General features: G+C 37.4%; 10 protein-coding genes, 1 long non-coding RNA gene and 2 other non-coding genes across 17 annotated transcripts; 3 read left to right on the forward strand and 10 right to left on the reverse strand.

The window, feature by feature from the left end:
• Nucleotides 1-5,474: 5,474 nt before the first annotated feature.
• LOC106453053 (cytochrome P450 71B2-like) lies at nt 5,475-7,328 on the forward strand. Its single transcript, XM_013895275.3, has 2 exons — nt 5,475-6,452; nt 6,548-7,328. Exons 1-2 carry the CDS (start codon nt 5,556-5,558, stop codon nt 7,157-7,159), a joined length of 1,509 nt encoding a protein of 502 aa, XP_013750729.1. The 5' UTR covers nt 5,475-5,555; the 3' UTR covers nt 7,160-7,328.
• Nucleotides 7,329-9,108: 1,780 nt separating this feature from the next.
• LOC125593055 lies at nt 9,109-12,379 on the reverse strand. Its single transcript, XR_007328973.1, has 3 exons — nt 10,490-12,379; nt 10,260-10,384; nt 9,109-9,915 (listed from the first exon to the last, which is right to left on the reverse strand). It is a non-coding gene; the product is annotated as an uncharacterized LOC125593055 (long non-coding RNA).
• A 1,433-nt stretch (nt 12,380-13,812) lies between these two features.
• Nucleotides 13,813-15,678, reverse strand: LOC125593051 (probable polyol transporter 3). The gene is made up of 2 exons (XM_048768994.1): nt 15,480-15,678; nt 13,813-15,354 (listed from the first exon to the last, which is right to left on the reverse strand). Exons 1-2 carry the CDS (start codon nt 15,595-15,597, stop codon nt 13,985-13,987), a joined length of 1,488 nt encoding a protein of 495 aa, XP_048624951.1. The 5' UTR covers nt 15,598-15,678; the 3' UTR covers nt 13,813-13,984.
• Nucleotides 15,679-29,806: 14,128 nt separating this feature from the next.
• Nucleotides 29,807-29,913, forward strand: LOC125593545. Its single transcript, XR_007329448.1, has one exon. It is a non-coding gene; the product is annotated as a small nucleolar RNA R71 (small nucleolar RNA).
• A 3,587-nt stretch (nt 29,914-33,500) lies between these two features.
• On the reverse strand, nt 33,501-35,720 carry LOC106435109 (splicing factor 3B subunit 4). Its single transcript, XM_013875963.3, has 9 exons — nt 35,511-35,720; nt 35,384-35,432; nt 35,175-35,263; nt 35,044-35,100; nt 34,894-34,956; nt 34,740-34,805; nt 34,552-34,638; nt 34,352-34,445; nt 33,501-34,245 (listed from the first exon to the last, which is right to left on the reverse strand). The coding sequence occupies exons 1-9, from the start codon at nt 35,613-35,615 to the stop codon at nt 33,710-33,712; spliced, it is 1,146 nt and encodes a 381-aa protein (XP_013731417.1). The 5' UTR covers nt 35,616-35,720; the 3' UTR covers nt 33,501-33,709.
• A 204-nt stretch (nt 35,721-35,924) lies between these two features.
• LOC106435094 (pentatricopeptide repeat-containing protein At2g18520, mitochondrial-like) lies at nt 35,925-37,529 on the reverse strand. Its single transcript, XM_013875941.3, has one exon. The coding sequence runs from the start codon at nt 37,396-37,398 to the stop codon at nt 36,139-36,141; it is 1,260 nt and encodes a 419-aa protein (XP_013731395.1). The 5' UTR covers nt 37,399-37,529; the 3' UTR covers nt 35,925-36,138.
• Nucleotides 37,530-38,360: 831 nt separating this feature from the next.
• LOC125592812 (splicing factor U2af large subunit A-like) lies at nt 38,361-42,246 on the reverse strand. Of its 4 annotated transcripts, XR_007328485.1 has the most exons (14): nt 42,014-42,246; nt 41,375-41,655; nt 41,193-41,288; nt 40,905-40,975; nt 40,469-40,536; nt 40,349-40,396; nt 40,210-40,269; nt 40,069-40,129; nt 39,877-39,989; nt 39,350-39,796; nt 39,117-39,261; nt 38,876-38,976; nt 38,741-38,808; nt 38,361-38,633 (listed from the first exon to the last, which is right to left on the reverse strand). XR_007328485.1 is itself a non-coding variant. In XM_048768234.1 (13 exons), the coding sequence occupies exons 1-13, from the start codon at nt 42,116-42,118 to the stop codon at nt 38,496-38,498; spliced, it is 1,701 nt and encodes a 566-aa protein (XP_048624191.1). In that variant the 5' UTR covers nt 42,119-42,245; the 3' UTR covers nt 38,361-38,495. The 4 variants fall into 4 exon arrangements, 3 of the variants coding, with proteins under 3 accessions (XP_048624191.1, XP_048624192.1, XP_048624193.1); XM_048768234.1 differs by lacking the exon at nt 38,876-38,976 and having other exon boundaries at nt 42,014-42,245; XM_048768235.1 differs by lacking the exon at nt 38,876-38,976 and having other exon boundaries at nt 41,375-41,652; nt 42,014-42,223.
• A 4,397-nt stretch (nt 42,247-46,643) lies between these two features.
• LOC106435095 lies at nt 46,644-47,420 on the forward strand. The gene is made up of 2 exons (XM_048767642.1): nt 46,644-47,110; nt 47,201-47,420. Exons 1-2 carry the CDS (start codon nt 46,644-46,646, stop codon nt 47,418-47,420), a joined length of 687 nt encoding a protein of 228 aa, XP_048623599.1.
• A 2,225-nt stretch (nt 47,421-49,645) lies between these two features.
• On the reverse strand, nt 49,646-49,752 carry LOC125593625. The gene has a single exon (XR_007329525.1). It is a non-coding gene; the product is annotated as a small nucleolar RNA R71 (small nucleolar RNA).
• A 16,141-nt stretch (nt 49,753-65,893) lies between these two features.
• Nucleotides 65,894-68,957, reverse strand: LOC125593374. Its single transcript, XM_048769893.1, has 5 exons — nt 68,594-68,957; nt 68,387-68,516; nt 68,007-68,303; nt 67,714-67,941; nt 65,894-67,624 (listed from the first exon to the last, which is right to left on the reverse strand). Exons 1-5 carry the CDS (start codon nt 68,896-68,898, stop codon nt 67,361-67,363), a joined length of 1,224 nt encoding a protein of 407 aa, XP_048625850.1. The 5' UTR covers nt 68,899-68,957; the 3' UTR covers nt 65,894-67,360.
• Nucleotides 68,958-70,408: 1,451 nt separating this feature from the next.
• LOC106403145 lies at nt 70,409-74,887 on the reverse strand. The gene is made up of 5 exons (XM_013843988.3): nt 72,181-74,887; nt 71,551-72,082; nt 71,378-71,477; nt 70,901-71,290; nt 70,409-70,821 (listed from the first exon to the last, which is right to left on the reverse strand). Exons 1-5 carry the CDS (start codon nt 74,300-74,302, stop codon nt 70,615-70,617), a joined length of 3,351 nt encoding a protein of 1,116 aa, XP_013699442.2. The 5' UTR covers nt 74,303-74,887; the 3' UTR covers nt 70,409-70,614.
• A 4,687-nt stretch (nt 74,888-79,574) lies between these two features.
• Nucleotides 79,575-80,465, reverse strand: LOC106383198 (glutathione S-transferase T3-like). The gene has a single exon (XM_013823326.2). The coding sequence runs from the start codon at nt 80,463-80,465 to the stop codon at nt 79,575-79,577; it is 891 nt and encodes a 296-aa protein (XP_013678780.2).
• A 10,954-nt stretch (nt 80,466-91,419) lies between these two features.
• Nucleotides 91,420-93,230, reverse strand: LOC106405107 (homeobox-leucine zipper protein ATHB-21). Of its 2 annotated transcripts, none has more exons than XM_013845710.3 (3): nt 93,057-93,230; nt 92,486-92,823; nt 91,420-91,912 (listed from the first exon to the last, which is right to left on the reverse strand). In XM_013845710.3, exons 1-3 carry the CDS (start codon nt 93,142-93,144, stop codon nt 91,670-91,672), a joined length of 669 nt encoding a protein of 222 aa, XP_013701164.2. In that variant the 5' UTR covers nt 93,145-93,230; the 3' UTR covers nt 91,420-91,669. The 2 variants fall into 2 exon arrangements, with proteins under 2 accessions (XP_013701164.2, XP_013701163.2); XM_013845709.3 differs by having other exon boundaries at nt 92,486-92,826.
• Nucleotides 93,231-124,656: the final 31,426 nt, after the last annotated feature.

Consider the following 124,656-nt stretch of genomic DNA (forward strand, 5'->3'; position numbering starts at 1 on the left):
GTTATGTAGTTCTCCAACAGCATCTACCGGAAAACGCTCATGTCCACCGACTTCTGGCGTCCTTTCTGCACCAAAATCTCTTAGTTGTATCTTCAAATCTTTCCCACAAATTTCCGGAGGTGGACTGTCAAACACCCTCTTGTTCTTCGTAAACAAATTCCTACTCCTACGATATGGATGATCAGGTGGTAGGAATCTCCTGTGACAGTCAAACCAACACGTTTTCCTTCCGTGCTTTAGTTGGAAAGCATCAGTGTTATCTTGACAATATGGACATGATAGCCTTCCATGCGTTGTCCATCCAGACAACATACCATATGCTGGAAAATCACTTATTGTCCACATTAGTACTGCCCGCATTTGAAAGTTTTCTTTACACGAAACATCGTATGTTTCAGCACCTTGAGCCCATAGTTGTTGCAACTCATATATTAGTGGCTGAAGAAACACATCAAGTGATCTCTTAGGATGCTCTGGTCCGGGAACGAGAATCGAGAGAAACAAAAACTCTCGTCGCAAGCACAAGTTTGGGGGGAGGTTGTATGGTGTAAGAATGACGGGCCATAGAGAATACTGTCTTCCACTCTTGCCAAACGGACTGAAACCATCAGTACATAATCCAAGGTAGACATTTCTTCTCTCATACGCAAAGTCGGGATACTTTGATTGGAAATGCTTCCACGCTTTTGCATCTGAAGGATGTCTGATCTCACCATCTGTTGAGTGCTCCGCATGCCATCTCATTGGTTGCGCTGTGCGTTCAGACAGATACAACCTCTGCAACCTTTCCGTCAAAGGTAAATACCACATCCTTTTATATGGCACTGGAACTCTTCCAATTGTATCTTTATAACGAGGCTTTCCACAAAATTTGCATGTAACCCGCTGTTCATCCACCCTCCAATAAATCATGCAGTTGTCGCTGCATACATCTATTACCTGATACGATAAACCAAGACCAGCTACGAGTTTCTGAACCTCGTAGTATGAACCAGGAGCTACATTATCCTCGGGTAGAATACCTTTTACAAAATCAGCAATCGCATCCACACAGTCTTCAGCCAAATTATAATCTGTTTTAATGCCCATCAATCTTGTAGCAGATGATAAAGCTGAATGACCATCTCTGCAACCTTCGTACAATGGTTGCTTTCCAGCATCCAACATATCATAAAATCTCCTAGCTTCTGCATTGGGTAAATCTTCCCCTCTAAAATGATCATTTACCATCTGCTCAGTACCTACACCATAATCTACATCCGTTCTAATTGGTTCTTCTAATCTAACCGCTGGCTGAGGTTCACTAGTACTACCATGTTCATAATCAGTTTCCCCATGATGATACCAAATTTTGTAACTTCGTGTAAACCCACTCAAATATAGATGAGTCCAAACATCCCACTCTTTAATAACCTTTCTATTTTTACAATTAGAGCAAGGACATCTTAACATACCTGTTTTTGCTTCCGGTTGTCGGTGAACTAACCCCATGAATTCAGTTATACCTCGTTGGTATTCTTCCGTAAGCAATCTCGTGTTCGGATCCAAATGAGGTCGATCGATCCAAGAACGAAAATAATTTGAAGAAGACATATTTTTTATGAATCAAATTCGTGTGTAAATAGAGTAAGAGGGAGGATGAAGATATGAAGTGAATGAAGAGGAAGAGGAGTGCTTGTATTTATAGTTTAAATCCTGCCGACATACCGAGGAAATTCCGACGGAATTCCGACGGACAAAACTAGTTCGTCGGAATTTCCTCGGAATTTTGTAAAATCCCCCAACGGCTCTCCAACGGCTATAATATTTCCTCGGAATTCATCGGTTTTTTCCGAGGAACAGAGTTTTCCTCGGAATTTCCTCGGAATATTCCGACGGACTGTAGTTTCCTCGGAATTCCGTCGGTATATTCCGAGGAAATTCCGAGGAAACCCAATTTTGTGTTTCCTCGGAATTTCCTCGGAAATTCCTCGGTATATTCCGAGGATTTCATTTTCCGTCGGAATGTCCGTCAGAATATCGCTGTTTTCTTGTAGTGACAATAGGAACTCAAACTGTGGACGTCCCAAGGCTTTGGTCAAGATATCAGCTAGTTGATCCTTAGTTCGAACATGACACATAGAGATGAGTCCAGCTTTAACTGCGTCACGTACACTGTGACAATCACGCTCTATATGTTTAGTTCTTTCATGAAAAACTGGATTTGACGCTACGTGAATCGTGGCTTGACTGTCACAGTAGAATGGAACCGGTTGAGGTACTGTGACACCGAGGTCTGTGAGAAGTGGTACGATCCATTTGAGCTCGTGATTAGCAGATGCCATTGAACGATATTCGGCCTCTGCTGATGAGTGTGAAACTGTATCTTGCTTTTTGGTTTTCCATGAGATTGGTGATCCACCAAGCATTACCACGCAGGAGCTTAAAGACCGGCGAGAAGTAGGACAAGAGGACCAGTCTGCGTCACAATAAACAGATAACTCTAGGTTGGCATCGGCGCAAAGAAGAATACCCTGATCGGGTGATCCTTTAAGAAAACGAACAACTCGTAAAGCTGCGTCCCAATGTGCTTGAAGCGGTTTCTGCATAAACTGGGACAGCAAGTGAATCGAGTAACATAACTCAGGTCTAGAGATGGATAAGTAAACCAGTCTCCCAACTAACCGACGATACTGACTTGGGTCAGCAAACAACGGTCCATCATCAGCGGCGAGCTGGTGGTTTTGTTCCATGGGCGTGAGTGCAGGCTTGCAACCCAATAGTCCTGTTTCGGCCACAATATCAAGGATATACTTGCGCTGTGACACAAAAATTCCATCTTCTGACCGAGCAACTTAAATTCCTAGAAAATATTTCAACTTTCCCAAATCCTTCATACGAAAGCATTGGCTTAAGTAAGCTTTGAACATGATTAATCTTGGAAGATCATTACTCGCTATGACAAGATCGTCAACATAGACTAATACTTTGATCTCACAGTCATCTTTGGTGTATGAGAACAAAGAGTAGTCGGAGTAGGATTGTGTAAAACCAAACTTGATGAGTGCCTGAGACAACTTTGCGAACCAGCAGCGAGGTGCTTGACGAAGGCCATACAGTGAGTTGGGTAGGCGACACACTTTGTTTGGATCAGAGTTAGTGAACCCTGGCGGAAGCTTCATATACACTTCTTCTTCAAGATCTCCATGAAGAAAAGCGTTGTGAACATCCATTTGATGAATTTTCCACATCTTAGCTGCAACAATACGAAGAAGGCTGCGAAACGTGGTCATCTTAACCACTGGTGCGAATGTTTCTTTAAAATCTTCGCCTTCGATTTGTTTGTTACCTAAAACAACAAGTCTTGCTTTGTGTCTCTCAACTGTTCCATCTGCATTATATTTGATTTTGAAAATCCATTGACATCCAATAGCAACTTTTCCTGGAGGAAGATCTGTAATATCCCATGTCTCTTGATCCTCAAGGGCCACGACTTCATTGGTGACTGCATCACGCCAAACTTTGTCTTTCATGGCAACAGCAAATCGTTTGGGTTCATCACCCGCAGTGACTGCTGCAACAAAAGCTTGATGCGACGGAGAAAAACGAACATCAGTGAGATATTCCACGAAAGGATACGGTGTTTTACCTGAGACTGTTTCCGAGGACTGCATAGCGGTACTTTGTTGAGCGAGTGGGGTATTTCGAAGACAGACGGTAGTGTAAGCGATGTAGTCCTTTAGTTTGGCTGGAGGTGCTTTAGCTCGCTGGCCACGACCAAGCAGTTCTAGAGTAGTCTGTGGCTGAGAAATGGGTTCAGACTGATTATCTGTAACGACTGGATCTGTGACAACGGTAACAGGGTAAATGATTTCAGAATGATCTTCCGAAGCCATAAGATCAGGGACCGAGACTTGAGTGTCAGCGGAAGACAAGACTGGAGTAGGCACTGTAGTAGAAGTCTCATTATTGTCAGCTACTGGTGATTCAACTGCAGGAGCGGCAATTTCAGAACTCCCCCTGTCATTGGAACCGGTGATTGGTTCTAGCTCCCAATCATCGTCTGGTGATTCAACTGCAGGACTGATAGGTGATTTGTGTTCCATAGAGTTCTTCGAGCCAGTGATAAAAGGGAACTCATCTTCATGAAACACGACATCACGGCTGATCAAGAACTCTTCTTTGTCAAGGTCGAAGACTTTCCAGCCTTTTTGTGCGAATGGATACCCGACGAAAATGCAACGCCGACTGCGAGGACCAAATTTATCTTTATCTCTAGAGCGAAGGTGTGTGTAGCATAGGCTACCGAAGACTCGCAGCTTCTCGTATAGTGGTTTGGTCCCGTGTAACAACTCGTATGGCGACCGGTTTTGAAGAACTTTCGTTGGAGGTGGAACTCCAGTCAAGGGCTAGCCCCTGTACCGCGACGTAGTCAACCTGTTAGAGTAATTCCGCAGGATAATTGTGTACTGGTACGATCGGATGCGGCTTGGAATGAAACTAACAAAATTGCAGGGCTTGGCTGGACTATTAAGACACAAAACAGAGTATCCTCTTTCTCCTCGCCGATGCGTTTTGTAGGCTCTCCGCTTATAGCTGAAGGACTGGCGTTACAAGAAGCAGTGGAGAATTGCAGAGACCTTGGTCTCACAAAGATTCGCTGCGAGTCTGATTGCGCACAACTCATCAAGGCTTTAACCTTCGACCACCCGCTGGCCGAACTCTACGGCATTGTAGCTGATATTGAAGCCGTTGCTTTATCTTTTGATTTTGTTTCCTTTACCTGGATCTCTCGCGAGAGAAACAGAGATGCAGACTCTTTGGCTAAGCAGGTTTTGTCTGCTGAGCTAGCCTTAATGGCCTCACCAAGCAATGTTTAGAGCATTGAATGAATGAAAGTATGTGTTTCAAAAAAAAAAACATGTGCTGCAGTCATGACCGCTTCACCCCAAAACTTAACTGGTAATCCAGCTTGAAATAACAAGGATCGCGATACATTCAAAATATGTCTGTGCTTCCTTTCGACACGTCCATTTTGTTGAGGTGTTCCAACACACGAGGTCTGATGGATGACACCATTCAGAATGATGTAAGCTCGACTTTCTTATTGACTTAGGTTAAACGTTACATCGTATATATACGCATCAACATAGGAAAACATATGGTAATTATCCTAAAGGAATAATGGAAATATGTCATTATCTTAACATGACTCCTAATATGATTGGATTTTTAATAATCGAACAAAAGAAGCCATGCCTCGTAGGTAACTAATAGTTCAATATACCAGTGCCATGACATACAATCAATCGATCTAACAGAAGTCTATCAGAATACGTAACTATTGGAGTGTTGGACCACAAGCCTATTAGACTTAATTTTGTCACACTTATAATTCCGAAGAAGATTTTATCCTCAAATGTAACAACTTTGTAACACAATTTTCAACAACTTAATTCAGGAGAGGTAACGTATCGGGAAAGTCATCTATCGAGCCCTTCACTATATATACAAGTCTCTTTGGAATTGTACACTCACCTCTCAAGAAACATAGCTTAAAAAGAGAAAATTTGAAAATGGCGATCTTGCTCTCTTTGTTTTTGGTTTTGCTTCTTACTCTTGTATCATCAATCTTTCTTAAGAAGTTACAAAACTCAAAACTCAATCTTCCTCCTAGCCCCTCAAGTCTTCCTCTCATTGGAAACTTGCATCATGTTGCAGGGTTGCCTCACAGATGTTTTCATAAGCTATCAATCAAATATGGACCGGTGATGCTTCTTCGACTTGGCTTTGTTCCGGTGGTTGTGATCTCATCCAGTGAAGCAGCTGAAGCGGTTCTAAGAACTCATGACTTGGAATGTTGCAGCCGACCAAAGACGTTCGGGACAAGAAAACTCTCTTACGGCTTTAAAGACATCTCCTTTTCTCCATACGGTGCTTATTGGCGGGAAATGCGAAAAATCGCGGTTATTGAGCTTTTTAGCCTTAAGAAGGTTCAATCTTTTAGGTACATTAGAGAGGAAGAGGTCGACTTCGTGGTAAAGAATCTGACGGAATCTTGCTTGAAACAATCTTCCGTGGATTTAAGCAAAACCTTCTTCTCCCTCACCGCAAGCATCATCGGTAGAGTAGCTTTAGGACAGAACTTCCACGAGAGCGGCTTCATTATTGATCAAGAAAGGATCAAAACGCTTGTTACGGACGCAGTGGAAGCTCTAGGGACTTTCACTTTCTCTGACATCTTCCAGGGCGGAGTCGGAAGATTCGTAGACTTGCTGTTTCAACGACACAAGAAGATCAACAAAATCTTTAAAGAGCTTGATGCTTTTTATCAGCATGTGATTGATGATCACTTGAAGCCAGAAGGAAGGAAAAATCTGGATATCGTTTCCTTGATGTTGGATATGATCGATAAACCCGAAAATGCAGATTCTTTCAAACTCAATATGGATAATCTCAAGGCAATCCTCATGGTAAGAAGCCCATCAAATCATGGTTTTGTTTCACATCTTATATTAAACCACAACTATATAGAATTAGATTTTAATGTTTGTTATGTGATCTTCAGAATGTGTTTCTTGGCGGGATAGATACAAGCTCTATAATAATGATTTGGGCGATGACAGAACTTGTTAGAAACCCTAGAGTGATGAAGAAAGCTCAGGAAAATATTCGAACCATCCTTGGGGCCAAAAGGGAAAGAATAACTGAAGATGATCTATACAAAGTTGATTACTTAAAGCTCATAATCAAGGAAACATTCAGATTGCATCCACCAGTTCCATTTATCGTCCCAAGGGAAACAATGTCTCACATCAAGATCAAAGGCTACGATATTCCCCCGAGAACGCAAATCCAAATTAATGTATGGACAATCGGACGTGACCCCAAGCGTTGGACCGACCCTGAAGATTTCATCCCTGAACGGTTTACTAATAGTTCTGTAGATTTCAGAGGACAACATTTTGACCTATTACCTTTTGGTTCTGGTCGAAGGATGTGTCCCGCGATGTCAATGGCGGTTGCTACTGTGGAACTAGGTTTGATGAATTTGCTTTACTTCTTCGACTGGGGATTGCCAAATGGGATGGAAATTGGAGAAATTGACATGGAAGAATTTGGCAATCTCACCATTATCAAGAAACTACCTCTTCAACTTGTACCCCTCCGACGTTACTGATGTGGAGTCTAAAAGGCTTGACAGCATGGCAAGATCATTAGTAAGGAACGTAAGGTTCTTATAGATATTGTTGCGTTATGTAATAATTGATGTTTGAACGATACTATATCAAGAAATAATAAAGTTCAGTGTTTTATCAGCATGTGAACGATACTATTAGTTTTAAACATATTTTGTTTCTTAGTGTTTCAAAAAAAATATATTTAATTTCTAAATAATATAATAGATATTTGGTTTTATGTTAAGACTAACTTAATGTAAAATAAATAATTTTTTTTTGAGTTTTCATCTCTATTCTAAAATTTTGGGTAAAAAATATTTAAACCGAACCATATAAAAAGCAGATATTTAACGGGCCTCAAAATTAAAAACAATTTGATCAGAACAGAAAGGAGCCAGAAGGAAATTATACTACGTCTCTCAATTCTTAAATGGATGCAAAATTTCTCTAGCCGAAAGTTTCATAACTGTTCAGTACTAATATGAATATCCTAACGTTAAAAACTATCTAAATTTATTTATTATTAAATTTAAGTTTTGATACTTTTTGGATTTTGTTAAAATTATAAATATTTATATATATTATTCGACCAAAACTATAGAATGTGTGACAAAAAAATTACATCGCAAGAGTGATGTGTGTGTTTCTAAATTCTTGATTCAGTGAACTTCTCTTCAAGTTAGCTTATGTGTTTAAATTGCATTTCGAAAGGTTGACCATACGCAATGTTTTTCCTTCTAGGTATTCTAATAATAACTTTCATGCATTTTTAGAAGAAAATGACAAAGTATCATTACTTCGTAGTCCATCTGTGTTGTTAACTTTTATATGTTCTTTGTCAATGTCAGTTACCGAATAATTTAGTTTTTTTCAAATATTCATTTTTATAAGTGTGTAAAACTAACATGCATTTCCTAAGTACGATAAAATGTGAGACCATCAATTTTCCCTCCATCAAAATTTCCCTATGTTGCCCTTTAAAGATAAAATAAGGTATCGGCTATTACCCGAACCGAATCTGCCGAACCGAATTGAAAATATTGATTTTAGGTTAGTTCGGTTAGAAAGTTCGGTTTAGTTCGGAAACTTAAAAAAATTGGTTTCGGTTCAATAATCGGTTAGTTTGTTTATAAAAAATTAAAAATACCAAACAATACCAACCTTAATCAAAATTACGAACCGAACTAACCAAAATCCGAACTGAAATAACCAAACTAATCCCAAAATCAAAAATTTTGATATTTTTTCGTAACCGAACTAACCACAAACCAAACCGATTTTTTTGGTGATTCACTTCGGTAAGATTTCGGTCGACCGAAATAACGAACTAACCGACCCGACCAAACCCACATGCCTCGATAAAATGGTAGTAACAATTAGTTTCAAGAGTATTAACTAATATTTAAAAAAATGTGAAATCATGTGTTCTTAGAGTATCATTTTCAGTAACTTATGACTCGTTAATTTATTCAAATTTAAATTCATTGGATATTTATCAAGGAAAATACTACTTCTTCTCTATTTTTAAAACTAATGTTACAGATTTTTTTAATTATTTAAATGATTTAAAAAAAAAAATAAATAAACATCTGAAATATTCCATTGGAACAACAAAGATACACACGCAGTTACAAAGTCGCCGGAAAAGTATATCCCCAGACACGAAGATTACAACCAAACTTAAAGCCATAAAAGATTTTGTTCCAACCAGAAAATGACAATGGATCCATATAGAAAGGCTTGAAACTTACAAACATAACCGGCTAAAAGCTTTACACACAAAGACTAAAAATTAACGAAGATGCTCCCGGCCAGCCATCGTTAACCGGTGAATTTTTAAAAATTCTAATTAATGTATTTTATTTTAAATTAAAATATAACTTAAAATGCAAGAATATGAATGGTAAGAAAAACATAGAATTATAAAAATAGATATTTAAGTTTTTATGTGTAAAATTTATGAAGTATCATTCTCTCAAATACAAAGAGAAGATATATATCAACAATACTGAAAAAGTGCATGCCGCTTATATAACTTGGAATACATTTTGTCAAATATAATTTTGAATAATTATCTAAAAATAAAAAAGTTTGGTGGATTGTTTGACATAATATTAATATATGTTCACAAATCTGTTGGGAAAGGCAAACCAATCATCAAAAGATTGCTCACATGTCAGCAACGTAATCAATCAGTCACGAACTTGTTTGAAACATATATATACATCGCGCTAACTTTTGCCATATTGAACGAAAACAAAACTCAATGTGAGTTATCTGTATAACTTTCTAATCCCCATAAGGAAAGGTTGATCCAAAATCTTTGTTCACATTCCAATCAACGAAACATTAAGTCCCGTCTTGTTGCCACTAATATTCAACCTTTAGTGAAATGCCAGATTCAAAATCGAGAGTGACCATGGTTCCTTCAGCCGTTCAGCGTTTGCACTTTCTGGTTTAGGGCGAAGCCACATTGAAGACAATGTGGGCATGTGCACCCATAATCTTTTAATTTTTCTTTATTTTGTGTGGTAAAATGAGAGAAAAATGCTAGACAAAATAGAGAATTCTCTTTATTGCACCCACAATTTTGTTTTCTACACATTGTGCACCCAGAGAAAAATAAATCTAGATTCACCACTGAGTTTAGCACGTCTAGCAATGTTCATGAACACTACTTCAAGAGTTGCAAAGCCGGCTGTGTATGTCCCAGATTCCAAACTAATATTCTCTGTTTTCTAGCTCCTTGAAAAACCTGTGTCGAGGACACGATACTGAAAATCACAAGTAGTTGAGACCCTAGAGTTGATATATGTTATATTTTTACCGTAAGAAATCTCTTTATTGTGGGGGATTAAAAATATTCATGAAAAACCTTGTTTTCATCTGTTGGTCAACTTTCAAGTGCTGCAAATAATAGTTCTTGTTGAGGGAATCAAACATAACAAATCTTTTTCCCGACTAAGGATCCTTTGGGAAACACATTGCTTCTCTCTAAGAGCTTTGCTATTGTTGATGTAGTAAACACAGTTAAGTTTGCGAGAGACCATTATATTTCAGTTTAAATAATACAATCAAAGATTAAGCATAATCGTTTACCAATAAATTTATTTTCTTCATCCTTATTATGATGGTCAGTTGGGCTCTCTCCTCACGAGAACATAAACCAGCCTAGGCAGCTCGTCATTTTCTACATCGTTAAGACCTTTGTTTCCAAGGAAGACCTTTTCACAGGAGTAACATGAAAAAATAAACAGATAAGTTTGGGAGTAATGTATACGCACAACACATATAACAAAATGAACAGCAAACGCCTCAGAGCATATCACCTTGTTCATGGCAGGATGATCACGCACAATATTACCGGGCCAAGGAGTACCGTAGTGGATATTCTAGACTTCTTCAGGAACTGGTGCAGTCTCAACTAAACCATTGATATTAACCTTGAATTCTTTATGATCCCACGATGTCCAGGAAAAGGAAATGTAATTATGTTCAATAGAGCAGAAACTTAGGTATAAAGGAGCGAGGATTAAAAAACCAGGCTCTGCAATCCTAACAAATACTAAGTTAAACTTATGCTGACCACACGTCTGAAGGAATCCTGCACAAGTTATTTCTGCCAAGAACAGCGCCAAATAATTAGATTTTCCATCCTGAAAGTTCTAATGAGTAATCCAGGCATGCATCTTTAGCCTCAAGGTAGAAGATTCATATAGTTACACTTGATGTACCTTTGGAGCTTGGAAGCCTTTGGTTCCTGATTAGATGAGATGGAAGAAAAAATCACTCATTTGCTTGTCTTCTACACAAACGATTGCTTCCTGCAGTATAGTCCGTGATAGATGCATTGAATCATCATGTTTCATAGTAATCAATTTGTATAAAAGTTACAGCAATCGGTGGAAAGATTAAAAGTTTCTTGTGGAATGGTTATTTGTGTAAATGAGAAGATACCATGTAAACGTGATCCCTGGCAAGAGATGGACACTTCCATTACAGATAATACAAACATACAATCGAATCAGGGGAAGTGGGGAGATAGAGCCATTAGATGTTGAACTTAAAGAAAAAGAATCAGATCATTTTGAATATCTGTAGCCCATCAATTATGATCTTGTCTGATCCAAACTTGTAATCTCGCCTTATGACAAAATAAAAAAAACAAAACAAAGCTCAATCAAATTTTGGGAATTCAAAAACAACCAGATAAAAAAGAAAATTCGGGCTTTAACAACATCGTATTCAAATATAGAAGCAGCTTCTCCGCCTGATAAGCTTGTTAATATCATAGATCTTCACAAGGAATCCCTAAAATTCATCACAACCAAAGAAAAAGATCTAGAAGGCTATGTAATCAGGTTAACAGAGATAAGAGAAGGAAGATACACCATTGAAAGTTTACTCCCAACAATCCTTCGACGGCGCACCAATAGCTTTTCCGATTTATCCAGGGAGATGGCTATTGTGGCTGGCGAAGATGTTGATGGTAGAGTAAGACTGGAGTAGCGAATCAACAGACAGAGAACATGGAAGATAAAAAAGAGTTTCTTCTTCACCGGAGAGGAAGAGAAATGAAGAAATGGATATGAAAGAGAAGAGGCCATAGCGGCGTAAGCTTTGGAGGAGAGGAGATTGTGAATCCGCAAGGCCTTGAGCTTTTTTTATGGCCTATAAAAAAAGGAACATCAATCTCCGTCGTTACAGAAAATGAATAGGTATCGTCTTGCGAAGGAAACTGAATGGACTTTTTAGAAAATTTATTGCTGAGATACTGCACACTCGTGTTTCAATGGCATAATGAAAAAGAACGATTCCATTGCAATTAAGCTGAAGTGGCATATCTTGTTGTTTTCATTGGTTGATTTAATATGCCTATGTGGATAGGCTCAATGGAGCTCATATCCCCCATTTACTTATTGTTTGATTATTAGTGGAAGCCCCCTTAGTCCACCGGTTTGATTAAGGGTTCATTAATGCTTCTATACCAAGAGGTCTGAGTTCAAACCCCAAAAAATCCAAATTATGCAGATGGAGAAAATAGGTTACAAGAGATCTTCAGCATGGTGCAGGGCGTACCATCGGACATGGATCTCATAAGGCGGCTCGGAGTGGCGCAGTCAGACGTGTATTCACACAAGATGGTAGAATTGTTGGCTGTAGAATCGTCTATGTAATATTTCTCATCGTTGTAATAGCATAATTAACCAGACGTTAAAAAAAATGATTATTACAAATCTAAATTATCTTAAAAACAAAATAAGAAATGTTTTTATTTATATCCATGAATATTTTGTAAAGAAAATATCTTTAATTACTTGGAAAAAAAACAAGTTTTGAAAAGAAATCTTGTACATGTGTATATATAATTTATAATATTTTTAAATGTAATTATTTTAAAATTAATACAGCTCTATTAAGTATACTTTTATAACTAACTTGAGAGGAATTAACTTAAATATGATTTGTAAGAAACCTTCCAAATGGTTGTAGTATGAAAGAGGATAGTTGAGACGCATATTGAAAGAAAGGTTAAAAGACTTAGGAATGACATTGGATTGGAGTTTTGCAATCAGCAATGAATTGGAGTTTTGCAATCAGCAAATTGATAGATTCTGCAGAAAACAAGGAAATAGTAAGGCGCATGACATGCTCATACACGCCCCAATAAATTGGCATTATAGAAAGGTTGAGCGTAGCAATAATGAACAAGGAGCGTAGTATGTTGAGTGAGAGTGGCTTAGGCTTGAAGTTTTCGGCAAAGGCTGCTGTAACGGTTGTGTTTCTAATAAACAGATCACCTTCGTCAGCTATAGAGTTCAAAATACCTAAGGAATTATGGACATCTCAGATGCCAGATCTCAACAATCTTTAGAAGTTTGGTTGTCTGGCTTATGTACATTCAGTAGAAGGAAATCTCCAACCAAGGGCTAAGAGAGATATATTCACAGGATATCCGGATGGAGTTAAAGGTTACATGATATTGCTTTTGGAAAATCAAAATATGGTGTATTGTGATTCTCATAGTGCAATAGGATTGTAAGAGAATGGTGTGTACCATAAGAGAATAAAACATGTGGCAGTCAAATATCACTTTGTTCGGGATTTGATCAGTATGGGCGACGTTCAAGTTCTAAAGATTTAACGGCTAATAATCCAGCATACATATTCACTAAGGTATTACCAATGTTCAAGTCAAGAGAAGCATTGAGAATGCTTTGGGTTACTAATAACTGAAGAAAAGAAGAAGCTGAGTCCGGTAAAGGGCTTAGGAGGAGTTCGGTGAAGAACTCAAAGATAATCTAGTAGAAGGTTCACAGAGGATCCGGTAAAGAGTTCTTGTGTTCACAGAGAATGTCATGAAGTCTGAGGAGTCATCCAAGTTTTGTGATGAGGTTAGAACTTGTCTAAGGTGGAGATTTGAAGATATAGACAAGTTCTCTTCCGTTCAATTGGTTCAGTCAGGGTTAGAGCTAAACCGGCTTGCGATTGTGCATTGGTTTAGTGTTAAGTAAACCAGCTCTCGTTTTCTCGGATTGATCAGTATAGTTGTACGTTCTTGAGTGATTAAACAACACGAGTTACAAAGAGTGACTGAGATCGAGAGAAATACGAGAGGAAATATCTTCACAAGAACATGGTATACAAGATATAAACCCAAACAATAAGAAATTATGCGATATATATCATGATCCGATATAAGATTGTCTTGAGCGATTTACCTGCTTACAAAATCACACCGTATATATATAGTATATATGCCAAATGACGTACGTTGACAAAGAAAATATAAGCCAAATCAGTCTTAACTACTACAATGCTAATCAAATCTTATTATCGACTCTCTTTGCTTGAATCTCTAATCCGTCGCAAGCTCCACCACCAAAAAGTTTCTCAATCTCTTCCAATGGCACTCCTTTCGTCTCCGGCAACATAAAGAAGAAGAACCACCACGCTACAACCGCGATTCCAGCGAACATGAAGAACACACCTCCCATCGTGATCGTCTTCATTATTGACAGAAAACTCATAGAAACCGTTGCGTTCATGATCCTATTAACCGCAACGCCTATGCTCGCTCCCTGAGCCCTAAGTCTCAACGGGAATATCTCAGAGCTGTACACCCACGTTATAGGCCCAAGCCCGATCGAGAAAAACGCTACAAACGTGTACGCAGAGACGATGCTCAACCTCAAGGCCCACACTAACCGCCCGAAACGGTGAACCATCGTGAGACCAATCGCTAAACTGGTCGACGCAAAAACCATACCGCCTGTACTCGTCAGCAGAAGCTTTCTCCGACCTACCTTGTCCAGCAAGAAAGTCGCTATTACTATAAAAACAGCCTTGGTTAAACCTACACCGACCGTGGCTAGTAAGAGCTTGTCTTTTGAAGTCACTCCAGCTTTCTCGAAGATCTTTGGGCTGTACAAAACGACGGCTTCGATCCCAGTCGCGTGCTCGAAAAAATGTATCCCCACGGCCGCGATCAAGATCAAACGCACCGCGGGTGTAGGGTTTATCACCAGCTCTCTCCACACACCGCGGCCAACCGCTTTAACCGCTCCATCTTCCTCTATCTCTGCAGCGGCTAAAATGTCCCTGAAGCGTTCTTCAGCTTCTTCTTCGGTGTTGGATATCAAAACCATGATTTTCTTGGCCTCTTCTAACCTACCTTGCATCACAAGCCACCTCGGAGATTCAGGCATTTTCAAAATCCCAAACGCTAATATCATTGAAGGAATCGCTGCAAGTCCAAGCATCAATCTCCAGCCGAGTTTCAACGCCAGTTTCCCGAAACAGTAATTCGAGACATAGCCTATTAAGATCCCTAGACTAATACAAAGCTCGGGGAGCGAAGTGAGAAAGCCTCTGTGTGAAGCAGAGGCTATCTCGGCTGAGTAGACCGGAGCTATCATTAGAGCAAACCCTACACCCACTCCAGCTATACATCTTCCTACCATTAAAACGGCGTAGTTTGGACCGTAACCCATAACAACCGATCCAACTAAGAATATCACGGAGGAGAGAGCAATGGTGTAACGCCGACCGATGACGTCAGATGTTTTTCCCGCCGTTAAAGATCCAACGAGAGCACAGAGATTCAGGATGCCCATCAAAACTTCTACCTGATTATCGTTTATTTTCAGATCATCTTGTATAAATATCCGTGCGCCGCTCATAACTCCCGTATCTAAGCACAAACAAAAAGAACAAGAAGATTCATTAATATAAGGGTTTTGGTTGGACGGTAAGCATGCAAAGCAAGCATCATATAACGTGGAAAATTATGCGTTTTGGTATGATATAGAGATTTACCATATCCGAAGATGATTGAAATGATGGAAGCAACGACAGCACACCCGAAAGCGAATTTGTTCATATGGGTTGGGTTTGGATTCGACCCGGGTGAATTATGACCACCAGCGTGAACCATGGTGAGTCTTTTTTCTCCTCTCTTTTTTTGTTACGTTTTTTCTTAGGTTAAATGTTCCAGTAGCTTGGAGTATTGATATGTGTCTTTCTTTGTATATATAGACGCACTCACACACATGAGTCATGACTTTTGGTCGTCACTTAGACCATGATTAACCCGGGTTCTTAGAGTGAGGTTCTTATCGTAAGTTAAGAAACTGTTTCTTAACTTTTAACTAGAAAAGCTAAGAACCGGTTCTTAAAGTCCTTATTTAAGAACCGGTTCTTAGTTTTTTTTATTTAAAAGTTAAGAAACAATTTCTTAACTTCCGATAAAAATCCAATTCTAAGAATCTCGGGTTAATCATGTTCATAGTGGAAAATGACGCTCATAAACTTCAACAGTGGTTGCTCAGAAAAAAAAAACTTCAACAGTGTACTTCAACAGTATTCGCGGGTCCCAAGTATTCTGTTTGGTATGAGAATTAGATATTTACGAAATATTTTGATCAAAAAAAAAAAGATATTTACGAAATATAATATTTTTTTCGGTAAAAACGAAATATAATATTTCCTAGCTAACTTAAGATTTTGACCTTAATGAAGAAGTAGGAGAGAACAAATTGAAAAGAACTCAAACAAAAACAATCAGAAAATATTGTGCACATGTTGTCATATAAGTGCTTTTAAATTGCTTTTAACATGTGCAAAAAGGTTTATGAAAATATTTTTTTGAGATAATTTGCGGTTGTCCGGCGGGCCGAAGCCCAACCGACTAATCTCCTAAAAAATTAAATATCTATGTCGCCAAGCCATACAAATGGATAAATCTGAGTTTGGTAGATTTTAAACCGGGAGTTCTTAACACCTTTCGAAACCTGCCGTACCACTCAACTACGCTTGTGTGGTTAGTTTATGTTAAAAGCAATATATATAGTACTTAGAGCATCTCCAAAAAGATTGTATTGTTTAGAGTTTTCAAAACTCTATATTTAAAGTTTCAAGGTGTTCTTTTTCAAAAGCAAAACTTCAAAATTAACTTCAAAATTATTTGTAACTTACACTATGATCCTTTTATTTTTCATAATTAATATAAATTCATAAAACTTTTATAAATAACAAGCACATATATAAAAATATTACAGTAATATTAATTAATTCTTACATTAGAATATAAAATTATAAACAGAAATGCATAATTAAATATTAAAATACAAACAAAATATCACATTATTCTATAATTACTTCTCTAATGCTCCATTTTCGGTACACAAAATTTGTTTGGACAATTTAGAGGTTCTGGAGAAAATTACTAGACTATTAGTGTTGTTGTAATATTTAAATTTGTGAAATAATTATGTCTTCATGTATCTTTTTAAATTTTTTATTAAGTTTCGTTGGTAATATTCTTGTTGTCTAATTCTAGTTTTAAAATATTATGAATTTTATTTTAAATTTTTTATTTAATTTTATGTGTAAAATTTGAATTTATAAAAATAAATTTTAAACATCGATGATATACAAACGTCATTATGATGTTATATTTGAAAGCCCTTAGTCAAAAAAAATTATTATGTTATACAAACCATTTAAAAATGACAAGTTAAAAGTCCCTATCTTCTTCACTTTCGGCATTTTCCTGATATGTGTAAAAGTGGTATATATCCTTTAAAGATTCGTTTCCACATTTATATAACTTGGTGGCGTGCATGTTTTGTTGTACATACGTACTGTAGCACGGTTATATGTGTAAGAGCTATAATTCCAGTTTAAGGTTTCTACTTGACCTAAATTAACAGGAACAATCAATGATGCTAAATTTAAATTTATATTAATTATTTTTGATCTCTTTAATCTATATTGTATTTGAACTATTTGCCTCAATAATAAACTAATTCAAATTAACTTTTTTGTCTTTTCAAACTATTAGACATGGTAAGCGTTCAACAAAAAAAAAACTATTAGAGATGGTAAAAGGACTTTTTTTTATCAACTTTTTATTAGAGATGGTAAAAGGACTAGTTATGTGAAGTACTGCTCCAAGTAGAACGTGTCCAAATGGACCCAACGCTTATAAGAGGGGATGCTCGTGGTGCCGACGTTGATAAAACAGTGAATGTGTTTTCTTTTGTGTGTTTCTATTCCTTTCTCTTACAACAGAAAATAGAGTATATATATATTATATTTATTTATTTTTTATTTTTTATATATTGTAATATTTGATTTCTGGAATATGGTGAGCTGAAAACGAAAGATCCGTGACAAACATAGTTTTTAATTGATTTCCTGAACGACGTTAACTGTAATGAAAAACTATACCCAAACAAATGAATATTGAATACTTTCACCTTTTTAATTTTTTTTTTTATTTCGTCACTATCACAAATCAAAACGTGAACGAGAGTCACTAACTCGGAAGAAATCATGGATGAAGTTAAACGAATTTGTTGGGTAAGTAATGATAAACTGACCACGTTTTCGTTTTTATTATAGTTGGGTAAGAAATGATAAATTCAACCACGCATTCGGAAAGAAACTCTTATTATGGAAAGCCAACTGAGAATAGACGGATCTAAATTAAAAATATATGCGTTTTTGCCCTTTTAACAAGATAATCCACACGGTTATTAATACAACCACACGTTCACAATTTAATAGTCTTCATGTACAACTAGTTTTTTTGAATTAGTTTTCTTTTCAATCCAAAAATATGTTGTTTTTAATGTGGTCAATCTGTTAGACTTAATCAGTTACATTACATGTATCTAAAGTTCAACTGTTCAAGTCCAACCAGTGTGACAGATAAATTATTTTCATCAATACTAAAAAGAGAAATCTTCTGGAAGATTAGAAAGAGAAATTTAAAGTGAACTTGTTAAGATTATTTGGGACGCATATGCCAAACACAGCCAGAAAGATAAGTTTTGGGGACTCTCCGGCTCAGTTGATAACTTGGGTAGGTTAGATCATATGGGCAGATCTTATTTTCCTCTACTCTATTCAAATTTTCTTAAAACAGTTTTAAAAAAGAAAAATAATTAACGTCATTCTTAAGTTTATCAGTGGGAGCCATTTTTAAGAAGTCTACAACAATCTCCATCCATTCAAGAAGTTAACCATCATATCTCGACAAAGTTTGTTTTAAATTATCTCTCGCGAAACACAAACTGAATTGCTCTTCCCTCTATACAAAAAGACTCCAAATATAATATAATAGACTCTAATATACTTTTTTTTTTTTTTGTCATCAACTCATAAAGACTCGTACAAAATCTAATATACTTAATGATATACTTTTGATAAGAGATGCGTCTTTTGTCAATGGTGTTTTTATTATATGTATATTCCACGTACGTGATGTTAATGAGCTTGCCTACCCTAAGTGTGATGCGCCCTAAATCGGGAAAGATCACTTTAGCTGGGTGTTAGATATGATCAGAGAATGCAAATGGCACTTCTGGAACTGAGATGGATTGAAAGGATCGTCAAGAGATGCGAAATGGCTCTTGATATACCCACGATCTAAGGCTAACCACCTAAGAAAGAATATAGTGCGTTGGCTAACCACCAAACAACACACAAAGATGAATTGGCTGACCACCAAATCAACAAGCCAGTTCACACTAATGAACTAGCTAAAGAACTCTCTCTCTCTTACTCAGAAAAAAGAAGAAAACAAAAAAGAAAACAAAAAATAAACTCAAACTTAGACTGATTTTATTCATAAAAGAGTTTAAATATTTATACTAGATGTGGTCAAAGAAATACATAATTATTTGTTGGAATCACACATCTAGAAAATGAGAAATTTGACTAGAAAATAATAAATGAGTCAAAGTTGCTGAGTTTGAGGTGGACTGGTCATGGAGACCCTTCGACTACTGTCCAGGTTCATTCTGGTCGTTCTGGTCCATGGTGGTAAGGATCAAGACGTGGGTTGGACGATCCGTACGGCCCAAATTCGCGAGAACTGAAGATCACCTGATTTGAAAATTGCATAACTCCCAAGTCTGAACTCTGTTTGATTAGATTCTTCTTCGAGGAGCTCTGTAATTGAGTTGAACACATTCTCCAAGTGATTTCATGCGTAAAGGACTCGTGGTTTGGAAGATATGAGTCAAACAATGAACATATATCATTACTCCTTTCCATGATCAAGCCATGCATGTTTGTTTTGCCCGTGCACTACTCAAGGGTGCATCATTCCCTCACTCTTCAAAAAGATTTGTCCTCAAATCTGGAATATTAAAAGGAAAAGGGTTATAAGCAAAGGAATCATAATTAGAATATTGCTCACCTTGAGTTTGGTCCGGTTTTTGAATGGAAGAAGAGCTTTCTTGGTTTGCTTGATGACCACAGTTTTGTTCTTCATCTGGCCCTTCCGGCATTGACACAAAGCTTCCAAGACCAAGGTCATATTCACCAATATCAAGAGCATTCAAAGGACCAGAAAATTCATCCTTGTTCAAAACTTTTTCAGAATCCTTTTCAAACTGAGAAATTAATTCAAAACTACTTGGATTCTCTGGTTGTAAAACGGTTAATTGCAAGCAAGATTCATCAGGAATTGATTCAGATTGAGAAGAAAATAAGTTCTTATGTTCACAAGATTTCAAACCTGCCATTGGCTCATGTGTGTAGTCATCGAAAATTGGCAATGGGTCTGAAAATTCTTCCTTTTCTGGCTCGGTTTCAACGTTCTCATTCTCCAAAGTCACCAACGGTTTCTGGTTTTGGCACTTGTTAGCATAATGACCGATCCTATGGCATTTGAAGCACCTGGTATAATGAGCTTTGCTTGTGGGTTTCACAGCTTTGCTTTTATCAAAAGAAAACACATTAGTTTTCAAATCAGAATTTGAAAGAGAAGAAAACTTACATTGCTGTTTTGGTGCAGAAGAAGTGTTGGTGTTTCCCTTCTTTTTGAGTTGCTGAATAGCAAAAATTGCCTTATGCAACATCTTCTCCAAACTGGTATAGTCTGAAGCTCGTTCCAGTCAAGCACATCACAGTTGCTTCTCTTGGCCTTGGTGAAGGGACGATCACCATTTATGACCCTCTTCTCATCATCATCGAACCTGTTTTGCCTCTTCCTTTGGTTTCTTTGTTTCTGCATAGAATCAAACCCATTAGAAGCAAAATGTTTCTTATCTCCAAAAATCAATTGTTTTTTTTCAAGCACGGTTTTAAAAGGATAATAAAAATATTGTTGTAGTTTTGAAGCCTGATTTGATTTCTAGTGAAGTCCAAACATCCTGAAAACACTTAACAAAAGAGTTAGCAAATAAAAATCCTCACACTCTCAAAGTGTTTAGCTCACGATTTTTAGGTGATCACTCAGAGTTCTTTTCACTGGTTCAAAGGATGATAGGCTGTCAAAATTCAACAATCAAAACCCAAAACAACTTTTAAGGGTAAAGAGAGAAAGAAAGATGAAAAGATTTTTATGTGGATCCACTTTAACGGTCCTAGGGCTGGGTTTCTCTTCAGCCAGCAGGGTTTCTCTTCCACCACTCCCCCTGGATTTCTCTTCAGAAGTGATTCAAGCCAAAAACGTTTACTCTTTTTTTTTTTTTTTTTCTTTCTTTTTTACTCTTTTTTTTAAAAGGCGATCACAAGGGAGTAAAGGTACAGCCCGGATCCAACAAGAAATAATAAAAAAAAATTGTGGAGAGATGAGAAGATGAAAAGATGAAATGAAAACAAACCAGCCAAAGTGGCTCTGATACCACTTGATACGCCCTAAATCGGGAAGGATCACTTTAGCTGGGTGTTGGATATGATCCGAGAAGGCAAATGACACTTCTGGAACTGAGATGGATTGAAAGGATCGTCAAGAGATGCGGAATGGCTCTTGATATACCCACAATCTAAGACTAACCACCTAAGAAAGAATGTAGTGCGGTGGCTAACCACTAAAGAACACACAAAGATGAATTGGCTGACCACCAAATCAACAAGCCAGTTCACACCAATGAACTAGCTTAAGAACTCTCTCTCTCTCACTCAGAGAAAAGAAGAAAACAAAAAATAAACTCAAACTTAGACTGTTTTATTCATAAAAGAGTTTACATATTTATACTATATGTGGTCAAAGAAATACATAATTATTTGTGGGAATCACACATCTAGGAAATGAGAAATTTGACTAAAAAATAATAAATGAGTCAAAGTTGCTGAGTTTGAGGTGGACTGGTCAAGGAGACCCTTTGACTACTATCCAGGTTCATTCTGGTCATTCTGGTCCATGATGGTAAGGATCAAGACGTGGACTGGACGATCCGTACGGCCCAAATTCACGAGAACTGAAGATCACCTGATTTGCAAATTGCATAACTCTCATATCTGAACTCTGTTTGATCTGATTCTTCTTCGAGGAACTCCGTAATTGAGTTGAGCACATTCTCCAAGTGATTTCATGCGTAGAGGACTCGTGGTTTGGAAGATATGAGTCAAACAATGAACATATATCATTACTGTTTTCTATGATCAAGCCATGCATGTCTGTTTTGCCCGGTGCGCTACTCAAGGGCACATCAAAGTGCATGATAAAAAATGTGAATTATTTGCTGATCTCGGGAGATTGGATGGGATTCAAGGGTTTATTTCATACCGAAATAGATGCTCATTTTTCATCCTTTTGATTAGTCATTTGCTAATGAGAGATCTAGCATATACAATACTACGTCTTCCATATGATTCTGAGTATGATCTTATTGGTTCTAGGGGGTTTGTATTTCTGAAATACCAACCTTTAAAAATTATTGCAAATACAGAGCTTAGCTTTTCAATTAGATGCCATAGTTGCTTCTCTATCAAAATCCTTAATATACTTAAAACCTATACCTCCATCTTCTTTTGGCTAGCATAACTTGCCCCAGGAAATCCAATACATATCCCTAGCATTTCCTCTAGAATTTCAACATAATGGAGATATGTACAATGCTTGTCAGCTTAGACGTGAATGTATTTGGTAATCTGAAACAATACAAGACATGACTCGGCATTGATGTTGCCCCTGCTTTTATTAGAACCTCATTTCCACCTTTTGTAAGATATTTAACTATCCAGCCATTCACTTATTATGCATTTAATCCTGCAAAACCCTAAAAATATGTGTCTTTGAGCCTCCTAACATTCGGGAATTCCCAAATAAGATCTCATACCTCCTAAATTATGGATACTTAAAATGTTCTGCATTTCTTTTCTAGTTGCCTCCTAAATCCTATGACGAAATTGCAGATATGATTTGGCAAACGTTATGACCCGACATTGTTCCATAGTCCTTTAGGATTTGCAAAATTGTTTGGCACTCTTTTTTTGCGCTTGCAAAAGAAGAGACTATCATCTTCAAATAGAAGATGAGAAATCACTGGACTCGCTCTTGCTACCTTTAATCATGTTAATTATTTCTCTTGTTATGCTTTCTTTATATTTGCAATCAACGCTTCCGTGCATGTGATAAAAAATATATGGTGAGAGTGTATATCTTTATCGCAGTCCCATATGAGGAGTTATATGGCCTCGTGGTTGTCCATTTAGCAGTATCATGTATTGCACTGATGTGATGCACTCTATCATCCACATGATCCATTGAGAATCAAACCCCATTTTCGTCAGAAGAACTTGAATAAATTCTCCCTCCACTCTGTCATATGTTTTACTCATATATGTTTTGATTGCCATAAATTTGTACTGACATGATTTGTTTGTCAGCATTCCATTAAACATTTCATGTGCTATCAAAATATTATCTGAAATTAAACGTCTTGCTATAAAAGATGACTGGGTCTCTTATACTAGTTTTGACAGACAGCTCTTCAAACTATGGTACAAAACATTAAAGATAATCTTGTATCCAACTTTACAGAGGCTTATTCGTCCTAGCTATGTCATCCTTGTAGGTCTTTCCATCTTTGGAATCAAACAAATATTTGTTATATTCAACCTGCTATCCAGCTTCCTTGTCTGCAAAAAGATATTCACTAAGTTGAGTATGTCATCCTTAATTATCTGCCAAGCATGTTGAAAGAAGAAGGTTGTCATTCCATCCAGTCCCGGAACCTTTTCCGAGCACATGATAAATAATGCTAGTCGAACTTCCTCTATGTACCTGCCGCAATTAGACGCCTATTCATCTAATGATTTATGCTAACCGGGATATCTTGTAAGATCAAAGTCGGTGGGTGAGGTAGATGTAAGAGATCTTCAAAATAATCCACTGCCACCTTTTCCACCCTGATTCATCTGTTATCCATTGTCATCCTTCATTATGTAAACCAATAATTATATTCCTAGACCGCCTCTTTTTAGTTAAAACAAAGTAGAATTTTGTATTTGCATTCCAACTGAATGTCACATTTTTCTACTCTTTTGTTGCCAGTAATCTTTATCATCTTTGTATGCCTCTTGTAACTTACTTGAAACTTCCACTATTTTTTCTTGAGTTCTATTGTCGTCATTTTGGACCTCTTCCAGAGCTAGATGGAGTTCATTTATCTTTTATTTCTCATATGGTGGATTATCCTTTCTTCATTGAGTAATTTCATGTCTACAGTTAGTCAATCTTCCCGAAAGTCTTGATTGGCGTGTCCCTACGATATTTCCCATCCGCGGGTTATCAATTCAATTAAGTCCTCGTGGCCTATCAACCTTTCACCAAATCGGAATTATCTTCTCTTCTTTGGAACCTTGTCCTCAATGACTGCCACTATAGGTTGATGATCAGAGCCCACCATTCCTAAATATTATGTAAATGAACATGGAAATAAAATATGTTATTCCTTGTTTGACAATGTCCTATCCAATCTACATCATATCATTTGTTTCCCTTTTCTTCATCGCCATGACATCATATTGCCTAAGGCTGCGAAGTCAATCAGACCGCAATTTCTAATCATATTATTGAAAGGCATAAAAGTTCATGGATTTAGTTAACTTCCTCCCTGTTTCTTCTTGTGATTTCTGGTAATCTTGTTCAGAGCTCTGATAATAAACCAAGTTTTTGTATGTAATAACTCATACCTCGTTAATTGTTTTCATACCTGATACCTTTGTTTTGGAAATGGATCCCGTATACAAAGATAAGAAATAGTTTTTTTCCTAAAATTTTTGCTTCCAAATCAATCATTCCATTAATAGGGTAGAGAATGTTGACGTGAATAATCATTGTCGTAATATAATGTCAATGTTTCACTTGTGTCATGTGGATCAACCGTAATCAACTTCTCGGAGGTGTGATTGAAAACGTAGGACAAAATGAAAATCTTCAAAAACATGATTTGAAAAAAAAAAAAGTATTTCAGATTGTTCGGGATCAAGCTGAGATTAGGAGTTTTCAAGGCTCCTAAGACAAATGTTGTAGTATAGTAATTGTCGAACCAGTTCTGAGAGATATCAAAGCACCAAGAATGCAAGTACTCACTTAATCTAAGTGCAACCAATGATTTAGATAAGTTTTAAGCTATGACTAAAACTAATAAGCAATAACAGAATGATACTTTCTTGACTAAGGGAAAAGAGAACTCATGGGCATAGGGATTAGACCTTGGGTGATCAAGTTTCGAACTAAGGATGACAAATGATTAATCAAACTATCTACCTTAAGCCTAGACACAATTCTAAGCAAGCTCTATGTCTAGATGAATGCTCATTTGCTAACATATCTCAAACATCAAATGTCTTTGGTTGAATAATATGAAAGCAATCATTACAAATAAGTCTATTAGCTATTTTAGCACCTTTAACAACAAATGTCTTTGGCAAAGTATACTAAAAGCCTAGGAAAATTGTCTCAGGCATTTCATCAAACACCTTTCGGGTGGGAAAATGCCTATTGATCAACTTTTGAGTGGCCAACTCAGAAGATGCATTAGGAATACTCTACTAGCAAGGAACAAGAATGATCTACACTAAAACATCCTAGAACTAACTTAATCACCCTTAATCTCCCTAACCCATGAATTCAAAAGGTGATTACTCACTAATCTCCATGATTCCTCTTAAACCCATATTGGATTTCAGATTAATCATGTAGAGAAATAGATAAGAAATCAACAAGAACACAAGAACATAACAATCAAAATCCAAGAGATAAACTTCTCAAGAGAGTTTTATTTGTGTCTTTCTCAATAGATCCAAAAGATAATCTGCCTTCTGGCTGCCAAGAGTACTTAACTTAGGTTTTTGCAAACTAAAAATAATAAAACAAATGACCAAAAGGCCCCTGAAATAACATAAAAATCGTCCAATCAAACACGCGGAGCGACCTAGCATAGTCGCTCCCAGGAGGTCGCTCCCGACGCTTCTTCGTGTCTCGCCCCGTCAAAACGCGAGCGACTTGAGCTGGTCGCTCTGGCTGGGAGCGACCTTGGTAGGTTGCTCTGAGGGGTCGCTCCAGGATGCTCGACTTTGGTGTCTCCGGACGAGAGGACGCAAGCGACCTTGGTGTGTCGCTCCAACAAGTCGCTCCGGACTTCGGGAGCGACCTCAGTGGGTCGCTCTGAGAGGTCGCTCCGGGCTTCGTTTTGTGTGGTCTCGCCATGGAAAAGCGAGCGACCTCGGAGCGTCGCTCTGAGAAGGGGTGTCTCACGATAGAAACGCGAGCGACCTCTCCATGTCGCTCTGGCTGGATCGCTACGGGATGTGTGTCACAGCGACTTCACGGCGTCGCTCCGGTGAGGTCGCTCTGGTGCGCTGCTCGTCCGTTGATCGCTTTAAACACTTCTTTTGAGCTCCAAATGCACCCAAATGCCTCCAAGAACTCCATGTGGTACTCCAATACCTGATAAAGACTCATGTATGCAAAATGCAACCTAAACATGGCTAAATCCTAGTCTATATGATCAAAATGCACATGGGTGAATGGATAAAACAATGTAAATATGCAAGATATCAACTTCCCCAAACTTGTTCTTTACTTGTCCACAAGTGAACTTTCTAGAACTCATAGGGAGAGAGGTTCGAAGGTGGGAGCTCATAGCCAAAAGAAACACAACTAGCAAACACGATTAGCACACTCTCTTATTACACTCTAGCTTCTCTAGGCCTATCTCATCTCCTTTTGTCCCTACACTCATCATCAAGCATCCACACATTCAAATCAACCAACTCTCACATTCATTAAGCACAAAACATCTAGTGAATTCTTGCAAATGGTCAGTCGGTCCAAGTCATTTGGGTAAGGGAAGACTTTTATTCAAGTGATTCAAAAGGTTCGAAACATAAAATCTTTACGGTAGTTTACTCTCGAAACAAGTAGCCTTGACATTGCACATAATATATCTAAGAAAAGGACCAACTCATGCATACAATGCTCAATCTCCATTGTTCTACCATTTTCCCAAACATACAATTACACAATCATTCTCAAATGTCAAACCCAACTCACATCTCTCACCAAAAGATCCTAAGAACATTAACTCCTTCTCTTTGAAATCTACAAGGGATTTTTCACAACCTCAAAACATTACTTAGCTCCTAACAACTTTGCTAGCCCCATTTTTCTTTCTTTTTCTTTTCTTTTCATATTTTATGTTTTTTTTTTTTTTTTTTTTATTTTTTTTTTTTTTTTTTTAAATGGGGGCCAAGACTTTTCATAACTTGAGATAGAGGTTTTTCTACTTATCCCAGTAAGACAATTCACTTAAACACAAAGAGTCATTTCTTTTCCTTTTTCATTGCTCCCAAATCATAATCACAACTCTCACCCCCCCCCCCCCCACCTATGGCTAGACAATAGAGTGCCCAATCTAGCAAGAATGAAGATCAAGCATTGTCGTTCCCGATACTCTCAACATTATGCACATGTAAGACTTTCCGAAGAAGGCCTCACTCATCAAACAATTAAAGCTTAAAAGGAGGGAAAGGTTTTGGGAGTGGTCTACCACTAGAGTTTGTCAGAATAAGATTGGCATAAAGGATGTGACAACTCAGGTGTGTATAGCCATGACTCAGTACACAAGGGACCATGAGCAAGAAGCATTAAGTTCGTTTAGTTCAAATAAGGTTGTAGTTGGTTTCAAAGACTGAGTTTCAGCAATCAACAAGTTTCAGGAAGAGTCTTCAAGGCTCGAAGCATACAAGTGTTTTTGAGAGGTGCATAAGCTATTCAGGTGCAAAGTAATGTTCTTTACAAGGCATTTCAAATCATTGCTCCCAATGCAAGTAAATGCAACCTATATGCTCTAGACTCTCCTAGAAATGCCAATGATGCAAACTAAATGAGTTTTTTTTTATGCAAATATATATGTATAATGCAATGCATGAGACTCCAAATAATCAAAGCAAACGTGATCAAATACTTGGTACCTCCCCCAAACTTAAATGACACAGTCTCTGTGTTGTCAAGGAGAGAGAGATACCCAAAAAGAGAAAACTAATATGCAAAAACGAAATGGTATATACAAAGGAAAGTAGTGGGTTACCTTCTATGGGGAATGAGTAGAGGGAGATGCTCCCTCCTCGTCGTCCTCAGGTGGTAACTCTTCAAGGTGCTCATCAGCAAGAGTGTCCATCTCTTCAATGTAGAAGGCTTGCCCAAACACAGTTGGTTTCTTCATTTTCTCCTTGATGTCAAAGTGGAGAATATGCCCTTTACCCAAATGGAGATCAATCGTGCCCTCTTTCACCTTAACAATTGCTCCTGCTGTAGCTAAGAATGGCCTTCCAAGAATCAATGGGTCGTGAGCCTCCTCACCCATCTCAAGCACCACAAAATCTGTAGGTATCTCATACCTTCCAATCTTCACAGGTAGGTCCTCTAAGATGCCCACAGGGTACTTCACTGAACGATCAGCTAACACCAGAGAGAGTCTACACTTCTTGTACTGAGTGAATCCAAGCTTCTTTGCAACAGACAAAGGCATCACGCTGACACTAGCTCCCAAATCGCAGAGACATTTCTTAAATACCATAGGTCCAAGAGCACAAGGTAGTGTGAAGCATCTTGGATCCTCTAACTTCTCTGGAACATCAAGCCTTTGGATGATGGCACTGCACTCATGGGTAAGAATCATCATGCTTTCCATTTCCTTCTTCTTTGCAGCTACAACATCTTTTAGGAACTTGTTGTATTGAGGAATCAACATGAAAGCATCGATGATGGGCATTGCAACCTGAGCTTCACTCATTTGCTTGTCAAACAAAGCCTTGTACTTCTCTAGCAGCTGCCTCTTGAATCTACCAGGGAATGGTAGTTTGGGTTCATAGGGAGGAGGAACAAAAGAATTCTCACTTGCTGGAGCAAGAACTTCACCATCCTTCACTGTTTTCTTCTCTTCCCCAACCTTTCCTTTACCCTTGGCTTCCACAATCTTCTCCAAGATTTCATCATTGATTCTCTCATCAACAATCACCACTTCATCATCTAAGTTGATGGCCACCTCCTCACCTAGTTTCTCAGCATCCCTGGTGAGGGTTGTAGGAGGTAACTGCTTACCACTCCTAAGGGTGATAGCTTTGGCCTCCTTGGGGTTTTGGTCAGATTTCCCAGGTAGAGATCCTTGCTGGCGAGTCTGGTGAGTGTTCATGGAAGCAAACTGATTCTCTAAATTCTTGACTGTAGAAGCAAGATGTGAGAACTTGTTGTTGAGCTCATTGTAGCTCCCATCAATCTTGGAATGAAGGTTTTTCAACTCATATCCAACATGCTTCTCACTCTAGTCTGAGACTCCAAGATTTGTTTCAGGAGGGTATCAGTGCTGCTCTCTTGAGGAGCAGAGGAACCAGATGAGGGGTTTTGCTAAGGTTGATAGCTGCCTTGCTGGTTGTTTCGAGGCGGATAACCACTCTGTTGGTTGTTGGGATAGGATTTCTGTTGGTAGTTGTTGTACTGAAAGTTGGGCTCTTTTTTGTACCAGCTACCATTGTTGTTGATGAAACACAGCTCTTCCTGACCTTCCAAACCCTCAACCTCATGGACAACAGGTGGTGTATCTTGGCTTGGGTTACCAACAAAGTGCAGCTGCTCTTGTGTGGCTTTATAAGCAAGGAGGATGTCTATCTTATCCTGTAGAGTTTTCAACTCCTTCCTCGTCTGCTTATCATCTGTTCGACTGCTTCTGTTGTGGTCTCCACTGTAGGCTGCATCACTCTTTACCATGTTGTCAACCAGCTCCTCTGCATCTTCCTCAGTTCTCCCCAAGAAGAACCCATTGCTAGCTGTATCCAGTCTGGCCCTGTACTTAGGAAGAGCACCACGGTAGAATGTGCTCAGCAAGCTCTCCTTAGAGAAACCATGGTGTGGGCATTGAGCTTGGTAGCCCTTGAATCTCTCCCAGGCTTCACTGAATCCTTCCAAGTTCTTCTGTTGGAAACTGGAGATCTCATTTCTCAGCTTAGCAGTTCTTGAGGTTGAGAAGAATTTCTCCAAAAATGCTCTCTTGCACTCATCCCAAGTGGTGATAGAGTCGCTGGGTAGAGACTTCTCCCACTGACGTGCCTTATCCCCCAAAGAGAAAGGGAATAGCTTGAGCTTTAAGGCATCTTCGGACACACCATTGGTTTTTGACAACCCACAGTAGCTGTCGAACCTATCCAAGTGATCAAATGGGTCCTCCAGAGCCAAGCCATGATACTTGTTGTTCTCGATCACGTTGAGGAGTCCTGACTTGACCTCAAAGTTGTTGGCTGCCACAACTGGTGCTCGGATTCCGAATCTGTGACCATGTATGTTGGGGCGGTCGTAAGTGCCAATGGGTCGAGCTGCCCGCGGTTGGTGTTCTGCCCCTTGCGGTGGATCTGCCATATCAATATCCAAGTGGGCCTGGTGTTCTTCTTCTCTTCTAGCTCTAGCACACTCCCTCTCAAAAGCTCTGATGTCTGCTACTATTGGAACTAGGTTTGATGGACCCCTGCTCCTCAAGTTCATACACCTGAAAGTGAAAGGTAGGTGAAGAAGAAGAATCAGTAACAAAACAAAATTAAAATGACTTAGTCTCAAGCAAGTGACTAAATATCAATGTTTAAATCTACTCAGAATTTGGCAACGGCGCCAATTTGATATTAGGAGTTTTCAAGGCTCCTAAGACAAATGTTGTAGTATAGTGTTTGTCGAACCAGTTCTGAGGGATATCAAAACACCGAGAATGCAAGTACTCACTTAATCTAAGTGCAACCAATGATTTAGATGAGTTTTAAGCTATGACTAAAACTAATAAGCAATAACAGAATGATACTTTCTTGACTAAGGGAAAAGAGAACTCATGCGCATAGGGATTAGACCTTGGGTGATCAAGTTTCGAACTAAGGATGACAAATGATTAATCAAACTATCTACCTTAAGCCTAGACACAATTCTAAGCAAGCTCTATGTCTAGATGAATGCTCATTTGCTAACATATCTCAAACATCAAATGTCTTTGGTTGAATAATATGAAAGCAATCATTACAAATAAGTCTATTAGCTATTTTAGCACCTTTAACAACAAATGTCTTTGGCAAAGTATATTAAAAGCCTAGGAGAATTGTCTCAGGCATTTCATCAAACACCTTTCGGGTGGGAAAATGCCTATTGATCAACTTTTGAGTGACCAACTCAGAAGATGCATTAGGAATATTCTACTAGCAAGGAACAAGAATGATCTACACTAAAACATCCTAGAACTAACCTAATCACCCTTAATCTCCCTAACCCATGAATTCAAAAGGTGATTACTCACTAATCTCCATGATTCCTCTTAAACCCATATTGGATTTCAGATTAATCATGTAGAGAAATAGATAAGAAATCAACAAGAACACAAGAACATAACAATCAAAATCCAAGAGATAAACTTCTCAAGAGAGTTTTTTTTGTGTCTTTCTCAATAGATCCAAAAGATAATCTGCCTTCTGGCTGCCAAGAGTACTTAACTTAGGTTTTTGCAAACTAAAAACAATAAAACAAATGACCAAAAGGCCCCTGAAATAACATAAAAATCGTCCAATCAAACACGCGGAGCGACCTAGCATAGTCGCTCCCAGGAGGTTGCTCCCGACGCTTCTTCGTGTCTCGCCCCGTCAAAACGCGAGCGGCTTGAGCTGGTCGCTCTGGCTGGGAGCGACCTTGGTAGGTTGCTCTGAGGGGTCGCTCCAGGATGCTCGACTTTGGTGTCTCCGGACGAGAGGACGCGAGCGACCTTGGTGTGTCGCTCCAACAAGTCACTCCGGACTTCGGGAGCGACCTCAGTGGGTCGCTCTGAGAGGTCGCTCCGGGCTTCATTTTGTGTCGTCTCGCCATGGAAAAGCGAGCGACCTCGGAGCGTCGCTCTGGCAAGTCGCTCTGAGAAGGGGTGTCTCACGATAGAAACGCGAGCGACCTCTCCATGTCGCTCTGGCTGGATCGCTACGGGATGTATGTCACAGCGACTTCACGGCGTCGCTCCGGTGAGGTCGCTCTGGTGCGCTGCTCGTCCGTTGATCGCTTTAAACACTTCTTTTGAGCTCCAAATGCACCCAAATGCCTCCAAGAACTCCATGTGGTACTCCAATACCTGATAAAGACTCATGTATGCAAAATGCAACCTAAACATGACTAAATCCTAGTCTATATGATCAAAATGCACATGAGTGAATGGATAAAACAATGTAAATATGCAAGATATCACAAGCTTCATCTATTTTTCTTCTTTTTTGGTGTAATCAAGCTTCACCTATTGTTTATCTCTATTTTATATTGGCCACTATAGACATCTTTACTAGGAACAAACCGCAAAATTTTATTGATTTTGTGGTTAGTGTGAAATCTTGTTCAAAATTGATATGGCTATTAGAAAAGTATTGAAATATATTTCCGGGTGATATATAAAATTAGTGGGAAAAAAGCATCTCGAGTGGAAAGCAAAATGATGAAGCACATTTGGAATGAAACCAAGGCCATCAAGATTGGCCGAACTATTTGTTGGTACGATTTATATACATGTGGATGGCGAAACGAGTTTCTGAAAACGATGCACCTCTCCTTATTTTCTGAAAGAGCACATCGAACACAAGTCATTTCGTTCTAATTGCGTGATTCAACTAAAGAAGAATATCTTTAAACTGAAACCATTTTTATATATAGCACATTAGCTAAGATTCAGTTAAGATTTATTCTCAAAAACAATTCCCAACAAATAGTATAAATAAAAAATTAATTGTAAATAAATTTTATATAATGTAGTACACCAAGTATAGCCAAATATAAACAATTACTCCATCCGTTTCAATATAGATAATGTTTTAGAAAGAGTATTTTGTTTCAATTTACACGAAGTTTTGAGATTTTAAGGCTAACTTTAACTTTATTGAAAACTGTTCAACAAATTAAATTATACGGTCTTTATTTATAATTGGTTAAATGATTTAAAAATTATATCTTTAAAAATAGTTTTTTAACAAACTTTTTTAATCTTTCTGCACTAAGGCAAAACATCAACTATGAAACTAGGGTACATATAATGATAATAGTTTTGCAAAAGCTATCAGTTAAACTCAAACTAAAGATAACTGAGTATGCTGTTCAGAAAAAGATAACCAAATATAAACATATATTTGAAATGTAACTACGATTGTGGGTTTAAGATTTAGGGACAATGGGAGTGTTTCTGAGATGGCTTGGATGTTTAAAGATGTTAATGGCTTTTTATCTACATTATGGATTTAATTGGTAAGAGCCGTGGTTTCAATTTCTGGTGTAGAATTATAGGTGTGATTTTTTTGCCTCCTTTGGCTTTCTCAGACGCAATGCAGATGTCAGATGTGTCTCTCCCTATCTTCAATGTAATGTTCTTAGGGTTTTAAACACTGAAGCTGAATCAGTCAATGGTCAGAGAGAGTAGTTGAGTTTGGGCAAGGAAAGGTGAGCAAGGAGAATGGGTCCATAACTTGAGCAACAAACGACCTCTGCTTAATCATCCCTATCTTTTTCTTGTTTTATTAGTGTAAAAGGAACCTGAAGGGTCAGAATTCAGAAAGTAATAACTGAGATTTTAACAGCAAAGTGTTTTGGTAAAAATCAAAGCACACGGCATCAGGTATTCTGCAACAGAACATGAACACTAGAAAGCACTAGTTTCCACGCTCTCTCTCTTGCAGAGAATCAAAGACCAGACATCAAGAAAAATATAGCATATTGTATTTTCTATCTCCTGTCTAGTTTGCGAATGGCCCAACACTCAGCCTTGGTGTGGTGGTGGTGGTGGAGGCATAGACATGTGAGGATGGTGGTGCTGCATGTGTTGGGGCGGCGGCGGTCCACCTTGCTGCATGTGTTGCGGCGGTGGTGGCCCACCTTGCTGCATGTGTTGCGGCGGCCATCCATGTTGGTGCATTCCCATGGCTTGAGGCGGTGGTGGTGGTGGCCTTGGACCGCCGAAACCTTGTTGGTGATGAAGAAACTGGGGAGGTGGTGGCGGCGGCATTCCCTGAGTAGGACGGAATTGCATGGGCGGTGGAACAGCTAAGCCGTGTTGTTGTTGATGCTGCTGAGGTTGCCAAGATGGTGGTGGCTGAGTTTGGTAGACTTGTGGAGGTGGTGGCGGTGGTGTTGGACGGGGTCCTGGGATAGAAACAGGTGGCATGCCGCCATTGACAAAGGGACGTGGAATACCATTAGCTTGAGGAGCATTGGGATGCGTTGGCGGGCCGCTTGCGAAGAGAGTATGGGGTCTGCTTTTCTGGGTAATTGGATTTGTGGCAGCCAAAAGCCTCTCTGCATTCACAAAAGCAACGTGTTGTTGTTTCATTAAGAGAGAGAGAGATAAGAACTACAAAAAAAGAATAACTGAAAAAACAAGACAAGAGTAAGAGAGGCTAACCTGCTGGAGTACCATGGCGCTCTCCTTTGGTGTCTTTCTTGTACGCGTAAGAGACTGTGATTTGTCGATTACACAGATACTGTCCGGTCATTGCCTGCAATACACATTCACAGGATTAGGTGACTAGAGAAGCTATTAATGTGAAATATGTTGGAAACTCATTCTCGTAGCAAAGTTTACAAAAGTGAAAAGAGACTGACCTCAATAGCAGCATCAGAAGCGTCAAAGGAGTCATAGCTGATGAAACCGAAACCTCGCGAGTTGCCAGTATCAGGATCTCGCATTATCTGAAACGAAAAGTTGGGAGCATCAGCCGTTCTATTCCCAAACAAATGACATATTAACTCAGATAATAACAGACTGAAATTTAACAAGTAAAAGATCATACCTTAGGATTAGAAGCAATGCCACCAAAAGCGCTGAAAGTATCATACAAGATCTTCTCATCCACATCCTGTAACGTAAAACCTGGTCAGCTACGAATAGGCAGTTATCTAAAAAAAATAAAGACACCATCACCAAAATGTTATATATAAACTTACAGGGTCAAGATTGCCAATGAAAAGGTTGGCACCAACATCCAAACTCTTCTTATCTTGAGACGCCTAAATACAATTAAAAAAAAAAATGTTAGCAAACTCCTCAAAACACACAATAAAGCATATACTTGCAAAGAGAAAGATGATAGATACCTTGTTAACACGAATAGGCTTGCCATGGATTTTAATCATGTTAAGAATCTTAATTGCCTGCACACAACAAGCAAAGGAAACGTTTACATTACAACTGCGTCGAGAAAGAAGTTTTAAGAGAAGAGACTTACATAGTCAGCATCTTCCTCGCTGCGGAACTCAATGAATCCATACCCTAGGTGAAGACCTGTCACCCTATCTTTCGGAACGTAGACGTTAACTGAATCAAATACCCAAAAAAATAAAAAGTCAGATCAAGACAAGTTCTTTTAGGTATAAGCAAACCCCATTAGATGTGGAAGAAACTAAACCGAGATTGAATCAAAGAATTGAACTTTACCAACAGGGCCTGCTTGCACGAACAGTTCCCAGAGCAATTCTTCAGAAAGCTACAAAATTCACAGAGAAGATAAACTGAGTAAACACACACGAAATCAAAATCGGAAACCTAAAGTTAGTGCGAGAACCTGGGGGTCGAGATTGCCGACGTAAACAGTAGCTTCTTGGTTCCTCTCAGCTGAGTGCTGGCCCAGGAGATTAGCTCCCACTCCTGGAGCTATTCGTGTCGTCATTCTACTTACGACTCGTTCGCCGGAGAAATCGATTGAATGCTAAATCTGAGGTTTTGGATTTTGTTTTCTGTCTATTTTACTTCTCGACGTTTCTATAGCTTAAGGAAGAATGAGGTTTTCGCCGACTAATTGGGTTTTGGATTAATAATGGGCTTTTCCTTTTAGGCCCATTTTAGTTTTGTTTCAAAATATTTGGGACTTACTAATAATTTGATTGATTTGGTTTGACTGTAATTAAGTCAAAATCCCATGTCTATTAGAAAGGTGAAAGAGTGTTCTTGTGTTGAATTCAATTTTAAAAGCACTGTGTGTTAAACATAGATCTACATTGCATGAGCTGAATGGACATGCAGAGACAAAATCTTTGCTATTTCTATCTTTTATCAAGCTATAATTGTTCTCATCTTTATATAAATTCAAACCACTAGAAACTTTTGTAGCTTTCACAGCTAGTTTATGAGAAAATAAATGCATCCTGGATCAAGCAAGACAGCACAAACAAACACACAGATCTTCTTTAGCTTTATGCATCAGCATCACTTTCTTGATCCGACACTTGTCTTGTTCGGGAAGAACCAGCAGCATTGGCCTTTGTATACAATCCAAGACTCTCTTCTAGTTTCTTCCACTCGGTTACCAAACGCGGAGGGTATTTCTTCTTCACGATCCTAGCCACTCCTCTCGCATCTTCCATCCTATTATTCCTCACCAGTCCTTCAGTCAAATGCTTACACGTCTTGAAATCCGGAATCTTGTGCACCAACGCGCTCTTCTTGAACACAACCAAACCCTGATCGTACAACCCGTTGATACACAGATGAAATATCAACGTCCTAAACGTAGCCGCGTTCGCACAACAACCCTCTTTCTCATCAAGCCCTTCGTACACCTTCTTGGCCTCACCCATCATCCCTTTCACGCAGTACGCAGTCATAAGATAGTTATAGCTAATCGTATCAGGCTTCAACCCTACGCTGCTCATCTCATCCATCAACTCCTTGACTCTCTCGGGGCTCTCCTTAGCAGCGTTCATGAGCCTAACGTTGTAAACAGTGTTATCCAATTCACAGCCTTTACTCATCATCTCGCTCCACAAGCTCTCCGCTACATCCGTTTGCCCGTTTTTATACAACGATCCTAGGATGGTTGTGAAAGAAATGATGTTAACCTCAACACCTTTCTCCTCCATAACTCTCATAGTCTCCATAGCCTTATCAACCGAGCCAGCATCACAATACGACTTAATCAACATCCCGTAAGAGACTTTATCAGGAGTGATGTTACGATACCTCTGAGGCATTTCGTCGAACAGTTGGGGGACTCTTTCGAACAAGTCCGAATGGAGACAAGCGGCGAGCAAGGCGTTGAAGGAGACGACGGATCTGGGCGTTCCGAGCTGTTTCATCTCCTCGAACGTCCTCATAGCGTGGTCGAACATGGAGGCTCGTCCGTAGGATCTGATGAGCGTGGAGAGGAAAGACTCTGTTTTGATTTGTGGGTCTTTCTTGCGAGACTCGATTAAGGCTTCGACGTCGGAGAAGCGGTGAGATCTGACGAGGCGGCGGACGGTGAGCTCCATGGCGTAGCGAGAGGAGAGAGGGGATGAGGCGTTGCTGGAGACGGAGTTGTAGATCGCCAAGGCTTTGTCGGGATCGTGGACTTTGCGGAGTTTGGACTTGGCTTTGGAGACGGTGATTGCGGCGGGAGATGCGGTGGTTGTGGACTCTGTGACGGCGGTGGAGAAACGGCGGAGGAAATAGAGATAGAGACGAGACGGCGTCATTGCAAGCGTCGTCAACGAAGGTGGTAGTGGTCGACTGTTAGATAAATGAAATGCCTTTAGGGTTTAAGACTGAGAGAGAAATGGGTTTTGCAAGTTTGGCATTTTGGTCTTTGGGTTTAAGACTTCAGCACTGACTTTGTAATATCTGGAATTTTAGATTAAAGAATAACTTTTTTTTTGGTCAACTGATTAAAGAATAACTGTGTAACATTTTTTTTTAAGAAAGTTAAATTATTGGATATAATTGTGTATTGTATCCAAAAAATTCAATATTTGTATTTTACTCTTAAAATTATTACACTTTGGTAATACAATTATAAGTTATATAAATCATTTTATATTCTTTTAGAAACTATATATATAATAAAGGTCAGTTCTCTCAACTATATTTTTTTAAAATTTTTGTCACAAAAATAAATCTCAAAAACTAAAATGATCAAAATAACATTTTTTTTTTGAACATTTTTTAAAAAAATTTGAAATCATATATCCAAAACTCCACTCCTCAGCTCTAAACTTTAAAACCTAAACCATAAACCCTAAACCCTAAACCTTAAACCTTAAACCCTAAATCCTAAACTCTATCTTTTAACTCTAAACTCTAATGTCTAGATTAATTACTTTATGGGTATAAATGTATTTTTTTTATAAAACATTTAAGTCTATTTTGGTCATTTTTATTTTTAATGTCTATACTTGTGACAAAAAATTTTAGGTAGTTAAAATAAAAATTTGGGTAAAGTTTGTAGGTTATTAAAATAACAAGTATTATTGTAATTAATAGTAAGTATTAATAATAGAATATTTTTAAATATTTTTTTTTTAAATGAAGGAAACAAACTCATTTTGAAGGAAAAATGACGTAAAGTATTCCATAAAGATGCTATGTTTTTAAGTGTTATTGAGATTTTGATTATGCAAATTAACTCAAAATAGGCAAGCACAAAAAAAAAATAGATATGTGAAACCAAAAGAATGTCTTTGTTTGATAGATAGAAGGTAACAAGCATTGTGATATGGATCCTTCATTGTCTTCATACAACACAAACAAGTAAATGGTTTATAACAAGTTATTTGAAGAATTTAAATATACTATCTTAGAGAGAATAATCGGCTTGTTCAAACTTATCTTCAGGGTAAAACACAGCCACCACTTCGTTCCCTCCAAACTTCCTACCATTCATCCCGTTTCTTGCCCTGCTTGAGCTCTCTGTTTCCGCATACTCAAGAAACACCTGTGACAAAACCAAACATCGCCTCCACAGTTTTAGCCAGAGACATTCCACTTGCATAGAACAGAACATGTAAAAGATAATATAGACCAAAGTGGTTTTGAACAAACCTTGCCAACGCCCTGAACGGGCTCACCGTTGGAGCTGGGGCGAGGGATCACGACTTTAGTTAACGCACCTGCATTTTAATAGCAAACATATTCGAATCCAAGAGCAAAAAAAAAACACAAAACAACAAGTTGTTCCTTCTAAGTAGGATGTGTCTTGGATGATATATAGATAAGGAAGTTATGCAGTCTCCTGTTATGGCCTGATTCTCTATAGCAGAATGTGGGACAACAAAAGGCTGTAAAACAGACATATACCAACACAAAACGGAGATAAATCAATACTTTTTCAATCTAATCTTAAACACAGAAACAAGAACTATTGTACACCAAACCAAAACCGAAGTGAACGTAGCTTTTAGAGATGGAGAGTTCTTACCAAACTTTCCGCCTTCATCTCTCATGTCTACAACAATGTCTTCGTACTCCTCATCATTTCTTAGCTCGTCCTCGGTAACTACTTGAGTCAGGCACACGACTTTGGTGGCTGCTGCTGCTGCTGTTCCCTGTTGTAGCATAATCTTCTGTCAAAGAGAAAAAAAGGATCAATTTAATTCATTGTTGACAAAGAGGCAACCTCTAGGCAGAACCTAATGTAATTCTTTATTTAACCTGGAAAGCAACTTGCTGTTGTGCGTGCAACAATACACTCTCCTGTTCAGGTTTCGTTTGATTTGCTCCTTGGTTAGCTCGCCTTACACATAGAGTTTTATCCCCCATGGTAATTCCATTGAGGGCAGCGCATGCAATGTCTGTAACTGCGGGATCTTGATACGCGCAGAATGCATATCCTTTTGAGTTTCCAGTTTCTCTGTCTCTTACAAGATCAAAACCTTTCAGGGCTCCTAAAGACTCTAACAGCTCCCTGATTTGTGACTCAGGGATATAATAAGGAAGTCCACCAACAAAAAGACGGTCTGGGCCTTCAAGCGCACCAGCACCCCCTGGAGTAAGACCTACAGCAGCCAAGTTTAAGTTTGGAATGGGCTGGCTTGGACCAAGGGTTGCAGCCAGCGCTGGGTTATAGTCACTTGGTCTCCTCACCTTCACTGGAGCTCCCTGGGATAGAAGAATAATATGGTTTAGTCTTCATTACCTACAGAAGATACATTGGTGCCATGACAAAAAATAAGACATGCCTCAAATATAATTCCATCCAAAGTCATTGCATTGCTGGCCTCTTGAACGGATCGCATCTCCACAAATGCAAATTTCTTCTCGTAGTTTATGTACACATTAACAACAGCATCACCTGCAAATAAGAATAAGAAATGATTGTAGTAACAGTTTTAACCTAAAACTCTACCAATGCATACATCTGAAAAAAATACCTGGACCAGCACTGTTTCCGCCAATAGCAGCCATAGCCTGACTAAAAAATGTCGCAACAGACTGCAATACAAGAATTTATAGACGCATCAAACGCAGGACGAGATCATAGGGACCAAAATATGCAGTGAACAATACTAAACCTGTTCATTTGCTGAAGGAGAAAGGCCACCAACATAGACCCTGCGAGCATGTCTAGTAGCCTGAAGACACATACGAATGCATGTTAGGACAGATGAAACTCACAGTATCTTCCATATAGCCATGAGAAATATAACAGACCTGTTGTGTCATTGCCTGAATAGGCATCATAGCGACTCCCCCGAATGCCTGCATGACAGAAGAAAGAGGAAGATCAGTTGCAGGAACATGGATCAACTTGGCAGGGACAAGGGAACATACCTGTCCAGCTTGTAAAGGAAACATTCCATTCCCAGGAAGAAGATTTGGGCTTGGAGCAGGAACTTGGCCTAGAAAAGGAAAACGAAGGTAAACACTTGAGCGGAGCCTATTACTACTACTTGCTACTAGAGTATGAGAAGACCTAGATCCATCCTTTAGGTTTTAGAATATAGAGTGATGAAACAAGTGAGATTATAAGGAGCTCATAAGAGAGAGATTGTCAAAAAATTTACGAACAAAGGCAGTATAAGAACGCTATACCAAAATCTTGGAAGAGAGAAGAAAGTAACCCAACTTTGCCTTCTCAAAAGATAGACAGGGAAAAAAAACACCATACAACCAAAGGTTTCAATTCTAGTTATCACTTTCGAAGTAATAAATATAGGGAGAAAACTACTATGTGTAAAAATAGAGGTATAATATGAGGTGGGTATACCTGTAAATGCAGAACCAGCATCTAACATCCCAGAAGCTGGAGGTGCCATGTCGAATCCACTGACCCGCTTACTGCAATTAAGTAGATTGATATTCAAAGAATCGAAAACACAAAGACCAACAACTCGAGAGCTGCACAAGAGAACAATCTACTCTACAAACTAAACAGTACTCTTTGTTACTCACAGTTGTATTCTGTAAAATAAGTTACTGTAATGTTAATCATGAGAGCAAGATAATGCCAAACATAATTTCTTAGAAAACAGTATCAAACGAGAAAAAAAGCTACCTCTTTGATGGAGATCGTGATCTACGCTCAGATCTACCCCTTGAACGAGAACGGCGACGGCGTCTATCTCCTCTATCTTTGTCATAATCTCTACGCCTAAAACAGAAAAAATGTCAATATTCAATGTCTTGTAAAATACAAAGGTGGAAATGGTTTCATCCAGAATGCAAAGAGTTCACAACCTGTCAAAGTCACGGTCACGGCTTCGACGGTAGTCATCATCATCACCCCTAGCACGTTCTCTTCTTTCGCCTCGTTCCACACTGCGATCCCTGTGACGACTCCTGTGATGTCGATCTCGATCCCTGCCTCTATCCTCATCCCTGTCATCATGCCGCTTGATTCTCTCTCCCTCTCTGTCCCTCCTCCGTTCACGGTCCCTATCTCTCTCCTTATCTCGCCCTTTCACTCTACTTTCTTCTTCTTTACTTCCAGGATCATTCTCATTGTCAAGCATTTCCTTCTAAACATTAAAACATCAAAGAACGCTAAGCTAAACCCGCAAGGCCTCTATCTACAACAAACTAGCAAGATAACAGCTAGTGGACACTAACACTGTTTCCTCTGAACATTCAATCAGTTTAACCCTAAAGTTAAGATCTTTGCTTCAAATTTTGGTGAGATTTGGGGGGGGGGGGGGGGGGGGGGTGCATGGAGAAGATTGATCTTGAATGTATCCATCTCACATATTCAATTCAAAGCGAGACGAATCTCATACAAATCTTGGAGCCAAATCCAATTACACACAGGAACACAACACAGTAATAGCTCCGAGAAACTGAAATCCCTAATGTGCAATTCGCAAGTAGAGAGATGGATACCTCGGATTTTGAGTCTCGGTGGTCGTCGATCTCGCCGCGGCGTACACCGCCATCTTCGGAGTGAAATCCATCGCCGGAGGCGCCGTTTTCTTCGTAATCAGACATCTCACTCGCCGCGTCCAAACAGTTTCAAAATTCCACGAATCGCTGTTGAGGTTTTTGAGAAGAAGGGGTGGTGTGGTGTGGTGTGTGATGTCGCAGAAAGCTAAATAAATTTAGGGCAGAATCGAGAGATAAACTAGACCTCGAGGGTATTAGTGTAAATGTTCACAGTTACCAAACCCCACTAGTTTTTTTTGGGATAAACTTCGTTATACAAGTTGAATTTATGATTAAGCTTCGCCAACAAATAAAACTCATTTTGAGGATGGAAGATCTTCAAAATAATGGTTTGATGTTGAGTTGCTCCGACAAGAAAATTCTACGAATCGATGTTGAGGGTTTGAGGGCTTATTGAAGATGCTTTTAGTAGTTGCATATGAGCTTCATATAAAAGAAGACACTTAATCCTACACAAACATTTTCTATTTCTCTATATATGTCAAAATGTTATGATAACAGTTATAATTTTATTATGTCGAAATATTTAAATAAAGATAAAATTTTATATCTGCATAATGGAGATACTATTGATATAGGATAAAACGTAAGAAATTTTCCTTTTATAAAACCATTAACAATGGTTTACGTAATTCATTATCCTCTTCTTTTTTTTTTAATATTCTATATCATCTTTTTTTTCTCTCCCTAATTTATTTTGTCGACGCTCATTTTTTAGGATCAATTATTGGTTGAAGGTAAGCAATTCCGAGAGGACACTTGTTCTGATCGGTCTTGTCTACATGGGAAAAGAAGAAACCAATGCTTCTCGCCTCCTTTGCAAGATAATCTGTACACAAATTCCTTGATCACCCATATACTAAAGCCCAAAAAGTCGTCTCGCAGAATACAGAATAAAACTAGCTCGGAAGCAAAGACCAGCCAGTCAAATTGGTTAGCAATCATTTCCACCAAATCTGAGCAATCCGTCTTTATATGTATCCTAGTAAAACGCCTCTCGTAAGCATGTCGCTGCCCATAGTAATCCTTATATCTCCGCATGGAGAGCCGAAACACTTTTATGACAGGCCTGGATTCCAAAGTGTTATACACCCCTTCCTTCCATTTAGGTCCACCCTAATCCACTGATTGTACCATGGTCGATCCATGAGCATCAATTTGACAAGTCAGAGATTAGGGATCCAAGGGAAGGGGTAGAGCATCATCACCGGCCGGCGAGCCAGAATCATCCCCTTCGCCATCATCCATATTAGCTTTTCTCCAACATTTCGCTTCAAGCGAAGCTAGCTGGAGTGTGTCAATCTGTGAGACGTCTTTTCCATTAACTACTTTCTCATTTCTTGTCTTCCAAATGTATCAGATGATCAAAGGGAATGTGTCAATTAGTGGTATTATATAGGCTACAATTTTTCCTCCAAAACAGGAAGTCCATGTTTTGGTAAACAAAGGTGCTCAGGAAGAAACCCAGAAGGGGCGGATAGTCCGATAAACCCAAACATGTAAATGTCGGGGGACATTAAAAAAGAAGATGGTTTATAGTTTTCTCTGGACCACCGCATCTAGGACAGCTCCTATCGGTTCCAAAATATCTTAAGGCAAGTCTCTATGTCATGGCAATATATCATGTAAGTGCTTGTCACATAAAGTGTTTCATCTTTTCTGGGCCTCAGACCTTCCACACATGGCTCTGTAAACCAGTGTCACTCGGTTGGTCGACCAAAGAGTCTATGTTTCGTTTTTCTTGTGTAGTAGACTATACCCGGATTTAACTGAATAAACTCTGGATTTTGCGCGATCCCAAGCGTAGCCATCCATTGACCACATGTTACTAGGTCTCAGCCCAAGGATAATAGGAATGTCCTCGGAATGGAAATAATCTCGTAAAAGGGTAGTATAACACCTAATGAAGGAATGAACCAATAGTTTTGAGTGATTCCAAGCGAAGCCGTCCATTGACCACATGTTACTAGGTCTCAGCCCAAGGATAATATGAATGTCCTCGGGGTGGAAATAATCTCGTAAAAGGGTAGTATAAAAATCTATTGTATCACACCTAATGAAGGAATGAACCAAGAGTTTTGAGTGCAACCCGATCCGAGGCCCCTGGAGATCTAGACTCGGTGTCCGGTACCCATGGTTCACTCCATACCCTAGTATTGAGTCCCAACCCAATTGTCTTTCGTAGGCCTGATTTCAAGAATAATAGTGCTGCATAATACTACTCCAGCCGTAAGAAGGCGATTATATCTTTTGATCTTCCAACAGACAGGATCGGTTATAATAATGTCATCCAATTACCTTGGCAAGTAAATATATAAGCAACTGAATACGTCTTCAAATTTGTTTGGCTAATAAAGCCACATTAAAATCTTAGTCGGCCTAACCTTATGCCGACTTGGCTTAGATGGACCGACAACACTTGATCTGAGCCGAGTTTTGTCTATTTGATAGGCCTTGCCGGAAGGAAGTAATCTATATTCAACAGTATATGCTATACAACAGTTTGTTATTGTCAGTTATTTCACTGGTAAGGTTCACAAGAGTAACTATACAGCATATGAAGTATATATATATATGGTTCTTGTTTCATTCCAACGCTCCCTATATGTTGTATTGTCAGCTATACATGATGTAGCACATTGCAATTTTGTCTTCTCATTCTGAGTCTGTTTGTCTTGTCGTGAACAGAGTGATGGTGAAATTATAGTCGGGCCTAAGATTCACGAAACTTTATCAATCTTTTTTTGTAATCTAATAAAAATATACTTTATATATATATGTATTTATTTAACACTGTATCCATATATAAATCGTCTCCTATTTTAACTATCACACATATTTTCAAAATTATATTTCCATAAATTATGTAAAAATATATTTTATAAAATAATATATAAAATTGAAATTTTTGAATATGATGAGATTCATTTGAATGTTTTATAGGAATAAGCAAAGGCTCGATTCTAGTAGTTTGATGGTATTGGAAAAAAATTTTTGATTCACTTGACAACAGTCAGAACCGGGGTTGAACCTATTTTAATGGGCTACTAGCCATTGATCCGCGCGCCCGCGCGGATATTCTTTTTTTGTTTAAAATGTTATGATATTTATTATAGGTTATTTGATTGCTATATTAAATATCTTATATTATATGGTTATATAAAATAAATAAATGATGAATTACTTTATTTTTTTTATTTCTAATGGTCAAAAAATATATTTTTTAATCATATAGTTTGTCTGTGGTATTTTTTCGATTTTTTAGACAGTAAAATAAATGTTTATATATTTTTATACTCATTCACTTACATATTTAAAGTATTTTGTTTATATATTAAGAAATGCATAAGTTCATATTAGATTATTAACATTATTGAGTTATAGATCAAAAATAATATTAGATAATTTTTGTATATTTGTAAATTCAAAATCCAATTTTTAAAAATTTGTTCATGTAATAAATTAGATTAAATAATATATATAGTTAAATCAATATATATTATTAATAAATGGGCTTTCTAAGAGGTCCAGTTAGAGATAGTTAGATATAAAAATTAGGTCCAGTTATAGCTTAATAAAAGCAAAACCGAACCCACTAAAATGTTGTAAAAAACGCAATGGACTTCATGATACTTGCGTAAATAAGTTGGATAAATAACAAAATCTTTTGAATTAAAATCAGTGGCAGAGAAGCGTAAATAATGAGAAGAAATGAGGGTTATTTCTCATTTGTACTTTACTTTTAATAGGACATAGATTTTTCTTCTCCGCTCTTGCTCACGGTCGCTGACCTATCGCGTGCTAAAATAATTTTAGGATCCCCCCCCCTCATTCTTTTAAAATATAGTGTTCATTATAAATATATGCTTTTAATATAATATATAACAAAATGTTATAAATCAAGTAATGAATGTCCATAACCGGCCCGGTCCATAAACCGGCCCATATCAAGAGAGATAACCGAAACCCTAGAGAGAGGAGAGAGAGCAGCCGCATGTCCTAGAGGAGAGAGAGAGAGGCGGCCACAAGCTTAGAGAAAATTAAACCCTTTTCATTTTCCTAATAGATGTAATATTTCCATTTATGTATTTAGTAGTTATCCTAAATCTAGTAAGATTAGGATTTGTGCTATTTCTATTTATCTCTTCTTGTAATCCTTATATAAGGAACCTCATATTATGAAATAATAACACAGAAATATTCAGTCTTTAACCTTCCAATTACAACATGTTATCAGCACGATTGTTCTCTGCAATCTAAGCTAAAAAACCTAAAACCCTAAAATCCCTAACTCAGCTGGCGACCACCCTAAACCCTAAGGCGTTTCTTGTCCGTCTCAGACCTCGACGATCAGCTCAACTCCTTGGCGTTCCCTGCTCGTGTCCTGACGTCCTCAGCCAGCTCGTGTTCGTGATCAACCAGCTCGCACCAGACGACGATCAGCTTCAGCTCGCAGACGAGTGCAGCCGGCGAACGTTCCCGAACGTTCAGCGATCAGACAGCATCTTTCTTGCATCTGAGGTCCATCCGTTCTCCCTAGGTGGTCCGGCTCAACCCTACAAAGACTAAGATGTCGAAAATCTCAAACCTAGACTATGCTGCCCTTAATCTCTCCGGAGAAAACTATTTGCAATGGGCACTTGACACAAAGATTAACTTGAGGTCAAATGAACTAGGTGATACTATCATCAAGGGTAACAATGAGACTGATAAGAATCGGTACAGAGCTATAAGTATTATACACCACCATCTCATTGAGGGTCTAAAAGATCAGTACCTCACCATGGAGAATCCACTAGACCTTTGGACCGCTTTACAGCGTAGATATGATCACCATAAAACGATGCTATTACCAAAAGCTAGACATGAGTGGAAGAATCTCAGATTCATGGACTATAAGTCTGTGGATGAATACAATTCAATATTGTTTAAGATAGTCTCAATGATGAGATTATGTGGTGAGGAAGTAACCGAGAAAGAGTTGCTTGATAAAACATTCTCCACGTTCCATTCGACGAACGTGTTGCTGCAACAGCAGTATAGAGAGAGAGGCTTCGCCTCATACACTGATCTGATCTCGTGCCTGCTCCTGGCCGAGGCTAATAATGAACTCCTGATGAAAAACAGTGAGATGAGACCCATCGGAACATCAGCATTACCAGAAGCCAATGAGGCTGAAAAGAAAGATCCCAAAGAATGCAACCACGTCCATGATAATAACAAGTCACACGGCAAAGGCCATAGTAGATTCAAGGGACGTGGCCGTGACAGCTATGGCCAGCAAGGAAACCACAATAACCGTGGTCGTGGTTCCATCCGTGGCCGACGCAATTATGGCCGTGGTTGAGGTGGCATATCCAAACCGTCTTACTCGACCAAATCAGCTTGTCACAGATGCGGGATGGAAAACCATTGGGTAAAGAATTGTAGAACCTCTTGATATTCCATGTTTTTAACGGTTTTAAACTCGTTTTGGAGCAATTAAATGGTCGGTTTTAATTAATGTTTTGGTCTATTTGATGCGTTTTGGTGTTCTTAAGTGTAATATGCAGGTTACTAGATAGCTTGCAAGAAAAGAACGCATTCGGGATTTATTCAGAAGCAAGATGGACCGAACAATGGACCGAATGAGAAGTATTGATCGCACAGGACATAGATCGACCGATCCATTGTCTGTGGATCGACCGATCCAGAGCTATGAAGAAAAGCCGTGAATTGTAGCGACATGCGTAGCGACCAGAACTTGTCGCTACGGTTTCATGCACTAGATCGACCGATCCGGTCCATGTGGATCGACCGATCCCACGCTCTACGGGCTCCACACGCACCAACGAGCTTTTCACTCCTTTTTACCCACTCCCCTCAATAATGGACGAAAGAACTCGACTTTTGGGACTCAGAAAAGACCAGAGACGACCAAGAAGGAGATTTACAAGTTCTTGAGAGAGATTTGAGAGTTTTGTAACTTGTTTTGTGTGATTTGTGAAGATTTGTAAAGGAGTTCATCTCAAAACCATTTGGAGAAGATCTTCTGAACCTTTACTCTGTTTTAATACAATCTTATCATGTTTTCTTCATCAAAATCGTGTTGTTCTTGCTTAGTTATGTGTGAGTAGTCATCTAGTTGGGTTTAGGGGTTCTCATAGGGGATTTCTTGATGTTTTGATTCATAAAACGTGTGTAGACTAAGGGATTACGTTTTGGTTCTTCATCTAATGGATTTCTTACTGCTTGAACTGAATTGATCACTTAGTTCATGATATCAGATTGTTTGATGCACCGAAAGTGATTGTTTGAACTTCCGAAAATACTTTAGATGAGCAAAGTGTCCTTAACCCTCGGAAGTTGATGTTATTGCGCTTTGTGAACATATTGAACCTGTTCTTAATGCTTGTTTAGAAATTGAAACTCAGCGGAAGTTAGTGTGGAGATTTCTATAACATAGAGAATTAGCGCTACGGAAGTAGGTTAATTCTAATATCGTGTTTGAGTTCTAGACGGTTCTTAATATATCCCTGTGTCTGCCATTAATTGTATCTTGATTAAAAAGAAATCCCTGAGAATTCCCAATGCCCAACGTTTGTTTTAAAATAGTTTTCAAATCGTTTAAATCATCTTTTTACAGCTTGTTTATGTTTTGTGACACTAAAGAAAATTAAATAAAAAACATCAAAAATATATCTTCGTTCGCTGTAGCTATTAACTTGTCTGCAACTCTACGTGTGATCATCGGTCCCTGTGGATTCGATCCCGCATTACTACTGCGTACTTTACTGTGCACTTGCAGTTAGATAATCGGGTTAAAACTCGACACATCAAGTTTTTGGCGCCGTTGCCGGGGACCATTTGGTCACCCTAGAGTTAATGATCAGTTTAAGACTATAGCATTTTTATTTTGTCTAATGTTTCTGTCTTTCTCTTTCTGTTTGTGTTTTCAGGTGAATGAGCGGATTTCATACTAGAAGCAAAGGATCATCGAATTTAATACCTTTGGAGTTAGAGCTCGGCCGCCTAGAGAGACAAGTGAAAAAGAAAAGACTTGAGTCCGCTGAAGAGGTTGAAATGGCTGAACACCAAGAAGACCAGTTTCAGGACAACCCGCAAAATCCAATTCCTGTAGATGAACGAGAAGGCAACAATGCTGGTGATAATCAGCAGGCTGGTGTAGCTGCAAGACAACAGGCTGGAGACTATGGCATGCCTAGGATGACGCTTGCACATTATGATACACCAGATGCATTCTATGCCGATCGTTCTGGGATTCGCCCACCTCCCATTGAGAGAAGAGACTTTGAGATCAAGACTGGTCTCATTAATTTGGTGGAGAAAAATCCGTTTCATGGAAACCCGTCTGAGGACCCGATGTATCACTTGGAGCATTTTGAGCGAGTCTGTGACACCAGCAGACATAATGGAGTTCCTCAAGGCGCTTTGAAATGCAGGTTGTTCCCGTTTTCCTTAGCTGATAAAGCTATCAGATGGTTAAAGTCCATCCCTCCAGGATCTCTTACTACATGGGAAGAGACAAGAGCTGCTTTTCTACAGCATTTCTTCACCAAGTCAAGGTCCACATATCTGAGAAGCAGAATTGGAAGCTTTCAGCAGCTTGATTCAGAAAGCTTTCATGAGGCTTGGGAGCGTTTCAAGGAGTACACACAGGACTGCCCTCACCATGGTTACACTGATGTGAGCTTGCTGAACATTTTCTATAATGGAGTTCATGAAGAGAGTCAAGATGCCATGGACACAGCAAGTAATGGTGATTTCATGACCAAGACTGTTGAAGAAGCTTACACCTTGCTGAACAACCTGTCATCCAGCAAAGCAAACCGCAAGTCAAGGTTTGACACCAGCCAGAAGGGTGTTGGTTATGAATCCAAGAAGATAGATGAGCTGAATGCCAAGATTGAGATGCTTCTCAAGAGAGATCAGAAATCTGTGAAATTTGTGGAGGAGCAAGGCTATCGTTCCTCACAAGAAACTGTTGGTGATGATTCAGATGATATGCAAGCTGATGTGAACTACATTGGTGGTCAAGGAAACTACAACAGAGGCTACAATCAGAACCTTGGATGGAGTCAAAATCAGCAAAATAATCTGTCTTACCGGAGCAACAATGTGGAGAATCCACAACATCAGTCCTACCCTCAGGCAGGAAACAGGCAGAACCAGAATCAGAACCAGAGTGTGTTCAACCAAGGATATCAGAACAGAAATCAATATCAGGGGAACAACTCGGGCAACTCAGGATTTCAGCAAAGGCAGCAGTACAACAACTACCAGAATCAAGGGAATGCCTCTTCGTCACAGTCTTCTCAGGATAACGAAATTAAGAAGATGCTGCAAATGGTGCTAGAAGGTCAGAAGAATAGCACTGCAGAGATAAACACCAAGGTGGATAACATGTATGGAGAGCTTAATGGGAAGTTTGAAGCTTTGAACACCCATTTGAAAGTTTTGGAAAAGCAAGTTGCTCAAACCGCCTCCAGCAGCAGAACAGCACCTGGATTTCTACCAGGGAAGTCAGAGACGAATCCCAAGGAGTTTGTGAATGCTGTAACACTTAGGAGTGGAAAAACGATTGAGGGATCGAATAAGAAAAAGATCGACCGATCTCAGGAACAGATCGACCGATCCAAGGGGACGGAGATCGACCGATCCGGTCCATGTGGATCGACCGATCCCGTGTCAACGAAGCCAAATTCCTCTGAACCTGAAGAGGTGTATGTGGCGCCTCCTGCTTATGTTCCTAAGGCTCCATACCCATCCAGACCAAGGCAGAAGATCAAAGAACGTGAGTACGAGAAGCTAAAGAACCTTGTTGGGGAGTTACATGTGAGATTGCCATTCGTTGAAGCGGTGAAGATGGTACCTTCTCTTAAAAGGTACATGAAGGAGATTCTTACCGATAAGATGAGCCTAGAGCGTGGTGTGTTGATGCTCAATGAGGAATGTAGCGCAGTTCTACAAAATGTCATGCCTAAAAAGCGTGAAGATCCCGGAGCATTTGTTCTACCATGCCGCATTGGATCACTTACCTTTGAGAGGAGTCTCTGCGATCTGGGTTCAGGAGTGAGCCTAATGCCTTTCTCTGTCTCTGAGAGGCTAGGCATGACGAACTACAAACCTACAAGGATCTCCTTGGTCCTTGCTGACCGATCAGTGCGAAGACCAGTCGGTGTACTAGAAAACATCCCTGTTGGTGTTGGAAAGGGATATGTGCTTACCGATTTTGTAGTTCTGGAGCTGGAAGAGGAACCTAAAGATCCTCTCATTTTGGGCAGACCGTTTTTAGCTACTGCTGGAGCCATGATTGATGTACAGAATGGGCATATAGACTTACGTCTAGGAGACATGGCGATGAGATACAATGTGGAGAAGGTGCTGAAAAATCCGACTATTGATGGACAGACTTTCTGGGTTGATACATTGACTGAACTGGTGGAGGAAATGGATGAAGAGTTGCACACTGATGATCCTCTACAAGTCGCATTGACCCAAAGGGAGAGTGAGTTCGGGTTCATGAACCAAGAAGTGGTTGGATTTTCTGAGATTTTGGATTCAGCCTCACCGATTGAGAAGCATGTCGCCTATGTCAGCCTTGAAGACTCAGGCACCGATAAAACCGTCAAACCGTCATCCTCCCAACCAGATTGGAGTGAGGAGAATGCTCCAAAGGTGGAACTTAAAGCCCTCCCAGCTGGGCTGAGGTATGCATTCTTGGGACCGAATTCCACATATCCTGTTATTATTTGTGCTAACCTGAATAATGTGGAGACCGCTTTGCTTCTTTCAAAATTGCGAAAGTATAGAAAAGCATTGGGGTACTCTTTGGATGATATTACAGGTCCAGATCTTTGCATGCACAAGATTCACTTGGAGGATGAGTCAAAGACGTCCATAGAGCACCAGCGAAGACTGAATCCCAAACTGATGGAAGTTGTGAAAAAGGAGATTCTAAAGCTGTTGAGTGCAGGGGTGATCTACCCAATTTCAGACAGCACTTGGGTGAGCCCGGTTCATGTGGTTCCTAAGAAGGGTGGCATCACTGTCATCACAAATGAGAAGGCTGAGCTGATTCCTACCAAACAGTCACAGGGCATAGGATGTGCATTGACTACAGGAAGCTAAACTCAGCCACAAGGAAGGACCACTTCCCACTTCCTTTCATTGACCAGATGCTGGAAAGACTAGCCAACCACCCCTACTACTGTTTTCTCGATGGCTACTCCGGGTTCTTTCAGATACCCATTCATCCAGAGGACCAAGAGAAGACAACATTCACCTGTCCATACGGTACTTTTGCCTACAGGAGAATGCCCTTCGGATTGTGCAATGCTCCTGCCACTTTCCAGAGATGCATGATGTCGATCTTTACTGATCTTATTGAGGACATTATGGAGGTTTTTATGGACGATTTCTCAGTCTACGGTTCTTCATTTACCGACTGCCTTGCTAATCTGTGCAAGGTGCTGGAAAGATGTGAGGAGAAGAACTTGGTGCTAAATTGGGAGAAGTGCCATTTCATGGTGAAAGATGGCATTGTTTTGGGTCACAGGATATCAGAGCAGGGTATCGAGGTTGACAAAGCAAAGATTGAAGTTATGACCAGCCTACAGCCTCCTAGGACAGTGAGGGATATTCGGAGTTTTCTGGGACATGCCGGTTTCTACAGGAGGTTTATCAAAGACTTCTCTATGATAGCGAGGCCACTCACCCGTCTGCTGTGCAAAGAAGCGAAGTTTGTTTTTGATGCTGACTGCCTCGCTGCGTTTCAGATTCTCAAGAAGTCTCTAGTCAGTGCTCCCATTGTGCAGCCACCAGATTGGGACTTGCCATTTGAAATAATGTGTGACGCAAGTGATTACGCGATTGGAGCTGTTTTGGGGCAGAGAAAAGACAAGAAACTCCATGTGATCTATTATGCCAGCCGAACGCTTGATGATGCTCAAATCAAGTATGCTACCACTGAGAAGGAGTTGCTGGCAGTAGTTTATGCTTTCGAGAAGTTCAGGTCCTATTTGGTGGGCTCGAAAGTAATTGTGCACACAGATCATGCAGCCTTGAAGTACCTGATGACGAAAAAAGATGCTAAACCGAGACTCTTAAGGTGGATCTTACTGCTACAGGAGTTTGATATTGAGATCAGAGACAAGAGAGGAGCAGAAAATGGAGTGGCAGATCATCTTTCCCGAATGAGAGTGGAAGCTGAAACACCACTGGATGATACATTACCCGAGGAGAATGTCTATGTGATCACCTTGCTGGAGGATGAGTATTTGGATCAGGCTGATTGCTGTGTCATGAGACAAATTCAGGATGATCTCCCATGGTTTGCAGACTTTGCAAACTACCTATGTGCTGGAATTGAACCACCGAACCTGAAGGGGTATGAGAGGAAGAAGTTCATGAGAGATGTGAACCACTACTACTGGGATGATCCCTTCCTCTACAAGAGATGCTCAGATGGTTTATTCAGGAGATGTGTTCTGGAGAATGAGATGCAAGGGATTCTTTTCCACTGCCACAGTTCAGAATACGCAGGCCATTTTGCAACATTCAAGACGGTTTCTAAGGTCCTGCAGGCTGGTTACTGGTGGCCTACACTTTTCAGAGACGCCCATGAGTTTGTCTCAAAGTGTGATGCATGTCAGCGGAAGGGCAACATCAGTAAGAGAAATGAGATGCCCCAAAATTTCATCCTTGAAGTTGAAGTTTTTGATGTATGGGGAATTGATTTTATGGGCCCTTTCCCATCTTCTTATGGAAATGAGTACATCCTGGTTGCGGTTGATTATGTCTCCAAGTGGGTGGAAGCAGTAGCCAGCAAGACAAATGACTCTAGTGTTGTCAAGAAAATGTTCAAGACAGTCATTTTTCCAAGATTCGGGATCCCGAGAGTGGTTATTAGTGATGGAGGCTCTCACTTCATCAACAAGACGTTCGATAAACTGCTGAAGAAACATGGAGTAAAGCATAAGGTAGCTACACCTTATCATCCTCAGACAAGTGGGCAGGTTGAAATATCGAACCGAGAAATCAAGGGGATTTTGGAGAAGGCTGTAGGCAAAACAAGGAAAGACTGGGCTGTGAAGCTTGATGACGCCTTATGGGCGTATAGAACCGCCTACAAGACTCCCTTGGGCACCACTCCTTTTAATCTGGTCTATGGAAAGTCTTGTCACCTACCTGTGGAATTGGAGTACAGTGGTTTTTGGGCAACGAAGTTGATGAACTTCGACATTAAAACCGCTGCAGAAAGGAGGATGGTTCAGTTGAACGAGCTGGACGAGATTCGGTTGAACGCCTATGAGAACACCAAAATCTACAAGGAAAGAACTAAGGCGTGGCATGACAGAAAGATAATCCCGAGAGACTTCGCTGCTGGAGACAAAGTCCTTCTGTTCAACTCTAGACTCAAGCTATTTCCTGGAAAGCTTAAGTCTCGTTGGTCCGGACCTTTCACCATCACAGAGGTTAGACCTTATGGAGCTGTTGTCTTGGAAGAGAATGGGAGGAAGTTCACAGTCAATGGGCAGAGGCTAAAACCTTACTTCACAGATGCAAAACCCGAAGAAGGAACCAACATTCCTTTATCGGAACCTGATCTCGCCTAAGGACAACAAAATAGTCAGGCTCGCGACTTTAAACAAGCGCTGAGTGGGAGGCAACCCACATGGTTTGATTTTCTTTCTCTTTTGTGATTATGTTTTCTTGTGTGAATTGATTTTTGGTTGTGTTTTTAGATGATTTTCAGGCATGTATCACGATCAGGCAGAGATCGATCGATCCTAAAGAAACAGAACGGGCGATCCATGTAAGAGATCGGTCGGTCGGATCGGTCGATCTAAGGTAAGTATTGCCCGGTTTGATTTCACTTAATTTGAACCGGAAAACACCCATAGAACACCCAACTCGCGAAAATATCGATCAAAACACATATCATTTCATCTTCCTCTCCTCTCAAACTCTCTCAAACCTCTCAAGAACACCAAATTCGATTTCCATCATCTCTCATCCGATTTTTGTAATTCTTGGTGCTAAACTCATTAGTTTTTCAAGCTCTATCCGTTTCTACAATCAGTTTTCATCAAGACACAGGTATGACTCTCTAATTTTGGAATCTAAAATCGCCCTAGGGTTTGATGTTGGGGAATCTCCGAATTCTAAATGGAATGGCATCTAGGATGGTTTATTTGTGATGATTATACTCATGGTTTACCTTGATTGCCAATTTCGTGGGTTGAATTGAGATTTTAGAGAAATAATTTCCAATCGTCATAATGTTGATAAAAGTTCAAATTAAAACTGAAATTCTAATTGTTTGAATGAAATGCTTGAATATTCATGATGATTAACACTTTGCAGCATGATTTCTTTAAGCAATTATGAATTTGGAACTGAAAAATAAAAATTTTAATTTTGGAGTTTAATTGAAAAACGAAAATTGGAATGGAGTGTGATGTGTTATCTTGAGTTTTGAGAAGAGATGTGTGCTAAATTTTTACATGTTTAGGGGATTGATCAGAATTGATTTTATAAGAGTGTTTTTCTATTTGTCTCTTACTTGGGTTTTGATGAATTAATTTTGCAGATAATGCCTAAGAGACAGAAGAAGCAGGGTGAGCGTGGGAGTTCCTCGGTACAGACTGCTAGGCTCAGCACAAGGGGCAATTTCCGAAAGACGGATAGGTCTCATCCTGCGAATCGAGAGATAACCCAGCAGTGGGATATACATGATGATGATTTCTACGAGCAGATGAGGGGAGTGGAAATATGTCCGTCGCGCTTCGCTCACAGAGACACTACAGATGCATTGGGGATAACCGAGGATATTGAAGCCTTGTTCGAGAAGATTGGCCTGGGGAACATCTTCGATCTTCACTGTGATTGCTATGCTGATTTGACCAGGCAGTTCCTCGCATCAGCCCGCCTCTACCATCCTGACGAGGACAACCCGGTAGCTGATAAGGCAATGTTCTCCTTCATTGTGAACAGGCAGTTCCACTCCATGACCATCTTTCAACTGTGCGACGTCTTTGGGTTCGGGAAAGGACGTCAATCTTGTGTTCCTGACTTCCCGGAACACAATGATTTCTGGAAATTCATCGCTTCAGGAAACTTCATCTCTCGAGAGGCCAAGCAAGCTAGAATTCGTAGCCCTGTTCTGCGATATGCAGTGAGAGTGATCAGCAGTGTTATCTATGGAAAGACAGAACCCGCTGCAGTGACAAAAGATGAGCTAGCTCTTCTGTTCATCGGGGCTGGACACCTATGGCCTCAGGGCGCAGACATTACCTATGTTAGCGGGAAGGACATAAACATAGGAGCTGTGATCGCGGAGAAGCTTGCGTACTTCAAAGTTTCAGACACGAAGAGATGTGGGTTTGGAGCGGTTATCACACGGATCTTAAGGCAATGTGGAGTGTTTCTTCCACCTTTTGACAGAGTGGTGGATAAGAAGGGGATGCATCAGAACTTTTTCGACATGAGAGCACTCATTAGCAGCCACTACCTCACCGGCCCTTGGCGAGGTAGCATCGACAAGTCAGCCCCTCATATCTACCAGTTCCATGACCCACAAGGGAGAGAGCAATTTGTCAAACTACCCTATACCGCCATCACCGAGCTGACTGATCCAGGTGCTCTCATATTTCTACCACCGCCTGCATTTCTCTGCGCCAGACCCGCGACACTGAAGAAGAAAGGAGTCGCATCATCATCGACACACCAGCAGGCACCACATGATGATATAGAGGAGGAGCCTGAAGATGAGGAAAGTCTTTTCCCCACGGATTTCACTCCGTATATGCTGCCACCAGCACCTCCCGCTACTGCATCCGCTGCTGAGATCAACGCTTGGTCCATCAAGAGCCATCAAACCAACAACTCCATACTGCTGAAGATGTGGAAGGGAATCTGCAACATTAAGAAGGGATGCGCATCACAGCCAGCTGTTTCTGGAGATAGCGATGACGATTCAGGCGCTCACGACACCGCTGCTGGACCTGAGGCAGCGGAGGACTCTGATGATGATGGAGCATTGGAGAGGCGCTCGAAGAGGCGCACTGACCGCAACGCCTGATCGGTAATCTCTCTTGGAATTATTTTCACACCGAGACGGTGTGAAGTAAGTCTGGGGGAGGATGCTACTTATGTACCATATTGCTATTATTTCTTTTATTTTCTTAGTTTATCGGATTTTCTTGTGTTTTAAAAACTCTCTACGTATTTTTATCAGACCCAGTGATGATTATTAGACTATTTCCTTGTGTGTTGTGCATTACATTTCATATTGGCCATTTTTCAGGACTGTTAGCGCAGACAACCCGAGGAACCACTTGACCAAACAACCTCTCCTTAAATCTTTTATCAAGTCTCGGTGAATTGTAATCGACTCAACTATTTTTGACCATTAATGAATTTAATTTCTTTTGACCAGGAATCAACATCAGGAAACGGTACACCATATACACATTCAGGATTTTCTTTACCACATTTTACCACTCTTTAATAATCCTGAATGGCCAGACTCATCAATAGTTTGGTACCACACCTACACCTTACCCTTTTATTTCATCTCCATGCATTCTTACAAACTGATCATATGTGCATACATGTGCAAAAACAATGGAGAGATTAGGGTAGACATGGTTCTTCCGACTGCTTAGGTAGGATCGGAACATTTAGGTGGTTAGACACGGACCTGTGTGTCTAGAGGTGTAAATAGAAAAATTGGGTGTTGTAAGTGTGTGATTGCATCGCAGTGTATATATTCGATTTCGGTTTGTATAAGTTTTCGTTCTGAAAAAAAAAAAAAAAATCCAGATATGAATAGATTGATTACCACAAAACATTTGCAAGTAATCGGTCGATTCTAAAAAAAAAGAAAAAAAAAAGAGTTCATGTTTATATCTCATTCAGTAGATTTGATTTAGACATTTTATTTTTATTTTGTGTACCAGAGATGATGCGTTGTTTAAATTTGGGGTTAGAGTTTGAGATTTGTTGGGTTTTGATCATTTGAGACTTGAGCAGTTCGAAAACGTGGTTATCAATATACTCGGTTTCTCCAGCGATTTTGCATAATGTTTTGCATTTTTTGTTATCGCTGATACCCACAAACACTTGAGCCTCACCTAATTAAACACTAAAACAGCCTCCCAAACACCGAGCCCGTTATACCTGATGGAGATATCTTTGGTGGAAAGGTCACGCCCTTTTTAATGAATGTAAAGAGTTGATTACTTGAAACTGAGACTTGCAGGTCTGAAATATGGAAAGGTTTGCGCGGTCTTGGTGGGGATTTGGAATGAATGCCTTGACAGTCTCTGATTTAAGTGGTTAGCGAAATCACAAGGTAAGGTCTACTGAGGGTTAGTGAGCTCCCAAATTTTAATCCTCTTTACTTGAGGACAAGTAAAGATTCAAGTCTGGGGGAGTTGATATTCCGTGTTTTTAACGGTTTTAAACTCGTTTTGGAGCAATTAAATGGTCGGTTTTAATTAATGTTTTGGTCTATTTGATGCGTTTTGGTGTTCTTAAGTGTAATATGCAGGTTACTAGATAGCTTGCAAGAAAAGAACGCATTCGGGATTTATTCAGAAGCAAGATGGACCGAACAATGGACCGAATGAGAAGTATTGATCGCACAGGACATAGATCGACCGATCCATTGTCTGTGGATCGACCGATCCAGAGCTAAGAAGAAAAGCCGTGAATTGTAGCGACATGCGTAGCGACCAGAACTTGTCGCTACGGTTTCATGCACTAGATCGACCGATCCGGTCCATGTGGATCGACCGATCCCACGCTCTACGGGCTCCACACGCACCAGCGAGCTTTTCACTCCTTTTTACCCACTCCCCTCAATAATGGACGAAAGAACTCTCGACTTTTGGGACTCAGAAAAGACCAGAGACGACCAAGAAGGAGATTTACAAGTTCTTGAGAGAGATTTGAGAGTTTTGTAACTTGTTTTGTGTGATTTGTGAAGATTTGTAAAGGAGTTCATCTCAAAACCATTTGGAGAAGATCTTCTGAACCTTTACTCTGTTTTAATACAATCTTATCATGTTTTCTTCATCAAAATCGTGTTGTTCTTGCTTAGTTATGTGTGAGTAGTCATCTAGTTGGGTTTAGGGGTTCTCATAGGGGATTTCTTGATGTTTTGATTCATAAAACGTGTGTAGACTAAGGGATTACGTTTTGGTTCTTCATCTAATGGATTTCTTACTGCTTGAACTGAATTGATCACTTAGTTCATGATATCAGATTGTTTGATGCACCGAAAGTGATTGTTTGAACTTCCGAAAATACTTTAGATGAGCAAAGTGTCCTTAACCCTCGGAAGTTGATGTTATTGCGCTTTGTGAACATATTGAACCTGTTCTTAATGCTTGTTTAGAAATTGAAACTCAGCGGAAGTTAGTGTGGAGATTTCTATAACATAGAGAATTAGCGCTACGGAAGTAGGTTAATTCTAATATCGTGTTTGAGTTCCAGACGGTTCTTAATATATCCCTGTGTCTGCCATTAATTGTATCTTGATTAAAAAGAAATCCCTGAGAATTCCCAATGCCCAACGTTTGTTTTAAAATAGTTTTCAAATCGTTTAAATCATCTTTTTACAGCTTGTTTATGTTTTGTGACACTAAAGAAAATTAAATAAAAAAAAATCAAAAATATATCTTCGTTCGCTGTAGCTATTAACTTGTCTGCAACTCTACGTGTGATCATCGGTCCCTGTGGATTCGATCCCGCATTACTACTGCGTACTTTACTGTGCACTTGCAGTTAGATAATCGGGTTAAAACTCGACACATCACCTCTAAACATCTATGTGAGCTCTATCAAGAGAGCCTTAAGAACAAGAACCCGGAAGCCCATATGGTTCATGATACCGAGTATGATGATGATGATGATTCCGACCTTGAAAGGGACGACCTCTTGGATTTTGAGACTTCTAATTGTCTCAAAGACTAAAATCGACATCTTGTCTTATTGTTTTATGAATTGCTTTGATTTCATTGCTATTATATCTTGCCTGAGTTTGTTTGATAATGTGAATGATTTTATTGATACAAAGAATTGCCTGAGGGCATTATAGTACGGGTATAGTAGCCTAGTAAGAAACTATGGCCAAGGCATTATATACACCCAATAATATGTGACCCATTGTGTTATGATAATATGGTTTCTAAATAGAAACAATGGGCAAATAAAAAGAAACAATTTCCTTCAGATTTTGAAAGAAAAATCGCCTAAGACCTTATAAGAAAGTGGTTAAGACTATACATGTGTACTCTACTGATCAAAACTATGCTACATATCAGTATGAATAAGAGGCAAGAGCCGTGGTGACTATACTCATATATATCCCACGAAATTTTATACACTATATGGCAAAGACCGGATTAGCCATCTTGGTCCACAACTGATGAAAATGTTGAAATTTGAAAGGCACAAAGAGTTATTCCCATTAGAACTCACGTTGTGAAACATGTACACAAAGGGAAACTCATTAAGACTCTATTATCCTAAGCACCACGAAATTATAGTATGTTCATGAGGGGGAGAGAGGATAAAAAACCCTAAATCCATGATCACACTACAAATTCGTGAAACATGGTCTGGAACCATGATATAAACGACTTGGCCGTGTTGTGCAGGCTTGGCCGCACAGTCCATTACCTATAAAGGTTCGGGCATCCATCCTAGAGCTTAGAGACATTATGGATTTACATGTATAAAAAGTTCAACTACATCAGGCCATATAAGTGAGCATAGATATTTCCATCTCAGATTGAATACGGGTATAAACCAGACATACACCATCTTAAGAGATTTTGAATAAACCACCACATACATATGTGTGCCGTCTAAGATGGAATCTCAGAAAAGGATTGGGAATATATGTTGGATAAGAGTATGACTTTCTCCACGAATTCAAAGAGACCGTGAGCCAAAAACATGGGTGATCAAATAGTGGCCAGGTACGGATTGCATGACCAAATGGATCCGGCTATCCAACATTATGAAGAGAAAGTTATAAGCTGGTATAAAGAGCAAAGAAAGAATGATAAGAATGAATGGTATAAACCATCATGGTCTTGACAAGATCCTCTAATTAGAACTGTAGACGTCCAAAGAAAAGGTTATAAAAGGCTAGCTAATCGAGATGCCAGACACTGACCTGAAAAGAACAGAATGACTAAGTCATAACCAGCTTAGCACCAAACAAAATCTGATGTCCTTGAAAGTGACACAATCAAGTTGCTATAGAGTCTATACAAGATAGACCAAGTGTTCCATAAGATAACGAACCTCGAAAAAGAAAGAATGGTGCATAGAATGACAATCCGAGGTTATAAGGAAACCATACTAGACATTGATAAAAGGTTGCACAGCTACACATTTAAGGTACCAAACCATGTAGCTTGGGACGCCAAGCTACTAGGTAACAAAGGTCCTGGATAATAAGATCTCAAATCTATTAGATCATATCTGGAACATAATGGAACCACATACATATATAAGTGTCGACACACACATTACAGATATTTGTATAGAAATACATAAAGAGAATAGCACTTGAGTTTAAAGATATAAGCGAGGATCATGAGCCCACGAAAGAGTACTCATAAAGATTAAAGAAAAGATAAACGTGGGGTATAAAGTATCTATAGAAGAGATAGGCGTATTGGCCATAGAAACGACATCTGATATAAACCAGTGAAATAGATGGGTCTTGTGAGGGAAAAGAAACCGTGAGATATGATACATGATCACGAGGTTTAAAGGTGTTCATGTTTCCTACTAACATCATTCGATCATAGCTTGTTACACAAGGATACTCACAGAGACCATGGAACATATTATAAGGAGATAAACTCCTATGTGGTGGGTGCTGCTACAAATTTCGAAATTGACAATGGTCTGGTCATATGAAAGAATTAGATTCACATATAAAAGATGTAGTAAGCAGCATATGAATCACTGGATGAAAGAACAACATTGTTCCTAAGCTGTTCATGGACTGAAACATAAAGCATGTGCATATATTATGAAAGAGAGTTCTATAAGAACGATCAAATTCAGTCCATATGAGAATTTATAAAGAAATTCGAAATCCCTTGTGTTTATACTAAACCAACCTAAAGAGAGGTTTATACAGATTATCTATTAATCTGTAACCCTAGCATGAACCGACTAAATCATAGTACAGGCTAGTAGAAAAGAAAGATCAGCCTAAAGAAAGGTGATTGCCTCAGCTTACTATCTCAATAGCATGATCTCCGGATTGACCAATCCGACATCAGATCCTTTAGTAAGGATCCGGAATAGCAGAATAGTTTGCTACTATTGTTACTCTCACGTGACATTGTCGTGAGGCCGAGAGAAGACGTTTAAATCTATCCCTCTCGATCGGATACCAATAGGTTGCAGTCCATAAGAATGCACAATCGAGATCCATGACCTAATAGATATATACAAGTGCGTGGTATGGTCCAATAGAAAGATAGGTCATAGGACGCCATCAAGAGATGCATAAAGGACTGCAATGTCCGAGATAGATATATATATATGGTATTGCCTAAGGCAAGAAAGATCGATGACCATATGTATGGGTCCATGAGTATATTCTGGCCAATAAGCCATAGTATGATAAAAATATAAAGCCATTGATATACATCCGTGTATAGAAGATACACCGAGACATAGGTTCATGATAACCATGTTTAGTATATTGTCCATAAGTACTTAGTTTGTCCGACCAACAGTGATCTCCGAGAACAATGTGGTTCACATTGTTTAGCACACATGCTTTACCGGGACACTCGATGTCAAAGGACATGAGAAACGACCTAAGAGGTCGAAGAGGTCTAGTTACGGCTTAGTAATGAAACTGGCCGAATTCCCCACCTGCATGTTCAGGACAGTTCACGCATCAGATGCGTAGACTAAAGAACTTCCACTGAGGTTCACATCAGGGGGAGTAGTGCGTGTTGTACTCTTTTTCCTTCATCATGGTTTTGTCCCACTGGGTTTTTCTTATAAGGTTTTAATGAGGCAATGTGAAGTGTATTAGGAATCCTGTATGGTTATGGCATCCAAGGGGGAGTGTTATAAATCAAGTAATGAATGTCCATAACCGGCCCGGTCCATAAACCAACCCATACCAAGAGAGATAACCGAAACCCTAGAGAGAGGAGAGAGAGCAACCACATGTCCTAGAGGAGAGAGAGGCGGCCGCAAGCTTAGAGAAAATGAAATTTTTTTCCTTTTCCTAGTAGATGTAATCTTTCCATTTATGTATTTAGTAGTTATCCTAAATCTAGTAAGATTAGGATTTGTACTATTTATATTTAACTCTTATTGTAATCCTTATATAAGGAACCTCATATTATGAAATAATAACACATAAATATTCAGTCTTTAACCTTCCAATTACAACACAAAACATGTTTTCTGAAAAATCCCCTATATATTAATTGAGAAGCATTTGAAAAATTAGAACCTTAATTTTGTATTAATTAAAAAAAACCCCAAATCCTAGGTGGCACTCTAAATGCCTTCTAAATTTCATTTCAAAGAATTCTAAAGCATCTAATATAAAGTATAGTTTAATCTAATGGTGTCACATTATTCCATAATTATATAACACTAAAGAACATTATATTAACCTAAAATATATGAAGTGTGTATTATTTCCTTAAATAAAAGCTACGAAATTACCTAATATGATTTACATATATACGGGAATTAATGATTATGAATAATAAAGATTTGATAACAATTTTTGCATCCTTCTTCATTTTTGTTTAAATTTATATTATTAAAAAAATTTAAACAATCACATTAACCATATAATAAAAAAAATTAGATTTTTTCTTATATGTTATATTTTGAATTTTTTAAAATGACTTTAAATTACAAAAATGAGGAAATCTTTATATGTTATATTTTTTTTAAACGACTTTAAAATACAAAAATGAGGACACCATATATGTTATATTTTTCTTATATGTTAGAATTTTCTTATATGTTATATTTTGAATTTTTTTAAAAAGACTTTAAATTACAAAAATGTAAGTTTTCCTTAAGTATACGACTAAAAACATTAAAATGACATGTATCAATTCGATGGTTGATTTGAAAGCTTTCAAAACCATATGGAAGATAAAAGTCAAAATAATTCAACTGTGAAAACAATACTGTTCACTTTGTTCAAGAATGTGTTCGCTGGAAAAAATAAGGTTTTTATGTCATATTTTGTTTAATGTTCACTAGAGAACATTATATTAACCTAAAATATAAGAAGTGTGTATTCTTTCATTAAATAAAAGCTACAGAATTACCTAATATGATTTACATATATATGACAATTAATGATTATGAATAATAAAGATTTGATAACAATTTTTGCATCCTTCTTCATTTTTGTTTAATTTTATATTATTAAAAAAATAAACAATCACATTAACCATATAATAAAAAATTAGATTTTTTCTTATATGTTATATTTTGAATTTTTTAAAATGACTTTAAATTACAAAAATGAGAAAACCTTATATGTTATTTTTTTTTTAAAACGACTTTAAAATACAAAAATGAGGACACCTTATATGTTAGATTTTTTCTTATATGTTATATTTTGAATTTTTTAAAACAACTTTAAATTACAAAAATGTAAGTTTTCCTTAAGTATACGACTAAAAACATTAAAATGACATGTATCATTTCGATGGTTGATTTGAAAGCTTTCAAAACCATATGTAAGTTAAAAGTCAAAATAATTCAACTGTGAAAACAATACTATTCACTTTTTTCAAGAATGTGTTCGATGAAAAAAATAAGGTTTTTATGTCATAATTTGTTTAATGTCCACTAGAGAACATTATATTAACCTAAAATATAAGAAGTGTGTATTCGTTCTCTAAATAAAACTACGAAATTACCTAATATGATTTACATATATATGGCAATTAATGATTATGAATAATATAGATTTGATAACAATTTTTGCATCTTCCTTCATTTTGTTTAATTTTATATTATTAAAAAAATAAACAATCACATTAACCATATAATAAAAAATTAGATTTTTTCTTATATGTAATATTTTGAATTTTTTAAAATGACTTTAAATTACAAAAATGAGGAAACCTTATATGTTATTTTTTTTTAAAACGACTTTAAAATACAAAAATGAGGACACCTTATATGTTAGATTTTTCTTATATGTTAGATTTTTTCTTAGATGTTATATTTTGAATTTTTTAAAACGACTTTAAATTACAAAAATGTAAGTTTTCCTTAAGTATACGACTAAAAACATTAAAATGACATGTATCAATTCGATGGTTGATTTGAAAGCTTTCAAAACCATATGGAAGATAAAAGTCAAAATAATTCAACTGTGAAAACAATACTGTTCACTTTTTTCAAGAATGTGTTCGATGAAAAAAATAAGGCTTTTATGTTATAATTTGTTTAATGTCCAATCCGATCAACCCATGATGTATTAATTATTGTTTTGTTCTATTATTTTTAATAAAAGTTGATCCGATCCATCGGAAAAAAATTGTATAATAACAACAAAAAATATTTTATATATATAAATAAAATGATCACATATATAAAAAAAACTATCGATAATATATATATAAATAAACTCACCCTGCGCAAGGCGCAGGTCTTATCCTAGTATATAGTATTATTGACGAAACTAAAATTTTATTAGCCTCATGAAATAAAATCTGAATACAGAGTTGGAGTTAGCCATACTGGTAAATAAAAATAACTAGAATAAAATAATCCACTTGGAAGACCTTCCTTGCTAAAATGTGAGCAGCGTTATTCCCTGACCTGCGAATGACACTTCTCTTAATTTTGCAGACCAATGTCGAATATTCAGAAAATTACAAATAGTAATATCTTTGTGAACCCGTAAAAGTATCAATAATTATTTGTGAATCTCCTTCGGAAAACCTATTTTTGAGACTTTCAGACCACAATTGCATAGCCACTAAAAGAGCTTTGGCTTCCACCTCCAAGCTTGTTGTAGCTACATCAACATCTCCTGCTCGTCACTTGATTGTTGTTCCAAACCTATCTCCGACTATCCATCTTGAATTAACTCTTCTCGTTCTGAGATCAAAAGTTGCATCATAATTAATTACATTTAAGTAATCCTTGTACCGGACAAACCCATGTTAACCATTCATCCACATCCATGAACGCCTTATCAACCGTTGTTTATAAAGGGACTTTCTTTATCTGGAACAACAATATATTACACGACTTGCAAATCCTCCATAATAACCAAAAAGGTAAAAAAATTATCGAACATGGAAAGTGAAGATTGGTTTTGTATCTTTAAAAGTAATGCCATATAATCCTACAAACTTCCAGGAACCGTTAAAAAATGGTAAAAAGGTAGTTTTTTACAATCTCCAAATGCATATGGATTCTGGACATGTGAACAGACAATGAAACAAGTGTTTCATCATTAAGACCACATCTCTGACATATGGAATCCATATTTAACCCTCTAGTTTTTAATCCTGTTGCCGTACTCACCGCCTTGGATAAAATACACCACTGAATTTTTTTTAGTTTAGGCATACACTACAAGAAAACTGCTTGATACCGATGGACAAATCCGTCATAATCTCGTCGGGAAAGTAGCATACCGATGGAATACCGACGAAATATGTCCGTCGGTATCATCTCGTCGGTATACTGATATTCGTCGGCAATTCGTCGGCAAAATACCGACGAACACATATCGTCGGTAAATACCGACGAACATATTCCGTCGGTTTTTTCTAAAATTTCCGACGAAACACATCCGTCGGTATTTATAGAGAATACCGACGAAGATAATTCGTCGGAATTTTCTGAAAAAACCGACGGATATGTTTCGTCGGAAATTTTCTAAAATTTCCGACGGAATATGTTCGTCGGTATTTATAGAGAATACCGACGAAGAGAATTCGTCGGAATTTTCTGAAAAAACCGACGGATATGTGTCGTCGGAATTTTTAGAAAAAAACCGACGGAACATATTCGTCGGAAATATGTAGAAATTCCGACGGAAAACTTCATCCGTCGGTTTTCCTTTTTTAATTAAAAAAAAAACAATTTTTATAATTCTTTATTTAATTTTAGGAAAAAATTGATAATTTAGAATTTAAAAACATTATAGATATATAAATTCAACATTATTATACATTAAAGTTATGAAAAGTAATAAAAAGTTTTTGAAAATTAAAAAAACAACTAAAAGTCTTCACCGAATCGGCTCCTAAACTTCTGCAACAAGGTCTGGGTGAGAACATTGTTTTGCTCCATAGTCGTTCGGTTTTGCTGCAGCTCAACCCGGATTTCAGCATTGTCATTCTTGAGGAACTCAATCTCCGTATCTTTGGTCTTAATCTGCTCCATAAGCTCATGAACCAGTGGATAGTGAGCTGAAGAAGAAGAAGAAGCCCCTCCGGTCGAACGAGCCAATCCAACATAACGGCCCTTTTTCCTTGGAACAGCCTGAATGAGAAATAACAAATACATATCACACACATACTCACGCACACACACATATCACACATACATAGCAAAAAGAAATTAGAATGTACCTCGAGAACAAGGTTGTTGAGTTGCTCTACGGTTAAGGAGTTGGAAGATGCAGAATCGCCTTCTTCACACATAGAAGCTTGAGTCGCGAGGAGATCCTCTTTTCGATTTTCCACGACCTGGATTACGTCCTGAATAAGTCCATCCTGAATCACGCCAGTCTTCTTGTTGGTATAGGCATTCTTCATCAGGGTAAAATCATCTACGGGAACTCCACCGTTTTCCTTCATCTAAAAACAATATATTTAGTATCACATATTTAAAAATGAATAAGAAAATCAGATTAGAAACTTACTAGCTGAAGTGCTCGGGTCTGTAAACTTGTTGCCCCTAAGTTGTGGACAAACATCCCTTTCCCGCCACGGCTGCTACACCGATTTTGCGAGTTGATTGTCGACAAAGACTTTGTCTCATCTTTCGTCCAATGACCACACAAATCCCGCCAAACGTCTGGGTTGATGTGCTTCGGGACCTCACCAACATCGAATTTTTGCTTCCACTCATTGATCCGCTTGGTGTAGTGCGAAGCTGCTTTGCGGCGGAAAACAATTTTCACTTGTTCGGTAATCCCTGATTCCCAAGTGAACTCTTGCTGCAAAATAAATATAAATTTTTTTTTAGAAAGTTACAATTGGTGGAAAAAAATTTATAATATTAAAAATTGAGAACATATACCGCAAATTGCCGAAACCAAAGTTCTTGATCTTCTGCAGGCATGTCATAGAAAGTTGGATAACCACGCTTTAGCATCGTGTACTCCATCCTAAGAAGGCTGTTGGTGATACCATTGCCAGACAAATCAAACCTACGAAATAAAACCAAACACAATTAAATGTAAAAGATGAATATAAAATGAAAGAACCTTTTAAAACAAATACTTACCAAGTGGTGTTTGGGACAATAAGATAATTTGGATCAAGGCGCTGAAGCGATTCTCGGCCAGGTTGCCTAACTAACTCCGCAACAGTCATCGTAGTAGGCAATCCTCCTCCTCTTGAACTTTGAGAAGGGCCGGAAGCTACAGAAGGGGGGGTGCGGGCTGCTGGAGGGGTGGGGGCTGCTGGAGGAGTGGTAGCTGCAACTGGGCTACTAGCGGGTGACGTACTCTGAGTGACTGAAGAAGTACCCCGGCGAAAACGACGTCTAACTATAAGAGGAGGTGGTTCATCCCTACGAAAAAAAAACATTAGTAAGCTTTTTTATTATTTAGAAACGTATTATAATTGTGTTTCAAAAAAAAAAAACGTTTTATTATAAACGTAGTAAGCTTTTTTATTATTTAAAAACATTAGTAAGCTTTTTTTATTATTTAGAAACGTATTATAATTGTGTTTCAAAAAAAAAGAAACTTTTTATAATTAAATTTTTTTTATAATAATTAAAAAGTGTTTTTAAATTAATTTAACGAAATTATATAATGAAAAAAATATAAAAATATGAAACGTTTTATAATTAAAAACGATTTTTATATAATTAAAAAAAAAATTTTAAAAAACTTTATTCAAATTAAAGAAATCCAAAATCTATAACTCCAATCACACAAATCGTAAATAAAAACTTCAATCCCGGCCCTAAACTAACTTCCAAATCCCTAATCAATCTCAAAATCACATAAACCCTAAAACTAACATTGTAACCATTGAAATCCCATGAGAAAGATAAAAGAATTGAAAATCTTACATGACTGGGTGAAAGAGGAGGTCGAATTTGGGGGATTACGTCGGAAATCGCGAGGGAGGAGGAGGGAATCGCCGGAAATCGCGAGGGAGGAGGAGGGGCTGGGCGGAGAGAGAGAGAAAACGGGGAAGAAATGAGGAAAAAGAAGAGATTTTCTCTTATGTATTCATTTAATGAACCGACGGATAACCGACGGGTTTTTTCCGTCGGTATTTTATCTACCCGTCGGAAATCCGTCGGTTTTTTAATATTGGCGGTTTACCAAAATTTTGCGCGGTACAGCTTGACCCGTGTAATTTTTTAAATATCGACGACCTTATCCGTCTGTTCTTCGTCGGTATAGTTAATTCCGTCGGTAATTTGTCGGAATATTCCGACGAGATACCGACGGATTAAGTTTTAGAGTTTACACAGGGTGTCGAAATTATTTATATTTGTTATAAAACTTTCTAAAACCAATATATTATGTTATATAATCATAAAACATTCTAAAAAAATGTTCTAGATTTGTTTGAGTGCTACAACTTCTGAGAACTGGCACAAGCCAACTTAAAAGTGTATGATGTTGTTCGAACGGTTTTGATTCATTTATTATATATGGTTTTGATTGAATGATTATATATATATGTCATGTTCAAAGTTTTAAAACTGTGAGAATACAATGGGTAGATTTGTTGTCTGATGTTATATATGATATTTAATACAAGTGCAAAAAAAATCATATTTGTAAAAAACCGAAACTCTCTAAGTTGATAATGTCCGTCGGTATTCTGTCGGTATATACCGACGCATTTCCGACGAACCCCTAGGATTTGAGGGGTTCGTCGGAAATGCGTCGGTAAATACCGACGGAATACCGACGAACCCCTAGAATTTGAGGGGTTCATCGGTATTCCGTCGGTATTTACCGATGCATTTCCGACGAAACCCTCAAATTCTAGGGTTTCGTCGGAAATGCATCGGTAAATACCGACGGAATACCGACGGACATTATCAATTTAGAGTTTCAGTTTGATTTTTTTTTTAACTTTGAACATGACATATATATAACCATTCAATCAAAACCGTATATAATCAATCAATCAAAACCGTTCGATTTTAGAATCAACAAATCTAATTTATTTTTTGTAATTTAAAAGTATACAACGTTTCAAACCCATAATTTGTTTTTAGAAGAAATCTACAATGTTTAAAAGTAATTTGCATATACATTCATAAAAGAGTATCTACTCTCCATCTGAGGAATTATCTGATGATGAACATGATGAATCTGAATTGTCTTCGTCAAACTCTCCAATCTCGCCGTCCTCTTCGGTTAATTGTTGTTGTAGTGGATCAAATACTCCTTGTACTCGGCTTCTGGGATTTATTGACATGACAACGATCCAAGGATCGTTCCTTTGCCTAATCCGCGGATAACGAATATAGCAAACCTGAAAAATTATAAATTATATAAGTCGAAGTAATTATATATGATTACTTCCGATGGAAAATATATTTCAACATACATACCTGGTCAGCTTGTGAAGCAAGAATGAATGGATCGTAAAAATCCAGTCGTCGTCGCGAATGTACAGATGTAACACCGAATGCGTCAGTGCTTACTCCGCGACCAACAACGTTGTCGTACCACTCACAGTTGAAGACAATACATCTCATGCCAATCATTCCCGGGTACTGAATTTCCAAAATCTCGCGTACGTTACCGTAGTAGACATCGTCTCCGGATGACGAAGAAACCCCACAATCAATTGTTCTCCTTACAGTATTTTCCTTAAGAACTCTGAATGCATATCCTCGTGTGCAATATCTCGGATATGACTTTGCAACAAACTTTGGACCACAAACTATCTCACGTAACCAATCTTTAGGTGGGTGCCCAATAGCTAAACAATGGCTTACCTATAAAAACAAAAAAAAATGTTTTCGTTCATTAAAAGATAATAAGTAAAACGGTTAGTTACCACTAATTACTGATTAGACACTTACATAATCAGAAAGCCATGTTGCAAAGTTGTTTTGCTTGAGTTGTTCGAGTTGTTCTTCTGTCGCATCCGGGTACTTTAAGCGCATCTCTGCCAAGTAAATACTGTAAAAAACACAAAAATGTTAGATATGTTTCAAAAATATTGCAAATAATTCATATTTTTAAATCTATGTACCTCTCATATTCAAGAATGTCTTCGCAGTTTGTAAGCAAATATGTGTGCAAATGAGCATGCTCAGCTACGGTAAGTATCCGGTCCGTTGACTTTCCACTATGTCGTCCAATTTGTGTAAACATGTTTGGCACATAAACATAATAAGTTGCCCTTTCACCTCTATCATCATGCCGTGCAGGTCTTCGACTTTTTGTTCGAACTTCTGATGGAAAGTAGTATTCAGCAAAGTTTGAGGTTTCCTCATTGATGCACTGAGCCACTATTGATCCCTCCACCTTGCTTAAATTCTTGACCTTCTTCTTCAGATGAAACATAAACCGTTCGTACAAATACATCCACCTGTACTGCACGGGACCACCGAGTGCCGCTTCTCTCGCAAGATGAATAGCAAGATGCTCCATAACATCAAAAAATGATGGAGGAAATATCTTCTCGAGGTTGCATAGGATCACCGGTATTTTAACTTCCAAATTGCGGATACCATCTGATGTGAGTGATCTCGAGCATAAATCACGGAAGAAAGCACTTATCCCTACATACACGAAGAAAACAAATTCCATAAGCATATATATATATAAGCATTAAAAAATAATATGACAATTAATTTAACTATGTTAAATTTTAAAGTACCTGCGATTGCTTCGTGGACATTTCGTGGCAATAGTGCGGAAAACGCAAAAGGAAGGAGGCGCTGCATCATTACATGACAATCATGGCTCTTCAAGCCAGTAAACTTCCCTTCACTTTTGTCAACACAATTACGCAAACTTGATGCATAACCGTCTGGAAATTTAACACTGTGTGTTATCCAATCAAAAAACTCTTCTTTTGCAGTTGCATCCAGTCGATATATGGGAATAGGACCTTTACCGTGCTCATCAACATGAAGTTCGGGACGAGCACAAATATCAACCAAATCCAGTCTTGACTTCAAGTTATCCTTCGTCTTGCCTTGGACATCAAGGATGGTGTTCATCAAATTGTCGAAAAAGTTCTTCTCAATATGCATGACATCTAAACAGTGCCGCAACAAATGAGTCTCCCAATAGGGCAAATCCCAGAAGATACTCTTCTTATGCCAATTATGATTTTCCCCTACACCATAAATCGGTTCATGTCCGTTTCCACCCACGTCTGCCGTTCTATCTGCACCAAAATCTCTTAATTGTTCCTTCAACTTTTTGCCACTTACTTCTTCAGGTGGACTGTCAAACACCCTCTTGTTCTTTGTAAACAATGTCTTACTCTTACGATATGGATGATCGTGTGGTAGAAATCTCCTGTGACAGTCAAACCAACACGATTTCCGACCATTTTTTAGTTGGAAAGCATCTGTGTTGTCTTGGCAATAAGGACATGATAGCCTCCCATGCGTGGTCCATCCAGATAACATACCATATGCTGGAAAATCACTTATTGTCCACATAAGTACTGCTCGCATCTGAAAATTCTCTTTCCGCGAAACATCGTATGTATGAACACCGTGCTCCCATAATAATTGCAGCTCATATATCAATGGCTGAAGAAACACATCCAGTGATCTCTTAGGATGATCTGGCCCGGGAACGAGAATTGAGAGGAACAAAAACTCCCGTCGCATACACAAATGTGGTGGTAAGTTGTAAGGTGTCAAGATTACCGGCCACAATGAATATTGTCTTCCATGCTTTCCAAATGGACTGAAACCATCTGTGCATAATGCAAGATACACATTTCTTACCTCAGATGCAAATTCTGGATATGTTGATTGAAAATGCTTCCACGCCTCTGCATCGGAAGGATGTGTTATCTCACCATTTGTTAAGTGCTCAGCATGCCATCTCATTGGTTCTGCTGTTCGTTCAGACTGATATAACCTCTTTAATCTTTCAGTCAACGGCAAATACCACATTCGTTTGTATGGCACCGGAACTCTTCCAGTCGTATCCTGATAACGAGGTTTCCGACAGAATTTACATCTCTCCCTGTTCTCATCTGCTCTCCAGTAAATCATGCAGTTATCGATGCATACATCTATCACCTGATATGGTAAGCCAAGACCAGCGACCAATTTTTGTACCTCATAATATGAGCCAGGTGCAAGATTATCTTCAGGAAGAACATCTTTAACAAAATCTGCAATCGCATCCACACATTCTTCAGCCAAATTATAGTCAGTCTTTAGCGCCATCAATCGACTTGCGGATGATAAAGGTGAATGCCCATCTTTACATCCTTGATACAATGGCTGCTTAGCTGCATCTAACATTTCAAAAAATCTTCTGGCTTCTAGATTGGGTTGTTCTCGTTCGCCTTCCTCTTCACATGGGAAATTTTCTACATTGGGTTGTTCTTGTCTATCTCCTTCCTCTTCACCCGACGGTAAATTTTCTCCATATGCATCATATACCATCTGAACAGTCCCTATCCCAAAATCTACATCCGTGGTAGGTTCATCTAACCTATCGGCAGTTTGAGGTTCGCTACTACTACCATACTCAAATCTTTCTCCATGAAGATACCAAATCTTATAACCACGTGTAAATCCTTTCAAATATAAATGACTCCATACTTCCATTTTTTTGACACGGATATTATTCTTACAAGTAGAACATGGACATAATAAATACTTACTTGTTCTTGCTTCCGGTTGACTTTGAACCACCCCCATGAATTCTTGAATACCACGTGCGTATTCCTCCGTAAGTAAATTTGTATTTGGATCCATATGAGGTTGATCTAACCAAGAACGGAAATTATAAGGAGTACCCATAATTTATATTGTTTTGTTGTGATTTCAATGAATGAAGGAGAGGTCGTATTTATAATGAATTGGAAATCTTTCCGACGGAAAATATTCGTCGGTATTCCGTCGGGAATCATAACGGCTAAATTAACGTCCTAAACCCGTCGGCGTTCCGTCGGTAATTTAAACGGATACTAACGGCTACATAATCCGTCGGTATTTCGTCGGGAAGTGCAACGGCTGCAAATTCGTCGGTTTTCAGTCGGGAAGTATAACGGCTGTTCAATCCGTCGGTATTCCGTCGGAAAAACCGACGGAATTATGACCGAATTCTTTCATGGTCGGTATGCCGTCGGTATTTCGTCGGTATGTGTCAATTTTTTGCAACGGTCATATATTTGTCAGTTTTTTGTCGGTTTTCTGTCGGGATCGTATGACGAAATACCGACGAATGTATTCTGTCAGGATTTTCCGACGCAGTTCCGACGAATTTACCGAAATATATTTCCGACAAGTTTTCGTCGGAATTCCGTTGGAAAATCCTGACAGATTTTTTTCGGTCGGTTTTTCCGTCAGTATTGTCCGTGTTTTCTTGTAGTGATAATATTTAATCGCCAAATTTTGGCTTTGAAGAGGGGATCACCATGGGGATATGAAGGACCAACTTTTTCAAAATCTGGATTATGTCGTAAAAACCAATAGCCTGAAGAAGTGAATATTTTCCATCCTTGGTATAATTTCACTAGACGATCTGAAGTCATGGTTTGACTTAAATGAATTTTTAAAATCATGATCAACATCATCAATAACAGTGGAAATAGCATCATTTTCCATCGTCAATATGGAGTACTTGTTATAAATTCATTGACACACATAGCAGAAGATACATTTGTAGAAGGAGGTCGCAGTGGGTGTGTGGGCAAACAATTATTGGTAGCAACTTGAACATTTGAACCATCTCCAATGATAAACAGATATCCTTTTTGAGAACTAAGAGCAAGTCCATTGCTAAGAACCCATAATAAGCTCTAATCAATAATTTAGTAATAAATGTAGTGATTTAAAAGGTTTAGAACCTTTGTTAGTCTAATTAATTTTTCATCGTCCAATGGGAGAACCTCATTGAGATTCTTAATTTTTTTTTTTAAGTTGAATGATTGGATTTCGAAAAAACATAAATTTTTTTTAAAAAAAACATAATAACATACTAAAAATACAAATACAAATCGTAAACGAAAAAAAACTGAATGTTAAAAACAATACAAAATCTTTAATAAGGAAATGGTAAGAGAAGCAAAATGGTAAGAGCAACAAAATAACTCAGCACTTGTTCTTCTTAATGAAATGGTAGAGAGTATACAATCGGGAGAGAAACAAAATGGTAAGAGCAACAAATTTTTTTCAACTTATAAAGAAACAAAACGAGACACACTTACATAGCTTGGCCACACATCAACCAGCTACGTATGTAAAGCCTACTCCCTGTGAACAGACCATCCAACAGCGAGTTTACGTTTGTAAGTTAGGCTCCGGACCTTTATTAATCATAGAGCCATACACATCCATCGCTTCACTCAGCTCCTTATCTTTACAAATACGACTAATCAAAGTGTTGTAAGTGCAAACATCCGGCGATATCCCTCTCCTCACCATCTCATTCACCATCTCTCCAACATCCTCCCACATTCCTTCTTTGCACAGTCCATCAAATCAAAGAGTTATAAACGAACAGATCAGGAGGGATCCCTCTAGCAACCATCTCATCGAAACATCAAAGAGTCATTTCTCCAAACACCTTTTGCCCTATTACAATCATCGGACAAATCAAATATCGGAATCAATCAAATCTCATAAAGTTAAAACCACACTGCAATAAAAGAGAAACAGAGACAAAAGAAGAGAGAAAATCTTCTTCTACTTCCTCAAACCATGAATCATCTCATAAAGTCAAATCTCACAGGATACTGACCTTCTTCTACTTCCTCATCATCAAGTGGAACATCTTTGTCGAACTCAATTGTTCCCATCCTTCACCCTTACTGGTATAATGGGACCGAGTAACTTACTAGTTTCATGAAGCTGAAGCTTCATCCAGGCCTTCATTTTTTCAGCAGCTGACTGTTCAAGAAAGCAACACAACAAGCCCTTAGAAAATCAACGTAAATGACTATCACAAAGCCACGTAAAGAAAAACACAGAATCCAAATCCATAAACAAATAGAGAGCTCAATTACAAGGATGATATAAAGCTAAATGTCTCAAACTCTAATGAGAAAGCTGAATCTTGTGAACATAGCAAGAATAAACAAAAGGCTAATGAGAGTATAATACCATATCATCGTAGCCTTTGATTAAGCGCGAGTAATCAATCTTCTTCTTCTCCTTCACATCTCCTCTCCTCTTTCCTCTTCTGTCATCTTCGCTCCTCCTCCGTTCCCTCCTTGGTGAAGAACTCCTACTCCTGCTCCTGCTCCTATGCAGGGGCGGCTCTTGGCATGTGCTAGAGGAGCAAAAGCACAGGGTCCATTTTTTTGACCGAAAATTTCTTTATATTTAGGCTCCGACTGGTGACCTTTTCGGGAACACGAGTAACGAATAGGAAAAGAACGCATAGGAATAAAATTGCAGGAATGAAAAGGAATGCTTGTTCCTTATCAAATTTAAGAAGAAATGTTTTTATTCTATATTTCTCTACAAAAAAAAGAATGGAGAGGAACAAAAAGGAAAAATTATTCCTTGTGAATGATGATTTTTTTGGGAATGATAAGGAATTCAGTATTCCCCTTCGTTCCTTGGTCACCCTTAGTGTCCATTTTTGTGGAAAAAAGAGCCCTCAAAATATTACGACAATGCATAATTTGGTCCATTATGCACAGGGTCCATCACATATTTGAGCCCGGCCTGCTCCTATGCCTACGTCTCTCTCTATCCCCATACACACTACTACGCCTCTCTGCACTCCTGCTTCTCCTTCTATGGCTTCTATCTCTCTCATCACTCTCTCTACTCCGATAACGTCACCGATCGCTCGAGCCTCTCTCCGGAACGGCGTCGGAACCAGAGGAGAAGCCGAGGCCTTGCTTGAAATGAGCAGCTCCTTCGCCGACGAATTTTTTTCCCCTTCGTGTGAAAGGAACAAGCCAATAAGCAGCCGCCACGTAAGGGTCTCTTACCACTTCTAAGAGCAAGATTAACCATAGATCCTCTAATGGGTTCTTAATTCATTTTAAAGTAATAGATTTAGTTTAAGAATTTTTTAAAAAGAACCTCTTCGTTTTAACTCCTCCATTGGAAGGTTCTTAATTTGAGATTCTTAAAAAAAAAAAAATATTAAAGATAATTTTTATTTAAGATAAACATTTATTTATTAAATAAAACATATTACAAGAAAACATTTTAAACATAGATATAAAAAAAAATATTAAAACATAGATTAGTAAAATAAACGAGAATAATTTGAAAGAAGCATCTGAACTCAGTTGTTTTCCTCATCACGTCCGAATTTACGCCATATGTGTTCAACCAAGTCAGCTTTCAGTTGTTGATGTATTTTTCTATCACAGATTCGAGTTCGAACACCCATCATATTGGCGATATTTGTAGGAGTATCTGTAGAATACGTGAGATCAACATGTGAACTCCCGTTGTGTTCTTGATGGAACTCTGAAACATCATATTGAGTGTATCCATCTCGTTCGTCTTCTACTATCATATTATGGAGTATGATACATGCTCACATTATCTTTCTAATTTTGACTTTATCCCAAAAAAGTGATGGATTTTTAACAATGGCAAAACGAGCTTGCAAGACTCCAAAAGCACGCTCGACATCTTTTCGGACAGCTTCTTGATGTTGAGCAAATAAAACTGCTTTCGGTCCTTGTGGAATTGGAATAGATTGGATAAAAGTAGCCCATTTCGGATAAATACCATCAGTGAGATAGTAAGCCAAATGATACTCTCTCCTGTTGACAGATTAGGTGAATTGCCGAGCTTGACCTTTTATTATGTCATCAAAAACAGGTGAGCGATCAAGAATATTGATATCATTTAAGGTACCTGGAGGTCCAAAAAACGCATGCCATATCCATAGATCATACGAAGCAACCGCTTCTAAAACGATCGTGGGTTTTCCCGAACCACGTGAATATTGACATTTCCAAGCGGTAGGACAATTCTTTCACTCTCAATGCATACATTCGATGCTTCCTATCATCCCGAGAAATCCACGATGCTCCAATATCAAATAGGCGTTGAAGATCAGCTGGTGTTGGTCTTCTTAGGTACTCATTGCCGAAAAAATTGATAATTCCTTCGACAAAATTTTCCAAACACGACCGAGTATTAGTTGAACCGAGCCGGAGGTATTCGTCAACCGCATCAGCCGCATGACCATATGCCAAGACACGAATAGTTGATGTACATTTTTGAAGTGTAGAGAGACCAAGCCTTCCGAGACCATTTTGTTTTTGTTGAAAGAATTCCATTTCATTGGAGAGTCGATCAACAATTTTCATGAACAACGGCTTGTTCATTCTAAATCGTCGGCGGAATAGATTATCAGGATATGTCGGAGTTTCACTGAAATAATCATTCCACAAACGAATATTGCCGGCTTCACGATTCCTTTCGATATAAACTCTTTTTTTCCTTCTTCTCCTTTCTTCTTGTTGGTCACCAATTACATTTAAAACATTGTCGAACATTTGATCAAATATTGATCAAAGTGTTGATCAAAAGTATCATCTTCTAGTTCGTCAAAGACTTCGTGAGAAGAAGAAGCCATAAAGATGTTTGGAGGAAGAACGAGAAGTTTGGAATGGAAAAGATGTTTGGAGGAAGAACGAGAAGTTTGGAATGGAGACATCATATGGAACGTGTGTAGCTTTAAATAACAAAAGAGATCATACAATATTTGAACAACAAATCTTTAAATACAAAACCGTGACACAAACATACAACAAATACACAAACATGTGACACAAACATACAACACCGTGGACCCAACAGACAGCTTCTGCTTCAATAATACACACCACAAGACAACATATGATCCACACGTGTTTGACCTGCAATAACAAACAACAATTTTAATTCAAGAATGAGTTAACAAGGCTATAACAAACAACAACATTAATTAAAACAGAGACACGAGCATGAGAAGAACAACACAAACATTTTTATTATTCAAAACAGGGAAACAAAAACATGATCATGACAAGAACAAACAACAAAGAACACACAAGCACACATCAACAACTTAATTAAAATAAACCCGAAACTGCTTCTTATACTAGAACTAATTAGAGAACAACTCAGTAATGAGCTTCTTCTTCAGATCTTCTTCATAGTCAGCTAGCTCTTGTTTAGCGATTAAAGAGTCAAGTAGCCTCATCCTCGAGACCCTCTCTTTGACAGCGAAGTCCTCCTTCTTGATGTTCCACAAAATCTGCAACTCATTGACCTCCTTACCATCTGCCTGCGGCTTCTTACCACAGTCCTTTGAAGCCTTAACACCCGGTGGTCGGTTGGTAGCTTGCTCATCATCACCAGTGGTGGTTTCAAATGCGTGAGAGCTTGAGGATTGTGCACTGTCATCAAGCTTCCTTCTTTTAGAACTGCCTTCGGTTTTAGAAGTAGACAACTCACACCATTTCTGATCATTCCTCAACTCCTTCCATGCATGCTCTAGTGTGAACTTATTTTTGTGGTTGTTGTAGAAGATCTCATGCGCAAGTTTCAGAACATCATTTTCATTCTGGCCGCTCCTCTTCTCCCTACTTGCAGCTTCAAACGCCCCACAAAACTTGTTCACTTGGTCGTTGATCTTCTGCCAATGCTGCTTACAATGATCAGACTCTCGCGGTTCAGAACCTGCCACCTTGGGACTTGCCGCGAAGTAGGCAGCTATCCTCTTCCAAAACGCACCAGCTCGTTGCTCATTAGCTACAATTGGATCTTTGCTTGTATTTAACCAAGCGCTGATGAGAGCTACGTCATCTATAGGCGTCCATGTCCTCCTTTCCTTCCGCTCTGCAGGGGTCTCATCTTGTGTTGCTTGACTGCTAAAGCCAGGGAATTGGGAGGAAGAAACTTCGACACTGTCTTGAACAAATCCAAAGACAGTGTCTTGCTGACTATTCAGCAGGTCAACAAAGTTTGAGCAAGGCGTATATGAATTGGAATCCATATAGAAGAGAAGGAGGAAAGAAGAAAAGAAGCAAGAAGTTTCGAAATTGGTTTTAGATAGAAGGAAGAGAAGAATGATATTTTCTTATAGAAGAGAAGGAGGAAAGAAGGAAAAGAGCATTGATCACCATTGATGAAAGCGTGCATAACATCCAACCATTTCGAGAAGACATTTATCTAACACATTAAGTTTGAGCTCGAACTTCAACTTTGATTTCTATCTAACTTCTTACATTTATTTATTACCTAAGACAGTGTTCAATATATCACTAACCACTACATTAATTACCACAATCTATCAAACCAAAGGCACAATCAATTCGGTTCAGAACACAGTCGAAATCAATATCATACAGAGCCTAACTAAATATTTATCAACCTTTCAATCTATCTAAGTTATAAAAGATAGAAAATGTACCTCTATGAAATAGTAGTCGAGCGTTGATGTCTGTTGACCCGCACCATCTTGATATGAACCATCTTAGACGAAGCTTGATGTCTCTTGATCCGCACCATCTTGATCCAAACCATCTTAGACAAAGGTTGATGTCTGCTGATCCGTTGTCTCTTGATCCGAACCATCTCGACACACATAGAAAATAACCAAATGAAAAATGGATCAGAGGTGACCAAATTATTAATCACGAGACATAAAGAAACAGAAGAGACAGATCATATGAAGCTAACAAATCAAAATAACTAAGAAAGACAGACAATCTAAGACATGCAACAATTGAGAGATTGAGACATTAAAGTTCATAGCTTTAACCTTTCGAGGAGAGCCGTCGAGGAGAGCCGTTGGGGAGAGAGAGATAGAGAATTTCCACCGTCGAGGAAAGCCTTCGGGGAGAGCCGTCGAGACACCGAGAGAGACGCCTCGATTCTTCGCCGAGGAGAGATGCAGAATCAGACTCGGAGAGGTGGAGGAGAGCAAGAGAGACGCGGAGATGTCGATCTACACGAGATCCTCTGACACAGACGCCGAACCGATCGTTGCGACTTCGAGAAAGACCAGCGGATTCGACGAGGAGAGATTGAGAGACGCCGAGTCGTCGATCGAATCGAGAGAATCGATGACTCCTCCGACAAAGACGCCGAACCGATCGTTGAGACTTCGTGATTCTCCGGCGGATTCGACGAGGAAAGCTAGAGAGACGCGATTTCGTATGCGAGAGGGAGAGAGTCGCCGTGTTCTTTTCTCGAAAGAGAGAGACACTTGTTTTGTCGAAAGAGAGAGAGAGAGAAGCATCACACAACACGTGTCCCATAAGACCCGGTTCTTTTAACTCCTGATTAAGAAATTTAACCCATTTTCCTTTTAATTTAAATCCTAATTAAACTAAGACCCCCTAATAAGCAACCCCGTTGATCATGGTCTAAAAAGCCCAAAGTAAGCACCGGTTCTTCTTTATTTTGGGTTTTTTTATTTTTTTTTTCACTTTTGTTTAAGAACCCATATAGGAGCTTCTTGATAGAGGTGGTCTAAGATGCCAGCAAGTATAGAGGATCATCCGTAAGATTGATATCTTCTTGGTTCGACCTCAAAAATGTGGGTATTCCAAAAATAGGGAGCCTTAAAAAGGCGTGAAAACAAACAATCCGGTTTGGTATTAAGTCTCCATGCTTGTTTAGAGAATTGTAGTTTTTTTCCAAGCTACCTAAGGAAGACCTCGTTGTTGGTCGTTCTTTTTCCCATCAGAATCACATCAATATCCCTTCTATCTTTGACTTGACTAATTTAAAACACGACACTGAATAAACTAGAGTTGCAATCGCCTTTGATTTATCATCACCTTTTTCCTGCTTGGGACAAAAATCGAAAACTCCAATGAGAGGTTTTCTGTTTAACACGCTGGATAAAAGCAGTAAACATTTCCTTGTTTAAAGATGCCTAAAATATTTTTGGGAAAAATTGTTTTTTAGAGAATAAATGATAAATATGTCTCTTTAGACTAATCTCATATATTTTATGTCCTATTAAGCTAATTATTTTCAAAATAGCAATAATACCCTTAAAATTGTAATTTTAAAATATAATAAATATTGGGTTCGATCAAGCGGAATCGATCGATCCGAAATTACAAGGTCGGATCGATCGATCCTGATCATTATGCGGAACAAAAAAAAACGTGGAGCATATACTGATCGACCTGGTCCATTTCATTCGATTGGCAAAGGTCGATTTCATACACCACATGACGCATAGATATGAATCATAATAGAAATAATGTGAAATTTTTGTGAAAAATTTGTGAATAATCAATGGAATATAGAAGACGGCGTGAAAATAAGGTTACACGTTTTTTTTGTTTTTAGAAAAAAAATCAATTTTTTCAAAATATGAAAGTGAATATTCCCAAATATTTTGTTTGCATATTTTTAGGAACTGATTTCTTATCCGTAGAATATAGCTAATATGTAGAAATCGGTTTCTACAGGTTTTTAGAATTATAGTAATGTGTAGATTTTGATTTCTACATGTTTTAGATTTACAGTAAATTTGTAGAAGTCGGTTTCTACGTGTTTTAGATTTATATTAATGTGCCGATTTTCATTTCTAAAGATTTTAGATCGGTAGGTTAAGCGCGGAATGTGTATTCTAAATATTTTTAGAATACTTTTATTTACGTAGATCACGTATTCTAAACATTGTAGATTTAATGAAAAAAATGAATTTCGTTTTCTACTTTGTAGAATGCCATTTCTACTTCGTAGAATGTCATTTCTACTTTATGTAGAACAGAATCTGAAAATTATGATTTAAACATTTTTAAAACTGAAAAAATACCACTAAATTCATATAGGTATTTTATCAATAATTACTATTTTTTCAATTTTTTTTGTTTGTAAAACTATTTATTAAATTTATTTTTAAAAATATTAAAGTGTATTATAGACAAAAATGACACAATATATATATTAGTCTAAAATGACATAGTTATCATTTAGAGCCCTAAAAAAACAATTTCCCCAATATTTTTTATAACTTCCTGCTTGGTTCCATCAATCCGTGAACCAAAAATAGTAATTAATTTCTCCTAATTTATTTTCTGACCAGAGCATTGTTCATAAAGATCGAACACTTCTTTAGTGCTTAGCAATTTTTTTATTGGCAATACAAAAAAAATAGTGAAATCATTGGCAAAGAATAAAGGGAAAATTGTCTTTTTACAGCAAAAAAATGATAAATATGTCCTTTTAGACTAATATCTATTTTGTGTTATTTTTGCCTATAATACCATTTAATATTTTTGAAAATAAATTTAATAAAAAGTTTTACAAAAAAAAAATGGAAAAATAGTAACTATTGATAAAATACTTATATGAACTTAGTCGTATTTTTTCAGTTCTAAAAATGTTTAAATCATAATTTTCAGATTATAATCTAAATAAAGTAGAAATGACATTCTACGAAGTAGAAATGACATTCTACAAAGTAGAAAACGAAATCCATTTTTTTCATTGAATCTACAATGTTTAGAATACGTGATCTACGTAAATAAAAGTATTCTAAAAATATTTAGAATACACATTCCGCGTTTAACCTACCGATCTAAAATCTTTAGAAATCAAAACCTACACATTAATATAAATCTAAAACACGTAGAAACCGAGTTCTACAGATTTACTGTAAATCTAAAACATGTAGAAATCAAAATCTACACATTACTATAATTCTAAAACCTGTAGAAACCGATTTCTACATATTAGTTGTATTATACGGATAAGAAATCAGTTCCTAAAAATATGGAAACAAAATATTTGGGTATATTCACTTTCATATTTTGAAAGAATCGATTTTTTAAAAACAAAAACAAAAAAAAACAAAAAAAGGTGGTAACCTTCTTCTCAAGCCGTCTTCTATATTTCATTGATTGTTCACAAAATTTTCACAAAAATTTCACATTATTTCTACCATGATTCATATCTATACTTCTACGGATCGATCGGTCTATAATTCGAGATCGGTCGATTATCGGTTGATCTGTATGAAATCGACCTTTGCCGATCGAGTGAAATTGACCATGTTGATCAGTATATGCCCCGCATTTGTTTTGTTCTGCATAATGACCAGGATCGATCGATCCGTTTGACCTTGTAATTTTGGATCGATTGATTCCGCTTGATCGAACCAATTATTTATTATATTTAAAAATTACAATTTTAAGGACATTATTGCCATTTTGAAAATATTTAGCTTAATAGGACATAAAGTATAAGAGATTAGTCTAAAGGGACATGGTTATCATTTTTTTTCTCTAAAAAAACAATTTTCCCAAGAATAATATGGGTTATAGCGGGGACTCCGTTGCCCACTCTAATGTCATTTATTTTCTTTCTTCGAACCTAAACATCTATAAGGTGACTGAGTATATCCGCACACAATATATATAAATAAAGTGAAAGAGGATTTTCTTGTCGTAGCTCCATGTGTGGGATGATTGATCCTTGTTGTATACTTGTACTCTTTTAATTAATACTGAGTATTTGACAGTAGAAACCAATGCCATTACCCAAAGAATCCAAGTTTCGGAAAAACCAAAGTTTCTCATAGTTTTTTCCATGAATATCCATTCGACTCCTTCATAAGCTTTAGAGATATCTGTCTTCACAGTCATATAATTTTGAGAAACACGTCTCATTGATTTCATGGAATGCGTAAGTTCATGTGGGATCATAATATTATCTGAAGCTAACCTCCCCGGATAAATACAGCATGTGAATCAGAAACAATTTATCTTACGAAGAATTTAACCGATTTACCAAAATCTTACTGATGATTTTTTTGAAGACACTGCACAAAGCAATAGGTCTGTATTCTGATAAAGTTTCTGGAATATTAGTTTTAGGAATCATGCATATATTAATTTTGTTTTATTCCCTCTGGTAAATATATAGTATTTAAAATAATAAATAAGTTATAAATGAATATAATGTAAGATTGTGTAAGTTTATACAATATTTTTAAATATATATATATATACACATATATGTTTTAATAAAATTTTGAAAAGGGTATCCACATATTAGGCTCGGCTGAGCTATCAACACAACAAAACGATTACCAGACCGACGTCGAAACCAGTATCAGACTGGTTATTTAAAGTGAAAGTGACCTTTCCACACTTGTCTGATCAAACTGCATTTTGACTGGGGCGACTCCGACTAGTTTTCATGGTTCGTATAACGTATAACAAAAAAAAGTAGGCCTGTGTTACAAATGATTAGTATATATCCTACACATAAAAAAGAACAACAATAGCTCTGGTTTAGCTCTGCATCAAAGTCCGTTTTCCACCCTCCATTTGCTTTCTTTTCTATTACTTTTTTTTTGTTGAAAAGCTCTTTTCTATTAGTTTTTTTTGAAACTCTTTTCTATTAGTTTGATGATCTTTTTTATATAATTTCATTGTTTAAAATGGGTCCTTGCTTGCTACTGTGTAAACAATATTTTTAATTTTATGAAAACCCTTTTGACAAAAAATAGTAATAGAAAAATGAGTAGTATGAACAACAATGCTACGTACGAAACGATCGAAGCTAGTAACTGAGCAGCGTTCATTTTGGTTCTACAACACTATATTATATGTTTTCATAAAGTATAATCAACTAAATGGAATATTGCGCTATTCATTTCCATTTGTTATTCTATCAACGAAATGTACAAAATAAAATTTTCAAAACAATATTTGATGTACCAGAAAAGATGACCGACTTTTCAACCTATCAATCCATGATTTTTTGACACATATCACACTATACTCCAATGAATCTGACTTCAACTTTGAAAGGTACCTACACACTGTTTGCTTCTTTACACTTTAAGATCAATCCTTATTTCCTAAAATTACACCAATTGCGTTCTTTTATTACTTCTCGATTCCGTTTTTTAGTTAGGAATAAATTGCAATATTTTGACACATATAACATCTCTTTATACAGACATATATTTGGTGTTCAAAAAAAAATAAAAAAATATAGACACATATATTTTTCAGTTTCTTCATTGTTAATTTGACAGAATTTGAACTTTATGTGACCATTTAAATCTCACATTTGAGAGACAACAAACAGATTTAAAGCCTTGAATTGGTGCAGGGGATAAGACACATGGGACACTTATCCTGCATATCCTTCCCAACAAAGTTATTACAACTTTAGCTTTGAGTTTATGTAACGGCCCGATCCCCCGGCGTCCGACCGGGGTTATCGAAGGGACGTTATGGACACGTGTCTACTCATTTAGACAACCCTACGTGTCCCGTTACTGGTCCCGAGAGACGAGCGCATAACCTTCTTTGAAATACCGTCACACCCACATCCATATACTTTTACTTACAGTCCTGCGCACAGGGAAAAATGGAAATGGAGGGGTGAGCAACAAGTTACTCAGTGAAGTGGTTCTAGCCCAGCCTGCCCGCATGACACTCTATACTACTCTATGCGGGAACTAGGACTGACTAGCCACTACAATCAGTTAATGCATTTTATCATTTCCTAACGTCATCTATGATTTTCCACATTCACTTCCATTCATTTCTAACAACCTAGTGATCAATCAATACAATGATCTCACTCATTGCCACACACGTCAAACCCTAGACTTAACCGACTCATCTTACCAGTCCGACTCGATCCTATGACACCTTTAACTCCCTGTTACCCGACCATGAGCAAAAAACCCTACAATGCACATCCTTTTCATCTTTTCGTCCTTTTCAACAGTGGGTAGCCCCAACTAGGCTTCTACCCCATATTCTTGTGGATTGGCCACATCTCCTATGGGTGCTTCCATATTCTTGTGGATTGGCCACATCTCCTATGGATACCTAGCGTGGACTACTACCCCACATACTTTCCTTAGACCCTCTATATGCTTTCCCACCCATGCTTAACCTTAACATCATTCTCTCATACTTTTACTTATCCTTTCACTTCCTTATCATTTTCACTTATCCCTTTCCATTCTCATTTACCTTCCTTTTTCATTCATATTTGTACTTGGGACTCAATTCACTAGACGCCACCCGTTATCGGTGTCACACACAATACACATCGCATTCAAGTTCTACTTCAATAACTTTTATAATCATTACTCATCTATCGTTCTAGCATTTATTTCTCTCTAGCATCCTAACTTCAATCACAACAACACATGGGACAACACACCCAAACATACAAGAATCAACTACCAATCAATCATCACCACAACAATTCAATTCAGTTCATCGAGTCCCATTTATCAGTATGAGGGTTCTTATGCATCATGATCCATTCATCTATCATCCTAGCAATACCATGTCCTATCAACCTAACTCCCAATCAGGGTCTAATCAAACCTAACTCCAACATATAGGAGTATACAGAATCATGAAAGAAGGTTGGGTTCGAGACACTCCACCTTAGCCTAGATCTGGATCCGGATCTGGAAACAAGAGACAAGGGAGAGGAGATTGAGATCCGGTCACCCCACCACCACACGGCGCCGGCGAGGAGAGAGAGAGCGTGCAACGGCGAGGAGAGAGAGAGCGTCGCGCGGTAGAGAGAGAAGAGAAGAGAGACGGCGCAAGAGAGAAAGGGAGAGCTCGACGGCTAGGGTTTCTGGTCTCCAGGAATTCTCTGCAGAGCTTCGCTTTAGTTTCTGTATGAGGCAAAAGGGAGGCTGCATCTATTTTTATAGGAAAGGGGAAGGGAACCCTAGGTCTTTGCCATATGGGCCGTAGAGAAGCCCATATTCTCAAGGAAATTTTTATGGGCCAGGAACCGGGCCGTTACAATCCTCCCCGGTAATCGGAATTCGTCCCCGAATTCCAAGGCCCACATCTTTCGGACTAATCGTTCGTTACCGAAATGGATTCACGCATTCACACAACAATCAAGGGAGGCATACAAGGCGAGAACAACTTTGCTCGGGATTTTTTTTTTTTAAAAACCAATAAATGAATTAAGCTCAGAAAGAAATTCTGCAAGTAAAATGGATTTAATCAAAACCTTAATAGACTTAGAGATATAGTGGGTGGTTTTGAAATCGTTTTCAGAACTTTTAGGAGAATCAAAACTTTCACAAACTCTTTTCTTTTAATGAAAACAATTTTTTTTTTTTTTTTTTATAACGTCGGAAATGCCGATCCCTTAGGACAGAACTAAGAGATCTTAACCCGCTCTGATACCACTTGTAACAGCCCGATCCCCCGGCGTCCGACCGGGGTTATCGAAGGGGCGTTATGGACACGTGTCTACTCATTTAGACAACCCTACGTGTCCCGTTACTGGTCCCGAGAGACGAGCGCATAACCTTCTTTGAAATACCGTCACACCCACATCCATATACTTCTACTTACAGTCCTGCGCACAGGGAAAAATGGAAATGGAGGGGTGAGCAACAAGTTACTCAGTGAAGTGGTTCTAGCCCAGCCTGCCCGCATGACACTCTATACTGCTCTATGCAGGAACTAGGACTGACTAGCCACTACAATCAGTTAATGCATTTTATCATTTCCTAACGTCATCTATGATTTTCCACATTCACTTCCATTCATTTCTAACAACCTAGTGATCAATCAATACAATGATCTCACTCATTGCCACACACGTCAAACCCTAGACTTAACCGACTCATCTTACCAGTCCGACTCGATCCTATGACACCTTTAACTCCCTGTTACCCGACCATGAGCAAAAAACCCTACAATGCACATCCTTTTCATCTTTTCGTCCTTTTCAACAGTGGGTAGCCCCAACTAGGCTTCTACCCCATATTCTTGTGGATTGGCCACATCTCCTATGGGTGCTTCCATATTCTTGTGGATTGGCCACATCTCCTATGGATACCTAGCGTGGACTACTACCCCACATACTTTCCTTAGACCCTCTATATGCTTTCCCACCCATGCTTAACCTTAACATCATTCTCTCATACTTTTACTTATCCTTTCACTTCCTTATCATTTTCACTTATCCCTTTCCATTCTCATTTACCTTCCTTTTTCATTCATATTTGTACTTGGGACTCAATTCACTAGACGCCACCCGTTATCGGTGTCACACACAATACACATCGCATTCAAGTTCTACTTCAATAACTTTTATAATCATTACTCATCTATCGTTCTAGCATTTATTTCTCTCTAGCATCCTAACTTCAATCACAACAACACATGGGACAACACACCCAAACATACAAGAATCAACTACCAATCAATCATCACCACAACAATTCAATTCAGTTCATCGAGTCCCATTTATCAGTATGAGGGTTCTTATGCATCATGATCCATTCATCTATCATCCTAGCAATACCATGTCCTATCAACCTAACTCCCAATCAGGGTCTAATCAAACCTAACTCCAACATATAGGAGTATACAGAATCATGAAAGAAGGTTGGGTTCGAGACACTCCACCTTAGCCTAGATCTGGATCCGGATCTGGAAACAAGAGACAAGGGAGAGGAGATTGAGATCCGGTCACCCCACCACCACACGGCGCCGGCGAGGAGAGAGAGAGAGCGTGCAACGGCGAGGAGAGAGAGAGCGTCGCGCGGGAGAGAGAGAAGAGAAGAGAGACGGCGCAAGAGAGAAAGGGAGAGCTCGACGGCTAGGGTTTCTGGTCTCCAGGAATTCTCTGCAGAGCTTCGCTTTAGTTTCTGTATGAGGCAAAAGGGAGGCTGCATCTCTTTTTATAGAAAAGGGGAAGGGAACCCTAGGTCTTTGCCATATGGGCCGTAGAGAAACTCATATTCTCAAGGAAATTTTTATGGGCCAGGAACCGGGCCGTTACAGTTTAGCTATTGATGTATTATACAAAAACCCACTAGTATAATAAGATTTACTTCTAGACGTGGACAGACATCTTGTATTATACTATTATCTAAATCTTTGTGATTCAAATAATAAACTAATGACAATAATATATGCATAGGAAGATATTTTCTAGAGTCAATATTGGACCGTCCTATTGCATAAGATATCCAATTTTGTTGTCACATGAGGTGAACCCACGTTATTTCGTTACCTAATTGAGTTATATTCTATCCGAACCTCTTTTAATTTTTTTGACAAAATGATATCCATCGACATTTAAAGTTTCATCGTCGTTTTGCTTGTGTTTGTATCATGTGCGAGTGCGATATCTTTCGCCGTTAGTTTTCTATACCATGCCACTATATGTGTTCGATGATGATAAAAAGTTCTTAAAGAAAACCCGTAATATATACAGCTTATATTACGTACTATATTTTTTATAATTGCAAAAGTTTTTCTTTCTAAAGTTACGTACTTTTTATAAAAATATATATCCACAGTCCATATAGAAACACGTACGTACCAATCTGACAAGAAGACATGCTTTAAAATTTATCAGGTTATCGATTCCAATGGTCCGTATTCTTTTCTTTTTGACAAATGACAACCAGTGTCGGTATTCTAATTCAATGATTATGTACGTACGGTTTCTTATGTATGATTCGTAATTATAAATTTTGACAACCAAGTCGTTCGCTACCAAGAAATTAAAATTATGTGATTAAAAAGTGAGAAAACGCAATCTTTTCTGTACCTTAACTAATTTTTTTATGATACTAATAAATAGCTTATATTACGTAATACATTACTAATATATATTTTTCAGTGGTCGTTTACCATCGTCAAATTACCAATATATATTTTAAGTGGTGTATACCATCGTCAAATAGGTGGTCATACGTTTTTAAATAGTTGTAGTACGTTGCGTCTTTCGACAATATATCAGAGTATCAGTAGTTGCTTAGCGTGTGATCAGATAACTCGTTGATCAATATATAGTTCTTTCTGAATAATGAATTAGGGTTTCTTATGTATGTCTTAAAGATTTCTTTGCATATGACGTGTACAGGCTTTTATTATATAAAGTTGTAAATTCTTTAAAAAAAATACCAAGTATAATATGATTTCATATCATATCCACATATATTTGAGTAAAGAGAAATTGCAATTTACTTATAATTGACAAATAATAATACATTGTTTTGTGCAAACTTGACCTTCAAGTCAAATAAATTACCTAGTTAATCAATTAATGCTTAGAGAAAGATATCCACAACATTAGACAACCGAATTAGATCTATAGCTTTAATCTACATTCTGCTTCATTATAGATAATCGACCAATCATATAAATAGCCTAGTTATCACTATACTAATTAAATTAATATTTAAGCTAGTCGTTTTCACATGAATGGGCTCATCCATTCAAATCCATCAATGTATTCTGGCGAGTAGAACAAGTTCTCATAACCGCCACCGTCGTCTCCAACTTCGACTTCGTAGTCTCCGAAAAACGGCATAGTCTGATTGGCTTCGACAGAGACAGAAGATGAGATCGGACTGTTGCTTAAGGCTCCTTCGACTCTTTGTGCCAACCGTTGGATCTCTCGTTCAGCGTCATGAAGCTGCTCCTTTAGGTGAAGAACCTGAAATAATAAGTTGATTTAATTAACTAAATACCTTACTATTTATAGCTAATCATGTTGTTATGACTTTGATTTGATTAATTTAATTTTGTGGGTCTGGTGATTAGAGGCCCAGTGATTAAGACAAGCAAGTGAAATAACCACTAGAAAACGAAGGAAGTTTGTACGGAAAGATAATTACATAAAATGACACTTGGTTTTATTTATTCTTTTGGAATTAGCAGTTCACTTTCTCTATTATTTTATTTTTAGTACAACAAAATAATATATAGTTTATCAGTTTCTGTAATTTACAGCTTTAGCTATATACTGAAGGTAACAAAACAAAATTGTGACTCAATCAACGTTTGGTTTCTACTTTCTTTCTTTCTCAATTGCTTATGATGTTGTCTTGGTTTCGGTTCATATTAGTTTTCTTTTTCTTCGGGTATGACATTTTACAAGTAGATTTTTTTGTTATTAAATGAAAACCAGTAATCGTTATCTATAACCTACATAACTCTGCCCACACATATTTAAGCCATTTATAGTAAAATATTAATTATTTTCTGGAAAGAGAAGATAATCACGCACCTCAGAATCAAGACGACACTTCTCAACGATGACGTTTTCGTGTGCATTCTTAAGTCTAGTGTATTCATCTTCAAGCCTCTTGTTCTTCCACCGTGCACGGCGGTTCTGGAACCAGACGGCTACTTGGCGAGGATCAAGCCCTAACTCCTTAGCAAGACGATCTTTCCTCTCTGACTCAAGCTTATGTTCATCTCCAAAACTCATCTCCAGCATTCTTACTTGCTCATCACTCAGTTTCCTCTTCCTAAACCACCCATTGCCTCCTTCTCCACCTACCTCCGCCACCGCAACACTCTTGCTCTTCCTCCTCCTCCTCGGCCGAGCTGGTTTCGATTCTCCTGCTGATCAAAGAGAAACCAATCAGTACTAATGTTTTAACTTATCACAAAATCTAAGTCTTTAACTCTAAGTCTTTATCATGCACGTATGTGAAAAGGACTAAGACAAGACAAATTTATCATTACAAAAAATAAAAAAATAAAGAAGACACACTTGAAGATAGTTGTAAACCCAATTTTGGGGGTTTTATAAAAAAAGAAATAAAGAGTAAGACACTTAAATATGGGCAAACCTTGTTGTGGTATTGATGAAGTATAGACACTAGGGTACATCTGAGAAATGAATAGAAGATTATGATCATGTACATTCTGGTTATACATGTTTCTTGGTCTCTCCCTCTCTAGATCTTCTTCTTAGTTGAAGTTTTTTTTTGTCTCACTTTTTCTGCAATAAGGAGAAGATGTGTTGGGAGAAGAGGAGGACTTATCATTTATAAAGGAGGGGTAGGTGTCAAGGGATGGTTTGATTAGAATTTATTTATTTTTAGTTATGTAATAACTAATAAGTATATATTTTCCAATACATAATTATCCCTTTGCATATTAATACTTCTATTTCCTTAAGTTACATATATCACTATCGTTAATAATGTTTCATGTTGAAAAGAAACGACTTTTAACTTGACATATATCATTTCTTCGAACTCATGTGAAAGCAATAAAAAAGAATTGAACATTTTAAATTCCTTTCTAATTACGTACCAAATAAATAAATAAGTTGATCAACATATATATAATTTAATATACTACTTGGATTGAAAACTATATATGATCTAGATATCCTTCTATCTAGAAAAATAAAATAAAATGTGAAACTAATTAACTTCAATAATTTTAAATTTGAACATTGCATTATAAAGTAATACAGTTCTCGATTTTAGTGTTCTTTTGAAGGGATATTTACATGCAGTCTTTATACATGTAATCCTCGTTATATAATCTAATGTGTAATGCGATAAATATTTTACGTGTAGTGAGAGGATAGAAGGGAGTCGTTATCACCATCATATGGATAAGTCTTCGCAACAAACTAAAAGAGAACACATAAGTGACTTGCCATCAAAAGGTTGTTTAGTTTTTTCACTCGCATCTTCAGTATATTAATAACTTGTTACGTCCCCACTCTTTCTGAAGTTTCCTTTAATCCGATTTCTAAACTCGAATAACATAAAATTAAGTATAAAGATTCACTTAAAATGACTTTTAATATTGATCGGTATAACAACATTAGTTTACTAATTAAGAACTCGATTAGCTTGACATCTTAAGAGAAAAATAAACGTAGACGGAATTATATTATTTCATTCGAAGAAAACATAGAAACAAACTGATTTTCTTGTGTAACAAAATAGAAGAAAAGCACATCGATTTGCTTAACATCTAAAGCTAGCGGTAGGTATATGCTTAATATACTGTGATTGTCTCTACTATCATTTTTGTTTTGTAGTTGTTTTGGAACAAATCCAAGTATATTTTTCTGATAGACGGTACCTATTGATATTTGATACTATAAAGCCAAATGCCTTTATAGTTTATAATCAAGATTTTTCTTCGAAATACGTTTTATTTTTCAGCATGATGTATTTTTAGCTAAAACTTCAGCATACTTAAAGCAAATACGTGTGAAGTACGGATTGAATAAAGTTAACCTTTCTTAATCATGCAATAAAAATGCTTATTGCCCATGCTATATACATCAGTATAACAACACCTCGATAATTATTCTCTCTGTTCTTTACACATCTCTAACCCAAATACAGAGCGAAAAAATGATATTCCTCTATTTTCTCTTTTATAATAGTGTAACTCTATTATAGAGTTAACCATTGGAGAAAAATTTACTCAATAATAGAATTACACTATTTTAGTGGGAATTATAGAAGAAAAAATAAGTTTGGGTTTGAGATGGTCTTAAAAAGTATCATTTTAATATTTTTTCTTGTTATACAAATGTCATTTTAGAATTCTAATGCAAAATATATTTATTGTCATCTTAATTAATTACAAATTGCATTGATCTTATAAATAATTTTATTTATCTTAAATATTATTTGTCAAATAAGTGTAATAATAAAAACATAAATTAATGCATTTCAATTATTTTTTAATTTGTGTGGAAAAACGGGAGGGAATAAGAAATATTTCGGGAAACATTATATAACAATTTCATAATTATAAATATTTTTTTAAACCATGCACTAAAAATACATAGTAGTATGAGTTTTTTCCTGGGACTCGAAATCATAATTGTAGAAAACGAAAGGTTGTTTGTGAGGATTTAAGATCTGTAGTGGTCATGTATTTGTTTACCTCTTGTATAATTTCATTGGTTAACAACTATCTTTATTTGACTGAAGGGACTATTAGATGTTTAACTGATTGTAGATTTGGACTGTGTTAAATTTTGGATCCCTAAACAGAGAGACAAGTTAGATCAAAAGAAAAAAAAACAGGAAGAAAAACATGTGTCTCTTAGTATGTAAAAGATAATCATATACGGTAAGAGAGCTTTAATGTTTGAACAATGTGTTCGATAGTGATTGATAAGAGAGAGTTTTAACTGTGTGAACCGTTTTTGACTGTGCTAATACTTCATATGTGATTTAATTCTACAGAAATGAGAAACAAGATCATGAAACGTGTCAAATAAAACGCAAACGTTACGTGGGTCTACCTGGGTTTTGGTGTGTAATTTTCGAGTAGAAAAGAACAATGAAACCTAATTCTTGTCTATGCATTTGTCTCCCCCCTTCTTCTTAAATGTGTTATTGTTGGACTTGATTTATCTTTCACTCTCCCACCAAATATCAAAATTCATATGTTAGAAAAATATTCACTCGAAAATACTTAGTTAAATAGTTCATTTATATGTATTGTAATGATTTCGTTAGTCGAGGTGAGAGAGTTTTCGGTAACCTTCTTTCCTTCAACTTAAAGCAAAACCTTAGGGTTCTAAAACTCTTATATAAAGAATGTATGAAAATATCAAAATAATCAATTGCATAGTATCCGTCTTCCTTCTTTTATGATGGTGTTAAATGACATACTTAACTTAGTGGTAGATTAGAGGCGAAAACAAAAACAAAACATGCTTCCTTCTCTTTAGCACCACCTCCAATGTATTTTACTTTTTTTCTATAATAGAAATATCTTTATTAGAGATGGAGTTTGATAGATTCAAGGAGAAAACGAAAAACATACATGATTCATTTTTCTATGAACATCTTCAATGCATTTTGTTATTTTTTCGTAAATGAAAAATTTCTCTAATAACAATAAATTTTGCTCTAGTGTATTTTCCTATAATAATATTGCCATAAATAAAGAATAAAATTAGAATTTGTTATTTTTTCCTCTAACCTCTACAACTCATCTTTATATTTTACCTTTATAATAGCATTAAAAGTAAAAGTACTCCATCTCAATTCTAGTTATTCCTCTAAGATAAAGTTTAGTATTTATTCTTCTATTTATAGAGGAAGAAACAATATTTTCTCTATTTTATGCTTTATATTCAGATATTATTATTTTATAGAAATACATTAAAGCAATTTTCAACTCTTTTGTAGATTTTTTATATTTTAGAGAAATATATTTATATTTCAAGTCTGTAAAATTTCATATATTATACAGACAAAAACTGTTCCAAAACACTTGTGTGAGATGAAAATATTTCAAAGTTAGATGTGAAACTCGTAACATAAAATCATTTTGATTAGTAATATGTAAAAGTTTCATATATTCAGCAATCGTTTTATATAAATATATATATATATACAGCTTATTTTGCGGAAATTTAAAAGCAGTAAAAATGCTTTTTCAATCATAAAACATCCTGCTAATTGTTCATCATCATCAACTTTTTTCAATAATAAAACATCCTGCTAATTGTTCATCATCATCAACTTTTGAACATTTTCGATTTCACTCTATATTTTATTTTAAAATACAGTTTTAAGTTAAAATACAGTTTTAAGTAATAAATGTTTAAATTCTATTATATTTTCCGTTTCATAATAGAATAAATTGGGTTTACTCACTAAATGAAGTAAAAATGAGTTTTCTTCGTAATAAAGTAATATATTTATTATATTTAATACTCTATTTTTACTATATATGGAATAGAGTCGGAACAAAACCCAATTTGATTATAAATTAATCAGTTTTAGTAGAAAATGATGTTTTTATTGGGGATGTTATTAATTACTTTTCTTTACATATTTATATCAAGTTATCAACTAATAAATTGTTGTTGTTTTTAAATGTGTTATGTTGTTTGTAACATTAATAAATTCTTCGGAGTTTTTGTCAACTATTGAAATTTTATATATAATAAATGTTATCGAAGATTTTTTAAAAAATATTTAGAAAACAGTGAGTTAAATTTTACATTTGATGAAAAAATAGACATGCAATATAGCATAGTTTTCTCTAAAATGTGTGAGATAAATCTGACAAACCCAATAAATTTCTACCTATTTTTGAAAAGCTTGAATATTTTGTAAAATAACGAAGAATTTGATATTTATATATAAAACAAATATAAGAACTGCAACCGTAAATTTTATTTTTATATATAAAACAAATATTTTGACTTGTTTTTGTACTTCATCGCCGCGCCAATGAACGGGAAAGGGAGATAAGGGAATCACATGGGTTTGACCACGTGTCTACGTTCCACAGACTCGCAGGTAGACATCCTCTCCCGTTCGCACACGCGTTCTGATCTTCTGTCCCCGCACTTTCTCCCGACCAATCATCTCGTTTTGCTTGCAATAGCCGCCATCTTTTTTTCTTAATTTAAAATGTTTTAAAGAGAATTTTTATGGTTCAACCATGATCACAGTACACTTTTCTTCCTTTTTTAAGAATTGCATTTTTATTATTTTACATATAACGGATGTATTTAACTGGGAGTTTGGAGTGGTTTAATTTTTCTTACATTTTAGACGATTTTAAATAAATTAAAATTTATTATGATTTTACTTAAATTATTATAAAATATCATCTAAAATCATAAAATTTATATTTTAAAAACAAAGAACTCCAATAACATTTAAAAAGCACTAGTAACATTTTAAAATTCAACAACAGTCGTTTTTATAAATATTTTATCAAATAATAAGTGTAATAACATTAGATTTTTAATTTTAAGAAACAGTAAATTTGTCATTTTAATATAAGTAACTTCAAACTTCTAATGAATACATCCTCTTTAAAGTAGTGCCTGACTCTTTAAAAAGAATTGCAGTTCAGCATGATTATTCCTGGAAGCTACGAGTTATTAAAATAGCTGGTTTATGAAATGGAATTCAAGAAAAGAATCGGAAAAGACATGAAGATTACATGATTCAAATATTCATATGCACGATAACGTGTTCGTTAGTTATACATGCAAGAAGAATGGCTCTACTCAGAAAATAAACATTTTATCCCAAATATAGAAATACTTATCAACAAATAACTGTTACTTTTGATAATCTATAATTTATTTGTGAAGATAATAACAAAAAAACTAACTAATAGCACTAGCACACAAACATTGCGTCTGTGATGAGAATTTTGGATTGTGAATCGGGGAAATTTAAAAGAAATGGTTTACGAAAGTCTTGAGAGATTCCCCGCGTGAGAAACAAGACGAACTACGAAAAAAAAAAGAAAAGACGAACGACGAAAGCATGTGAGTTTCATCTTTCAACGTTTTGTCTTAAATAGGGTTATTCCAATAAGGACACGTGTTGGAGTCCCAGTTCATGATATCAATAACCCACATTTTGTATGTCAGCACGAACGTCTCCGACCCAACTATATATTTGTCTCTATAATAGTATTTACAGATAAAATCACTCTAACCCTACTCTATTTCTACCTATAAAATAGAGATTACTATTTTCACCTCTATAAAATAGAGATTACTATTTTCACCTCTATATTTAGAGGAAGAAATAACATTCTTCTATAATAAAGACATACTTTTTTATTTACAAAATGATCCTTTAATTTTTTACTTTAACAATTATAACCAAAATAAATATTTTTAGTGAAAATGTACTGTTTATATAAATATATAATCATACTTTTTATTTACATAATAATTTCTATAAAAATATATATTCAGTGTAAATAATATCATAATTTTATGAATGATACACTAAATTGGGTTGGTTTTTAACTTTCACAAATAAAAGGTACCATTTGTAAAATTAGAAAAGAATATATCAAGAATATTCCTTTTTAGAGGAAGAAATAGAAGAATACATTGGAGACAAACTCATCTATATTATAGAGTTTCCCTATTTTAGAAGAAAAAATAGGAAAAATACATTGGAGATGGTCTAAGAGATGAAAAAGACAGAGACGAGACAAAAGAAATATATAAATAAGGGTATATATATATTTTTTTTTTTGCTAAACTGTAAATTTCATATTAATGAAAATAAGATTATACAAAGGAATCTTAAATTCAGAGCCATCTTGGCAAAAAGAAAGAAAAACAAGAAGGATATAGGAAACAAAGATAGAAGACCAAGTTATCTCAGCCAAAGAAACATGAGAGTACTAAACTGTTTGCGCTTTCTTTTGGCAGAAATAATGTTTCTCACCTCCCTGTCAAGGCCAGCGAAAATTGAAGCAGCATAGATGGAAATTTGGTTATGAATCAGATTGTTTCTTTGCTTCCACAGGAAGAAGACAATGGCTTGAGTAGCTACTTTACGTATGAGTTTTAACTCTGAAGTTCTTGCAGCCTTGATCCAAGATAAGAGCTCCGACCAGTTGGTCAGGATGTTGGTAGGCGGAAGACACCTAATGAACACTTCCTTCCACACTTCCCGACCGAATTCGCACGCTAGCAACATATGATCCCTTATTCATTGTCCCTTGAGCAGAAAGGACATGTTGTTGTGATCGGCAACCCCCAGGAAGCTAGTCTTTCTCTCGTTGGCAACCTGTCCCAATTGGCAACCCACATTGCGAACGCGTGCTTCAGTACCGACCCTTTGAACCATACCACATTAACCCAATCCTTTACATTTTCTCGAGGTCGCAAGACGAGTGGATGATTTAAACACCGTAACTGGAGACACCCCTGCCACCCATTCATAATCATCATCAATATCATTATGTAAGGGGAGAGAGCCAGCGGTGAGATGAGCATGAAGCTCGACTTCCTGTGCTGAGCGAGGGTGAGGCAATGACCAGTTTGCGACAACAATAGCATCAGCCACAACAGTGTTCCTTCTAATTCTCATTGCTCTAGGTCCCTGCGGGCTGATGTAGTTTATTAACAGCCCCAAAGGAGTCCAAATGTCATACCAGAAACTCGCAGTCTGTCCATTTCCTAATATTGTTCAGCAGAACTGAAGCGCTAAAGGCCTGAGCTTGAGCAGTCTTTTCCAAACCCAAGAATCACTGGTTGAAGGTTCAATGGTCCAGAAGCATTTATTATGTAGGTGAGTGTGCTTGTGCCAGTCAGACCAGAGAGAAGGTGATTTCGATAAAAGGATCCAGATAAATGTAAGTCATAGAACCTGGTTCCAAACCAGGAAACTCCTCAGGCCAAGTCCTCCTTCATTCATTGGGAGACACACCGTAGTCCAAGATTGCGATCCCTTTCTTATCAATGCTGCTAGACTAGAGGAAGCGAGAACATAGAGACTCAATACTCTTAATGCAACCTTTGGGGAGGAAAAAAGCCAAGATCCAGAAATTGACGATGCCAAAGATCACTGTCTTTAGGAGCTGTAGTCTACCGGCAAAAGATAACAGCTTCGCAGACCAAGAGTGGAAGCACGCAGAGATCCTATTCATGAGGGGAGCATACTCCGATACTTTTACTTTTCGGCTCATGAGAGGCAAACCGAAGTACCTGATGAGGAGGGTACCAGCGGGGAATCCATAACTAGTGATGGCTGCGGATTCGGATTGGTCTAGACCCGCAGAGAAGATTTCAGTTTTAGATGTGTTCATGTGCAAACCCGACCATGAAGCGAAATCATCGAGACACTCGGAGATACCGTGGAGGCTGTTACTGCTCCCATAGAAAAACACCATTACAACATCAGCGAACATTAGGTGAGACAGCTTTTGGTTAGTGTGGGGATGGTAACCTATCGTCCCAGCTTCATAACGAGACCGAAAAAGTCTAGAGAGGCATTCCAAAGCAAGGACAAAGAGATAAGGCGATAAAGGATCACCTTGCCGGATACCTTTAGTACTCTTGAAGAACCCACCGGAGACACCATTAACTGAGACTGAGAAAGAAGCTGTCGACAAACATTCTAAGATGAGACTGATAAAGCTCTCAGGAACAACTATGGCGCGCAGATAAGCAAGAATAAAGTCTCATTGAACCGTATCAAATGCTTTTCTAAGATCAACTTTGAGAATCCCTCGAGAGGTCACAGCCTGCGTGTTGTATCCATTAACAAGATCAGTCGCTAAGAGCACGTTGTCAGCCAAGAGACGCCCCAGTAGAAAGGCAGATTGAGAATTTGAGATCATGAGTGGAAGGATGTCTTTTAACCGAGAGGCAAGAAGCTTCGAGATCACCTTGTACACTGTATTTAGACAAGATATGGGTCTGAAATCAGTTGTAAGGGAAGCATTAGGTATCTTTGATATAAGAACAAGGGAAGCGGAGTTCCATTGTTTTAGGAGGCAGCCAGAGCGAAAGAACTCCTGAATCGCTTCAGTGACCTCAGGCCCTATGACCGACCAAGAGTAAATGAAGAATTCCGTAGAGTAACCATCTGGACCACTTGTTTTATTCTTGGGCATGGAGAAAAAAGCATTTCTGATGTCCTCCGCTGAGAACTCCTTTTGAAAGCCAGCCATTTGATCTGAGGAGCATCTGAAATCAAATAACAAGTCCAAATCACTCTGAACAAAGAGCGGCTGAGAGACATGACTACCAAGGAGATCTTTGAAATAATCAACACAGAGATCCTGGATACCATCTTGCGTTTCAATCCGATCACCACTTGCACTTATAAGATAGTGGATGTGGTTTTTTGCTTGTCTCGATGCTGCATATCTATGGAAGAGACCAGAGTTACCATCGCCTAGGTCTAACCATTGAATTCGGGATCTCTGGAAAAAGAAACCTGCCTCTGCCATAGATAATTCCTCCCACTTCTGCATAGCTTTAAACTCAGATGTGGCGTTCGAAGTATTAGGCTGAGAAAGCATGATGGACTGAGCTAACAACAATGACTCGTGCGCTTCCTCCGTTCTTTTCTATATGTCTGAATAATTGAGTCTGCTAAATTCTCGAATGATATTCTTCAGAAGCTTTAACTTTCTAGAAACTCGAAACATCGCTGATCCCGTGATATTGAAAGAGAACCAATTGGCACAGATGATAGCTAGCAGATCTGGGCTGTTACAGAGGAAGTTGTAGTATCTAAAAGGCGTTTTGGTCTTACTCCTAGTTGGGTCAAGAGTGATCGACAACACAACATGGTCCGAGAAGTCAGGGCTGCCAAACAAAGCCAAAGATGAGGGGAAGAAAGAGTACCACTCGTCGTTTACCAAACATCTGTCCAGCTTCTTTGCAATCGGAGAAGACTTGCGTTTATTCCACCAAGTGAAGGACGTCCCTCTGTAATTGAGATCGTCCAGATTAGCTTCCGTTAGGCAGCCATTAAAGTCTCTGATTTTCTTATCCAGGTTGAAAGACGACAGTTTTGAGCTCTGTTCAAAAACGCGGCCGAGTAACCGACTTTGCGGCCGGTTAAATGCTCTACGTATGGTGGGCGTGGCGATTAAGGTCGATTCGGTTGTGTTGAACAGTAACACGATTAATTCCGGCTTACAACGTAGAATTAGAGAACGCGGGCGTCCAATTGACAAAACCTCGTTTTGTCCAAATCATGAAACACTTGAAAATACTCAGATTTTGTTAATATTGTATTGGAAACACGAAAATAGTATGAGTTTAACCATGTAAGTGCTAAATCTAAGGGATTATGTGATGAAATCATCTAAAACTTGAGTAAAAACAATGGCGGCCGCATACAGGAAAATAGGTCTGGGAAGAAGACTAGTACAAAATTACAACTTCACCCCTATTAAAATAAATGAGTGAAATATGAATACCAAATGCAAGTTGCAAGAATCGAACTCGCACTACTTCCAGTTTACAAGTGTAGCGTTACCACTTCACCTGTGAAGAATCATTGTCAATCCTTTAAACTATAAATATATAGCAAACCTTTCTAATTTTTTTTAACCATCATAAAGTGTATCGGCCTTCCCTTGCTTAGTTTACAATGAGGCAATAACCACTTTAGTAACACAAATTCATTAAACATGTATAAAACCATAAATACACATCAACTAAAATTTAAAATGTTAATTTCTATTTATACTATGTGGTATTATACGTACAAAAATACACAAAATTCCTTCCCGCGTACTCCCCGATTTTTTCCGCTTTTTCAATAAATCGCTAGGCCCGAGTGCGCCGCACGCGTAACGCCTAGCGAGTTTCCGAACAAGGGTTTTGAGTGTTCGCTAAGGTCCCTGATTTGGTTAAAATCACCTAGCAAGTTCCAAGGTTTGTTGTCCAGGTCGAGTAAAGACACAAGAGCAGAGATCTCCGCCCAGAGCCCTTCACGTTCAGCAGTATCATTCGATGCATAAATGACATAGATGATGACTTTAGACTGGCAAGAAGGCCATGAGACCTCTACCGTGATCATCTCGAGCGACTTAGATAAAACTATGACGAGCAGGGATGGATGCCAGATAATCCAAACCCTTCCGAGAGGAGAAAAGCTATAATTTTCCACTGAAAACCAACCAGGAAACAGGTCAGTAACAAATTTATTCATCTTGAGCTGATTAACATGAGTCTCACGAAGGCCGCCAAAAAGAGGAGAGTTTTTCCTAAACCATTTACGTAATCCGCTGCGGTGACTGGATTTATTAAGACTGCGAACATTCCAGCAAAAAATGTCTGTCGACATAAATTTAATTGTTTGGGGCCCCTACCCCAGTTACCTTTTAGACCTGAGAAAATCTTTTTATCTTTGCTGAACTCACCATCTTCAAGCTCTGAGTCAGAAGAATCCGGCTCGACATCAGAATGAGAGGAACCAGTAAAAGCAGAGCACCCCTGACGAGTGGGAAAGACTGACTTGAGATAGGAAGGCGTATTACTCGATTCTCCTAAGGCTTTGTCTTTCTCGGTGCCTAGCTTCGAGTGTAAAATGATCTGAGTCTGAGATTGAGACTTAGCCGTTTAAACAGGAGTCTGAGCCTTACTCTCATCAGCATTAGGATGATCAACCGGAGTCCACTTTAGCTTCTCCTTTGATTTTCCACGACGTGTTTTCCTCACTGGAGCTCGTTGCTGTGGTTTTTGAGGGCAACTTGCTGTCACATGCTCAAAAGATTTACAAGTAGCACATGACTTTGGGGCTGTAGGACATCTCTTCGAGCAATGACCAATCTCTTTGCATAATTCACAGACATGAGACATCCAGGGGCTCGAGACCAGGACTCTGCAGATTTCACCTGACTCAAATTAGACATTAACCGCTTCAGGAAATGGCTTCCTAGGGTCGATGATGGTGAAGACTTTGGCGACCTCCATGTTTGTTTTGTTTGCCGTCATGGGATGAAGGAATTTAGGGTGCCTAACAAGACCAGCAATGCGCTCTAACCCATCTTCGTTGAAGAGTTGGGAAGGGACTTTCCTCAATTCCAACCAGATAGGAGCTGAAGTGAGTTCAGGTTTCACCGGAACAATTCCCGGTTCCCATTTATCCACAAACATTGTTTGGCCTTCAATCTGCCACAAGCGCTGCTTGATCACTCTATTTCTCGTAGCCACATTAGGGATTCTAAAGAGAAAAGAGAAGCCTTCCATCTTTGACACAGCAATATCCCGATAGTTCTTGCTCCATATACCATTGACAATGTTGTGTAGAATACCCTGTGAAGGAGGGTGTGAGTAGAACTGTCCTAGCACAAAAGGTTTCCAAGATTTTATGTTCTTCTCAATTACTGAGTTGGAAATTTTTATAGAAGCCTCTCCAGATGGGAGAACAAATACTCCCCCCTGCTTCTTGAGCGGCTTTCCATATCCCTTTGCGTGTGTGCACCAAGTTTCCGTAGGATCTGGGTTCGTTTTTGTGGCTTCGATGTGAGCTGTCAAAGGTTTCTCCAAGTGGTTGGAGCTATTTTCCTCTGTACCCGAGTTGCTCTGACTTTTCAGTTGAGCAGCTTGCTTCACGAGGCTAGTGTTCTTATCGGTGTCTGTTGCAGGATCAGGAACAACGTTGCTAACAGTTTTCTCAGCAATCTGCAAGCTCAAAGAAACATTGGCGTCAGCAGAAGCTAGGACCAGAAGTCCAGCCTGAGAGACTGCAGGAGACGAAGTCGCCTTTACATCTGGTGAGAGGTCAGTAGATCTCAAGATCGAGTCATCAGAACCTGCTACAGTCTGGGGAACAAGATCAAGGTCAGCTAAGTTCAGCGAAGATGGATCTGCCGATACAACAACGATCTCAATCTTGCTAGAGGTGGAACCGGTGGGAATGTCGGACAGATCTGGAGCTTCTCTTGATTGCTGGGAAACCTCTTCAGCAAATAAGCCGATTTGGGCATCAGAAGCAACCTTGGAGTAAAGAGAAGAGTCGTCCTTAACATCGGAACTATCGGAGAGAGCTTTGTTCGAAAGGGAAGTGGTCGGGGATTCTTTCGCCGATGAGGCCCCTTTTGGGGGAGACTTTTTGGCCGAGGATTTCTTGGGCTTCTTCTTCTTCATCTGCTGCGGCAAATCCGGAGCAAAGAGGCTTCGTAGCTGCCGACGTCGGAGGAGACGCCGGTGAGCCGCTGAGGGTGAAGGCACGGTGGCGTCGGGTTTTGGTTATCGCACTTTCCAGAGAGAAAAGTCAAACTAGCCGTTTTCGTCCTAATATAAAGTCAACTTATCGTTTCCAAATGTTAAGATAGAGAAACTCTATTATAGAAAAATATAAAAAAATGGTACTTTTTGTTTTTATATTTAGAGATGAAAATAACATTCTACTATATATATGTATTTATTTTTTTCCTAAAAATAGATGAACTTTATTATATAGCCATACATTAGAGCAAATTCAACTCTATAATAGTGTTTTTTTTATTTTAGATAAAACTACAGAGATAAAAAAAAATAGAAGTGGTTTGGAAGTGGTCTAATATAAGTCTACTAAAAAAATATAAGTCTTTATATTGTATTTACACTAATATACGATCATGCCATTTCAAATTGTATATATGATGAAATGATAGTAGACTAGTAGCCCTGATAATACCGGGTTATTATTAGAGGCAATCAATCGTCACCAATAAAAGCTAGATAATAGAGATCCTTACCTTTGGATAATTTGGTACATCTGCAAAGCCAGGAATGATAAGTTGTTCAGAGACATAGATAGAGATCCATTGGAACTTGTCAGTTACGCAGAGAGTGAATGCCAGGCTTGGCATAATGCGAAGGAAATTATATCACCTCCTCTACAGGGACAGTCTGAAGAAGAACCACAGGTCTTAAGCTTGGGTAATATTTGCATGGTGGATGGTTCGTGGACCTCCACATCTCAGTTCAGTGGAATGGGATGGGTCTGGAAGGATAGTATGGGGAAGATTCAACTTATGGGATCCAGGAACTTAATGCGGCGAGAAACACCTTTACACTCAGAGCTAGAAGCGCTAAGATGTGCAATGGAAAGCATGATACACCACTCGAACTGTCAGAGATTTGGGACTGATTGCAAGGACCTTATTGCAATGATACAAGAGCCACAAGCTTGGTCCAACTTATCAACTGAGCTGGAAATCATTCAAACTCTTCGGTTGTGCTTTTCGGACTTCAAGATCAGCTATTTACCAAGGACACAAAATGAGATTGCAGATTCGTTAGTTAGGAATGCATGTTCTTTTCATAGACCTCTATGTTTTATTGGTTGTTCTATTCCGGTCTAGCTTCCCAAACCAACTCAAGTTTGAGTAATAGAATAGTCGTATGCCGCCAAAAAAAAAAAAAAAAAAGCTAGATTTGAATTGTAATATTGTGTACTACAGTTAGGCTTGTCCCGAGCATAGCTGTAGGAAATATTTGTTTTAGGTTTCAAACTTATAAAATCTAATATACCATATTTTATAGGCTTGCGACTATGAAAATATTTTCTTCTTCACATTTATATTATAATGTTTATAGTCTCTAAAATGTAAACATGGGCTCTAGTTAAAATTATTATTATTTTTAAACTAGACTTAAACTCATTTAGATGTTTATATACGCAATGGAGATCAAAACATATATATTAATGAAATTTATACAAGCGATCAAACTATTAAAATATATTTTTAACGTAAATGAGTAGTTATATATATATATATAATTTCTAGTATGAAACGTATAACAAAAAAGAGCAACAAGCTTATGCAATTTTTTTAATTTAAAAGTAATATAAAGAAAATGATTAGTTTCTTTTTCATTTTTAAACGTTAAGAGCTTCATACTTTTTTGCACGCTTTGGTAGTTGTTCTTTAAGCATATTTGATTTCGTCTATTCTATTCTGAGACATTTTCTTACTCGTTAAGCCATGAGAAATTAATGCATATCAGTATATACACAAAACTATTCAGATACTATTTACAACAAGTCACCAAGCGGTAATAAGCTACACAGATTCATCAAGAATACAGAAGAAAAAAATTACACGAGTTTATAAATGTATATTTATATTTCACATTTTTTGACGATTTTACTTTAATATGACGATAGAATTTCACTATAAGAAATAGGCCACATTAATTGCCATCAGTTATGACATTTTAATTCCGTTCAGTTTGAACTATTTGACCCAACTCGTTGACTGAATTTTAGTTCATACTTTATATAATAAGCAAATTAGCTTTAAATGTGAAAAATATTAATTCAAAAATTAAATATACAGTGTACCCATCGTAGACATTAGACAACCATATAGTATATTGAATTACTAAGTGTTTTCATGCACTATGTGAAGTAAGAAATTTTTTAAATCTAACTTATATTTAAAAATAAATTTTATTAAATATTATAGATTTCACTATTTTTTACTAATATTTAATATATATTTGATATATATTAAATCAATTTGTATAAAACTATTAAAAATGTTATAAAATTGTATGATTATCAAAAAATTAGCCTAAACAATATTTATGAAATTTGTAGATATATAAGAAATTAATGATATTGCGATTAGATATTTAAATTTTTTTAAAATTGTAGAAATTTTTGAAAGCTTTAGTAATAAAAATTGTATAATTATACAAAAATAATAATATTTCAAAATTTAAAATGTTATATATGAATATATTTATTTATAGATGATGTATGAGGTATTACCATATTAAAAAAAAATTACCAAAAAAGAAATATCAATATTAAATGTAATATATGAATTATTACTATATTTTAATAAGTTTGCCAAAAATATAAATCAACATTAAACGAAATTATCCATGTCATATTTTTTTGGAAGCCATGTCATCAATTTTAGTAGCCATGTCATATTTGTTTTGTGAAATTGATTGTTGAAAGTATATGTGGCAAAATCACTTAGCAAATATAGTTTAGGGATTGATCAATCTCTCAATTGGCATAGAAGTCATTAGTCATATGCTTTCCATATATATACATTTACATGCATTATTGTATATTCTCTCTCCTTTATCTTTGCCTCTTCGAGCTCCAACCTGTCACTCTGCATTCCATATCCCGATTAGGTGCTTTGACCACATGGTTAGCAACTAAATAAATCTTGTCATTAACACGTTAATCTATAGTATTATACATTTCCATAAAGGGTATATGACAGGTGTCTCCATAAATATGTCGACAAGTAACCTATATTAGGCGATGATTCTGAGTACAAACAGCTAAAGAAGGCGGATTTTTAGATGGCTCTTAAATATTGGTCATCGATCTGTTTAGCCAGTGATTTTATATGTGAACTAATATTATGAATTTATTATATTCTTTCTATTTTGGTTCATACAGCTTTTAAGGCGATCTTGTCTGACTTCGTGGTGGTCCAAGGTATACATGGCACAACATAGATGCATTGTGTTAATAAATTAAAAAAATTATTATGCATAATGAACCATGCTAAAGTAATTATTTAATTCGTAAACTTGATTAGTTTAGATTTTAAAACATTTGTTCAAGAAACAACCACTAAGACCTAGTTTGCTGTAAAATAAATACATAGGAACCTAAATGTAAATCAGCTTTTAAAAATAACCTTTTTCCTAACTACCCAAAAAAACCTAAATGCAGAAATATTGGGAATTTCAGTCACTTATTTAAGCCAATCACTGATTGCCTGTTGATAAAAATAGTTTAAATAAAAAAAGTCTTCTGATTGGTAATTGATTTGTAAGATTCCATGCACCTAGCTACTTGTTATCTCGGGAGTTTAGATAATTATAGGACCGGGGACTTTTGTAATATAAAAAGTTTATTTGAATAGGGCTATATACGTTACTATTAGACTAAACCAATGGTTAATTAAGAGAAATGTGAATGTCGATTTAATGTGGTTTAATGTTAAGCGATGTATATAAACTGATTATGTAACAACCTTACTCTTTTAATGTGGATAACTTTTCACTCTTGCTCTAATATGGTATAATGCCAGGTTAATCATGCCACAAAATAAATCCAATAAATTAATTTCAATATTGGTTATAACTATTCGGAAAGTAAATTATTTATGTAAATTATTATTTCATGTCGAACTATACAAAAACAATTTGCGACTTGTTAGTTAGCATTTTTCATTGTTTTTGTATAGGAGACATAAGCCTTCTAAATTTACGTGATTGCTAAAAACAATACGAAACTGTATGATCAGTTACATCCTAAATGGCCTTATGTTAACCGCTACTCCTTGGATGAAATCAGATCGTAGTCCTACTATCTATGCATACAAATGAACAGACTTATTATGGCCCAATAAATATCGAGATTGTTAGCTTTCACAATAAAATCAACCGAGGTTTACTCTGATTGAAAATCAAACCCTTAAAACCCAATAAATGCCATATATACATAACCCTGGTCGTCTCCATAAACCCCAAAATTTATGTGAGAAACTTTGTTTCTTAATGAATTTCAGATTTATTAATGCGAGAAACTAAAGTAATTACGTTTTTGTTTTGTTTTGTTATATTGTTAATATATATAATACCAGTGGTGTGTCCGCGCTTCGCGCGGATTGTTTTTCATTTGTATATTGTTCTGCAGAAATCTTGTTATATTTGTAATGTATTAGATATATTTGATATTGGGATGGATGTGACAGTATTATATTAGTGTGATATGATATATTCATATAAATAGTTGAAACTATAATCATCTTCGACATGTGTTAAGTTTTTTGTTGACCTATTGTGTTAACTAAAGTATTGTATAAATATTCAGAGTACGAAATAAAATTGTTTGAGTGAGAGGAGAGATGTAAATAGATTTCGTGGAGGTGTGAAAATATTTTATAATTTTCTTTGTCTTAGATAGATGAATAGAATAATTGTTTTTGGGTAGTATTTAGTAGGTGTTGGGCTCTGGGTAGTATATGGCTCTTTGTCTTTCACCATGTTAGTAAGGGATCTGTTCTCTCAGTGCCCTACTCCAACTCACTGGTGTTCCGAGGCTGTTGCCAGCCGCCCCCATTGAAACCATCTGGAGCCATTTCCAGTGAGTGTTCGTCTGAACTGTCATGCTTTGATATTCTCTTGATTCATCTCGGTGATTGAGAAACGGTTTGTAAGGACACTAGATGTTGTTTTGTACTCTAGCCTATGTATTATTTCCACAGCTACACTTTCCTGTTTAGCTTTGAAATTAATTTTAGTTTCTCATGGGCTTTTAAAAAACCTTTTTGCAGTCCTTAAGAACCTAATGGCTTTATAGCAAATTATAGTAAAATTATAGTGTCACACTAAAATAGTGCAATTTTTAGTGTTCGGTTTGAGATGGTTAAATTAATTAAGTTTATAAAAAAAGGATTATCTTAATTAGTAAACACTTAGTGTTTTTGTTTAAGTTTAGATAATATCCCGTTCGAATTTGAGATATATGCTAACCTATTACTAAGAATGGATGGATCCGCAAGTATGTCCTAATAGTTGGTCGACCTTATGAGATCAATAGCCGTATACAGTAGTAGATCTACACGAAGACTTGGATCATATTACCATAAACGAAGTTTCATGGAATCATCAAATTAGTTCTGAAACATTAAGTATACCCAGTGGCGGAGCCACATTGATATCATTTGGGTCAATTGACATATATGAATTTATGACTACTTTTTTTTTTACATGTATATCTCTTTGGTAAATTTGAAAATAAGTGTAAAATTTAGTTCCCCTATGATAAATGTTAACTATGAATTGATCCCCTTGACATTTTTTTCCTAGCTCCGCCACTCAATATACCTACCAATCCAAATATACTTTTTGTTAAAAGTTGTGTCAATTGTGTTTGGTAAAGCATACACTACAAGAAATCACGCCGAATTACGACGGAGGTTCTGACGGACTTAAATGTCGTCGGACGTTTGTGACGGATTTCCGACCAATTTTCGACGAAAACCAAAAATTTGAAGTCGTCGGAATTCCGACGAAACATGGCTCGTCGGAATTTTCCGACGACTTTTCGACGACATTCCGATAAAACATATAACCGCTGTAGTCGTCGGAAATTCGTCGGAATATACCGACGAACTTCCGACGACATTCCGATTAACAGATATAACCGTTACCGTCGTCGGTATTCCGTCGGAATTTTCCGACGAATTTCCGATGAACCATGTGACTGTTGCCGACAAATATATATGACCGTTTTATAGCCGTTTGAGATCGGAAAATACCGACGGTATTCCAACGGATTGCTTTACATCCGTCGGAATTTCGTCGGAAAGTCGTCGGATGGCCGTAAGCAATTTCCTATAAATGCAACCCCTCCTCATTCAACTCATTCACACTTGATTCTCTCTTCATTCTCTTTAGTCATAACAATTCTGTGAAAATCATGTCTTCAGGAGCTTATTATCGTTCGTGGATGGATAAACCTCATTTGGATCCCAACACCAATTTGCTTACGAAAGAATACGTTCAAGGGATTGGAGAATTCATGAGGCTTGTTCAACAGCAACATGATGCAAAAAGTTGTATGTTAAGATGTCCCTGCTCTACTTGCAATAATAATAAGGTTATAAAAGAATTTGATGTTTGGACTCATTTGTATATGAAAGGGTTTTCACGTAATTATAAAGTTTGGTACCGTCATGGGAAAACTGGTTATGAATATGGTAGTACTAGCGAACCTCAGCCTGTTAGTGAACTTCAGCCTGATATTAGGTTAGAAGAATCTAGAACGGATATAGATTATGGTGTAGGTACTGAGCAGATGGTACATGATCATTATAGAGGGGAAGAACCAAATCCCGAATCTAGGAGATTTTTTGACATGTTGGATGCAGGAAAACAGCCTTTGTATCAAAATTGTAGAGATGGTCATTCACCCTTATCATCTGCAACTAGATTAATGGGTATTAAGACAGACTGTAATTTGGCTGAAGAATGTATGGATGCGATTACTGATTTTGTCAAAGGTATTCTACCTGAGGATAACCTTGCACCGGGTTCATACTACGAGGTTCAGAAACTTGTTGCCGGTCTTCAACTACCGACGAAGTGATAGATGTATGTATTGACAACTGCATGATCTACTGGAGAGCGGATGAGACACGGAATGTATGCAAATTTTGTGGGAAACCTCGTTATCAGGAGACGAGGGGAAGAGTTCCGATCCCGTTCAAAAGAATGTGGTATTTGCCTTTGACGGAAAGATTGAAGAGGTTGTATCAGTGTGAGCGCACAGCAAAAGCAATGAGATGGCATGCAGAGCATTCCACAAATGGTGAGATTAGACATCCTTCAGATGCGAAGGCTTAGAAACATTTCCCGTCAACATATCCAGAATTTTCGGAAGAGAGAAGAAATGTTTATCTTGGATTATCTACTGATGGTTTCAGCCCATTTAGAAAGCATGGAAGACAGTATTCTCTATGGCCAGTTATTGTGACACTGTACAACTTACGGCCGAGCTTGTGCATGCGACGAGAGTTTTTGTTTCTCTCAATTCTCGTCCCCGGGCTAGATCATCCTAAAAGATCACTAGATGTGTTTCTTCAACCACTGATATATGAGTTGCAACAACTATGGGCGCATGGTTTTGAGACATACGATGTTTCGTGCAAAGAAAACTTTCAGATGCAGGCAGTACTTATGTGGACAATAAGTGACTTTCTAGCATATGGTATGTTATCTGGATGGACAACACATGGGAGGCTATCATGTCCATATTGTCAAGATGACACATACGATTTCTACCACCTGAGCATCCATACCGCAGGAGTAAGACTTCGTTTATGAAGAACAAGCAGGTGTTTGATGGGCCACCTGAGGAAGTTAGTGGGAAAGATTTGTTGAAGCAGTTTAGGTATTTTGATGCAGAAAGGACGCCAGATGTAGGTGGACATGAAAACATTCGAGTCAGTGCGGTTGGAGAGCTACATAACTGGCACAAAAAGAGTATTTTCTGGGATCTGCCATATTGGGATAGTCATCTATTGCGGCATAATTTAGATGTCATGCATATTGAGAAGAACTTCTTCGACAATCTGATGAACACAGTCCTTAACATCCAAGGTAAAACGAAGGATAATTTGAAGTCAATGTTGGATTTAGTCGATATCTGTGATCGTTCTGAACTTCACGTTGATGAGAACGGTACGGCCCCTTTTCCCATTTATCGGCTAGATGGTGCTAGAAAAGAAGAGTTCTTTGATTGGATTACAGATAAAGTGAAATTTCCTGACGGATATGCATCAAATTTGGGGAACTGCGTTGATAGAAGCGAAGGAAAGTTTACTGGCTTGAAGAGTCATGATTGTCATGTAATTATGCAGCGCCTCCTTCCGTTTGCTTTTTTAGCATTATTGCCACGTAATGTTCATGAAACAATTGTAGGTATCTTATATTTTTACAATTTAATTTATTTTTATATTTAACAATTATGCTTATATAAACTTAATAGTTATGAAAATTATGTCTTTTATCTATGTAGGGATAAGTGTTTTCTTCCGCGACTTATGCAGCAGAGTAGTGACTGAAGAGGGTATTAATAATTTGAAGACAAATGCACCAGTCAGCATGTCCAACCTTGAGAAGATATTTCCTCCATCATTCTTTGATGTAATGGAACATCTTGCTATTCATCTCGCAAGAGAATTGAAACTTGGTGGTCCTGTGCAGTACAGATGGATGTATATTTTTGAGCGTTATATGCATCATCTGAAGAAGATGGTCAAAAATCAAAGCAGGGTGGAAGGATCTATAGTGGCACATGTGATCAATGAAGAAACTGCAATCTTTGCTGAAAATTATTTTCCACCAGAAGTGCATACAAAACACCGAGACCTGCTCGACATGATGACAGAGGGGAGAGAGCAACATATCATGTTACTGTCCCAAGCATGTTCAAGGAAATAAGATGACTTAGTGGAAAATTCACGAAGCGGAGACTTACAGACACTGAGCACGCTCATTTGCAAACATATTTGCTCACCAACTGTGAAGATGTTCTACAATATGAGAGGTAAAAATATTTATTCATTTATTGTTAGATTAATATTCAATAAATTTATTTCATATTGATAATATTTTTGTATATAGTGTATATATGGCGGAGTTGCGTATGACTCACAGGCATGAAACAGAAGATGAGCTTCAATAACTTAGAGATAACAGATTTGCTGCGTGGCTTCGTAGTTATGTGAGTCATATATCATATTACCCTATGCAAATGAGTAGTTTAAATTTAATATAAACTAATTAACTTTTCAATCATATATGTTTTTAATTTATAGGTGAATGATGGTTTGGCCAGAGGTTTTGTGTTCGATGATTGGATGCGAGAATTTTTGCAAGAACCAAACTATGTGGTCAAATCATATCCAAAATTTTGTACGCGAGGATATGCATTCACAAGGAAAGGTCATTCTAAGACAACATATGATGTTGGTGTTTCATCTTCTTCCGGTGACGATGTCTACTACGACAACATAAAAGAAATATTGGAAATCCAATTTCCTGGAATGGTTGGATTGCATTGTGTAGTATTCTATTGTGATTGGTATGACACCACCCCAGATAGAGGAGTGAAGATTGATGCGTTTGGTGTTACATCAGTTCATTCGCGGCGGAAACTTCAATATTATGATCCCTTCATTCTTGGTTCGCAAGTTGATCATGTATGTCAATCTATTCATAATTTTTTACCAATATAATTAATTAATGTTATATATTTTACTAATACTTGTATAATTGATATGTATAGGTGTGCTACACCAGTTACCCTCGGGTGACGTGCAGAGACGATCCATGGGTTACTGTAACGCAAATCAACCCAAGAGGACGAGTGGATGGAACTTCTGATGATGATGAACCATTGTAACCAGAGTCTACCAGCAACGCCCAGGCAGTTGAAGATTTTGCAAATGTTGAACTCGTTGAGAATTTGACTGTGTTTGGACTTGATGCTGTTGTACAGTCGGAGCCAGAAGCTGAGGTTGGGGAGTTTGATGAAGATTCAGAAGATTCTGATTAGTTTTTTTTTTATTGGTCCGTCAGAAATCCCTCGCAAAATACCGACGACATAGCGACGACCAAGGGTTTCATTGAAGTTTGGAAATGTCCTCGTAATTCGTCGGAATATACCGACAAATTACCGAGGACATGTGTTTCTAAAAAATTTCAAACATAAAAATCTATAAATTTAGATGCCAAAACTATGAAAATAACACATAATAAGTGTTTAGTATAGTATTAGATCGCAACCGTTCAAATATAACAACTCATTAAAATATTCATGTATGCATATCATTGTTTTCATAACATCTCATCTTAACACTCATATACTTATACAATCATATTCATCTAATCTTGCACTACAAAAAATGTTGTTGTGTAAGATCGTGTTATAAAAACATTTTTATTGTTAAATCTTTATGCAAATACTATATATATTATTAAAGATTTGGATTTTGCATTTAGAAACTTGTAATCAACACCCTAAACACTAAGTCGTCGGAATTCCGTCGGAAAAGGTCGTCAGTATTCCGTCGGAATATACTGACGGACACCAATTCCGTCGGAATTTCAATTTACCCGGGAAAACCAAACCGCGTAAAACTTTTCGTGAATCGCCAATTGGTATATATTTAATTATCCCGACGGAATACTGACGAACCCGTGTCCGTCGGAAATGTTAAATATAATTACCCTTCTTCTTCCTTCTTCGTTATTTCCGCCTATCTCTCAATCCTCTCCGTGATTTCTCTCTCTCTCTCTCACGGCGATTCCAGCCATTCTCGAGCTCCCATCACCCGCGAATCCTCTTCTCAGCCTCATATCTCTTCCCCAAACCCCAAATCATGTAAGAATCATCCCAACCTTGTTTTATCTCAATCGTTTAGGGTTTTGGAAGTTAGATCTCGGATTTTAGGTTGTTTGATTGAAAATTTTAGGATTGAATGGATAGTTTAGTATATATAAGTTAGGATTGTTGTTTGGATTGTTGTTTTAGTTTTTTTTGGAATTATTTTGTGTTTTTGTTAAAATTCAAAACGTTTTACTATTTTTAAAACGTTTTTTGATTTTTAAAAATGTTTTTCAAGTTTCCAGTAATAAACTATGTATAAAAAACGTTTTTAAAATTTTTAAAAAATATTTAACAACATTTTTCTATATTTATAAATTTTTTATAATTTTGTATACATATATATATATATATATATATATATATATATATAAATCATGTATAATAAAAATTTTTAAAATTTTTATAATTTTTTATAAGTTTCCAGTAATAAACTATGTATAATAAAAGGTTTAATAGTTTTTTTTAAAACATTTATTAAACCTTTTGTAAATATATAAATGAAAACATTAAAAATAGAAATGATTTGAAAAGATTTTTGATGTATCAATTTTTTTTTAGGTCCGAGGATGAACCCCGCCCCGCAGCCCGTCTTCGACGTAGTTCGGTGAGCAGTTCCCGTGCATCGGAATCGTCTCACGAACAAAACTCGGTTCCCGCATATATTCCCGCTCCAGCTCCGCTGCCCCTCCCGCTGCTGCTCAACAGAATCCGGGGGTCATGCCAGTTGAACTATTGGTTCAACAACCAGGTCGAGAGCATCTCCCGGTTCTCCAACCCAACCCACGACGAGGACATAGCACTTGGTTAGTATTTTTTTTATTTGTAGCATTATGTTTTTTTCCATTAATTAACTTGCTAACTTGTATTTATTTTAAAGGTTCACCAAGTCGAGAAATGACATTAGCAGGAGCATCAACCAGATGATGTACTCCATGCTCCGTTTTGGATATTCAAAGTGGAGTGTGATCCCTTCCGATGAACGAGAGTTGTGGTTTCGTCAGTTTGCGGTTGTAACTCTTCATTTTTTTAAGTATTTACATTTTTTTAATATATTTACTTATTAAATTATGTTTGTTTTGCAGCAAGAGTTCAACTGGCACTCCGATCTCACGGAAACAGTCCGTAAGAAATTCAACGAAAATGCCATGGATTCTTATACGAAGCAGATGAACGCGTGGAAGACAGTTTGGCAGAAGAACAAGAGGCCACGGTTCATCAATGGGACGGTGTGGGAGCAATTGATAGCTCATTGGGAGAAGGAAGAAACTGCAAAGACGTCTGCTAGGTACTCCAAGAACCGGAAGAGCGATCGTGGCGGGAAAGGTATGTATGTGCACAACCTCGGCGCTTGCTCTATGTCTACTAAGGAGGATGAACTTGTAAGTTTTTTATTATTAATTGTCTTTATATTTTTTAAATAAATATTTTATATATTCCTTGGCTAATAATGGCGGTTTTTTAGGTCGAAGCAAATGACGGTAATCCCGTTGATCGTCTCCAACTCATTAAGGTGGCTCACACTAACAAGAAGACGGGTCAAATTCAGGACCTCGTGATCAAAGGTGTCGTTGATTTGGTGGAAGCTGAAATAGCATCTCAATCTCAGCCTCTCTCTGATGACGGATTTTCTACGGGAGCTTCAACCAACTTGTCCCTATTGTAAATAAATGAGATGGTTGAAAAGGTAATTTTTTTATTAATATATTTTTTTTATAATGTCGATTACTAACTTGTCCCTATTTACTAACTTTAAATATTTTTGTAGGCGGTTCCTAAAAGGAAAGGAGGCCGTTTAGTTGGGTTGGCCCGCCGTGCTTCTTCGTATCCGGCATCTTCTTCGCAAGCTCCGTATGCCGATCCCATTATTCTCGAGGAGCTACATGACAAAGATGAATGGATTGGGGCATTGGAGGAGCAGAACACCACTATCCTTTCTGAGAATGCCACTATCCTTGCTGAGCTGGCATCCCAGAAGAAGTTCAACGCCGAGATAATGAAGAAGCTAGATCGTTTGATGTCTTCGAGTTCTTAGTTTTTTCTGCTTTTTCAAACTTTCTGAATGATTTTTTTTTCTATTTCGGTTTGTATGAATTTTAAACTTTCTGAATGTTTTTTTTCTATTTCGGTTTGTATGAATTTAAATTCTATAATATTATTAGTTTTAAATTTCAGATTTTATTTATTTATTAATTAATTTTTAATATAAAAAAATATATAAAAATGCAAAATTAATTCGTTTTTAAAATTGATATATTCCGACGAATTGAGGGCATCAGACTATACCAACAGACTATGGTTCGTCGGAAAATACCGACGGAGAGGGTTCCTCGAAAAATTCCGACGAACCATTGTCCGTCGGTATCTTCCGACGAACCATTGTCCGTCGGTATCTTCCGACGAACCATAGTCCGTCGGTATATTCCGAGGACTACGTTCGTCGGTATAGTCCGAGGAACGTTCTCCGTCGGTATATAGTTTTTCCGATGAACTCTTGTCTCGTGTGTCCGCATCGGAATATCGTCGGAAGTTCGTCAGAATGACGTTTCTCGGTATTTGTCAGAAAGTCGTCGGAAGGTCTGACGAAATTCCGACGAATACTTTTTTTTTTCCGACAAAATGATACCGACGAATTGGTTCGTCGGAATCAGTCTATTCCAACGAATTTCTGACGATTTCAGAATCCCCCTGTTTTCTTGTAGTGATATGAAATGCAGGAAGGATGAGTTTTTTTGTTATACTATAGTAATGGACCAAAGCATGAAATATAAGTGACGATTAATGTGCTAAATATAACATAAACCTTGATATGTGTTGTTGCATTTAAATCTCAAGCTGTTAACATAGTATTAGTGAATCGTCATGATCTTATCTAGCTTTTTTGTTTGTTGGTCCTATTGAAAGATTAGAAGAATGTCAGTGTTGCCGACTGTGTGAAATAGTGACTTGATTAAATATCTTCAAAATTGATGAAGGCTTTACATTAGAAGTGTTTCCGATTAAAAAACAAACTGAAAATATTAAACTGTTTTCGATTGGTATAATAGATAATCTATTAAGTTCAACCAGATATACAATAGAACCTCTATAAATTAATATTGTTGAGACTTTTAAATTTTATTAATTTATAGTGATATTAATTTACAAAAATTTCTTTATTTAGATTTCTTATTTTAAGATAAAATATATATTTGATTTTAGTGTATATACATTAATTTTTTCCTTAATTTGAAATTTATATTAATTATATTATATTATTTGGTGTATATAATATTTATTGCATAGAACTTAAATGTGGTTTAAGATATTATATTATTAAATCTCATTAAAAATATATTAACTGTTAAGAAAATATAAAGATAATTTCATTGTGAATATAAAAGAAACAATTTAATAATAGGTTTTTACTTATATAAAATATATATAAATATAAATTATTAATTTATAATTTTAATGGAACCATATATTTACATAGAATTTTCTAAAAAATTATTATCTTATTATTTTATCGATTTGTGTCAAGTTTTGAACCGATCCAAGTTGGGACCTAAGAAATTAATTAGTTTATGGAGATTATTAATTTATCGAGTATTGACTTATAGAGGTTCTACTGTAGTAAACTATTAAACTACAAATTATTCTTGTCAAAAATTATTGTTATTCGAAAAGTTGAAATTGATGTGTCTTTTATTTTGCGCCTTTTTTACACCTTTTTATATATGAGAAATTACTTTTTATTAATGTTTTTTTCCATATATGATTTAGAACTTTAAGATATTTTTATTATTTAAAAATTTTCTTTTTGAAAGAATTTATTTATTTTATTCTAAAAACTATTCTTGAAAAAAATATAAGAGAAAACTAAATAAATAAGTACATGTTGTAAAAGAATGGACAATTCTTCTGTTATTATTAATGATCAATAGAGGTTCCTTTATATAAGGATTACAAGATAAGTAAAAAAGAAAGTATCCAAAACCTAATCCAATATGAAATAGGAAAACTACTAAAACATAGAAAATGAAAGTTGTAAAGCCTTGGCCAACTGGGAACTTGGCCGCCTCTCTTCCACACGGTTGGGCCTTGGTTATGGGTCATCCACTTAATGATTTATAACACTCCCCTTGGATGCCATAACCATATGGGTTTGTAACATGCTTAATGTTGCCTCATTAAAACCTTCTAGGAAAACCAAAAACCCAACGTGGGAAAAATGGAAACCATAGATAGGAAAAAGAGTACAACGCATGAAACTCCCCCTGATGAATGCATCACTGAAGATCCTTCAACTGGCGCATTCCTATCTGATGAACGAGCTTCTTGAACGTTGAGGTTGGCAGAGACTTGGTGAAGAGATCGGCTGAATTATCACTTGACCGAACTTGAACCACTTGAACTTCTTTTGCCTTCTGCATATCGTGGGTGAAGAAGAATTTGGGTAAGATATGCTTTGTTCTATCTCCCTTGATGTATCCATCTTTGAGCTGAGTTATGCAGGCTGCATTGTCCTCATAGATGATCGTTGGCTCTTCTTGTTCCACAGACAAACCTCTCGCTACACGGACGTGTCCGGTCATGTTCCTCAACCACACAAGCTCACGACTTGCTTCATACATTGCTATGATCTCGGCATGATTGGACGATGTGGCCACTAAAGATTGTTTTGTGGACCGCCAACATACTGCAGCCCCACCATGTATAAACACATATCCTGTTTGAGATCTAGCATTATGTGGATCAGATAAGTATCCTGCATCAGCATATCCAAACAGGCTCTCTCTTGGCTGGTTGGTATAGAACAAACCGAGATCTTTTGTTCCTTGCAGGTATCTGAACAAGTGTTTTATTCCATTCCATTGCCTCTGAGTTGGACAAGAGCTAAATCTAGATAATAGATTCACAGCAAAATAAATGTCTGGTCTAGTGTGGCTAGCCAAGTACATTAAAGCTCCAATGGCACTTAAGTAAGACACTTCCGGTCCGAGCACTTTCTCGTCCGGTTTCTTTGGTCCGAATGGATCCTTCTCTACGTCTAAGGATCTCACGACCATAGGACTCGACAACGGATGAGCCTGGTCCATATTAAACTTCTTGAGTATCTTTTATGTATATGCCAACTGATGCACAAGGATTCTATTGTTTACATACTCAAGTTGCATTCCCAAACAGAATTTAGTTTTCCCTAAGTCTTTCGTCGCGAATTCTCTCTTTAGACATTCAACTGTTTGGGAAATCTCTCCGGATGTTCCTATAATGTTCAGGTCGTCCACATAAACCGACATGATTACAAAGCCCTTGTTGTCGAATTTCTTGATAAAATTACATGGACTTATTGGATCATTCTTATAACCCTCTTTCACTAGGTACTCTGATAATCTATTGTACCACATTCGACCTGATTGTTTCAAACCGTACAAGGCTTTATTCAGCTTAATACAATGCTGTTCTCGAGAACCTTTCTTATCTTTGAGCTCAATACCCTCTAGAACTTTCATATAGATTTTATTATCCAATGGGCCATACAGATATGCAGTCACTACATCCATTAGGCGTAAATCCAAATTTTCTTTTATGGCCAGACTGATTAGAAATTGCAATGTAGTTGTGTCCACCACAGGGGAGTAATGATGTGTCGAGTTTTAACCCGATTATCTAACTGCAAGTGCACAGTAAAGTACGCAGTAGTAATGCGGGATCGAATCCACAGGGACCGATGATCACACGTAGAGTTGCAGACAAGTTAATAGCTACAGCGAACGAAGATATATTTTTGATGTTTTTTTATTTAATTTTCTTTAGTGTCACAAAACATAAACAAGCTGTAAAAAGATGATTTAAACGATTTGAAAACTATTTTAAAACAAACGTTGGGCATTGGGAATTCTCAGGGATTTCTTTTTAATCAAGATACAATTAATGGCAGACACATGGATATATTAAGAACCGTCTAGAACTCAAACACGATATTAGAATTAACCTACTTCCGTAGCGCTAATTCTCTATGTTATAGAAATCTCCACACTAACTTCCGCTGAGTTTCAATTTCTAAACAAGCATTAAGAACAGGTTCAATATGTTCACAAAGCGCAATAACATCAACTTCCGAGGGTTAAGGACACTTTGCTCATCTAAAGTATTTTCGGAAGTTCAAACAATCACTTTCGGTGCATCAAACAATCTGATATCATGAACTAAGTGATCAATTCAGTTCAAGCAGTAAGAAATCCATTAGATGAAGAACCAAAACGTAATCCCTTAGTCTACACACGTTTTATGAATCAAAACATCAAGAAATCCCCTATGAGAACCCCTAAACCCAACTAGATGACTACTCACACATAACTAAGCAAGAACAACACGATTTTGATGAAGAAAACATGATAAGATTGTATTAAAACAGAGTAAAGGTTCAGAAGATCTTCTCCAAATGGTTTTGAGATGAACTCCTTTACAAATCTTCACAAATCACACAAAACAAGTTACAAAACTCTCAAATCTCTCTCAAGAACTTGTAAATCTCCTTCTTGGTCGTCTCTGGTCTTTCTGAGTCCCAAAAGTCGAGAGTTCTTTCGTCCATTATTGAGGGGAGTGGGTAAAAAGGAGTGAAAAGCTCGTTGGTGCGTGTGGAGCCCGTAGAGCGTGGGATCGGTCGATCCACATGGACCGGATCGGTCGATCTAGTGCATGAAACCGTAGCGACACGGCTTTTCTTCTTAGCTCTGGATCGGTCGATCCACAGACAATGGATCGGTCGATCTATGTCCTGTGCGATCAATACTTCTCATTCGGTCCATTGTTCGGTCCATCTTGCTTCTGAATAAATCCCGAATGCGTTCTTTTCTTGCAAGCTATCTAGTAACCTGCATATTACACTTAAGAACACCAAAACGCATCAAATAGACCAAAACATTAATTAAAACCGACCATTTAATTGCTCCAAAACGAGTTTAAAACCGTTAAAAACACGGAATATCAACTCCCCCAGACTTGAATCTTTGCTTGTCCTCAAGTAAAGAGGATTAAAATTTGGGAGCTCACTAACCCTCAGTAGACCTTACCTTGTGATTTCGCTAACCACTTAAATCAGAGACTGTCAAGGCATTCATTCCAAATCCCCACCAAGACCGCGCAAACCTTTCCATATTTCAGACCTGCAAGTCTCAGTTTCAAGTAATCAACTCTTTACATTCATTAAAAAGGGCGTGACCTTTCCACCAAAGATATCTCCATCAGGTATAACGAGCTCGGTGTTTGGGAGGCTGTTTTAGTGTTTAATTAGGTGAAGCTCAAGTGTTTGTGGGTATCAGCGATAACAAAAAAATGCAAAACATTATGCAAAATCGCTGGAGAAACCGAGTATATTGATAACCACGTTTTCGAACTGCTCAAGTCTCAAATGATCAAAACCCAACAAATCTCAAACTCTAACCCCAAATTTAAACAACGCATCATCTCTGGTACACAAAATAAAAATAAAATGTCTAAATCAAATCTACTGAATGAGATATAAACATGAACTTTTTTTTTTTTTTTTATATATTTTAGAACGAAAACTTATACAAACCGAAATCGAATATATACACTGCGATGCAATCACACACTTACAACACCCAATTTTTCTATTTACACCTCTAGACACACAGGTCCGTGTCTAACCACCTAAATGTTCCGATCCTACCTAAGCAGTCGGATGAACCATGTCTACCCTAATCTCTCCATTGTTTTTGCACATGTATGCACATATGATCAGTGTGTAAGAATGCATGGAGATGAAATAAAAGGGTAAGGTGTAGGTGTGGTACCAAACTATTGATGAGTCTGGCCATTCAGGATTATTAAAGAGTGGTAAAATGTGGTAAAGAAAATCCTGAATGTGTATATGGTGTACCGTTTCCTGATGTTGATTCCTGGTCAAAAGAAATTAAATTCATTAATGGTCAAAAATAGTTGAGTCGATTACAATTCACCGAGACTTGATAAAAGATTTAAGGAGAGGTTGTTTGGTCAAGTGGTTCCTCGGTTGTCTGCGCTAACAGTCCTGAAAAATGGCCAATATGAAATGTAATGCACAACACACAAGGAAATAGTCTAATAATCATCACAGGGTCTGATAAAAATACGTAGAGAGTTTTTAAAACACAAGCAAATCCGATAAACTAAGAAAATAAAAGAAATAATAGCAATATGGTACATAAGTAGCATCCTCCCCCAGACTTACTTCACACCGTCTCGGTGTGAAAATAATTCCAAGAGAGATTACCGATCAGGCGTTGCGGTC

This window comes from Brassica napus, chromosome C9, assembly GCF_020379485.1.
Source record: "Brassica napus cultivar Da-Ae chromosome C9, Da-Ae, whole genome shotgun sequence".
Lineage (NCBI taxonomy): Eukaryota > Viridiplantae > Streptophyta > Magnoliopsida > Brassicales > Brassicaceae > Brassica > Brassica napus.

Bases quoted from the DNA above. Each gene is read 5' to 3' on its own strand.
- LOC106453053 (XM_013895275.3), top strand. From the start codon at position 5,556: ATGGCGATCTTGCTCTCTTTGTTTTTGGTTTTGCTTCTTACTCTTGTA. The intron at 6,453-6,547 runs GTAAGAAGCCCA...TGTGATCTTCAG, and splicing joins ATCTCAAGGCAATCCTCATG to AATGTGTTTCTTGGCGGGAT.
- LOC125593051 (XM_048768994.1), bottom strand. From the start codon at position 15,597: ATGGTTCACGCTGGTGGTCATAATTCACCCGGGTCGAATCCAAACCCA. The intron at 15,355-15,479 runs GTAAATCTCTAT...GTTTGTGCTTAG, and splicing joins TTCAATCATCTTCGGATATG to ATACGGGAGTTATGAGCGGC.
- LOC106435109 (XM_013875963.3), bottom strand. From the start codon at position 35,615: ATGACGACACGAATAGCTCCAGGAGTGGGAGCTAATCTCCTGGGCCAG. The intron at 34,806-34,893 runs GTAAGTTTATAT...TTTACGTTACAG, and splicing joins TCATTGGCAATCTTGACCCT to GATGTGGATGAGAAGATCTT. The intron at 34,246-34,351 runs GTTAGCCTCTCT...TTGTGAATGCAG, and splicing joins GCGCCATGGTACTCCAGCAG to AGAGGCTTTTGGCTGCCACA.
- LOC106435094 (XM_013875941.3), bottom strand. From the start codon at position 37,398: ATGACGCCGTCTCGTCTCTATCTCTATTTCCTCCGCCGTTTCTCCACC.
- LOC125592812 (XM_048768234.1), bottom strand. From the start codon at position 42,118: ATGTCTGATTACGAAGAAAACGGCGCCTCCGGCGATGGATTTCACTCC. The intron at 41,656-42,013 runs GTATCCATCTCT...TTTAATGTTTAG, and splicing joins ACCGAGACTCAAAATCCGAG to AAGGAAATGCTTGACAATGA. The intron at 39,797-39,876 runs GCATGTCTTATT...CTTCTATCCCAG, and splicing joins TGGATGGAATTATATTTGAG to GGAGCTCCAGTGAAGGTGAG.
- LOC106435095 (XM_048767642.1), top strand. From the start codon at position 46,644: ATGTCGAAAATCTCAAACCTAGACTATGCTGCCCTTAATCTCTCCGGA. The intron at 47,111-47,200 runs GTATAGAGAGAG...GATGAAAAACAG, and splicing joins AACGTGTTGCTGCAACAGCA to TGAGATGAGACCCATCGGAA.
- LOC125593374 (XM_048769893.1), bottom strand. From the start codon at position 68,898: ATGTTTTTTTTTCGTAGGGATGAACCACCTCCTCTTATAGTTAGACGT. The intron at 68,304-68,386 runs GTATATGTTCTC...TTTATTTTGCAG, and splicing joins TTTGGTTTCGGCAATTTGCG to CAAGAGTTCACTTGGGAATC. The intron at 67,625-67,713 runs GTACATTCTAAT...TTTCTCATTCAG, and splicing joins TCAACAACCTTGTTCTCGAG to GCTGTTCCAAGGAAAAAGGG.
- LOC106403145 (XM_013843988.3), bottom strand. From the start codon at position 74,302: ATGGGTACTCCTTATAATTTCCGTTCTTGGTTAGATCAACCTCATATG. The intron at 72,083-72,180 runs GTACTTTAAAAT...TCGTGTATGTAG, and splicing joins TGTCCACGAAGCAATCGCAG to GGATAAGTGCTTTCTTCCGT. The intron at 70,822-70,900 runs GTATGTATGTTG...ATAATTTTTCAG, and splicing joins TTGCTTCACAAGCTGACCAG to GTTTGCTATATTCGTTATCC.
- LOC106383198 (XM_013823326.2), bottom strand. From the start codon at position 80,465: ATGGATTCCAATTCATATACGCCTTGCTCAAACTTTGTTGACCTGCTG.
- LOC106405107 (XM_013845709.3), bottom strand. From the start codon at position 93,144: ATGTATAACCAGAATGTACATGATCATAATCTTCTATTCATTTCTCAG. The intron at 92,827-93,056 runs GTTTGCCCATAT...CTCTTTGATCAG, and splicing joins TTCATCAATACCACAACAAG to CAGGAGAATCGAAACCAGCT. The intron at 91,913-92,485 runs GTGCGTGATTAT...TTATTATTTCAG, and splicing joins AGTGTCGTCTTGATTCTGAG to GTTCTTCACCTAAAGGAGCA.